The sequence below is a fragment of the Rattus norvegicus genome, chromosome 7 (assembly GCF_021556685.1).
Source record: "Rattus norvegicus strain SHRSP/BbbUtx chromosome 7, alternate assembly SHRSP_T2T, whole genome shotgun sequence".
Classification (NCBI taxonomy): domain Eukaryota; kingdom Metazoa; phylum Chordata; class Mammalia; order Rodentia; family Muridae; genus Rattus; species Rattus norvegicus.
Genome location: NC_141540.1, coordinates 16,830,168 through 16,974,346, shown reverse-complemented (window position 1 = coordinate 16,974,346; position 144,179 = coordinate 16,830,168). Strand labels below are relative to the sequence as shown.

Below are 144,179 nucleotides of genomic sequence, written 5' to 3'. Positions count from 1 at the left end.
ACCATTTCTTTAGGTGCTTCTCAGCCATTTGATATTTCTCAGTTCAGATTTCTTTGTTAAGCTCTGTACCCCATTTTAAAATAGGGTAATTTGTCTCCCTGCCCTCTAACTTATTCAGGTCTTTGTATATTTTGGATATTAGCCCTCTATCAGATGTAGGATTGGTAAGATCTTTTCCCAATCTGTTGGTCACCATTTTGTCCTATTGACAATGTCCTTTGCCTTACAGATGCTTTGCAATTTTATGAGGTCCCATTTGTCAATTCTTGATCTTAAAGCATAAGCCATTGGTGTTCTGTTCAGGAAATTTTTTTTCCTGTGCCTTTGTGTTTGAAGCTCTTCCCCATTTTCTCTTCCATTAGTTTCAGTATATCTGGTTTATGTGGGCATCGTTGTTCTACTTGGACTTGAGCTTTGTACAAGGAGATAAGAATGGATCAATTTTATCTTCCTGGAGCCGACTTTGCAGAATATGATGACTTCAACAAGTAAGGCAGATGAATTGCAGCTCCCAGGAGTTTAGAGCCCTGGGAGAAGGACATGAAGCAGAATTTGATGTGGACAGTATTCTTGATGAGCTTGATAAAGAAGACAACACCTATGATTCTGTTTCCCAGGAGTCAGAGTTGGACAAAGATGGCAGTCGTGTGGATTCCCAGAATGTTCTTGTTCTAAAAGAAAAGGAATAAGTACTTCAAGGAAGGAAAATATGATGAAGCCATCGAATGCTACATGAAAGGCATGGATGCTGATCCCTATAATCTGGTGTTGCCAACAGAGCATCCGCTTACTTCAGACTGAAAAAATTTGCTGTTGCTGAGTCTGACTGTTATTTGGCAATTGCCTTAAGCAGGAGTTACACCAAGGCTTATGCCAGACGAGTTGCTGCGTGATTTGCTCTGTAGAAATTACAGGACGCCGGAGAAGAGGAAGTATTAGAACTGGAGCCAAATAACTTCAAAGCAATAAATGAACTCAGGAAAATTGATGAGACTTTACATCCAAGGAAAACTCATGTCCCAAAAAGCTGCTGCCATGAGTAAACCAGCTGAAGAGGAGAAAGAACCATGGAAGATCAGCAGTGCAGGCAGAAGGCCATCACAGAGAAAGACCTGGGCAATGTATTTTTCAAAAAGGGAAAATATGAGCAAGCAATGAGTGCTACACCCAAAGGAAAGCAGCAGACAGCACCAATGCTCTACTCCTAGCTAACGGAGCCATGGCCTATCTCAAGATTCAGAAATATGAAGAAGTTGAAAGAGACTATACACAAGCTATCTTACTAGATGGTTCATATTCAAAAGCTTTTGCCAGAAGACGAACTGCAAGGACATTTTTGGGAAAGATCAATGAGACCAAGCAAGATTTCGAAACTATTTTATTTCTGTAACCTAGAAATAAACAAGCAGTGACCAAACTTTCCAGAATTAAAAGGGAATTAATTATAAAAGGACATTTGGATGATGTCTTTCTTGTCTCCACACAGAGACACAATGTGGTAAAACCTGTAGACAATCCTCCTCATTGTGGGTCATCTAAAGCACTCAAGAAGATTTTTATTGAGGAAACTAGCAATTTGATAGAAACTGTTGATACACCAGATAACTCTGCCACTGTCCCCAAGAGTGATCGAACAGCAGAGACTGTGGACACTGGAAGCCAGAAGAATTTAAGGCAAGGCGCCTCTTTGCTCCAAGAGCTACATTATTTGAAAATAGAAGCCATCAGCCCCACAAGCACAGGTGGATGTGAAGCAGGATGTGTGTCAGTCTGTGAGTTAGAAAACCTCTGTGAGGGTAGAGCAGATGCCGGGTCAGTTGGCCATTGTGGTTCTGCCTCCAGTTCCTGTCAACTCCTAGCTAGAGCCTGACTTCAGACAATTGAGAAGTTACCCAGGGACGTTGTATCAGTAGGTAAAGAAAATCAAACCATCATCGTATCTGAGGTTGTTTAGAAAAACCTAGATCCAAAATTATTCAATCAAATCATTAAAATTTTATGTGACTTTTACATTGAGAGGGAAAAGCCAATTCTCATCCTTGAAGTCTTAAGAAGACTTTCTCAACTGAGAAGATTTGAGATGGTGGTGATATTTATGTCACCACCTGAGAGAAAGCTCACAAATGTATTATTCAATCACTTAGAAAAATCAGAATTGAAGGAGGATTCTGTTGGAGAACTCAAGAAAAGATATGGCTCCATATTGGCTCCATGATTGGCTGTGGTTACCTCATCCGTATATGTTATTTTTTCCTACTGAAATCAAGTGTTTAGATTTTTACAAAAATGAAACCTTACTGAAGAGGACTTTCCTCTCTCTGGATGGCCATTGATTCACTGTACATGTTCTGTGGCCTAATAGTGAGAAATGCTACAAAACCAAGTTTTAAGGAGAAAAAAAGGAGAATGGATTGATTTGCATCCCTCTACATGCTGACCTCCAGTTGAACCAGCACCATTTGTTGAAAATACAGTCTTTTTTCTACTGGATGGTTTTAGCTCCTTTGTCAAAGATCAAGTGACCATAGGTGTGTGGGTTCATTTCTGGGTCTTCAATTCCATTCCACTGATCTATCTGCCTGTCTCTGTATCAATATGATGCAGTTTTTATGACTATTGCTCTGTAATACAGCTTGAGGTCAGCGATGGTGATTCCCCTAGAAGTTCTTTTATTGTTGAGGATAGTTTTCGATATCCTGGGTTTTTTGTTATTCCAAATGAATTTGCAAATTGCTCTTTCTAACTCTATGAAGAATTTATTTGAAATGTTGATGGAGATTTCATTGAATCTGTAGGTTGTTTTTGGCAAGATGGCCATTTTTGCCATATTAATCCTGCTAATCCATGAGCATGGGAGATCTTTCCATCTACTGAGATTTTCAATTTCTTTTTTCAGAGACTTGAACTCTTGTCATACAGATCTTTCACTTGCTTGGTTAAAGTCACACTAAGCATTTTATATTATTTGTGACTGTTGGTTGTGAAGGTTGTCATTTCCCTAATTTCTTTCTCAGCCTGTTTATCCTTTGAGTAGAGGAAGGTTACTGATTTGTTTGAGTTAATTTTGTATCCAGCCACTTTGCTGAAGTAGTTCTCTGGTGGAACTTTGGGGGTCACTTAAGTATACTATCATATCATCTGCAAATAGTGATATTTTTACTTCTTCCCTTCCAATTTGTATCCCTTTGACCTCCTTTCATTGTCTGACTGCTCTGGCTAGGACTTCGAGTACTATACAGAGTAAGTAGGGAGAGAGTGGGCAGCCTTGTCTGGTCCCTGATTTTAGTGGGCTTGCTTCCAGTTTCTCTCCATTTAGTTTGATGTTGGCTATGGTTTGCTGCATATTGCTTTTACTATGTTAAGGTATGGGCCTTGAATTTCTGATCTTTCCAAGTTTTTTAACATGAAGCAGTGTTGAATTTTGTCAAATGCTTTCTCAGCATCTAATGAGATGATCATGTGATCTTTTTTTGTGTGTTTGTTTATATAGTGGATTACATTGATAGATTTCCATATATTGAACTATCCATGCATCCCTAGGATGAAGCTTACTTGATCATGATGGATCCTCATTTTAATGTGTTCTTGGATTCCGTTTGTGAGAATTTTATTGAATATTTTTGCATCAATATTCATAAGGGAAATTGATCTGAAGTTTTCTTTCTTTGTTGGGTCTTAGTGTGGTTTAAGTATAAGTGTAATTGTGACTTCAAAGAACGAATTGGGTAGTATTCCTACTGTTTCTATTTTGTGGAATAGTTTGGACAGTATTGGTATTAGGTCTTTTATGAAGGCCTGATAGAATCCTGCAATAAACCCATCTGGTCCTGGGCTCTTTTTGGTTGGGAGACTTTTAATAACTGCTTCTATTTCCTTAGGAGTTATGGGACTATTTAGATGGTTTATCTGATCCTGATTTATCTTTGGTACCTGGTATCTGTCTAGAAAATTGTCCATTTCATCCAGATTTTCCAGTTTTGTTGAGTATAGGCTTTTGTAGTAGGATCTGATGATTTTTTTTCAATTTTTACAGATTCTGTTGTTATGTCTCCCTATTCATTTTTGATTTTGTTAATTCGGATGCTCACACTGTCCCCTCTGGTTAGTCTAGCAAAAGGTCTATGTATCTTGTTGATTTTCTCAAAGAATCGGAGTCTGTTTTGTTGTTGTTGTTGTTGTTGTTTTTGATTCTTTTTATAGTTCTTTTTGTTTCTACTTGGTTGATTCTAGCCCTGACTTTGATTATTTCCTGCCTTCTACTTTTCCTGGGTGTATTTCCTTCTTTTTCTTCTAGACCTTTTTGGTATGCTGTTAAGCTGCTAGTGTATACTCTCTCCAGTTTCTTTTTGCAGGCACTCAGAGCTATGCGTTTTCCTCTTAGCACTGCTTTCATTGTGTCCCATAAGTTTGACTATGTTGTGCCTTCATTTTCATTAAATTCTAAAAAGTCCTTAATTTATTTCTTTATTTCTCCTTGACCAAGTTGTCATTGAGTAAAGCATTGTTCAGCTTCCATGTGTATGTGGGTTTCTGTCGTTTTTGTTGTTATTGAAGTTCGCCTTAGTGATCTGATAGGATGCATGGGATTATTTAAATCTTCTCCTATCTGTTGAGGCCTTTGTTGTGACCGATAATATGGTCAATTTTGGAGAAGGTACAATAAGGTGCTGAGAAGAAGGTATATTCTTTTGTTTTAGAGTGAAATGTTCTATAGATAGCTCTTAAATCCATTTGGTTCATAATCCGTTATTTCTCTGTATCTCTGTTTAGTTTCTGTTTGCATGATCTCTCTATTGATAAGAGTGGGGTGTTGAAATCTCCCACTATTATTGTGTGAGGTGCAATGTGTGCTTTGAGCTTTAGTAAGGTTCTTTTTTTTTTTTTTTAAGATTTATTTATTTTATTATTATATGTAAGTACACTGTAGCTGTCTTCAGATACACCAGAAGAGGGCACCAGATCTCTTTACAGATGGTTGTGAGCCACCATGTGGTTGCTGGGAATTGAACTCATGACCTCTGGAAGAGCAGTCGGGTGCTCTTAACCGCTGAGCCATCTCTCCAGCCCAGTAAGGTTCCTTTTATGTATGTAGGTGCCCTTGCATTTTGAGCACAGATGTTCAGGACTGAGAGTTCATCTTGGTTGATTTTTCATTTGATAAATATGCAGTGCTCTTCCTTATCTTTTTTTGATAACTTTTGGTTGAAAGTCAACTTTATTCGATATTAGAATGGCTACTTCAGGTGTTTCTTGGGACCATTTGCTTGGAAAATTGTTTTTCAGCCTTTTACTCTGAAGTAGTGTCTGTCTCTGTCACTGAGGTGTGTTTCTTGTATGCAGCAAAATGTTGGATCTGGTTTATAGCCTGTTAGTCTATGTCTTTTTGGGGGGCAGAATTGAGTCCATTAATGTTAAGAGATATTAAGTACCAGTGATACTTGTTTCCTGTTATTTTTGTTGTTAGAGGTGATATTATGTTTGTGTGGCTCTCTTCTTTTGGGTTTATTGCAAAAAGATCACTTTCTTGCTTGTTCTAGGGTATAGTTTTCCTCCTTGTGTTGGAGCTTTTCATCTATTATCCTTTGTAATGCTGATTTTGTAGAAAGATATTGTGTAAATTTATTTATGTCATGGAATATCTTGGTTTCTCCATCTATGTTAATTGAGAGTTTTGCTGGATATAGTAGCCTGGGCTGGCATTTGTGTTCTCTTAGGGTCTGTATGACATCTGTCCAGGATCTTCTGGCTTTCATAATCTCTGGTGAGAAGTCTGGTGTAATTCTGATAGGTCTGCCTTTGTATGGTACTTGCCCTTTTTCTCATACTGCATTTAATATTCTTTGTTTTGTGCATTTGGTGTTTTGACTATTATATGACGGGAAGAATTTCTTTTCTGGTCCAATCGAATTGGAGTTCTGTAGGCTTCTTGTATGTTTATGGGCATCTCTTTCTTTAGGTTAGGGAATTTTTCTTCTATAATTTTGTTAAAGATATTTACTGGCCCTTTAAGTTGGGAATCTTTTCTCTCGTCTGTACCCATTATCCTTAAGTTTGATCTTCTCCCTGTGTCCTGGATTTCCTAGATATTTTGGGTTAGGAGCTTTTTGTATTTTACATTTTCTTTGATCGTTGTGTCAATGTTTTCTATGGTTTCTTCTGCCCCTGAGATCCTCTTTTCTATCTTGTATTCTGTTGGTAATGCTTGTGTCAATGACTCCTGATTTCTTTCCTAGGATTTCTTTCCCCAGGGTTGTCTGCCTTTGTAATTTCTTTATTGTTTCTGTTTCCATTTTTAGGTACTGGATGGTTTTGTTCAATTCCTTCACCTGTTTGGTTGTGTTTTCCTATAATTCTTTAGGGAATTTTTGTGTTTCCTCTTTAAGGGCTTTTTACCTGTGTTGTCTTGTATTTCTTTAAGGGAGTTATTTATGTCCTTCTTAAAGTCCTCTACCATCATCATGAGAAGTGATTTTAAATCCAAATCTTGCTTTTCTGGTGTGTTTGGATATCCACTATTTCCTTCGGTGGGAGAACTGGGCTCTGATGATGCCGAGTAGTATTGGTTTTTGTTGCCTAGGTTCTTGCAGTTGCCTCTCGCCATCAGGTTGTCTCTGGTGTTAGCTGATCTTGTTGTCTCTGGCATTGGCTTGACCTTCCTGTAAGCCTGTGACCCTGCCATTTAGGTAAGTCAGTGCTCTTCGGAGACCCATTCTTTCAGGGCAGGATTTGGATATAGACAGTTGTGCCCCAGGGTTAACACAGATGGAGACCAGAAGGATCCTCTTCCCAGTTGCTCTACATTTTCTGAGCCCTGTGGTCTCCTGGCCCTTCCCTCTTTGGCCAGTCATTGGAGAAAAAGTGTTGGTCTCACTTGTGAACTTAGGAGTGACAGAACTCCTGGGAGACCAGTTCTTTTAGAACACTATTTGGGTATGGAGAGTTATGCCACTGGGGTTAACTCCGGGGTGCAGATGGAGACTGGAAGGAAGCTTCTTCTGTATTCTTTCTTTCTTCTTTAAGTGTGTGTGTGTGTGTGTGTGTGTGTGTGTGTGTGTGTGTGTGTGTGTACAAGAATATTCCACAGGACAACTTCCAGGAGTCATTTTAATTATTAAACCCTTTTTTCTGCCATGCTGCACCCTCTAGGCTGGTCAGTCCATGAGCTTCTGGGTGGTTCACCTCTCTTCCCATCACATCTCATTGGGACTACAGGTATGTTCCACCTCATGCAGCTTTTGTATCCAGTGCCCATCAGTATCTTATCCAGTGTATGCTTATGTAGCATATAGTTTTACACTACATGCCTTTGCTCTGGGAAGTGACCGTGCTCCAGCCCCCTCCTGGCTTCCCTTGAATCCTCACTTAAAACACACACACACACACACACACACACACACACACACACACACAGAGAGAGAGACAGAGACAGAGACAGAGACAGAGACAGAGAGAGACAGAGAGGCAGAGAGACAGAGACAGACAGACAGACACACACACACATACACACACACACACACACACAGAGAGAGAGAGAGAGAGAGAGAGAGAGAGAGTTGTTCATTTTCAATTTGCCTCTTGGCACAGTTGCTGAGGGCTATTATTTCCTTCCTGGAAAAGAGTGCTATTAACAATATTCTTGGAGAGCCCCTGGGCAGCACCCCACGAGCAAACCTGAGCCTCGGGACCACAGGTAAGACCAAATTTTCTGCTGCAAGAAAGCTGCCTAGTGAGCTTGGGACACACGGAAGCAGAATTTCTCTAGGACCGGGCACGTTCTGTGTTTACCGGAAGTCCCACACCTGCGGATCCCGGCCCGCAGCAGCTCTCTGCTCCCAGACCCGGTGAGAGAGAGACCCAACCGCCTGGTCAGGTGGGCACTCCTGAGGCTGCAGAGCGGAAGAGACCACCAACACTGCTCACCCCTGCCCACATCCCTGGCCCAAGAGGAAACTGTATAAGGCCTCTGGGCTCCCGTGGGGGAGGGCCCAGGAGCGGCAGGACCCCTGCCAGAGACACCGCCGGACCCTGAAGGAAACAGACCGGATAAACAGTTCTCTGCACCCAAATCCCGTGGGAGGGAGAGCTAAACCTTCAGAGAGGCAGACAAGCCTGGGAAACCAGAAGAGACTGCTCCCTGCACACACATCTCAGACGCCAGAGGAAAAAGCCAAAGACCATCTGGAACCCTGGTGCACTGAAGCTCCCGGAAGGGGCGGCACAGGTCTTCCTGGTTGCTGCCGCTGCAGAGAGCCCCTGGGCAGCACCCCACGAGCGAACTTGAGCCTCGGGACCACAGGTAAGACCAACTTTTCTGCTGCAAGAAAGCTGCCTGGTGAACTCAAGACACAGGCCCACAGGAACAGCTGAAGACCTGTAGAGAGGAAAAACTACACGCCCGAAAGCAGAACACTCTGTCCCCATAACTGACTGAAAGAGAGGAAAACAGGTCTACAGCACTCCTGACACACAGGCTTATAGGACAGTCTAGCCACTGTCAGAAATAGCAGAACAAAGTAACACTAGAGATAATCTGATGGCGAGAGGCAAGCGCAGGAACCCAAGCAACAGAAACCAAGACTACATGCCATCATCGGAGCCCAATTCTCCCACCAAAACAAACATGGAATATCCAAACACACCAGAAAAGCAAGATCTAGTTTCAAAATCATATTTGATCATGATGCTGGAGGACTTCAAGAAAGACCTGAACACACTTAGGGAAGCACAGGAAAACATTAATAAACAAGTAAAAGCCTACAGAGAGGAATCGCAAAAATCCCTGAAAGAATTCCAGGAAAACACAATCAAACAGTTGAAGGAATTAAAAATGGAAATAGAAGCAATCAAGAAAGAACACATGGAAACAACCCTGGATATAGAAAACCAAAAGAAGAGACAAGGAGCTGTAGATACAAGCTTCACCAACAGAATACAAGAGATGGAAGAGAGAATCTCAGGAGCAGAAGATTCCATAGAAATCATTGACTCAACTGTCAAAGATAATGTAAAGCGGAAAAAGCTACTGGTCCAAAACATACAGGAAATCCAGGACTCAATGAGAAGATCAAACCTAAGGATAATAGGTATAGAAGAGAGTGAAGACTCCCAGCTCAAAGGACCAGTAAATATCTTCAACAAAGTCATAGAAGAAAACTTCCCTAACCTAAAAAAAAGAGATACCCATAGACATACAAGAAGCCTACAGAACTCCAAATAGATTGGACCAGAAAAGAAACACCTCCCGTCACATAATTGTCAAAACACCAAACGCACAAAATAAAGAAAGAATATTAAAAGCAGTAAGGGAAAAAGGTCAAGTAACATATAAAGGGAGACCTATCAGAATCACACCAGACTTCTCGCCAGAAACTATGAAGGCCAGAAGATCCTGGACTGATGTCATACAGACCCTAAGAGAACACAAATGCCAGCCCAGATTACTGTATCCAGCAAAACTCTCAATTAACATTGATGGAGACACCAAGATATTCCATGACAAAACCAAATTTACACAATATCTTTCTACAAATCCAGCACTACAAAGGATAATAAATGGTAAAGCCCAACATAAGGAGGCAAGCTATACCCTAGAAGAAGCAAGAAACTAATCGTCTTGGCAACAAAACAAAGAGAATGAAAGCACACAAACATAACCTCACATCCAAATATGAATATAACGGGAAGCAATAATCACTATTCCTTAATATCTCTCAATATCAATGGCCTCAACTCCCCAATAAAAAGACATAGATTAACAAACTGGATACGCAACGAGGACCCTGCATTCTGCTGCCTACAGGAAACACACCTCAGAGACAAAGACAGACACTACCTCAGAGTGAAAGGCTGGAAAACAACTTTCCAAGCAAATGGTCAGAAGAAGCAAGCTGGAGTAGCCATTCTAATATCAAATAAAATCAATTTCCAACTAAAAGTCATCAAAAAAGATAAGGCAGGACACTTCATATTCATCAAAGGAAAAATCAACCAAGATGAACTCTCAATCCTAAATATCTATGCCCCAAATACAAGGGCACCTACATACGTAAAAGAAACCTTACTAAAGCTCAAAACACACATTGCACCTCACACAATAATAGTGGGAGATTTCAACACCCCACTCTCATCAATGGACAGATCATGGAAACAGAAATTAAACAGTGATGTCGACAGACTAAGAGAAGTCATGAGCCAAATGGACTTAACGGATATTTATAGAACATTCTATCCTAAAGCAAAAGGATATACCTTCTTCTCAGCTCCTCATGGTACTTTCTCCAAAATTGACCATATAATTGGTCAAAAAACGGGCCTCAACAGGTACAGAAAGATAGAAATAATCCCATGCGTGCTATCGGACCACCACGGCCTAAAACTGGTCTTCAATAAAAATAAGGGAAGAATGCCCACATATACGTGGAAATTGAACAATGCTCTACTCAATGATAACCTGGTCAAGGAAGAAATAAAGAAAGAAATTAAAAACTTTTTAGAATTTAATGAAAATGAAGATACAACATACTCAAACTTATGGGACACAATGAAAGCAGTGCTAAGAGGAAAACTCATAGCGCTGAGTGCCTGCAGAAAGAAACAGGAAAGAGCATATGTCAGCAGCTTGACAGCACACCTAAAAGCTCTAGAACAAAAAGAAGCAAATACACCCAGGAGGAGTAGAAGGCAGGAAATAATCAAACTCAGAGCTGAAATCAACCAAGTAGAAACAAAAAGGACCATAGAAAGAATCAACAGAACCAAAAGTTGGTTCTTTGAGAAAATCAACAAGATAGATAAACCCTTAGCCAGACTAACGAGAGGACACAGAGAGTGCGTCCAAATTAACAAAATCAGAAATGAAAAGGGAGACATAACTACAGATTCAGAGGAAATTTAAAAAATCATCAGATCTTACTATAAAAACCTATATTCAACAAAATTTGAAAATCTTCAGGAAATGGACAATTTCCTAGACAGATACCAGGTATCGAAGTTAAATCAGGAACAGATAAACCAGTTAAACAACCCCATAACTCCTAAGGAAATAGAAGCAGTCATTAAAGGTCTCCCAACCAAAAAGAGCCCAGGTCCAGACGGGTTTAGTGCAGAATTCTATCAAACCTTCATAGAAGACCTCATACCAATATTATCCAAACTATTCCACAAAATTGAAACAGATGGAGCCCTACCGAATTCCTTCTACGAAGCCACAATTACTCTTATACCTAAACCACACAAAGACACAACAAAGAAAGAGAACTTCAGACCAATTTCCCTTATGAATATCGACGCAAAAATACTCAATAAAATTCTGGCAAACCGAATTCAAGAGCACATCAAAACAATCATCCACCATGATCAAGTAGGCTTCATCCCAGGCATGCCGGGATGGTTTAATATACGGAAAACCATCAACGTGATCCATTATATAAACAAACTGAAAGAACAGAACCACATGATCATTTCATTAGATGCTGAGAAAGCATTTGACAAAATTCAACACCCCTTCATGATAAAAGTCCTGGAAAGAATAGGAATTCAAGGCCCATACCTAAACATAGTAAAAGCCATATACAGCAAACCAGTTGCTAACATTAAACTAAATGGAGAGAAACTTGAAGCAATCCCACTAAAATCAGGGACTAGACAAGGCTGCCCACTCTCTCCCTACTTATTCAATATAGTTCTTGAAGTTCTAGCCAGAGCAATCAGACAACAAAAGGAGATCAAGGGGATACAGATCGGAAAAGAAGAGGTCAAAATATCACTATTTGCAGATGACATGATAGTATATTTAAGTGATCCCAAAAGTTCCACCAGAGAACTACTAAAGCTGATAAACAACTTCAGCAAAGTGGCTGGGTATAAAATTAACTCAAATAAATCAGTTGCCTTCCTCTATACAAAAGAGAAACAAGCCGAGAAAGAAATTAGGGAAACGACACCCTTCATAATAGACCCAAATAATATAAAGTACCTCGGTGTGACTTTAACCAAGCAAGTAAAAGATCTGTACAATAAGAACTTCAAGACACTGAGGAAAGAAATTGAAGAAGACCTCAGAAGATGGAAAGATCTCCCATGCTCATGGATTGGCAGGATTAATATGGTAAAAATGGCCATTTTACCAAAAGCAATCTACAGATTCAATGCAATCCCCATCAAAATACCAATCCAATTCTTCAAAGAGTTAGACAGAACAATTTGCAAATTCATCTGGAATAACAAAAAACCCAGGATAGCTAAAGCTATCCTCAACAATAAAAGGACTTCAGGGGGAATCACTATCCCTGAACTCAAGCAGTATTACAGAGCAATAGTGATAAAAACTGCATGGTATTGGTACAGAGACAGACAGATAGACCAATGGAATAGAATTGAAGACCCAGAAATGAACCCACACACCTATGGTCACTTGATTTTTGACAAAGGAGCCAAAACCATCCAATGGAAAAAAGATAGCATTTTCAGCAAATGGTGCTGGTTCAACTGGAGGGCAACATGTAGAAGAATGCAGATCGATCCATCCTTATCACCCTGTACAAAGCTTAAGTCCAAGTGGATCAAGGACCTCCACATCAAACCAGACACACTCAAACTAATAGAAGAAAAACTAGGGAAGCATCTGGAACACATGGGCACTGGAAAACATTTCCTGAACAAAACACCAATGGCTTATGCTCTAAGATCAAGAATCGACAAATGGGATCTCATAAAACTGCAAAGCTTCTGTAAGGCAAAGGACACTGTGGTTAGGACAAAACGGCAACCAACAGATTGGGAAAAGATCTTTACCAATCCTACAACAGATAGAGGCCTTATATCCAAAATATACAAAGAACTCAAGAAGTTAGACCGCAGGGAAACAAATAACCCTATTAAAAAATGGGGTTCAGAGCTAAACAAAGAATTCACAGCTGAGGAATGCCGAATGGCGGAGAAACACCTATAGAAATGTTCAACATCTTTAGTCATAAGGGAAATGCAAATCAAAACAACCCTGAGATTTCACCTCACACCAGTGCGATTGGCTAAGATTAAAAACTCAGGTGACAGCAGATGCTGGCGAGGATGTGGAGAAAGAGGAACACTCCTCCATTGTTGGTGGGATTGCAGACTGGTAAAACCATTCTGGAAATCAGTCTGGAGGTTCCTCAGAAAATTGGACATTGAACTGCCTGAGGATCCAGCTATACCTCTCTTGGGCATATACCCAAAAGATGCCTCAACATATAAAAGAGACACGTGCTCCACTATGTTCATCGCAGCCTTATTTATAATAGCCAGAAAATGGAAAGAACCCAGATGCCCTTCAACAGAGGAATGGATACAGAAAATGTGGTACATCTACACAATGGAATATTACTCAGCTATCAAAAACAACGAGTTTATGAAATTCGTAGGCAAATGGTTGGAACTGGAAAATATCATCCTGAGTGAGCTAACCCAATCACAGAAAGACATACATGGTATGCACTCATTGATAAGTGGCTATTAGCCCAAATGCTTGAATTACCCTAGATCCCTAGAACAAACGAAACTCAAGACGGATGATCAAAATGTGAATGCTTCACTCCTTCTTTAAATGAGGAAAAAGAATACCCTTGGCAGGGAAGGGAGAGGCAAAGATTAAAACAGAGACTGAAGGAACACCCATTCAGAGCCTGCCCCACATGTGGCCCATACATATACAGCCACCCAATTAGACAAGATGGATGAAGCAAAGAAGTGCAGACCGACAGGAGCCAGATGTAGATCGCTCCTGAGAGACACAGCCAGAATACAGCAAATACATAGGCGAATGCCAGCAGCAAACCACTGAACTGAGAATAGGTCCCCTATTGAAGGAATCAGAGAAAGAACTGGAAGAGCTTGAAGGGGCTCGAGACCCCAAAAGTACAACAATGCCAAGCAACCAGAGCTTCCAGGGACTAAGCCACTACCTAAAGACTATACATGGACTGACCCTGGACTCTGACCCCATAGGTAGTAATGAATATCCTAGTAAGAGCACCAGTGGAAGGGGAAGCCCTGGGTCCCGCTAAGACTGAACCCCCAGTGAACTAGTCTATGGGGGGAGGGCGGCAATGGGGGGAGGGTTGGGAGGGGAACACCCATAAGGAAGGGGAGGGGGGAGGGGGATGTTTGCCCGGAAACCGGGAAAGGGAATAACACTCGAAATGTATATAAGAAATACTCAAGTTAATAAAAAAAAAAAAATGAAAAAAAAAAAAACAATATTCTTATCTCCACATCTCACACCAGCCCTAAACTTCAATTGGTCAGTTAGATCTAGTCCCTGCTAAACATCTCTGACCACACACCTATATAAATGGCCACAGCCTCCTGAAACATCATATTGTTGCCTAGTTCTCCTCTCTCCAAATCATGTTGAACTCCTGCTCTCCTCTTTCTTGCATCCCCCTTTACTCCAGGGATCTGAAAGTCTCCCCTGTCCCTTCAACCCAACAATTGGCCCATGGCTTTCTTTACTGACAGATTAAGAACTGATTGGGGAACAGGATCTTAACATCAGAACCACCCCCTACACGCCTGTGATTTTTTCCTTTTACTGAAAAGAAGTTTCTTTAGTAACCAATTGTTACTTCAGAAAAAACTTACATATTAGTTATTATAAAGAGATTTAAGCATCTCTCTCTCTCTCTCTCTCTCTCTCTCTCTCTCTGGAAGCCCATACTTACAACTTTCAGTGTGACTATTCTTTTCTGCAATACTGCTATTTCTATTAACTCCCTGTATAAACCTATTTTATAAAATCTTTTCTTTTTTTTTTTCTTTTTTCTTTTTTTCAGAGCTGGGGACTGAACCCAGGGCCTTGTGCTCGCTAGGCAAGCGCTCTACCGCTGAGCTAAATCCCCAACCCCCATAAAATCTTTTCTTAATAAACTCCAAATCTGCTTCATACTGATTCATTCCAATGGTTTTTTTGTTTTTTGTTTTTTTGTGGTGAATTCACAAACTCATTTTTACTTGTGTAGAAGTTTCTGGAAAGAACTCATCAGGTGGCTAATGGTGGCAACATGCAGCTTTGTCTCTGTGTCATCTGCCTTATTGCCATTGCTACTAAATGGTGAATTTGAATGGCAGTTCTCCCAAATATTTGCACCATTTTTATAAATCTGAGAGGTTCACTCTTTATAACCTTCAATGATAGTGAAGAGTCATACGTTTGAATCCAAATATCTTAGGCTATCTTTAACCTGCCTAATAACTAGCCTTGGAGACAAATCTATGGTTCAGTGAGCAAAAGTTCCTGCCACCAAGGTTGAGAACCTGAGTTCAAGCCCTAGGACCCACATGGTGAAAAGAGAGAACTGACTGCCACATGTGTCCCTCCCCCCACTTATATACACACACACACACACACACACACACACACACACACACACACACACACACACCACACACCCTCTCTTCCCCCAAGTCTGTCTCTCCACCTTCCTTTGCCTCCAGATCCAACCCTTTCCTCCCCTCAGAAAAGAGCAGGCCTCTCAGGTACATTAACCAAACAAGGCATAGCAAGGTACCATAAGACCAAGCACATCAGGGCTAGATGAGACAATCCAGTAGGAGGAAAAGGATCTTACAAGTAGGCAAAAGAGTCAGAGACAGCCCTCACTCCCACTATTAGGATTCCCACAAGTACACCAAACTACTTAGACATACCACTTCCTATTTCCTTTTTTAAGTATTGGAGAACATCAGATAGAATCACGAATCACTGTTCTCTAGAGGAAACTCATCTGTTCTGCATCAATAGCCAAGCAGAGCCCATGGGAAGAGAAACTTAGTGAATCCATCTCCACCATAGCACTATCTTGTCTCTATCCCAGTAGACTTTAGTAATGAATGTATTTTCATGATATCAATCAATTCGATAGAGGATATAGCTGCCACTATTCATCACTATTCATTCAGGCCAACTTCTGAGCAATGGCATGTTGTGGTCGCTTCAATCTGAAAAGCCTTCTGTTTGGTCTTCTCGTGGGAATCCTATTTCTCTATAGTCTAATTAAGGACTTCACTTGGTATTTCTGCTCACTCTTTCTGTCACAACAACATTCAACTATACTGTCTACCCTACTGTAGGTGCATCACCCACATGTGAAGACTCTCCATGTCAAAAGGGTAACTCATCTTTGAGTTTAGAGTAGCTAGACCTGCATGAGACACCTGACAGGAGTGTAAGGAGAGGTTCTGATACTAAGGTCCTGTTCCCCAATTGGTTCTTGATCTGCCAGTAAAGAAAGCTGGAAAGCCAATTGCTGGGTAGAAAATACAGGTGGGACTTCCATGGGTTCCATGAGGAAAGGGAAATCCAGGAAAGGGGAGAAGGACTTTTTCTGTCATGCTTTGAAGGAAGAAGAATGCAGCAATCATGTAAGATCTCGGGGTTTCTGGGGAGCTAGGACCTGCAGCCTCTGCTACAGGCTGGTGGCCAAGGATGTTTGGCAAGGCCTAGATGGGACTAGCCCCCTAATTTAGGGCAGGTGAAGAGACAGAAATAATAAATTGATAAGGGCGTGCTTTTCCAGGTAGGAGACAGTAAGCCCAGCAATTGTGCCAAGAAGACAAATTGTAAAGGAATTCTCTCTCTCTCTCTCTCTCTCTCTCTCTCTCTCTCTCTCTCTCTCTCTCTCTCTCTCTCTGTGTGTGTGTGTGTGTGTGTGTGTGTGTGTGTGTGTGTGTGTGTTTTATCCACAGATTCAAGGGTCTTGGTGGGAGCCGGTGGAGCAATCACCTCCTGGAGCTAAAAGCCAGTAAAGCAAAAAAGAAGCTGGGAGGTGCTGATAGCGCAGCTTACCTAGGCAAAGGTGGCAGCATTTAAAACTCCACACAACACAGGAGTCCATGCATATCAGTGGAATCAAAGTGATTCAAAGAAACATATCCACCAGACACTGACCAAACCCTGCACCTTTATTATTAATCCTAATTATCATTTATCGAGTGTTTCTCATAGTGCACTGTACTCTGGTTCCTTTTCTCCTATGTTATAGTTATCTCTGAGTCTGAGGGTCTCCAGTGTTCTTGATCTGATCACATAGATTTTAACCATGGTTCCTGTGGCTATCAACCCTCATCTTAGACACAGTGCACTCAGTTCTCCCATCAGACAATGGGTCCTTCCTTTGCCTGTGCTGTCAAGTGTATATTAACTCTCTTATGGGGCTATTTTAATGTCTAGTTCCATCTCTGGCCACTCATATTTCATGACTTAAGATATTTTCTTCCCACAGGTTTTTACTCTCTCAGTATAATTACTAGGTTTGCTTCAGGAGACAATACCCAAAGGATAAATATGTATGGCAAGATGATTCGGCTCCCACCTTCATGTGAGTGTCTCTGGGGGGATTCAGAACTCTTTGGTCCCAGTTTGTTCCCCTGCAGAACTTGGAAAGGTTTCATCATTAATAGTTTCTCAACTTTCTCAAGAATCTAATTTTGGCATAAACAAAACCATTTGTAACTTCTCATGTTGTTCTGATTAGTTTTATTGTGCTCATTGCAAGTGTGTGTGTGTGTGTGTGTATGTGTGTGTGTGTGTTTCTGGGATAGAACCAAAGGCCATATAGCTCAACCACTCAGCTCTATATCCAGAAAAATAAATGCCTTATTAAAAGAAGGCGCACTGTAGTGATGACTCAGCTGTTAAGAGCACTTGTTATACTGGCAGAAGACCTGTTCAGTTTCCAACATTGCTAATAGCCATCTGTAATTCCAGTCCTAATGATTTGATGCCCTCTTCTGGCCACTGTGAGCACTAACACACATACATGCAGGCAAAAACGCATAAAATAAAAAAAAAAATAAATAAGTTAATTTAAAAAAAATATATGGGCAGTGGTGGCACACACCTTTAATCCCAGCATGTGGGAGGCAAAGGCAATCAGATTATGAGGCCAGCCTCATCTACAGATTGAGTTCCCGGATAGCTAAGGCTACACAGAGAAACTGTGTATGAAAAGCCTAAATAAATAAATAAATAAATAAATCTGAAAAGAGATAGAGTGTCTACATAGTGATTTGGCTACGTTTGGCCCCTACAGACTCATGTATTTGAATGCTTGACCCACAGGGAGTGATAATATTAGGAAGTATGTCTTTGTTAGAATAGGTGTAGCCGTACTGGAGGAAATGTATTGTTGTGGGGGTGGGCTTTGAGGACTCCTAGTGCTCAAGTTCCTCCTAAGAGAGCCTCCTCCTAAGGAGCCTACAGAGGATGGTCTGTGCTGGCTGCCTTCAGATCAAGATATAGAACTCTCAGCTCTTCCAGCTCCGTGTCTGCCTGCATACTGCCATCATGGTGATAAGAAACTGAATTTTGAAACTGTAAGCTAGCCCCAATTAAATGCTGCTCCTTGTAAGAGTTGCCAAGGTCATGGTGTCTCTTCACAGCAACGAAAGCCTAACTAAGACAGTGTACGATACTTCTCATGTATTAATGAGTGATGTGAAAGTTCAGGGACAAAACTGACATTTCTTGACTAAACTTAGTGAGGACATCTGTACCTATCAGCCAAAGTCTAGCCACCCTGGCAGAAACCCTGCTGTCGGATGCTGGCCTAACACCTCTGAGTGTCACAGTGACACTCATATCGTGGTTTCTGTTATCTTTGTCTTTCCACTGTTTTACACTGCCTTCATTGGAACATCACCCACCTTCTTGGACCATCCTGGGTTACATAGGGGATACAGGGGTCTTTTCTTGAGGGCTTTTAGATTAATTAATAAAAGAATTTAAGAATAAACTTAAATGGAAGCTCAAGGACAATCTTACTGAAATTTTAAAAAGAACTCTCCTCAGGACAGAGAAGCTGTAATCTCAGCAGATGCACAGAATAAAATGGGGAAGAAAAGCCATGTCCGAAATGCAGGGGAAGCCAAAGTTAGCACAGCATGCTTATAAAGCAAACAGAAAGAACCAAATACAATGTTCTTTTGACCATGTCATTTTTACTATCTACCTCAGGAGGAGACAGAGAATGCAAGCGTTTTTGATGTGGATATTTCAGTATAGTATATGGCATGCATGGCTTTTCTAGAACCTCATCCTTTTGCCAAAGAACGGAGAACAGATCCTCATCTGAGGCCCTCGAGGTCAAAAGGACACTTTTGAAGGGTGTTTCTTCTAATCTTGCAAGCTCATGGCTGAAGTGACTGCCCCTTTACATGTTGTCATAGTAACTGGTAGCATTAATGCACATATCCTCATGACTGTGTGTACCAGATGACATTTGCCGAGTGCTTCACTGAACATTGGGCTGGCCTGTTTAGGTCAGAGGTTGTCTATATGTAAAGCTACAGGTATGCTGGCCGTTCTGTTCTATCCCAGGCCAGGCAAGGACTGTTGATATGTGGTCTCATTCTCAAGTCTCCACTGAACTCATTTTCAGGAAACACTTGGAAGCCAGAACTCTTGCTGTGTCTTTATCCTTTCTGCACTTTGCTCTCCAGAGAACAAGGTGAAATAGGACTAAGGGGTGGGGAGTGGGCAATGAGCTTCTATTATATAAAGAATTTAATGTAAGAAAGAAATAGCCCTGTTTAAAGAAATGGCAAGGGTAGAGAGTGTGGGTCAGTAGGACTGTGCTTGCTAAGCACACTAAGGGTCCTGGGTCTTATCACACACAGAGGGGAGGAACATGAAAAGGAAAAGTTTTCAACCAAGTCTCTGCTTAAAAGAAAAACTCCCAGGAGACTCCATGTCATGCTGTGGCAATCATGGCGAGGCAGTTACAATGTTTTGTAAGAATCTGACATCTCCATCCCTGCTCAGAAGTTCCCTGTGCTTATCAGCCAAAGCCCCTGGGCTTCTGTCCTGGAACACACGTGAGAGATGAGCAAAGTTCAATTGTTTTTACTGGCTTTAAAAAGCCAAATGGGACTCCTTCCTGCAAACTGCCAAACTTCCCTGCTATAACAGTCCCCAGGAAACCAATTCTAAGTTTTGCCAAGACTCACAGCAGGAAATTCTTTAGTGACATCTGGGGCCTCATTAAAAGTTGACAGGCAATTCCAGCCTCCACTTCATTTGCACAAATTACAGAGCCTCTGAGGAGCAGCCCCAGAGATGCAGGCATCTGAGGCTGATGCATACGCAGCTGCAGGCTAGAATGGAGAAATCACAGCTACCCACCCTGAAGCAATGCTCCCCAGGTGGTTTTCCACTTAATTTCTACTCGAGTGTCTGCTTAGGAATCAAGACTTACAGTAAAAAGTACTGTAGATGCCCCTCTGTTTCCAAAGACCCAAAGATTCTAGAGGCCCAAGCAGCCAAATGCTATAGAAAACACTGACACTGCCAGACGGAGCATGGCCTCCATAAGACTTCTGTGCTCCTGGGATGTCTGTCCTGCAGAGCTCTGACGCCTCTTCCTCCACTGTGCTGTTCAGCACTTTGTCATGCAAATGACTCATTCAGCACTGTCCCTTTTACCTGACTAAAGCCATAGCTCTAAGAGGTCAGGAAGGCAGGGTCTTCTTCAAAGATGTGTTCTCCCTCAATAGATATTGTGTTTAGTGTGTGTGTGGGGGAGCGGGGGAGTGGGTAAGAGGCTGAGGCAGCTCATGAGGAGAGTGCTTGTTTAGCAGGTAAAAGGTTTAATCTCCTCTTGGCAAAACAGCACAGAGCAAAACATAACAAAGCAAAACCAAAAACTCCACAGTGGTTGTCCAGAAGGCTCAGGAGGTAAGGGTGTTTGCTGCCTAATGCTATGGGCTCTGTGACCTGAGTTCACTCCCAGATAATCAGATGGTGGAAGGAGGGACCCAAACCTAGTAAATTGTCCTCTGGTTTCACACACATGCTGAGCCATAGATACCTACACATAACATACATGTACATGCACACACTTAAAATAAGTAAATAAATGTACTATCACAAAAACTTAAATGAAAATAAAACAATCAAACAAACAAACAAAAAATAGGTAACAGGGCCTGGAAGATGGCTCAGTGGCCAAGCATGCATATTGCTCTATGTGGGTTCCTAGAACAGGGTTCTCACAATTGCTTGTAACTCCAGGAGAACCCAAAGCCTCAGACTTCCGTAGGTTCCCTCTGTCTGTCTGTCTGTCTGTCTGTCTGTCTGTCTGTCTGTCTGTCTCTCAGCAGACCAGCAGACACACACACACACACACACACACACACACACACACACACACACACACACATGAACTCATGCATACAATTAAAAATAAAAATTCCTATTTAAAGTACAGCAAGTAAATTACTCTTACCTTGGACTGGACACTGTGAATCACAACATCTCTATAAAATGCAGATTATTCTTCTTCAATTTTCCTAAGATACATTTTTCAGGTGTGTGGGTGGCATCCTTGGAGCCCTCCTGCCCTGTTCATCACCATATCATCGTCTTCTGTATCCCACAGTTGAGTATGGGCTGGGTTGCTGGGAAGATGGAGGAAAGTCCTTCCAATGTGGAGCCTTGTCTGCCTTCTTACCATCTTGAGCCACTGTACATCCTGTGTATCCTGTCCTAATGATATTTTCTCTTTCCTGGATGAGAAATTACCTTCTGACCTCAGGTCTTTTGTATATATGTCCCTCTGGTTGGTGAGTCCTTTGCTCCCTTCCTTCCTGTATTAATTATTTTCCACATTACTGGGACAAAATACTTAAACAAAGCAATTTAAGGAAGGAAGGGAAGAAGGAAGGAATGATTGCGGATTACATTTGTGAATTCTGTCACAGCAGGGAAGGCTCGATGTCTGGAGCTTGAGGCTGCTGATTAGTCTGGTTGGTTGGTCGCATTCAAAGTCAGGAATCAGAGAAGGGGGTGGGGAGATAGCCTATGCTCAGCTCTCTGTCTCATTTGTATGAAATCTAGGACCCCATTCTATAGAGTGGCAGCACTCACTTTTTGGATAGATCTTCCTACTTCAATTAACCACATCGCAATAATACCTACCTGACATGCCCAGAGATTTAGAATCTTGGTGATTCTTGCTAAATCCTATCAATATAAGATTAACCGTCATACCAGCTCAGGAACAGAATACCTCAAATGAAGTATGTTTTCTGCATGACATGCATGCTGCCCAGTCCACCCTGGTCTCTGAGGACGATGTTTTCCTGCTCTGATAACCAACAAATTCCCCTCCTCACTCTCCTTCACTGTTGTTGAGCACTGATTACCTCTCTCCTCTCTACATTGGTCCACAAGAGCAGATGACCTGTGTGTTCTGCCCACCACACTCTTCCCAGCACCTGATCAGCAATGGATTTAGGCTGGAGCTGAGCCTCCTCTCAGAGGGTGTCTAGTACATAGTCTTAAGGTACCAGTGTGGTTGTCTTTATCATGTATGACAGCTACTTCTGCTGTCTCCATTTCTCGCTCCACTTCGTCAAGGAACATGTCACACATGAGGTTTCCTGACTCTGTACTCAGGCAGCTGCTTATCTCAGGAAGAAGAACCCTACAAGTGGAAGGACTCTTCGACAACCAGATGCAACCACTGTCTTGTTTTAGCAGAAGGCTGCTTTCTAACGTTTCTTTTTTTTTTTTACATTCATTTAATTATTTGTGCATATGTGTGTATGCATGTGAGCATACATCTCCATGATTGGTTGATATGGTGTTGGGGATTGAAGCTATGGTCTTGTGCATGATAGGAAACCATTCTACCTACTGTAGTTCCTGAGCGACTCCTGTATGTAGTTTTGAAGACAGCATCTCAGTGTGTAGCCAAGACTAACCTGGAACTCAAGATCCTACTGTCTCAGCCTCCCAAGTGCTAGGATAACTGGCATGAACTACCAGGCCCAGTTATCCTTTATTCATGGGATACCTGCTATGTGTTAGTGATAAAAGACATTTGGGGCTCAATACTACCCTTAAAAATTCCCAGACAAGGGAGAGAAATGTCATTCAGATACTTCAAGATAAATGCAAGAATGACTTGATGTTCTGGGTTGATCAGCACCATTTTTTCTTCTCCAGGTAAAAAAGACCCATCCATGTGTTTGGAATCAGATTGAGGAGACAAGGGAAATTTCCATAGAGTCCCTAACCCATACCCAGGAAAGTGAGCTGTAACCTGCCTCCTATCTACAGTGCTGCGCACAGGCTCTGTGGACTGATGGATGCTTGAGATATAAGATGGCTACAGCTTCTATTAATTGGACATCCTCTGGGTCAGCAAAAAGGAGAATGAAGCCACAAGACTGTTGTGCAAAGGGATTTGACTGTTTCTTGTTGTTTTCCCAGTGGTCACACATTGATTGGCCTACTATAAGTACATCATGAATGTCTGGGCCTGAACCAGGGAACACGGTCCCCAGGTCAGGGAAAGTTTGATATGAGACTAGAGACAGGAACTTGTTCCAAGAAATCACATACACTGTGCCAGACTCCTCATACTAATGCGTTTCATAAAAACTTCTGGGCTGTGGAAGTGACTCCATTGGAAAAGGTAGCTGCCACCAAGCCTGACAGCTTAGGTTGGATCCCAGGGACCCACATGGAAAAGAAAAGTGACTCCTACAAGTTGTCCTTCAATGAACACACACACACACACACACACACACACACACACACACACACACACACAGAGGCACACAGGAGGATGTGGAAGAAGGGAGGGAAGAAAAAAGGAGAGAGAAAATATGTAAATAAACACAAACTTATAAATTAAAAAAGAATAATTTAGGCCTATTTATCAAAGAGAAAATAAACCCAGAGACACAAATTCACAGCGTACCCACCAGGTAGAATATAAAACACACCTGTGCTATGATTTTCATTCCTCCAGTTTGTGCAATGACTCCAGCTTGTCATTGGGCTATCTCTGGGTACTCAGAGCCCCTTTCTGTAAGTTACGGCTTCATTTCTTGGCCAATTGTTTCTCCCATCATGGTTAGGGTTGGGGTTGTGTCACTCAAGTGTTTCATGACAGAGTATATGGGGGTCCAACCTAATACTTCAAATTCTGTGTTCAACCAGGAGCCTGGGACTTAGGTCACAGCCCTTCACTAATCTTTCAGGAAATCAAGGAACCCAATGTGGCTTCAGGATTGACCCAAAGCACCTGCTGTGTTCTCTGTCTCTATCTCTCTCTCTGTCTCTCTGTCTCTCTCTTCCTCTCTCTCTCTCTCCCCACCCCTACAGCATTAAATCACCGATCAACATTTATTTAGGACTTAATACTCTGAACTAGGTTTCAATGTAGGAAGAGCATTTTCTTTCTTTTAAAACGTTTTTGATATATATTCTTTAATAAGCTCTCACACACAACGTGTTCTATTGATCCTATTCACCCACATTCTTCTGTCTCCTTCCAACTCAGAACGATTTCTTCCAAACCCATCCCCTCCTCCTACTTTCAAGTCTTTTTTTTATTTTTAAAATAAGCCACTGAATGTAATCAGGCCTCTTGTATGTGCATTGGTGTAGTGTAGTGTTACTCACTGCATTCTGAGCAGGCTTCCTTTCCTCTGCTGACATGGAAAAGGGATGCAGGCTCTGCTTAGTCTGCATCCCTGAAGGATTCCCACCACCGAGCCTCAATGCAGATGAGCAACAACCCATGGGAGCAGGTGCTGGGCTGTGTAACTGAGGTGATGAGCCCTAAGTACTGAGCTGTGCTGACACTTGTGAGCTGCTCTCCTCGATGGAAGCCCCAAGGAGATGCATCCTCAGACACTAGCAGCGCTCGACCTTCTTGACAGTGCTATTTCCTCTTGGTGACTTTTGTTTGTCGTGCTTTGGGAACACAGTCTCACCATATAGACTTGGAATTTGACATCTAGCCAAGCAGAACCGGAACTCCTGATTACTCTCACAGATGCCAATCACCACCCTGACAGCTAAGCTACTCTCTGCCTCTTTGCCATTTCCCCGGATCCCTCCCAGGCTCCTCCTATCAACAGTCTTGTGTTTGGTGCAGAAAAGGAGGAGGCTGGCAGCTGTGGTTCTCTCTTCTCTGTCCCTGAGTGGCAGCAGGTCTCATGTGCCCCAGGTTTGGAGGGTGAGGGATGGTGAGCTCTCTCCTTCACTCTGTTCTAACAGGATCCTTCCTCTTGCCTACCTTGCTGCCCCTACTCACTTTCCATGCATGGTACCCTCCTTTTGACCCTCCTTGGTCAGAGAGGAACTCCTCAGGCCCCAGAAAGATGACAAATTGCTGTAAGGAGTAAGAGTGACAAGTGAGTGGTCTGGACCTGGGAAGGACTAGAAAAGGGAGGGGCTAGAAGAGGAGGTTTCCACAATTCAGTGAATAACCCTGTACCTAAACAGCCCTAATTAAATAGAGTAGGTTACTTAACAAAAATAAGAGACAGGAAGTAGGAGGGGCAGATGTTTGGAAAGAGTCCAGAGTGAGTGAGTAGTGGGGCGTGGGGGGATGGGAGAGGGAAATCAAGGCGAACAGGAGCAAAGGTCCTTAAGTCGTCAAAAGAATAAGTCTTTAAAGTTCCAAAGCCATAAAATGCAACTCCCAAAGTGATGGATCCTTGTGAGTCTCCCTTCTCCCCTGGGGTCACTGGCGCTGGCAGAGCAGAGTCCATGACCAGGATGTTGGCTTGCTCCTGAGTGCCAACAGTGATGGTGACACACCGGGACCAGCTTGTCATCAGGGAGACAGGTCACCTTTACTTAGGATGATTCAAGGGTTGTATAGCGTTAGGTTAAGGGGGTAGGGATATCCAAGGCGAGCAGAGGTGAGCAAAGGCTGAATTCAGGCTTAAGGTTCTGAGATGCTTCACCAGCATGGAAAGGCATTCTGGGAATCTCAGGTGCTAGCTGAATGGATTCCTATCGGGAGAAAGGAAGTTGAACCTGTAATCCTAACAAAGGCTAAGTGACATTCTGCAGATAGCAGCGTGTGCGGGTTTTTAATCTCCCCAGAGAAGGAATCCACCATTTTGCACAAAGTTCAGAAGGTTGTCTGGACAGTGATAAACTTTGACCTTAATTAGCAGGGACAGGTCCTTAATACAAAAGACAGGAAGGCTCAGCAGGTACAATCATTTGCTGCCAAGTCTGATCACCAGAGTTTGTTTGACTTGGTGGACCCACACTGTGGGAGTAGAGAAATAGCTCCCAGAAGATGTCCTCTGACCTCCATTTAAGTGCCATAGTGTGGGCATAAATGTTCTAAATACATGTAATTTACTGTGGGTCCCCCCAATAAGAAATAATAAGGAATCTGGATCCTCCTTCCCTTCTGTAACCTGGGTTTCTTGAGAGGAGCTAGTGTGTCCACACTAAAAGGCTTCTTCTAGGCTGCTCTAGGTCAAACAGTTACAGGCCTAGGATCAGGTCCTAAAGTTCAGGGTATAGTTCCTAGGCAATCTAGGAAATGGGTCAGACCTGGCTAATGATGACTGGCTCTCTGAGTGTGTGTGTGTGTGTGTGTGTGTGTGTGTGTGTGTGTGTGTGTGTAAGAGAGGAAGAGAGAGAGAGAGAGAGAGAGAGAGAGAGAGAGAGAGAGAGAGAGAGAGACCCAGAGGAAGGACTGAGAGCAAAGGAAGAAGCAGGCCAGCCTCAGCCCTCTGGCCCTAAGACTTGGGGATAGCAGAATATAAATGAAAGAGGATGTGAGTTGAAAAGCCCTTCCTGAGTTCCAAAAACTTGGAACATATAAGAGTCTGATAATAAAAAGAAAAAACGAGGTAAGAGTAATAGTAAAATTAAAATTAAATATGTATCCATGAACATAGTATCATACAGAACAGTTTTCCTACCTAAAATTAGTGCATTACTCTGTAGCCTTGTAAATGTGCTTTTCAGAACAGCATTGGGAAACATAGCTTTCCTTTCTCACATACCCCACGGTGAACAGGATTAACTTCCTCCATTCCCCAAAGAAAGAACCTGATGGCTTCAAGCTGACTTGTTGCTTTTCTATCTTCTGGTAAAAACTTCCACGGATGCAAACATGTAATATTTATCTGATATAGATTGACTTGAATATTTCTGCATTGAGGAAAGAGATGCTAGACATTGTGATACCCTTCTGATCCCAGCACACAGGAAGTGATGCAGAAAGATCGGGAGTTCAAAGTCATCTCCAGTTATGTAGATGGCCTTCCTCAAGGCCAGTCTGGATCACATGGGACCCTATGTCATAGAAAATAACAAATTATAGCAAGTAAATAGAAAAAAAATGTGCTTCTATACTTCTGGTGAAACAAACAAACAACAACAACAAAACAAAGGGCCAAAACTCTTCCAATCCATGCACAGTTTTGATCATCCTAGTTTGAATACTCAATCTTTCAACTGAGATTTTTCCAGAAGATTCCATCATTTAGGACATAGCTCAGACATTGTTGCCTTGTCTTTGTTATCACCCAAAGACAATTGCTTTTCTCTACTGAACTGTACACTGTTGAGATCTATGTAATTTGCTTTCATGTGGAATGTCCAACAGTGCACCTTCAGATTACTTCCCCAAGATTACCATCATAGTCCCACCATTTGACATGGGGTGGTGGGCGGTCCATGCTTTATCATCCTGGCTGCTCTTTGTTTAAAAGTTTCATTGCATGGATGAGATAATGCTAAATGTGTAGCTAGTCTTTGCTACTTTGTGGGTTCTTCTTCCTACCCTTTATCTCCCCCCACCCCCTGTTTCACTCTCTAATGCTAGATAGAAGAAGAAGAAGGATAGAGAGGGGGGAGAGAGAGCGAGAGCGAGAGCGAGAGCGAGAGCGAGAGAGAGAGAGAGAGAGAGAATCCTTGAATCTAATGTTTTTCATTTTGTTTCTTCTTTGACCATTGCTACTAACAAACCACAACCCACCTCCCTAAATGACTAACAACACCAACCCTGCCTCTCAAGGCTCTAGCATTTATAGACATTCTGAAAACTTTCAAACTTTTATTCTAAATGTCACGCAATCACAGAAACGCGCCACTGCTAGAGCATGAGACAAATCATAGTCAGCTGCAGACAGTCCAAAGCAGCCTCATATCTCCACACCTGGGATTAAAATGAAAATGCATTCTTATAATATTTGTGGTTTTTATTATTTAATATAATTAATATTTAATTTAACTAATATTTAAAGCAACCAAAATTCCAGAATTCTTGCCACAAGCGTTTGAGTGTTTTGCAGATTTGGAAACACTTCTAAAAGATATACAGTTTACCTAAAGGAATGGGGGTGGGAGATCAAACCATACAAGGGGCAAGGGACAGGCTCAGTGGTAAAATTCTTGAAATATAATGGTCTGGTCAAATGCATTCGATAACTTACAAAGTTACTGAGAAAATTCTACAACAGTTAGTGTCAATAAATGTAAAAGAGCTGTAGGTATTCTTAGGGCTCCTGGTATATCAGCAGACTTTCATACCCCACATTGCCCAAGTTGCCTGTCCTTCACATTACTTGATAACGAGGAGGGCCATGCTGTACTGAGACAGAAGGTCTCAAGAGGCTTTTGAGGAGGCTAAGGTCCTTGTGGGACAGGCTGAACAGTTGCATGCCCTATTATCCCCAGGTCCCTTTGGGTTAGAAGCTACCATACACTCAGAAAACTATAGTTGGGGGCTACTGGAGAAACAGCTTGAGCAAACAATTCCAGTGGGACTTTGATCTTGTTCATGGAAAGGAGTAGAAGTTCAGACTACAGAGCTAGAGCACGATTTCTAGCAGCATACAAGCCATCACAAAAGGCAGAGAACCCTTCACTCGGAGTCCATGAAAGTAGCTTATTCAGTTAAGGTGGAGACCTTCTGACCAATTGCTCTCGGTGGCATCACAGAATCAAATTCTACAAAAGTGGCATGCATGTTAACCACAGAATGGTACGGTGTCTGTATATCCTGTCACCAATACCACATAGTGTATCCTGGAGCCAGTGTCATTTCAGCCGCCAAATCCCTCCGGTAACTGAGTCAATAGCTAAGCTAGATAAAGTATTAGAAGGGACATCGCCCATCCCCATAAGTGCCTAGCACACAGATGGCAAGGAAATCAAGAAGCAGATGCCCTTGCTAAAACATGGGTCATCTGTCCTCTGGTGCCACAAAGGCTGCTCATTGAGTTCATAAATATCCTGGTCACGGGGGAGTCAACATGGGTTAGAAAACAGCGAGAACCACTGGCATTCCTATAAAACATCTGGACAGCCTATAACCCATCCAGTTATCATGTCAAATTGTGGCCTCAGCAGGTGGATGTTATGACCAGGCATTATTTAAATTGACTCGCCCGGTAAGTGATTCATAAATACTTTAGAGGGCCTATGGATGTCTCTGAGGGGTACAAATATTCCCTCTCCCTTGAGGGATGTAAATACCCCCTCATTCACTCATTTGGACACTGCCATAAATCTCTTACACAAGCATTTTAGAGCAAGTGGGCAACAGGTGAAGCCACAGTCAAGGGGCTCATCTAAATCAGTATTATGCATGGATGCCTATGGAGAATTGATTGAGACAGGGCAGTCATTTCACTTACATGGATGTGCAGAACTGGGCCGCAGACAATTGTGTCCAGTGGTACCTTCACCCACTGTGCGAACCTAGTGGACATGGGCTAATTGAAAGAAAGAATGGGTTTTTAAAAAAAAGGTTCCTCTAAGACAATTCAGGCTATTGATATTCCTCTTATGCTTGCACCAGGACTTGATGGTACAGCTCCCCTGCTAAAGACACAACTCACACTGGTCTCAAGACATGGAGAAATCAACTGACTATGGACCAGGAAGCTTTCTGTGTTGTAGATTAGATATCATATACTGCAAGGTGGTCCATTGGTATAATAGTGGCACAAGTGTTACGGAACATCCAACCACTTCCTGGCTGGATTTAAGTTCTGTTCTACAGAAGGAAACACATGCCTCGTACTGAAAATCTGGACAAGAACCCACAGTCGGGAACTCACAAATCTTAGATGCTGTCTTATTTACTGTTCTAGTTCTGTGACGAGACACCATGACCAAGGCAACTCTTACAAAAGAAAGCATGTAATTGGGGGCTTGCTCACAGTTTCAAAGGATTAGCCCATGATTGTCATGCTGGGAAGCCGAGAGGCATGGCACTGGAGCAGTAGCTGAGACTTTTCTATCCTGATTCACAGAGAGCAGGCAAAAAAAGAGACACTGGGCCTGGCATGAGCTTTTGCAACCTCAAAGCCTATGGTCAGAGACACACCTCCTCCAACACAGCCACCCCTCCTAATCCTTTCCATCAGTCTATCAACTGATGATTAAACGTTCAAATATCTGAGTGTCTTAGTTATGGTTACTATTGCTGTGATGAAACACCGTGACTAAAGCAACTAAAGGATAAAAAGGGTTTGCTCAATTTATGTTTCCACATAATATAGTTTATTATCAAAAGAAGTCAGGACAGGAACTCAAGCAGGGCAGGAACCTGGAGGCGGGAGTTGATGCAGAGATCATTTGGAGTGTTGATTATTGGCTTGCTCAGCCTGCTTTCTTATTAAAAACCTGGACCACTAGCCTGGTCATGGGCCACCTGTAATGAGCTGGGCCCTCCCCTATGAGTCACTAATAAAGAAAATGCCCTATAGGCTTGCCAGGGCAAGCATTTCCTTAATTCAGGACCCCTTTTCTCTGATTCCTCTGGCTTGTGTCAAATTCACATATAACTAGCCAGTGCAATGAGCCTATAGTAGGCATTCTCATCCAAACCACCACAGAGGTCATCAGAGAATTTTCTTTGTGTATCGAATGCTGTTATTTCAAAAACTCACCACTGGTCAAAGTGCAGAGAATAAGTATCTGTGAAGTGCAACCAGCCACAAATGGGACATCTATGCCCCGCCCCCTAGGCTCAGAGACATCATGGAAAAGGTGATGGAGAGAGTGTAAGAGCCAGACGTTGTCAGTTTCCATTTCCACTGCAGCAGGGACCGGAACGTCAGGGAAGGCGGAACACAGGCTAGGATAGGGATCCCAGTTGATGTTCTTCTGGGCAAGAGACAGTGAGTTCTGGGACAGGTGCTGTGGTTCTCAAACTCCCATGTACCCAGAGGCCACTAGGGATCTCGAGGAGTTGGGAAAGGGGGTCTGAGGGTGGTCCCTGAGCCTGGGATAAGGTGGGATCCTGTTTAGTTCCCAAGTGAGTGCTAAAGTACAACGGGGTTGGAAGGAGAAGCCTTCTATGGGACATGTAGGTGCTACTCTCTATGGCAAAGCCTCTCCTGAACCCCTGTGGTGATCCTTGAGGAAGGAGACAGTCCTTGCTTGTCTGAACTGTTTTACTCATGGTGGATGAGAATGCATATGTCTTACTCAGGGTGTCTATATCCTTCTGGGTGTTGGGCCACCTACAATGGAGTCAGAGGACCTATTTAATGAAATTTAAAAAGAGGGTATGAAGCTTAGGGGGTAAGGGGTGGGGTAGATCTGAGAAGAATTTAAGAGAAGGAGTTGGGAGTTAATATGGTCAAAATGTATTGTATAAAACTTTCAAAGATGACGATGCCTGCACCATCAGGATACTGAGAACCGGGCGCAAGCCTGCGAGATTTAAGAAGAAACACACAGACTCCGGTCCCTATCGTTTCGAGAAAATGAATGGCAAAGCTTTTACTGGGTTCACAGAATATATACCCCAACCACTGAGTGGAAGCCCAGTGGAGAAACAGAAAGTGAAACAAAAGCTGAGATCAAAAGATCTAGCATTCAGGTGCTGGCTACCCACTATGGCAGACAGGAAGGCCAAGATGTTCCTACAAGAGAACAAAGGCTTTCACATGCACAGTGAGGCTCGGCAGAGGGCAAACACTGACAGAGTCCAGGGGGCCCAACACAGAGAATTAATGACCCTTACTAAAAATAAATGTTATATTTGCATCCTGAGTCACAGAGAGCAGGCAGAGATCAAAGTATATGCACCTCATTAGTAGAATAATTTTAATGGCTTACGCATTAAAAAGACATTTAATGAAATGCGAGGGGAGAGAAAACAACAAAAGAGCTTAAGCTCAGAGGTGCCCTGCATATGTGGGAGAGGTGGCTCCCAGAGGCCATTAAGTTGCTGAATGTAGGTAGCCCTCATCACCAGAGGTGGGCTACCTCCCTATGAGTTATTGATCAGAGAGGCCCCAGAGCCTATAGGCTATAGATTATCAAGACCATTATTACCATTGAGATTGGCTGCACGCAGAACTATGCAATACAGATACCAAAGGCTTTGATAAAGAAAAATAAAGCTGGGATTGACCTGGAAGCTCCCTCTCTACTGGATGGCTTTCATGGTGCCTGAAGGGTCTCTGTGAGCTGGTAAGGGAGCATTTTCCCCAGTAGTCCTGCTTAGCTCGGGATTTTGGGGGTAAAGATACTGAAATGCCAGGCAGGGTGCACGTGTTTATGCAATAGTCCAGTTCAACAGCTTTCCAATTTAAGAACTGCCCGGAGCGCTGAATTCACATCTGGTGCTATAAGGCAGGAACGACTCCGAGGTGAGGGGTCACGTGTCGCAGGGGAAAGCCACTGCTTGCTATTGCTTACTTAATAGGTGGATGTGATGTGCCTTCCAGGTCGAAGCTGCCCTCGGCCTCGTCCAATCATCAAAAGACACTTGCTTTACAGTGAATTGTGCACAACAGAGACTCATAACTACTGATAACGCTCCTTAGTTGGGACTGCGAAAGGCATCTTGGTTCCTGGTTGAGAAAGTTTGAAACCCTGGTGACCCTGAAAGGGTAGGCGTTTCACCTAACTCCTAGAAAACCAGGATGGTCACTAGCCGCAGCCCTCCATAGATTTGTAGCCATCAGTCACGTAAGGGCAGTGCCCCAAGCCCCTCTACAGGTAGAGGATGTGACCTGTGTCACTTAGGCTCAAGACAGATCTCTATTATAATGAGATACCCAAAGGCCTGGAGGCTTAGCCAATCACCTTTTCTTCCCAGACACTCCTCCCTGCAAAAAGTATTCAATCGCAGGCCCACTCTGGGAAGTGGGGTACAGTTTTACTCATCCAGTTTTCACCATGACAATAAATTTTTTTTTCCTTCGGAGCTGGGGATCGAACTCAGGGCCTTGCGCTCGCTAGGCAAGCGCTCTACCGCTGAGCTAAATCCTCAACCCGACAATAAATGTTTTGAAACCACAGACTGTCTCTTTTTATTGGGATCCGCCATGGGAGCCGTAGAGAAGCTCCTCACCTACAGAGCTGCCATCTAATCTCTTGTAGGAAGCCTCCTGAGTTTACAGCCACCTCCACCACCAAGCCTACAGCCTGCCACCACAGTCCAGTCAAAGACTCTCCCTGTAAGACCAGCCAGAGTCCTCCCCCTCCGTCCTGGGCTAGATCCAGCCCCGTGCACCCCAACTCTGTTCTCAGCTCTTCCGTTGCATCCCAGCCATGCCTGGATGCCCAAGAACCTGAGAACCAGACGGCCCTGGCCTCCTTGCAGGCCCGAGGAACCCTGAGCCAGGTCAGGCTGTGTCCCCTGCTCAGACTGTGCTTCCCCACCCCCTGAGCGGAGTGGTGTCCGTGACTTCTCATAGCCCCACACCAGCCCAGGGGAGTGGGGTAAGTACAGTCAACCTCCTGCATCCCGCCTGCCTGAGCCCTGTGGTGGAGCGGATGCGGGCCCTACAATAACCCTACAACCCGCACCAGTTAATCCTACACCTGAGAACACGTGACTTCTGCTGTGGCACAGCGGCCCAATGATTAGACACAGATGGCTGTTGATATCACCCCCTCCAAGGCTCAGGGAAGCTCTCACTGTGAAAGAGACACAAAGAAGGTGACAGCAGGAAGAACAGGTGGAGAGACACATAACAGTTTCCTCTAAATTCAAACATCGCCTCCAGAAGAGAGGAGAAGGCTTGGGAGACTCTAGAGGAAACCAAAACATCACATATCTTGGAAAGTGGAAACTCGCGAGATTCTTTAAGACCCCTCCCCAGTTGTATAGAGAGAAAAACAGCTATGGGAGAAGACGCTGACCAACTCTACTGATGAGAGCTGTTTGTCGGCCCCTGAAAGTTGTGCAGACGGCTCTAAGGTTGGGGCTTTCCTAAGTTGCCACTCGTGTCAGAGAGGGCTTTTCGGTGATGCAGCCACTTTTGAGTCATTCCGGCTACTGTAATGTGCCCTCTACCCATAATCTTGCTAGGAAGCCGGATAGAAACTCACTGATTCACTCAGTTGGACTTCGGTGCAGCCATTGCTCTGATCTTTTGAGGGTTCCCTTTCTGTGGCGAATAGACATGTATGTTCCGCATCTCCCCAGGAAAGGTCTGTCACGTAACAGCTGGTTTTTCTTTCCTCCCGTAGATATTCGTTAAGCACCTACTGCATGTCAAATAGTATGCAGTCGCTGGAGAAACACTTAGAAATAAGCAAAATCCATTCAGCTTTACTCCCAGTGTGGGTCCATGCCTTTCTGAGTCTCTCCGTAGAAATGACCTAGAGGAAGCTCGATAAACAGAAGCACAAACCATCTCCCCTACTAAGCGTGAGTCAGCTCCTTCTGTGCACAAAACCTGTGCTCGGGGCTGCAGACAGAAAGCAGGACAGAACCCATTCCCCGCTCTAGAGAAACCATCCCCCACTCTCCCCCCCCCATATGCTTTGATTAGGGACTATGCAGGTCTTTCCCCTTCCTCAAAGGATCTCTAACACATGATCTTACAAAAGTCTGGAGAAGTTTCCAAGAACAAAATAAACACTACCAGTAATCGAAAATTATCATGTGTTTATGCATTTATTTCCCAAAATCTGAATGATGTCACTTTCTGTGCTAGTTTGAATAATGGCTCCCATAGGCTCATGTATTTGAAATGCTTGGTCACCAGGGAGTGGCTCTACCTGAAAGAGATTAGGAGGTGTGGCCATCTTGGAGCAAATTTGGCTTTGTTGGACTGAGAGTGGGCTTTGGGTTTCAAAGGCCCGAGATGGTTCCAGTGGCTCTCTCTTCCTGCTGCCCATAGATCCAGGTATTGAACTCTAAACTACTTCTCTAGCATCACGTGGCGTCATGTTTCCCACCATGACAATAATGGACCAAACCCCTGAAACTCTAAGCGAACCCCAATTAAATGTTTTCTTTCATATTAGTTGCTATGATCACTGTGTGTCTTCACAGCAATAGAACACTGACTAAGACATCTTCTTTTGCCTGGGATTGTTAAAGGTGGGATTAAGTTCTAAACACCTTTCATCTCTAGCACATAGTATGTATCCCATAAATATTTTAAAACAATGCAGACTTGGTCGCTCATGGCTATAACCCCAGTACTTGAGATGCCAAGGCAAAAAGATCTTCCAAATCTGTCTTAGCTACATAATTATTCATTCTCTCTCTCTCTCTCTCTCTCTCTCTCTCTCTCTCTCTCTCTCTCTCTCCACACACACACACACACACACACACACACACACACACACACACATAATAATATTAACTTGATGTGGAAATAAAGACTATGCCCTAGGTAATCCTTATCTCCCAGCACCAGCAATCACACATGGCTCATTCACTCTCTCTAATGTCTTCGTCTTCATCATCATCACCACCACCACCACCACCACCACCACCACCATCATCACCATCATCACTTATTTACTTATTTAGGCTTGGCATGGAGGTACATGTAGGCACTCATGCAAAGGTTTGGTGACAATTTACAGGACTCAGTTCTCTCCCCAACCATGTGAGATGTAGGTATCTGAATTTTAAGGTTAATGACAAGATAATCTTCTAAGCTATATTTGGATCCCCAGGTTTTATTATTGTTTGCTTTTTGTACAGGGCTTCATGTAGCCCAGGCTGGTCTAAATCTCATTGTGTAGTCACTAATGACCTTGAGCTCTTGATACTCTTGCCTGCCTCTACCTCCCAGAAGGTGGAGCCCAGAACTGTAAACCTTGCCAATACCCCATGGTGAGAGAGGTCAATGGGCTTTAAAAGGAAACCCAGTACTGACAGCCATATTGTCAAACTACCTTCCTTCCTTCCCAATGTTTGTATTCATGTCCATGGATTAGTGCTGCTCTCAGACTTGGCCAGAGAAGCTTCTTCTGCAGTAGACAACGGTTAATGCCTACATGTAACTAGTCAAAGTATTAACAATAAGTGACTGTCGAGTGTTTGGCTCTAAGAGGGGCAGCCGTATCAGCCCACCAAGGCTCAAACAGGGATCTATGTTTACTTTAGTTATGTGTTTATGTGTGTCCTTGTCTGGGGGACATGTAAGGGCATTGTGTGCCAACATGTGTGGGAGTCAGAGTCCTTGGGTCCATCAGGGAATGAAGTTACTGGCAGTTGTGAGCTGTTCTGTGTGGGTTCTAAAAACCAAACTTGGGTCCACTTCAAGAGCAGTCTGTACTCCTATCCACTGAGAGCCATCTCTCCAGGCCCTGTCTGAGGATTTTCTTTTCTTTCTTTCTCAAATTGCATTCATCTGCTTATTTATTCATTTATTTATCTTCTGAATGTGTGCACAGGTGAGTGGGTGCTCATACCACAGCATATGTGTGGAACCAGAGGACAACTTACAAGGTTTGGGTCCCTCCTTCCACCATCTGGTTATCTGGGAGTGAACTCAGGTCACAGAGCCCATAGCATTAGGCAGCAAACACCCTTACCTCCTGAGCCTTCTGGACAACCACTGTGGAGTTTTTGGTTTTGCTTTGTTATGTTTTGCTCTGTGCTGTTTTGCCATGAGGAGATTAAACCTTTTACCTGCCAAACAAGCACTCTCCTCATGGGCTGCCTCAGCCTTTCACCTGCTCCCCTGCCCCCAACACACACACACACACACACACACACACACACACACACACACACACACACACACACAGAGTTACTAAGCACAGCATCTATTGAGGCAGGGAGAACACATCTTTGAAGAAAGCCACTGTGATCCTGTCCTCTTAGGCCAGTGCTGAATGAGTCTTTTCCATGACAAGGTGTTGAACCCTACAGTGGAGGAAGAGGTGTCAGAGCCCTGCATGACAGACTTCCCTGTGTACCAGAAGCATGGAAGGCACATGGAGACCTTGCTGTGCATAGCAGAATGTCACAGTGCTTTCTGTACCTTTTGGCTGCTTGGGACTCTGGTACTTTTGTGTCTTGGGGAAATACTTCACGGTAGGATTTGCTTCTTAGGCAGACACTAAAGTTTAGGGTTGAAACTAAGGGGAAAAAACCACCTGGGGAGCATTGCTTCAGGGTGAGTAGCTGTGATTTCTCCATTCTAGCCTGCAGCTGCGTATGCATCAGCCTCAGATGCCTGCATCTCTGGGGCTGCTCCTCAGAGGCTCTGTAATTTGTGCAAATGAGGTGGAGGCTGGAATTGCCTGTCAACTTTTAATGAGGCCCCAAGAGTCACTAAAGAATTTCCTGCTGTGAGTCTTGGCAAAACTTAGAATTGGTTTCCTGGGGACTGTTATAGCAGGGAAGTTTGGCAGTTTGCAGGAAGGTGTCCCATTTGGCTTTTTAAAACCAGTAAAAACAATTGAACTTTGTTTATCTCTCTTGCGTCTTCCAGGAGAGAAGCCCAGGGACTTGACTGATAAGCACGGAAAACTTCTGAGCAGGGCTGGAGATGTCAGGTTCTTACAAAACATTGTATCAAGCCTCACAAATGAGCACTATGGCATCACTTAGGCTGGATTCTCTTGGGGCTTTTGTGTTTACACAGAGACCCGGCTGGCAAGTGTTTCTCTTCATGTTTTTCTTTTACTTTGTGGCATTAGGTTTCAAACTCAGGACAAAGAATTTTGGCTACACCTTGAATTACCTTCTCCGGTTCTTAAACACAGATCAGTAGCCAGGCGTTACTACAATAAATCACATTCCAGCTTTAGAACAACTGAGACTCCTATGCTAAAGGCATACACAGCATGCAAGACCAGAAAGGAAGGGGTGGGGTACAATTGTTTCCAGTAGTGTAGCCAATGGTAAGTAACCTATGCTCCAATAAATGGCTCCTAGCCATACTCACCAGAGCAGTCCTCAATGAGTCAATAATCAAAACAAACAAACAAAACAAACATGGTCTTCTCACTGTGAAGATCTCAAGTGAGGATCTTCCTACTACCCTTTGAGATATTGAAGGTGATATATATATATATATATATATATATATATATATATACACACACACACACACACACATAAACTCTACTGAAATATGTATGTATCTGAAATGTCTTGTGCTCTCTGTCATTTCCAGCTGATGGGAACAGTAATGAGAGCATGAGCAAAAGAAACACAATCACAAGCATCCCGTAGAGATCCAGTACTGAAGTGAGGTTATTGGTCAGTGATAGGACAAGGCAGTCTAGTTTGAAGACGAACCTCCCAAAAATGTAACAGCTACATGGCAATCCTTTAATTAAGGACACATGTTTCAGGAGAACTGGTGAACCAGTCTGCTTTCATAGTGGATTTGAAAGCCATCTTATAGTAAAAACAAATGAGGTTCATTCTTGCTTATGATTGTCCCATCTGCAACCTTGACTACAAATGGTTCCAAACTGCCTGCTCCAGGAAAGGCCGACGTGTCTTTGTTTCACATAGTTATTATGACCAACTGTTGTTATGACCTTACGGCCATCTTGCAATCAGGCCCTTGTTTCAGAAGGCCATTATGGCTAACTGGTTATGCTTATATTCTTGTTTTTGTAAGGCCATCTATTTGTCTGCCAAATCTCCCATTTGGAAAGCCTCCCTAGCCCTGAGATTTAAAACCCTTATCTTGTCCACATCCAACGCTGACATCTTGAACCCCACCATAGCAGGAGTTCGCTTGTGTACACAAATTAAAAGAAACTTACTTTAATTAATTGCTCGCTTAAATTAATTCAGCCATGATGATTTGAGTCTTTCTCCTGGCAACTTTGGGATTAACAAGTCAACATAGTAACAGCAGCTAACAGAGAAGCCTGCAAGGGAAAACAATGACCCCAAAACTGAGTTATCTTGAAGCAGATGAGATGAAGACGTGAGAGGACTTAGAAAGTAGGAGGTAAGGAAATAAGTGGTACCAAAAATGATAGCATTGCTTGGAGCCATTATGAAGAGTCTATGATTTCACTGAAGGGGAAGACCATAGATTCAGTTAGGAAGTATGAGGGGCCACAGGTAGGACTGTGAAGTAAGGTGGTCCCTGCAGAAAACTAAGACAACTGAATTTCAGGGGCAAAAGACATTGTATATTAGAAGAGTTGAGTACAGTGATTAAAAGCTCATGGTTAACATCCACAAGAACCATTTTTTAGGTCTGAGTAATTGGTGAACTCATAAGTACCTGAGAATTGTGCTAGTCTGTAAGGTGACGATAACAATAGCAATTGCCCACTAGATTCAGTGGAGGGATAAGAGCATGGTGTGTGTGTGTGTGTGTGTGTGTGTGTGTGTGTGTGTGTGTGTGTGTGTAAATGGAAATTAGGGTTATTATTACAGGTATAGGATTGGGTCAGTGCCTAGTACATACATCTCCATGAGTCATTTGGATTCCACTAAGATATATGAAATCTTGATTGGAATCTAGACTGGGTTGTGGTATACATGTGTGTCGCACGCATGCAGTGCCTTCAGGATCTATAAGTGAGAATCAAATCCCGTGTAACTGGAATTATTGAGAAATTTGAGCTGCCAAGTGAGTGCTGGAAACTAAACCTGGGTGCTCTGAAATAGCAGTTTGTTGAAGGCACAAACAAGGTCCTTGCACCCACAGACCACTAGGGAACCATGAATGTTAAACATATAGGGGCTTCTCCTCATTGGAGGAGATAAAATACCTGTTTTCCTGCCCAGAAAGCTGGGAGTAAATATTGTTCACAGCCTGGTGACCTTTTTGCAAACCTAACTTAAATTACTCAGAATGCTTATCCCAGACTCTCCCACCTAGACTGTTATCTTTAGCTCCCAGTTAAACCCATCCTTAGGAGAGATACCACATGTATTTTATAGCCTGCTGTCCTCTACGCTATCTGTCAGAGACCACACTATATTCTAGGCCTTTTAACTAGAGAACCCACCCTCATGGTCACATGTTCTTTGTAAAAGGAGTTTTTAAATAATCACACATTAAGCTTTATTGTATAGTTGGAATAGGAATGACTGTGTCTTGGAAACTTTTCCCCAAATTGTACTGTTTGTACTGTGTTTAAATATGTTGACAATGAACCACCTGGAGTCAGACTCCCCAAGTATGATGCAGGTTGATGAAGTCAGTATGAATTATATGTGTGTGTGTGTGTGTGTGTGTGTGTGTGTGTGTGTGTGTGTGTGTATCTTCATGTACCTTGTTTAGGAAATGTTTTCCCTGCCAAGGTAATAACACTATGATAACTAGAAGCAGCACAAGTCCAGGAGGCAAAAAAGGGTGAGTATATGTCTCAGAAAAATGGTAAATGCTGAAACCTTCAGGACAGATATTAAGGCTGTGGAAAAAACTCTGAAAACATTTATATATATATATATATATATATATATATATATTTAACTATGAAAAAATATAAGGATGCAGTATGAATTGTATAAGGAGCCTCACAGATCTAAAAGATCAAAGGCAGCTGCACAATGAGCCAGCTTATGAGGCAGATTCCAGAGTTCAAAGTCAGCCTGGGACAGAGGGAGTTTGGGTCCAAGCCCAGGTGTGTGGTAGGAACAGCAATTTCAGGGCAGGATCCCACTGAGCTAGCTTATTGTCTGTGCTTAACAAAGGCAGGCAGATCTCTGAATTCTTTTGCAATTAAATTAAATGGGCTTGTTGTCTCCTGAGAATCAAGAGGCTGGGATCATGGGATGCTGATTAATGAAATAATCAAAAGAGAACCTTTTTATAATTGAGATAAAAAGAAGAGACTGGACTTCGATCTGCAAGAGATGAGCTATCCAGAGAGTTTTTACATAGCAAGAGAAAGCTTTCTGGACACACACACACACACACACACACACACACACACACACACACACAGAGCTGTCTCAGACTGTCAGCTTGTAACCCTTGATTTGATTTTGAGTCGTTCTTTCACTGCTCCCAGACACCCCATTCTTGGGGCTGTTTGACAGCAGAGGCTGGACCTTGGTAGTACAGCAATTTCCCCCAACCCAAAACATTTGAGTCTAGAGAGAGGCTTTAAGACTTAAGAAGTAAACAAATCTCAATTATCAGCTCATATTGTTGCTGTAACAGGCCTGCAAGTCACTGCTAAAGAAGTGACTTGGCTCAAGGACATCCTGACCACATACCCTGCTATGTTCTGTATGCTCTGAATGTTCTGTATCCTCATACAGATTTGCTAATCTTAAGAATTACACAGCTTTAGGGGTTGGGGATTTAGCTCAGTGGTAGAGCGCTTGCCTAGGAAGCGCAAGGCCCTGGGTTCGGTCCCCAGCTCCGGAAAAAAAAAAAAAAAAAAAAAGAAAATAAAAAAAAAAAAGAATTACACAGCTTTATGTTGGACCCATCGAGTCAAAGGACATCACGAATGGTTATGTCTAAAATACCTTGAATCAGAGCTGGCCACTGAGCAGCCCTTCCTGCACATATGAGCTCACTGAGGTTTTTGTGGCTGACATTGAAGAATGCTACTAAGAAGCTGAAGAGTTATGATTATAATATTTATTCTCTGTTACCTCAATGTTCTGAAATTCCCCTGTCCACCACCCAACTTACCTTACTCAAGACTCAGGCTTAAAGGGAAGCTGACAGTACTTTGCCTAGCCAACTGCTCTCCTCCTTTCACTTTAAACTTTTGAACCTGGTTTTTCCTTTTAAAACCCTACATTGAGAGCAGACTAATACTGCAGTTGGGGGGCCCAGAGGTTTTTTTTGAGGTCCTAGTTATCCAGTATTGAGGTAGTATTAAGGTGTGTGTTCAATAATCTATGCTTACTTAACAGATCAGTATTTGTTTGGTTCGAGTGGTGATTTCAAACCCAGATAAACACCTCACAAATGTCAGGAAACTCCTGAAAGTTGCAAGATTCACAACATTATATAAGTAGTAATGAATAATTGTGAGAGAGAGAGAAAGAGAGAGAGAGAGAGAGAGAGAGAGAGAGAGAGAGAGAGAAGACTTTATAAGGAGCACCAAGGATGCAGCTCTCATGGCCTGTCAGAAGTAGGGTGGGTTTTTCCCTGAATAGCTAGCTGTCTGTGTCCTCTATGCTTCTGTAAGTAGCCCTCTCTCTACCCCTTGTAAGTAGAGTCAACAATCTCACTAAGTTTTCTCTTCAAGGCTTGGACAAATCCTTTGGTCTGTCCTTGTTTCCCTACCAGGGGGAACAGATGATTGTTCAATTCTCAACCAACCACCCATCACTCTGAACTCCCTTGCCCTCAGTGATGCACAGTAGCTAAGGCTAGCCCAATACAGTGCCCCACAGGCTTTAGTCCCAGACGTTTGGAAGGCTGGGACAGAGGCCACTCTGAGGTTAAAAGTTTAGACTCACTGGGGAAGCAAACCACTCTTATGGGCAGGTCTCAGGCCCAGCAACAGACAGCCAACACCTAAGGAACTCAGTAGACTCTTAGGATATTCTTTGTCTCATAGTCTTCCCAATGTCAAAGGAACTCTACAGTATCTCTGAAGGTTCTTTGTAATGTTAAGTCAGGAGATTTTTTTCTTTCCTTACAAGTCATCTGTACATAACTTATGGCTTGCAGTTTCATTTTTTATGGCGTTCCTCTCTCTCTCTCTCTCTCTCTCTCTCTCTCTCTCTCTCTCTCTCTGTGTGTGTGTGTGTGTGTGTGTGTGTGTGTGTGTGTGTGTGTGTGTTTCTCGTGTTATTTCTTTGGCTCTTTTTCTTCTCTGGTTGTTTTGTCTTATCCTGATTTGTTTGTTTTTGTTTTAGTATGTTATTTTGTGTTGTACTATTATATACCTCTATGTTTTCTAATGAGAGACAGAAAAGGATTGGGTCTGGATGGGAGAAGGAAAGGTAGGTAGGGGTAAGGGAAACCACAATCAAAATTCATTGTATGAAAAAAAAATCTATAAACGATAAAAGAAAAAACAAAGGAATGATAGAAAATTATAATAAAATGAGGCATTAACAATTGGGGGGTGTAGGAATTTGAGAGCACTCAAGGCAGTGTAGTGAGACTCCTATTCAAAAAAACAACCAACCAACCAAAACAAAATAAAACCCAGCAACAAATGGCAGACTTGTTAGGTTTAATAAACCTAAAATTTTAGTTTTCACAGAAACACTTCAGAATCCCAGGATGAGAGTTTTGAGATTAGAATGGAGGTCAAGGCAGGAAATGTACCTCAATTTAAAAGATTCTGTGAGCTCGAGCCTGCTTAGACACTTACCTTAGCTCTCTGTCGCCCAAGAGAGTAAGTCCAACTAGGCTAAAGGACAGTGTAGAGGCCCACGAACGGCCAGATGAAGTCAGGAATTTGGGCACCAACCCCATCTCCCTCCCTGCCACAACTGCTGGTTCCCTGTTGTCCTCCAGAGCCCCCTACTGGTATTCAAGGAGCCTCAGGCACAGGTGACATCTACAAAGGTATGTGGGTGGGTGGGACCCGTCCAGATGTACGTAGTCACTGTGTGCTCAGTGGCTCCACCCGCAGCCACAGTCCGCCCTCCGCACGCAGGATCAGCTCTGGCTTCCGGCGCGGCTCCTTGTCATCCGGCAGGACGCGGAAGCGCAGCAGCGTCAGCGCCAGTGCCACCTTCATCTCGTTCATGGCAAAAGTCTGTCCTATGCAGTTCCTGCGTGAGGACGGAGTGGGGACTCTGACTGTGACCTGAATCCCGTACAGAACCCACCTGTCACTTCAGTAATTTCAATCTGGCCTCGGTACCTTCCTCCACTGGTCAGCCAATTGGAGGGCACCCAGGGGGAACTAACTTATTTGGGACCCCTCGCCTGTGTCGCAATGGGTGAACCTCAATCAGACCTCAGAACCCAACTATCATGAGCATATGAGCCCAGGGTTGTGTTTCTTGGACTTCTCCAAGCCTTGCTCTGTACCTCTTAACGTGTCAAGATACAGGAACCGGATCCAGATCCATAACGTCCCAACTTTCCATCTTTTCCATCTTGCCTAAACCTTTGCCCCCACCATCTCAAGTCTCCTGGCATTACCTGGGCCCAGCGGAGAAGGGAATAAAAGCCAGAGGTGACCTGTCCTTGATATTCTCTGGGTCGAAGCGGAAGGGATCATAGACCTGAAAGAGACAGTGAGTGGCATCTCCTAGCACCGTCAGAGACAGAATCCCCGTTTTGCTAGGGACGCTAAGTTCTGATTTCCCAGCCCCAAACTGCTCCCCGCTTCTAGGATCATTGTGATGAAGAACGAGAGAAGTGGGCTACAGCACCTCAGGGTCGGGCCACACAGTTGGGTTGTGATGGGTCGCGAAAATATTGATGATGCAGATGACACCTGTAAGTGGGGCAGGAGGGTAAGCCTGCTGCTGAATAAACCTTGCTCTGTGCCTAGGACCTTCCTTCCCTGTCCCGTGGGCACCTTTAGGGATGACCCGGCCATCTGGGAGCACGATGTCTTGGGTACAACGACGGGAGATGACCGTGACTGGGGGATGCAGTCGCAGACTCTCCTTGATGCACATGGTCAGGAAGGGCAGCTGGGCCAGGTCGTCCCTAAGGAACACAGCACACAATTATGCAGGAGCAAAACAGATCATCAGGCCACATCACCTTTCCTCACAGTGCTAAAACATTCCCAAGGAAAGAAGAGATGTAGGATAGTGCTGGAGAGAATTTAGCCAGGTATCTTTAGAAGATTTTTTTTTTTTCTGAAGCAAACACATCCAAATGTCCATCATAAAAAGACAACTCGAAAATTGCTTAAAGAAATCTTCCTTTGGTAAGAACAAAGACAAAATGAATTAAGTAACACAGACACAGTGTTTGTCCATTTTTATCACCCTTATCTATCTCCGTTTCTACTCCCCATGTGTTTGAGAACCTTCCTCCTTCCCTCCCTCTTATCCTCCTATCTTCCCTCCACACCGTCTTATTTTTCTTTTTCCCACCCTACTCTTTCACACACAAACTCTTTGTCCTCTCTTTTCTCCTATGATCTTCTTTCTTCCTTCTCATTCTCTTCATTCTCTACTTCTTTTTCTCCTGTTCTTTCTCTCTATCCTCCATCACTCCTCCTTCTTTCTCCTACACTCTCCTCCCTTTCTCCAACATCTTTTCTTCACTATTTCTCCTCTTTCTTGTCCCCCTTCTCCTCTCAACACCCTTCTGCCTCACTATGCAACATATTTGTCCAAACTAAAACATTCCATCCCAGAGGACGCTTCAAAAGACTCAGGATGTGCATAAAACTTATAAGGATCAAGGTGTGAACAATTCACAAGTCTTAGGAAATTCCTGAAACCTATGAGACCCACAAGAGCCAGGTTAAATAAAAGGTAATAACTACTGGACAGAGATTCTCCAGGAGCTCCAAGAACGTGGCTTTTTTGAGTCCTTATCTATATTAGGGTGAGATTTTCAGTGATACAGCTATAAACAGCCCTTCACCATTACTCAGATGAGCAACCCTAATAAATACATTGTTTTGATCATTTCTTTGGTCTGTTGTCCATAGGACAAGTAGGCATTTGTTCACATCTCCCCCCCAAAAAAGTCACAAAACCCCCCTCTTCTTATCTCTATTCTTTTCTGCCATCTCCTCTTCCCTGTATCTCACTCCCAATCACATGTCTCCCAATCCTCATTCAGAGTCCTAAATTGAAACATACCCTTGCTCCTCTTACTTTAAACCTCACACCTGCCAGTGTGTCCTGGGAAGTGTCCTGACGCAGGACTGTACTCCCATCAAGCTTGGAGCTCCTGAAAATACTTCTCTTAGCCGCCCCCTTAGAACAGGATGGACTTCTCACAAAATTGTTATGGGACTCCATTATGGGAGGATTTGTTGAATGGATGCATGACAATGCAATGGATTGCACAGCACACTGACTGATTACTTGTACCCCAAATATCTATATATCTATATCTATATATCTATATCTATATCTATACCTATATCTATATATCTATATATTGAACATGTGCAAAGTGACATCATCTGCCCTCACACACAATTATATTGTCAGAAATTCTCTTCTGGCCCAAAGCATAAAATTTCCTCTTGTTAATGAGGCAGATAGTACTCCCATCAAGTAATAATGGAAGAATCATTAAAAAAAAAAAAAGAAAAGAAAGAAAGAGCCCCCTCCTCTACCTGAGGAGCAGAGCCAGGAGAGAGGCCCAGTAACACACCAGGACCTATGCTCACCATTCAATCTCTGTAGACTCTCGGTCCCTCAGCAGCTCCCGCACCTCCTGCCGGCAGCGCTCCTGGTATTCCGGGTGCCTTGCAAGGTTGTACAGGATCCAGGAGAGCCCACTGGCTGTGGTGTCATGGCCTGAAGGGCAGATGGGTGGGCTTAGATCTCACAGCTACTTCAGCACCACAAAGTGGGTTAGCAACCAGGTAGGAAGAAGCCCAGGAAAGATGATAAAAGGGGACAACAGATGATAGTGGGATGAGAGTTGAATAGATAGGGCCCATTGAACATGTGCCCGAAATGGAGGTTTCCTGTTCACTCTGTAGTCCCACACTAGGAGCCTCACCTTCAAACATGAAGGTGTCAGCCTCAGCTCTAATGTCTTCATCTGACAGCTCCTTTCCATCTTCATCCTGGAGACAAAGCGAGACACCAGATCGCAGCAGTCCTGAGTCTATGTCTAACTTGAGACAGCTCTTAGATCCCAAGCCCACTGTGCCTCTGCATCTCCCTTGGTCACCACCAGAGGTCTCCACCTCCAGACATAGTTCTTGACTGTCTGACTCCTCTTTGTTTGTTCGTTTGCTTTTCCTTGTTGAAGGAATTGGCAACCTCTGAATATTTTCCCGTTTCTGCATGATGATTTCTACGAAACAAAGGAGCAAGCAACCTTGCATATAGGATGATGTCATGGCCATATTCCTTTGAAATTGGAGCTCAAAGATCACTCTCATTATACGGATCTTCTCCTTAGGAAGGAGGTGTGGGACATTTTCTGTTAATTGTTCCATAATAGTGTGGTGGGAATGGTGTCTATCTTCTCCCTTGTCAGCAAGAGAATGGTGCACATTTGTGGCAGAAAGGATTGCACTGGCAGAGAAATACTGACAACGTGACAATGTGAGAGCACAGATAATGTCATCTTACATATGACCAAGAACTAAACTTCCCCTTTTCTTTTTTTTCCTCACTTTTAAATATTTTCGTATGTTTTTCCTCCCATGACTGTTTTACCCTGCATCCCATTTCCTATTGTGTCCTCTACGATCCATGGGTGCTACATGCAGAAAATGTGTCTTATGCCCTCTGGAGTCTATTACACTTGCATACCTGTAGAATTCACCTGTGATTGGAGAAAACCTGCTTACGGTCCAGAATAAAGTTCTCTCAATGCGAAATGGTATATGTGCATGACTATGACATAATGAAACACATTCGTTTTCACACTCAAAAATTAATTTAAAAATTTCCTCTTCAGCTCTCTCATCTCTTATTCTCTTCCTCCCATCTCTTCTCTTTATTTCCATATCCTTCTCCTCTTTTATCTCCTGCTTTCTAGCTCTTGCTCCCTTCCCATCTGTTCGTACTTCCCGAAACAAAGAAGACACAGATGTGCCAACTCTCCTGTGAATCTCGCGAGGTTCATAATGTATTGGTCTTTTTCCTGTGGTGTAAGACCTGCTAAACACACAGATAAAATCGCTACATCACCCGAGAAAGGAGGAGCTGGGAATCGGGAGTCATTCTTGCAATCCTAGTCTGGCTGCTATTATTGTTGGAGACAATGGATGGGCGGCCCTGATCTTGCAGGTACATAGTTCTAGGCACACATACAGATACAGACATGTTTTCTCAACAACATATTAAGTTATAAATAGAGTAAACTCTGAGGTCTTTCGGCTTCAGCTCTAGCAGGGGTATGTTGAGTGGACTCTGCTGTTATCTCTATAATTTTTCTTTCTGTCTTGTCCCTCCTCTCCTCAAATGACTTCCATAGCCCTTAGGTATCCTCTACATCAAGTCCCAAACCAGAACTGTCTTTTGATCCCATATTTGATATTGTTATTAATTCTACCCTTAAAGCTGAGTTTGTGGCACAAACATGTAGTCCTTGGCTTGGGAAGTTGGGACCGCAGGATCCATTCACTGACAACACAGTGAGACTAGTCTTAAAAAATGATAACTATACATGGCATACATTTGTAATTCCAGAGTGTTCAAGGTGAGGGCAAAAATCCCATGAGATTGAGGCAAGCCAGGGTTGTTTAGTAAGATTCTATCCTAAAAAAATTTTCCCTTGCAAACACAAAAAGAGATATTTTAATGAATTGATTAATCTTTTATTTTGAGATGTGGTTTCACTGGGTAGCCTTGACTAGCCTGGAGCTTAATATGTAGACCAAGCCAGCCTCAAACTCATGATGATCTTCCTACTGCTGCCTGTGGGATACTGGGGTTAAAGGTGTCCATCATCACACTCAACAAATTAAGTTTAAGCAGCCCCATTCTACCCCTTGAGAACCCACCTTGGTCAGCAGCAGCACATCAATGAAATCCAGAGTTTTGGACCTGGCCTTGGCCTTGAGGATATCATCCTCATGCTGACTGGGGAGAGCGCGTCGTCGACCCTGGATGACAGCGTCTGTGAAGTTGTGTACCAATTTGCAGGCCTTATGGAAGCGCCGACCATTATGGGTGAGCTGATAGAGTGAGTCTGTGTGTAGAAGCAGCTGCTGGTACCGTTTGGCCACTAGGGCACTGAGCTCCAAGATGGCAGAAATATACTCACTGGGCTTCCTGCATCAATACAGCATGAAGGAAAACAAGAATTCAGCACAACTGATGCTCAAGATTTCCCAACAGGATCCTCAGTAGTCAGAAACAGATGGCCACACAAATACATGAGCGCCACTAGTAGTGATATTTGATATTTGACTGTGAAGTCTCACTTATCTCTCTATATCCCATCCTAATGAGCCTTGGGACCTGGAGGCATCCAAGAGCAGCATGGCCATCATTCCTTTCTTTCTTTTCCTTCAGATCTAGATCTCACCCACCTACTTGCTTTCCCACTCAGCTAGGTGTAGGATGATGTCATTCTGCAGCAAGGCAGGTCCAGGATAAGGCAAAGCCTGTCATTGGATGAGAAGGAAGGGTAGGCGTGGAAAACGTCGAGGAAGGAGAGAAGAGGAGGAGAAGCGAGGGGATCAAGATGGGCCTACGGAGCAGGATGATCCAGATCCAGGTGGACCAGGTCATTTTCTCTTCTCTAGGTGGACGGTTTATATCTTTATTACTTGGCAGTGAATTCATTGTGTAGATGTATTGTGGACTGAGAATTTAACATAAATCATATTGTTCGGTTTCAGTTTGTTGAGTCTTGATTTTACCCTGTAGTTGGGAGTTTATACTTTGACTACCAGAGGGCGGGTGAAGGACTGTTGGTAGAGTCTGTGGCAGGGAGCCGTGATAAGCCAGCCACTGCTGGACTTCTAGAACCATAATTTTACCGGGTAGCTGGAACCAGAGAGTTCGAGGCTAGCCGAGAGTCGCTGGGAGAGATACTAATCTGAGATAAATTAGTGCTAGTTCCAGTGGCCCATTGGAGCTGGGAGCTGGGAACCGGTTCTGCCTGTTTTGTTCGTTTGTTTTTGTTTTTTAACCAAAACAGCTAGGAACTCTTTTTCTTCGAGGAATGCAGGCTTTCTATAGGGTCTCTGCATTCAGTAGCAATGCCACTGTCTACAAGACAGTGTTTACGAAGCTGATACCATCATGTCCACTCACTGTGGTTTGCAGCTGTCTCCCAAACGCCCATCTCTGGAGCTCTTAGGAACCATTAAGAGGTCTTAATAGAGGGTGGCTAGGCCACAGCAGTGTGCCTTGAGAACATTAAGACCCTGACTGATTCTCTTCGTAACTGACATGAGGAAAAGAATTTCCTTAACATATGCTTCCACCAAAACAAGAGTCAAAGAACCATCAACAAAAGATTCCAAAACTGCGAGCAAAAAGGAAAACAAAAACAACCAACCAACCAACCAACCAACCAAACAAACAAACAAACAAACCTTCTTTTTTCATTAACTCGATACACTCAAAAACTTTGTGACAGCAACAGAAGTGACTACAAACACAAACACCATTGGTAGAAATTGTAGGAGAACATTCCCACCTTTGGCTGGGTTTCAATGTCCTCATAGTTTAGACACTATGTTGCTGTATACCGATTGTCAGCTTGACACCATCTAGAATCATCTTGTAGATACATTTCTGAGCACATCTGGATTCTCAAGACTGGGTTAATTAAGGTGGAAATACATGCTTTAATAAGAGCAGCACTACTCCATGGCTGGTTGTTTCAGAGTATACACTAAGGAGAAAGCTAGTTGAACATAACCATCCATTGCTCTCTGATTGCTGTGCGTACCATGTGATGATCAGCAGTCTCACATTCCTACTACAGTGGCTCCCTTAACTCGATAGACTTCCCCTCAACTTTAACCCAAAGCAAGCCCTTCCCTCTTTTAAGTTGATTCTCATTGCATGAACAAGAATCACATACATAAGATTGGTACCAGAAGTGGGATCATAATTGTAATAAACAAAAGCAAAACAACAAAGCAAAAACAAAAGTGATAGACTATTTGAGTGAAGGAAATTTCAAGATAGCATAAATATTCAGGTGGTGGGATGGCTACTGCTGTCTGCCCTCTGGTTTGTATTTAAAATGAGAAGTGAAGCTGGAGAGATGCTCAGCAGTTAAGAGCACTGACTGCTCTTCCAGAGGTCCTGAGTTCAAATCCCAGCAACCACATGGTGGCTCACAACCATCTGTAAAGAGATCTGATGCCCTCTTCTGGTGTGTCTGACAGCTACAGTATACTGATAGTAAATAAATAAATCTTTAAAATGAGAAGTAGGCAAAAAAGAGAAAGCTGGATGAGCCTAAGCACATTCATACACTCATCACTTTGATTCCTCACTGCAGATACATTGTAGCCACCCTGCTGCCTTTCCTTCCCCTCCCCCGCTATGATGGGGTTTCCCTCAAACTGCGAGCTAAAATAAACTCTCCCTGAATTGCTTTTATCAAGTATTTTGTTGCAGCTGTGAGAAAAGTATCTAATTCAGTGTCAGCCTGCCAATACCATATCTAAGGTGTCTCCTCCATTCCAGATGAATATGATCCCCTCACCTACATCCCTGGTCCTTGTTCCAAATCACCTCCTCCAAGAAGGCCCCTCTTTTCCTACTTGCCACCCATCCCTACTATACCACAGCCCACGTCCATAATCCAGGTTCTCAGGCCAAAGGCAGAAACTCACTCCTGGCAGTTGCTATCAAAACTGAAGACACATTTCTGCAGACTGTCCAAGGTCATCAGGCTGATGTTCTTAAACATGTCCAGACGGGCGCTGCCTCCTGAGGCCAGGTCCTGCCATTTGGCCTTCATAGAAAAAGAATCGGTATCATAACAAGGTCTGAGCTCCCTGGGATTCTTCCCAATCACAACTACAAGAACTGGTACCCAAAGTCAGCCTCCCACATCTCAGTTAAACACTTGACCTCAGGGTTAACTGGGATCAAGTGGGAGTGAGACTATTATGTAGGACATGAAGACCCAAGAATGAAGACCAAAAGCCTTGTGGTTAAGCCTCAGCTCTGACTGTCATGCTCTGTGCACCCTCAGTCAGCTCATTGTCCTCTGTATCACTTGATATGTCTTCAGCAACAAGGTGATCTGACCGTGTCTGATAAACCATGACGGAGTACATGTGCCATTATTTCTAGATCACTTACTCTCTGGCATACTGGGACAAGCTCCCTCATGCTTCTGAGCCCTCAGGTTCATTCTTAATTAAGGAAAAGTAACATTTATCTCACCATTTTTTTAAAATTAAATTTGCAACATAAATTCTGGAGCTGGGTCATGACCATCAATTCCACAACATGTTAAGAATTCAATAAATGGCATTATTCCTTATCTTGGGTGTCATAAGTTGGCCTTAAAGCTATCTATATGTCAGATGTGCCAGATATCCACTGTTTTCTAAACATCCTCTCTAAGTGTTCCAAGCAAAAACATCCCAGGGTTCTTCACCTGGACTATTTCACAGATATTTCAGAAAGCATTGAGAGATCCAGTAATAGCCTTCCATGGGCAAATATCGGGCTTGTTTCAGCTTGTTATAAAAGCAGAGTCTCTAAATCTAAATTACACAATGTAGGGCATACATTGCATCCTCTAAAGGCCATTCGTAATGCCCCATGGAATTCACATGCTTTCATACCTGAATAAGGAATACTATAAGTACCTGACTGCTTTCCATATCTGAATAAGGAATCTCATATGGACTGGCAGGATCCATAAGTGTTGGGGTGAGTCTGGTGCTGCTATGGATTAAAATGTTAAATTCTGTACCCTAAGACCTGGTTACCCCAAGATAATTGAATTCTCGAGTATACCAGCTTTTGTTGTGCAATCAATAAAAGGCTAAAGCCAATTATTGAGCAATAGAGAGAGGCAGGACTTGAGGATGAGTGAGGGGTCTCAGGAGAGACCAGGGGAGGAGAAAAGAGAAGACAAATGGAGGAAAAAGCCTCCGTGATAGGAGAGGGACAGTGAGCATGTGGCCAGGAGAAGCAGCAAGTAACAAGGGACATATGGCTGGAGTGTAAGTTAGAATAGCTCAAAGCCTGCCCAATCTAGGCTTACCACTTGTAAATAAAATACCAGGATCGTGTGTCTTTTATACAGGCTATCTATAATACAAAAATATCATTTACACATAAGTAAACAAGCTGAGCGATCAGCTAGCGAGCGGAAAAGAAAACCGTTGGCCTTTCACACAGCACTCATGCGCCTGCCTATCTTATTCCTCAGCCCAGTGTAACGTGAGTTCTCAGCACAATGCATTACTATGCCGAGCCTATTCTCCCACCCTTTGCCCTGGTGCTAGAGTGATGACTTTGACTAATATATTCTGGAAAAAGGAATAGTCTACAACTTCAATGAAGCTCAAGCTTCAGGTGACTTCCAGCTTCTCTCCTATGGAACTGGGAACTCTGCCATAGGAACAAGCCCAGGATGCTGAAACTATGCTAAACTAGCTTGACGTTGGTAAAATTCCAAGCATCAAGGAATTATGCTGATGTCAGGCAAGCTGACTGACAGCTGATCACATGTCACCCAAGGGTGACCTAAACTCTGTCCAGAGAGGCAACCCCCTGCCCCACACTCCTGTTAGCAACATCAGACCTCATTGTTTCAAAATCAGTGTGTGTGGAAATGCTTTGCTCCTTATTGACAGTTTCTAGGTAGTCATCAAGTCATCAAGTTTTCAGGGCAACCATCTGAGAAAAATAGAAACTCACTCATTATAAGCGCCCATCATGTATGAAGACATGGCTCTATGGTATTGTCTTGGGTACAAAATGGAAGGGAAAAATAATAAAATAAAACAATGGCCTATTTTGGTGGTTTGAATGTGCTTGGCCCATAGAGTGGCACTATTAGAAGTGCGGCCCTGTTAGAGGAAGTGTGTCACTGTGGGAGTGGGCTTTGAGACCCTCCTCTTAGCTGCTCATAAGACAGTCGCTTCTGACTGCAGTCAGATCAAGATGTATGCAGAACCCTCAGCTCCTCCTTCAGCACGTGTCTGCCTGGACACTGCCGTGCTTCCTGCCATGATGATAATAAGCTGAACCTCTGAAACCGTAAGCCAGCCCCAATTAAATGCTGTCCCTTATAAAAGTTGCCTCAGTCATGGTGTCTCTTCATAGCAATGGAAACTTTAACTAAAACACCCATCTCAACCTTTTAGAAACAGATCGGATGGACCTGAAGTTCCTTTGCCTCAGACTCCAGCCGAGAACCTGGGTTTCAGAGACTCACGTGCATGATGTTGGTGCTGTCGTTGAAAATCTTCACATAGGGTTTCAGGATGTTGAAGTGGAAGGCAGGTGTCAGCATGCGGCGGTGGCAGCTCCACTTGTCACCATCGCTCAACAGGAGTCCATCCCCTGGTAGGGCATCACGGCAGTGAGCATGGGATCATATTCCCCTCCACCCCTGGGGATTTTCCTAGGCGCTTTGTCTGTGGTACTCACCCAACCAGGGTTTCAGAAAGCTGTAGAAGATTACTTCCTTTAGGGCAACCGAAGCTGACATGAACAAGGGTGATCAGGAGCCATGAAGAGGCTAGGAAATGAACTCGCAGAGTGTGTGGGGGCAGGGCTCAGTGAGAGGCATGCATATCTACCCCAAAACCAGCATGATAGGGTTAGAGAAAGGGACATAAGACGCAGAGGAGGAGGAGGAGGAAGAGGAGGAAGAGAAGGAGGAGGAAGAGGAGGAAGAGAAGGAGGAAGAGAAGGAGGAGGAGGAAGAGAAGGAGGAGGAAGAGAAGGAGGAGGAGGAAGAGAAGGAGGAGGAAGAGAAGGAGGAGGAAGAGAAGGAGGAGGAGGAAGAGAAGGAGGAGGAGGAAGAGGAGGAGGAGGAAGAAAAGGAGGAGAGGAGACAGAATACTAGGTAAGATAAAAGCAACTCACCTCACTGTTCCTTCACTTGGCTTCAACATAGTCTACCATGACTGCCCTTCAAATATAGCATGACATTCTACAGACCTAGCATACCTGACCATCCCAGCATGCTCTGACATCTCCTGATATAGATATGTGTCATGGATATATAGGCAGTAACATGGGCTTACACAGCTGAAACCCATGTGACCTACCCTAAATGACCCCATCTGCTTTAAAATGGAAATAGATGATCTGATACGTCTTGATGTGCCCCATATGTAGGTCCCAGATACCATTTAAAAATAGTCACAATCATCTCACAGATATGGCATCAATGTGGTCCAGTTAGATATCACACTTGCCTCAAACAAGAAATCTCAGCCATGTTTCTATTTCAGTAGGACTCTAAGTGTCCAAGATCATAAACCTCTCAAATGGCAAAAGTGTTTTCATCAGGAGAAAAATATAATTTCAAACAACTGCTCAGGCAAGAAACAGATGTGCTCCAAATGTCCATAGCTCTTGAGCCCTAGATAAGGCCATATTCATTTGATTAAACTTGGTTCATACCTGGGACAACATGTACCAGTTGTTAGAGTGTGAATATGAAATATCTTCAACCAGCTTGTGCTCTGAAAGACTTAGTCCTCAGATGCTGCCTTTAGTTTGGAAGATTCTAGAAATCTTAGGAAGCGGAGCTTAGCTAAAGAAAGTAGGTCACTAGAGTAGTCCCTTTGAAACATCTTGAACTGAGTTTCCTTCTTCTTCCTTTCCTCCCCTCTTCTAGCCAGTTATGTGTCAATCTCTCTTTTATCACTATGAATCCTGAATCACAAGTAAAAACAAATCTTTACTCAATGACATTGTGCTAGTAATAGGAAAAAAAAGCAAATACAGCAGGTGTGATCAGGAGATGGCCATATCAATCATGATACTGAAGGTGAGGCAGAGGCAAGGGAATAACTACAGTAGTCTCATCTGCCTGCACTCTGGTCACCTGCACAGCTGGAGACAGCATAGAGACCTCAGCAGTAGGCAAACAGGCTAGTCTAATGTCCACTTGGATCAGGAAACATAAGCCTCTTTGATGTGAGTGGAAGAGGTGGATAACCACTTGCCAGGTCTCCATCTACCAGTAGCATACACCCCCGCCCCCAGTGGTACACACCATGCAATGAGGGCACCAGACACCTTCCTCTCAGCTCTGAATGGAGGTGAATAGAAAGGAATCCCAAGATCTCTAGGCATTCCAAGAAAAGGATTATTGAGAAAGGGGACCGGAGTGAGCCCTGAAGATTCTACCATCCCCTGGACTGAGCCCTGCCTGCGCTTCCTTCTGACATCTTCAGCAAAAGCGGAGAAAGCCAAGGGAAAGGAGGACTGAGCTACTTCAGAAGTCACAGAGAAGCATGAGCATAGAAGGCCTGTTTCCCACAGCCACACCACCAGCAGCTTCCCCTAAGTACCTGAGGCACTGAGAACAGATCGAATGACGTCAGGGTGGCACAGAGTGATGATAGGGAGGATAGGACCCAGCCATGTCATGAAGCCCTGGGGGTAGGTGGCCACGAGCTTAGTTACCTGCTTCAGACCTTGCTCAGTGGGAGTGATCTACAAGCAAGAGAGGAACAGTCACTTCCTGAGTTAGTTTGTTGGGAGTCAAGCACATTATGCTATGAGATGGTCAGAAAGAAGCCGATAAGGGATGACTTCTGGATATCTCTAGGATGATGTTTCCAGAAAGCACTAGCGTTTGCATCGGTAGTCTCAGTCAGGATCGTCAGGATGAACCACCCTCTACAGGGTGGGGCAGCACCCACTGAAGAAACATTTAGAGCAGTGGCTCTCAAACTTCCTAAATGCTGTGACCCTCTACCACAGTTCCTCATGGGGAGGACCCCAACCAGAAAATTATTTTGTTGCTACTCCATAACTGTAATTTTGCTACTGTTATGAATCACAATGTAAATATCTGATATCTGATATGCAACCCGCATATCAACCTGCGTGTGGAGACCCCTCAGTTGATTGGTAGCATTAGATAAAGGAATCTCAATCTCATTTCCAGACTACAATAGCCATCTTCTTCTGCCCACGGACATTACAATGCAGATTCTTGACTTAAGGACTCTTGTTGCAGGATATTTGATTATACTGTGAACCCTAAGTTAGTGTTGTTTACTGAAAAAAAAATGTTTCTAATTGTAGTGTGGCCCAGCCCTTCGAACTCACCTTTAATCCCTCTAATTAGAATACAGACACACTCTTAGCACACACCTTTAATTCCAATCAATGAAGGTAAAGTTAGTTTGTAGAAAGGAACACCCATGTTTGAAACTGATTTCTAGTTGAGTGGCAGACAGTGTGATGAATCAGAGAAAGAGTTGACAGAATAGGATATGCCCAACCCTCATGAGAAAAAAAGAGGAAGGGGAAGCTTCTTAAGAGAGTGGTGCAGGGAAGAAGAGGAGGAGGAGGAGGAGGGTTATTGATGGCATATTGCAGCTTGCTTAGAATCCACAATTACATAAGCCAATGACCATAACACAATGTACCCCCTCTCTCTGCCCTCACTCACTCATATATGCATACATACATAAATATGCACGTATAGAATTAATATATATCACATATGTCTATATACATATGATTAAATAACCATATGAATACAATCATGTGTTATATAATGATGTTCTTATCACTGACACTATATATATGTCCTTGAAGCTCATAATGGACTTGAAGAATTTCCTATGCATAATATCTTTTATTATTGTTATCCTATGTATTTAGATATAGAAACACCATTGTCTTACAAATACCTACAATATTCAGGACAGCACCGTGCTGTAAAGATTTATACCATATGGGTTTGTGCTGAGTCCTGCTACATCTGTGTCAGGGTTATGGTTGAGTTTCAAGGGTTTATCCCAGGGCCAATAGAGAAGTTAAACAGCCTACCTCAGAGAGAGCCACCTTGGCTTGAGAAGATGAATTTTCTCAGATGGTATTAATTTCGGCCCCAGGAAAAGCCATTAGGGAAGGTCTCAAATGGGACATAGGGCCATGTCTAGGCAACATTGTAGCCTGTTAGTTGTAATTGACAGGGTCTCTACTCACCTGAGAAGGGAGTGTCGGTTGTGTGGTATTGTCCAGATCAGAGTGGACTGTGGACATGTCTTTGGGGCACTGTCTTAATTGTTAGTTGACTTAGAAGGGCCCAACCATTCTATGTGGCAACATTTTCTGCAGAGAGTCCTGGACTGTATTTTTTAAAAGCTAGCTAAACATGTGTTTGCGCAAGCAGCCAGTGTTTCTCCATGCTTTCTGCTTCCAGTTCCTGCTGGAGTTCCTACCTTGACTACCCTTAAACAAACTCTTTCCTCCTGAAGTCATGTTTGGTCAGTGTTTCATCACAGCAACAGAATGAAAATAAAACATGGGTTCTCCTACATGTTTATGTCTGTATGCTCTACAGGTCTGCAGTTCCAGCTATGCAAAAGGTTTATAGAGCAGGGACTGGTCAACCCCAGAGGACAAGAGGTGAGCACTAACTGTCTAGGAGGGCAGCAGCTCCTACCTATAATCCCCCATGTTATTATCAAACATCACCCTGTGCATGATTTCACTGACATGTACAAATATTGTGAGCTTTGCAATTTTTTTTATTTTTTTTCGGAGCTGGGGACCAAACCCAGGGCCTCACGCTTGCTAGGCAAGCACTCTACCACTGAGCTAAATCCCCAACCCCGAGCTTTGCAATTTGCAAATGGAGCAATGAGACCAAGTCACCCAAAGGCAAGAATAGACTTGGTCAACATCCAAGGTGTAGCGTCAAGGGAAGCTTACAGGAAGATGAATGGACAGCTTTTATCCTGGTTTCATAACAGGACCAATGGTCCCTCCTAGCAGAGAATTGCCAGCTTTTATAAAAGTGCTTCAAGATCAAGAGGCAGGAAGACAGCCCACAGCTCTCCTGCTCTGTGTGTGGTAGGAGAGGTATATCAGAGATCACTCCCCAGAAAAACATGGAAGCCCTGATATAGATTGACAGAAAAATGTCACTGCCCTTGGACAGAGCTTCTCAAGAGGCCTCAAGTCCAGCAGACAATGAGGGAACACCAGGGACCCTCACTCTGTGTGGTTCACCCTGGAAGACCCTCGGTGCCTACCAGTGTAAGAAAGACAGACTAGAAACGAATCCAGAGCAAAGTAGGGGTGGAAGGCAGGGATATGAGAAAAGCTAGTGAAGGGTGCTGGAGGACTCCAGAACCCTGTCTGTCTGTTGCTGTACTCACCATGCCCAGGTGACCCAAGAACCAATTCCATTTGGGTGGTTGAGGGAAATCACAAAGATGTTGATATGTTCTGTAGAAGATATAGGTCTGAGTCAAGACACGGACCAAGAGCCAGGAAGCTCCGATCAGCAGCAAAAGCAGCCATGGTAAGGATGTCTCCAGCCTCAGTCCCAGCCAGGACAGGTCCAACTGTGGCATCCTGTGGGGCAGATGGACAGACAGTGAGATTCAGAGGTTTGGAAGAGGGTTGGGGCCATCAGGAATAATGGACAAGTGATAATGAAGGTTGGTTTTTAGGAAGAGTAATCTATGGGGTGGAGAGAGGCAGTAAGTTGGAAGGAGGAGGGGGGAGAAGGAGGAGGATGGGAGGGAGAGAGAGAGAGAGAGAGAGAGAGAGAGAGAGAGAGAGAGAGTTCCAAAATGCCTGAATAGTGATGAGGTTGGCAGGAGATGTTACCTGGAAACCCCCCTGTCTGAAGCCAACAGGATCACTCTGGCTGTTTGGCTTCAGAGAGTTGGTTATGGAGAAATAAGCAACCAGGTTCAGTGCTCTGTCTAACTTAGTATGGGTGGTCTTAAGCAGCCACCTTCTCTCAGGAGCAGTGAGTTTCCCACAGTTCTCCCTCCTCCAGAGTTTCTTTGTTCCTGGCTTCTGCTCTGAAGGAGGCCGAACTCAATTGTGTCAGCCAATCCTTCACAGGCCCATCTGCCTCCTCCCCTCCTGGGCAGATGGCCAAAAGAAGGGGGTTGGGTCGGCAGGGTACAGAGTGGAATCAATTCAGGGTCACAGCATGAACACCAGATACTTAGAACTTGGTCTCTCTTGCATCATGGGGGGTAGAAGGGTGATGGGGGTTGGGTGCAGGATAGATTTGGGAGTGGGTAAAATTCTGAGGTTAGCAGAGGTTAAGTCTGAGCCCCGCATCCAGAGCAAAGTAGGGGTATCCCTACCCTTCCTAGACAACAGGTGTATCTAGTAAAATCACCAACAGGAGTTCAGGTGCCAGGGGAATGCAGCCAGGCCAGGCCCGGTCACAGACCATTCCCAAGGACCTCTGCACTGGACTGCACTGACAGCATGTACCATTTAAAATACACACACACACACACACACACACACACACACACACACACACACACACACACACACAGTGTTTTTATTTGTCGAGAATTTCATACATGCATAAAATGTGTTTTAATCAGATTTGCCACCTACTCTTCCACTTAGTTTCTTCCACATCAGCTCCTTACCCACACCCCTCCTTTTTTAAAAAAGATTTATTTATTTATTTTTTATTTATATGAATACACTGTAGCTGTCTTCAGACACACCAGAAGAGGGCATCAGATCTTGTTACAGATGGTTGTGAGCCACCATGTGGGTGCTGGGAATTGAACTCAGGACCTCTGGAAGAGCAGTCAGTGCTCTTAACCGCTGAGCCATCTCTCCAGCCTCCCCCTCTCCCTTTTTAATAGCTTACTGATTCCAATAGGTGTAGTGCCTGCCAGGGACAAAAGGCTTGGCAGTGGTCAGACCCTCAATGAAAATGGACTCTTCCTCCACTACCAGCTGTCAGTAGCTCCTTAACTAGGGACTGGGGCTCGCGAACCCTTCCCCGGGGCTGGACTGCTAGCTATCTTGAGCTTGCTAGGTCTTGTGTATCGAGCTGCAGCATCTGTGAGTTCTCTAGAGTAGAGGTCCTGACCTATCCGGAAGGCATTGTTTGGTCCTATCCTCCCAGACTTCTGGCTCTTACGGTCATTTTTCCCCAACTTCCACAAAGACCCTTGGATCTGGTGGGGCGTGGTCGTGGGTAGTTTCACTTCCACCTACTGTGAGTCTCTATGTTAAGTCCTGCCCACTTCACAAAGAAACCTCTCTGATGAGGTCTGCATGCAGACTTTCATGGCACAAAACTGGGAGGCTCTAGGATGCCTCTGTCTACCAGCTGCACAAATTCAAATCCCGCTCTGAAGCAGCCCAGGGTCTCTCTGGAGCAGGAACAAAGAGTAGCGCACAATGATTGAGTCCCCGGGTCAGATGCCAGGAGTCAGCAGCCCAGTTGGGAGAACGCAGCTTAGGTTGATCCGGATATGAACCGAGACGCGGCAAGAGGGAGGAGACATGTGGTGGTGAGGTAAAGAGCAGCCCCGAGCAGATGGGTCCAAGCAGGGGAGAACATAGCACTGCTCAGAAGACCGCCGTGGGTGTCAGTCTGCATAGGTCACCTTTTTTGAGGCTCGCTTATTAATTTTGCATCTGTGTAATTTAAGATCAGTGACTCACTGGCTTCCAGGGGTTCTCCCATTTCCACCTCCTTTTCTACAAAAGTACTAAAGTTATAGACGTGTGTTATTCAGCCACACTGTCTATGGGCTCTGCGGATTTGAACCCAGGGCCTTATGCTTGCACAACCCTCTAGGGTTGCAGGAACAGTTTTTTGTTTGTTTGGTTTTTGTTGGTTTTTTTTTTTGTTTGTTTGTTTTTATTAAAGGTTTAAAAGGCAGGGAAGAAATGCTACCAAAAGAATTGCTTTCTCATGTTTTTTTTTTGTTTGTTTTGTTTTGTTTTTTGGTCTCATTTGAAGTATTGTTTTTTCATTGAGAAACATCTCCCATAGTCTAAGGCATTTGAATACTTTGTTGTTGCAGGATATTTGATAACACTGTGAACTCAGGGATAGTGTAATCTACTGGGAAAACCTGTTTAAAGGTTGTGGTTTGGCTCCCCCCTAGCACACACCTTTAATTCAAGAGCTTTCTGCTTGAATATTGTAAACAGGATTAAATAAAGTCAATCATAGGTCAAGAAGCAGAGCAGGCAACCAGGTGACAGGAAGTGAACACAGGATTTTAAAAAAATCATAGAGAGTAACAGGAAGTCAGGAGGATGGATAGAGAGACACATCGCAAGTAAGAAGGGAGGGAGATTCGGTTCAGAGGAGGTTTTTGCTTCAGGGAAGCTGGCTGAAGAGAAAGGTCAGGGGGGTCTTTCTCTGCCTCTCTGAGCTAGCAGACTTCCATCCCAGCATCTGGTTTCTAAGTGTTCATTGGCAAAATCAAATGATTGAGATCTTGTTAAAAACAAAATTTGGCGCTCACTTGGTGGCTTGTTTGGGGAGTGTTTTTGTAAAAAATATAAAAAATATATAAAGTAAAGGGTTGCCTTTTACCCCGCTAGGTCCAGCACTGCGGTGCCCCAAGATAATCTGCTAGATATCTTGGCGGAAACACATCTCAACTCCTCTGCGGCCCAGTGTCTCCTGCCGCTGCACACTTTGCTACACTCAAATTGTCACACAAAAGAACACACAACACAATAACCTTTTGTCCAGTTGATAAGATATAATTGCCCACCTAAACTATACAAAGCCCGGTACCACCATCCCTTAAGAACATTAATAACAACCTGTAAATACACAGAGCAAGATCTTTACAACAGCCTCCATCGTCCTGCCATGGCTTCTCCGCTTCTCCTCCTCTCTTCGTTCCAATCTCCTCCTCTTCCTTCAAACTTTCCTCCCACCCATCCTTCCTTCTCATCCAATGACAGGCCTCCTTCTATCTTGTACCTGTCTCACCTGTGACATCATCCCACAGGGGAGGGTTAGGAGGTGTGACCTTGCTAGAAGAAGCAAGTCACTGGGAATGGGCTTTGAGAATTTAAGACCTCACCCTGCTTGCAGTTTGCTTTCTCTGGTGCTTGTGGTTAAAGATGTGAGCTCTCGGTTTTCTGCTCCAGCCCCATGGCCACCTGCCATTATGGGTTTTGTCCCTCGGGAGCCATAACCCAGAATAAAGTCTTTTATGGCCTGCCTTGGCCAAGCTGCTTTATCACAGCAACAGGAAAAGTGGCTAATACAAAGAAACTCAAGGACGATAACAGACTCAAGCAGATTAAGGGTAATTTGTTAGAGGTCCAGAGGACATTGCCAGGGCCCGCTAGCTGTTATTCTCCATGGAAGTCAAGCCAACAGAAAGGTCAACCTCGTCATAACTGGCAGTCACTCGGTGAGGAAGAGAGCTTCAGAAAAGGAGTTAGGAAGTCCAGAGTGTTCAGGAGTTTTAAAGGCATAGTTAAACTATCACTGACTCAGAAAGGTGAGCAGATCAGATCAACACCCATGATGGTTCCTGGGCATTGCCCTAGGGTCTAGGGAGAAAGAGAACATTATCTTAAGGTGAGCCTCCCTTCCTGTGACTGGGCATCTAGCTAGACCCCTGATCCACCCTGTTGGATTAACAAGAAGACAAGGGCACGTCTCCACCTACAACTAGATCACAGTCACCCACCTAACTGTCTCCGCAGCCCTCTTTTCTTATATGAAGTGTAGATAGCGGTTTGCACAACATTTATTATTCTGTGCGGCTATCGTTTACATTTTAAAAAGGAAACTAGTGGCAATTTGGAAATTTTATTGTTGTTGTTTTTTTAGACACAGATATGGTTTTCATTTTAACCCCGGGTGTGGGGCCTGAGACTACTTTAGATTGTCCACAGTAGCTGACTATGATTTGCCTAGTGCTCTATCTAACAGGGATGCGATTTTGCCAGCTGCAGAGTTTCTGTGGTTGTGTGATGCTAGGAATTCTGGGGATTTTAGAGGGTATGTAACTGCTAGAGCCCTGAGAGGCATGTTGGTTGGGTGGTCGTTGTTGGTTGCAGCTTGTTAAGTATTCATGTGCAAAGAAGAAACAACAACAAAAAGTAATTAGGTATCTTGACTTTGAAGATTAAACTTGCCCTGAAGAACTCCACACCCTTAATCAGGAGGAAGTGTAGCCTAACGATGGCATCACCTGCCTTTCGACCCCTGACTCATTCAGGCGTCTTTTTCCTCTCTCTCCTTTTTCTGCTCTTTATCTAGTGTTAGGGGATTGATAGGGTGGATGTAAAGGGGTGGAGAGTGGGGGAAGAAAGAAAAACTCACAAAGTAGCCAAAGAATGGCTATAGGAAACTGTTACATGTCATGTTTAAGACACACCAGGACTCCATGTGTGTGACTTTTGAAAATCAGCATCCTGTGTGGGAACGGACTGCATGGCACCTGTCAGCTCCAGCTGTGACCTGGGGCAGTTTTCTTCAGCTTAGGGCACTGCAGTTTTCTCATACTCTCCAGAGGAAATAACAGGGCTGGTGTGGAGATTAGATACATAATATTGAGCAAGGAATTAAAGCAATACTCCCTAGTGTACAGCCAGCACCTAGACTGGGCTTCTCAAGGTCACCTTTGGGACAGAATGAGGACATGGCTTCTAGCTAGGATTCTTGGGTCCCTTTCACACACTCATCAGGAATCTTGGTAGCTATAAACATCCATTGAGCATCCTCTTTAAAAAGACTATGAACGTTTGGTTGGGATCCAGTAACCCTATAAAAAGCTGGCTTCAGTCATTCACCAGCTGTGTGGCCTTGAGCAAGTAAGTTACCTTCTCTGAACCTCAAATTCCTAAGTTCATTATCACATATATGCCTGTGAGTGTGTGTTAGCCAGTCACCATGCTTGTCCTATTTTAGGTTCCCTAGAAGGCTGAAAGAACAAAATGAAGCTCAAATTCTATTCTTTAGAGGTGACCCTGAAACAAGGTTTTAACTGCTGGGTGTTAAAAGATGACCTCTGGAAACCAGCAGTGCAATGGGGTTGTGATGGGAAGGGGAGGCAGGAAGAGGAGGTGGGAAGTTAAAGGCATGTGTTGAAGTTTACACAGTGTCCACATGGGCTCAGACATACTGAGAGTCTCTGGGAGACAGACATTAACAAGGACATCCTACAGTCATCTCTGGAACTGGGATAGTTACCCACCCATGGCCATCCTTCAGGACTGAAGACTGCTTTCAAGAGCTATGTTTGTCTGGGGTGTGTGGCCTGCACTGCAAAGAAGAGGGTTAGGGCGCTCTAACAGAAACAACACACACACACACACACACACACACACACATACACACACACACACTCATACCATAGAGTATGTAAGCACACATACACAAACAGGCACACCTAAAAACCTCCACACTTTACACATTTGTCTCCATGTGTACACACATGGCACACATTATAAATACATTTGCACACGTGCACACATTCACACTCAGACTTAACCGTCAAACACATCCCCAAAGTTTCTCACAAGTTGAATTAATGACCCAAGAGCCTGATATTCTCATACTGGCCAGCAGAGGGAGCGTCATCCATCCTCAGACCCACGGGCTCATTCATTTCCCATCCTTTCTGATCTCACAGTGTGTTTGTTCCCAGCAAGAAATGAGACATTCAGGACCCCAGATATCAATTATGACATGAAGCAGATCTGCAAAGAATAGATTAGCTGGTGAGAGAGAAAAAGGGAAGGCCTTTTCTTTTCTTTTTTGGTTGTGAGCCTAGCCTTTAATGGCTGAGCCATCTCTCCAGCCCTTCTTTTCTTTTTTAAATTGAGGTCTCTACTTGTTGCCTGAGGATGTGTAAACAACTGCAAACTCCGTATAAAGCCCCAACAACACAAAACACAGTTCCCCTAAAGCTCACCGGAAGGAACCAATGAGTTTATTGGGCTAAACTACAGAGCATGAATAGCAAGAATGAGAGGCTGTGCGCAGGAGTGTGGACTCCAAAGCAGCTTCCCCATACGTGAGGGCTAAATGTTGGTTGTCACGTTGACTGTGTATGGAATCAACTAGAACCCAAGCTGCTAGGAGCCTATGAGGGACTTTCTTGACTGAATCACGAGGTCAGAACCCATCCTAAATCTGAGCCACATCTTGTGGTGTCAGCCCACAGGGAAGGTCAGGGAAGAGGAAGCTTTGCTTTTTGCCTGCTTGCCCTCACTCGTGCTGGCAGGCTCATCTCTCCTGCTGCTGAGCACTCCTTCTCTGCTGTGAGCACCTCCTTCCTCGGGATTGCCAGGCAGACTGAAGACAGCATGGAGAGTTCTCTAGGAATCAATCCTCCAGGACCTCTGCGCCAGATTAGGACACATGAGACCTCCAGCCTTTTTTTTTTTTTTTTGGTTCTTTTTTTTTCGGAGCTGGGGACCGAACCCAGGGCCTTGCGCTTCCTAGGTAAGCGCTCTACCACTGAGCTAAATCCCCAGCCCGAGACATCCAGCCTTATGAACTGAGCAACAACTATAGATGACCACTGTTGGACCCCCCAAACCGCCATTGTTGGACCACCCAGACCACCAGTAGACCACTTGAATAAACCCCTTTAAATACACACACACACACACACACACACACACACACACACACACACACACACACACACACACATATATATATATATATATATATATATATATATATATATATATATATATGATACGGATGAATTTTCTATCAGTTCTGTTCTTTTAGAGAACTCTGACCAATACACCATAGCTGTGTAGGTGAACATCTAATTAGAACAGAATAGTTGACAAATACTAGGAAGAGTGGCTTGAGTCTCAGTGAGTATCCTGTGGCCCTCCCTAACCTGCCTTCCATGACAGGATGTCTTGACACAAACCCCATTGTGATGATCACTTGCAAATAGGCACAGTCAATAGAATGAATGCTGTATCAGTTTTGCTTAGATGGCCGAGTTCTCCAAGACTATTCAAAAGGGAATATGGATTCAAACAGATTAGAAGCTGTGTCTGTGAGGGCAGATGAGAAAAAAAAAAGATTGAAAACACAATAGAGCTTATTCAAGTTAGAGCCGAAGGAGACATTACAAAGTGGGTGTAGATGTTTCTCTGCAAAGTGAGTCAAGCGCTGGCACTGTGTTTCACACTGCTACCAACAGGAGCTGCCATGTGTAGTCCCCACAAAAGTACTCTCATGGGTGAGTAGTTCAAATCCAGAGATAGAAGGTCCAGACCGAAGAAAACTTAGGATATAATGAATGAGGCCTATCTTCGAGTGGCCAGTAGTGGAGAAGATGCTGGAGAAAGCACAAAGGTATGGATTGGGTATTGGAAATTGAGACCAGCAGAGAAAATGATCACCTGTACCCGGCTCTGGCATTATGAATGAGAATGGCCCCATAGGCTCATGTATTTGAATACTTGGTCTCCAGTTAATGCAACTGTTTGGGAAAGATCAGAGGTGTGTGTTAGGGGTTTAAATCTCGGCTCATGGGCTGGAGGGATGGCTCAGTGGTTAGGAGTACTGATTTCTCTTCCAGAGGTCCTGAGTTCAAATCCCAGCAACCACATGGTGGCTCACAACCATCTGTAATGGGATCTGATGCCCTCTTTTAAAAAATCTTTAAAAAAGAATCTCGGCTCACGTTTGGACAAAGCACACCAATCCAACATGGTTCCACACGGAGAGGTTTAATGAGAGAAGAAGAGTAGAAGAGGGGAGGGACAAAGGCCAGCCATGAGCACGTGGAAGGAGGGGAGGGTGGGGAGAGAAGGGAGAGGGACAAAGAGGGCACAAGAGCAGAGAGGAGAAGAATAAGAAGTAAGAGAGAATGAGGGGCAAGGACCCCCTTATACAGGCATAGCTGGCTCTTGCCAGGTAACTGTGGGGATGGAGCTTAGACAGAATACCAACAGCATGGCCTTCTTGGGGTAGGTGTGTCACTAGGGGACAGCTTTGAGTTTCAAAAGCCAATAGCATTCTTAATTAGCTTTCCCTATATCTGCCCCAATTGTAGATCTAATGTAAGCTCTCAGCTATTGCTCTATGGCCATGTCTGCCTGCTGCCATGCTCTACTCCATGATGGGCATGGACTAACCCTTTGAAACTATAAACCCCAACAAAGTCTTCTATAAGTTGTCTTAGTAATGGTGTTCCTTTGTAACTGAGAAGTAACTAAGACTGAAGTTATCAGGGGATGGTGTATTTCTGTGATAAGCCTGACCATGTTTGTTTTTGGAGGAATGTGGAAGCCTTTTGGACTTTGGACTAAAAAAGTAGGGAAATGCCGGAGTGGGGAGGTGGGAGTGGGTGGGTGGAGTAGTACCCTCTAGAAGCAGGGGGAGGGAGGATAGGATAGGGGGTTTCCAGAGGAGAAACCAGCAAAGGGGATATCATTTGAAATATAAATAAACAAAATGTCCAATTACAAAAACGAAAAGTGGCTTAATGCTTTAAGAGAGCTTAATGGGCCATCCTAGAAGGGACAAAGCAGAGAGTAATGTGAGGGCAATGTGAACTAAGAGGTTTCAGAGGGGAGCAGCATTAGCTACTGGCCTAAAGACTAAGGATGTTTGGCAAAGAAGGTGGCTGTTTTCTGTCTTTGTCTAAGGATCTGACTGAGGCTAAATTGAAAAGTTTGGAATTCATTCCATTGGGAGAGGAAATTTCAAGATAGCCTAATATCGGCTAAGTCGCTTGGTTACTAGTAATTACTCTTAGGTAGCTGTATAATGAAAAAAAAAAAAAACACAAGCAAGGCAGAAAAATTCAGTGTGCAGTTAGAGGAGGGAAAAGCTCCAGAAAATACACTGGAGCCAAGTCTTGTACTCAAAGAGATGGAAAGTTTAAACAATGCCTGAACACATGGAAGAAAAGAAATCATGCCCTCAGGGCAAGACTCTACACAGCTAATCCTCCAACTTGTAAAAGGAAAATCTCCACTAAATAGTAACAAGAATTCTGAGGTTATGCAAATGTAATCCAAGGGAGGGGCCACATTTGATCCCAAATGGGCAGAAGAAGTTGGTTCTGGCTTTAGAGTCAAGAAAGATTCAGGATTAAGGGGGTTGTAGAAGCCTCCTCCATGGTTAAGGAAAGGCACTGAGGTCAGGCATGGGGCAGGGAACTCCCTGCATGAAGCCCTGAGAGGCCATTGTGTGAAGCTCTGAAAGTGATACCTGGATTGTGTTGGAGACCCCAAGATGTTGGAGATGCCAGTGCCATAGGTTACCCACCAAGGAAAGCTGCAGACAGAAAGTGGAACCAACTCAACATGGACAAGTGTTTGCCATCAATAGGCATAGAGCTGCAGGGTTTGTGGTTGACTCTATGGATTTTCATCTTCCTTGGGTCCAGTAGTTCCTCACTGTGCTGCTATTCTTCCATTTTTGGAATGATTGTGTATGTTCTGTGCCCTTGTGTCCTGAAGATTTGGTCCCTCAGTAGGTATACCCAAATAAGAGGATTAGGAAACACAGCCTTGTTGGAAGAGGTGTGCTACTTGGGGTGACTTTGAGATTCAAAAAGATACCGTTCCATGTGTGTGTGTGTGTGTGTGTGTGTGTGTGTGTGTGTGTGTGTGTCCAACTTGTGGATCAAGGAATAAGCTCTCAGCTGTTCCTACAATCATACCTTTGCTCTGCCAGCACGGGCTGAATTCTCCAAAACCATAAGCCCCAATTAAGTGCTTTCTTTTATAAGCTACTTTGATCATGATATTGTATAACAGCAGTAGAAAAGTAACTAACACACGCAGAGTTTTAAAAAGATCTTTAATTAAAAGCACTAATACCAAGGATAGTCCCTCGAAAATCAATTAAGTTAAAAATAACTAATACTATTTTAAAGATGACTAATGAAGGTTCATAAAACAATTTAGTGTCATGACAGGATATTCATAACATTTTGTGTGAATAACTCAACAACAAAACTATGTATAATAAAAATATTTTTTGAGGTGGAAATCACATAATATGAACATGAAGTGTTTAATGACATGGGACCTTCTCCATGCTCTATTTCTAAGACATTTCATCAGTCCATGAGGGAAATGTATTCCCATTCAGCAGTCTTTCCTCTTTCCCCATCCCCACAGCTCTATCGACCACTCACAGGCTTTTGATTGCTATGGGTGTTTCTACTCTAAACTTCCCATAAAAGAAATGGTAATATGTGATTTTGGTGTATGGCTTTTGTGACTTGTGCAATGTGATGGCTCCACCATGAACTATTCCTGTTATGGCTGAGGAACACCTCATTGTATAACTACAATGCTATGTCCATTCAATCATTTGAAAGTAGGTGTTTGTACTGTTTCCACAATTTTGCAATTGTGAGTAGGGCATAATATAGTTTGAATATGAACTACCCAAACAGGCTTAAATGTGGGTAGTTCATTAAATGTGGTTGGTTCAGGAAAGGAGCTGAAGCAAAATTACCCTTCAAAAATTAACTTTACTAGGGAAAGGGGCATCATAACTTTGGTTACTTTGAGGTAAGAAAGCATGAAAAACAGTAAGTCAGAGACAACATGATGATGCCCTTAAAGGAAAGACAGGCTTTGCTGTAAAACAAGGAGAGGAATTTCGTTATGAGGTATAGGTAATAGTAAAAGTAAGAGAGATGGCCACCATAAACATAACGGAAGGGGAATCCTAGGAGTGAGCCTTCAAAAAACCCTGAACAAAGAAAAATACCTAACTTTTGCCTATTTTCAGGGGGTGGTGGGAAGTGTGATGCCACATGATTTAGTCTGGGATAGCTTTGTTGGCAAAAAGCACAAAGGAACCAAGTGCCATAAGTTAGGGGCTGTTGGTCATTCAGAGAAGTCAGGGATCTTTGACTCAAATCAGCCAGCTGGACTCCATAACTCTGACCACTGGATGGATTCCTTGCAGCCCCTGCTTGCAGGGTGACAGCACTGCTTGGGCTTTGCAATCGACATGGGCAGAGTCACGCCTATTTACATACTAAAAGTCCAGGACAAAGTAGGACAGTTACTATGCTTGGGCGCTCAGAGGCTCCACCCGCAGCCACAGCCCGTCCTCCGCGCGCAGAATCAGCTCCGGCTTCCGGCGCGGCTCCTTGTCATCGGGCAGGACGCGGAAGCGCAGCAGCGTCAGCGCCACTGCCACCTTCATCTCGTTCATAGCGAAAGTCTGTCCTATGCAGTTCCTGCGGGAGGATGGGGTAGGGACTCTGACTGTGCCCTTTTCCAGGACCCAGATAGGGACCCTCAGACCCAACCTGACCCAGTCCCGTCGGGTTGAGAGATGCTAATATACAGAGCACACCACTAATGCTTAATTCGAACCTTGCCCAGAGTTTAGGCCACAATACAAACTAGCCGCAACACCACCACTATCCCTGGCTGCTCTTGGAACTTCCGAAAGAGGCTCTCCAAACCTTGGTGAAACCCCTACCATCTCCATCCACCTTTTCTCACTACCAGGCTCAGATTTTGCTCCACGACCACGTGCTTGCTGGACTCACCTGGGTCCTGCCGAGAAGGGAATAAATGCCAGAGGCGATCTAGCCTGGATGTTCTCTGGATCAAAACGGAAGGGGTCATAGACCTGCAAAAGACTAGTCATGGTGAATGGGTGATATCTACCAACACAGCCAGAGTCAGAGTCTTGAGTGTGCTGGAGGTCTGACATCCTGGGGCTATTGGGGATGAACAAGAGTGGGAACACTGCGCACCTCAGGGTCCTGCCACACAGTTGGGTTGTGATGGGTTGCAAAAATATTGATGATGCAGATGATACCTGTGAGAAAGAGAAGCGAGCAGGGTAAGCTGCCTGATGAGCTTTGCTGTGTACCGTTTCCTAAGTTCTGTGGTTACCTTTAGGAATGACACGGCCGTCTGGCAGAGAAATGTCCTGTGTGCAGCATCGGGAGACCATTGTGACTGGGGGATGCAGTCGCAGACTCTCCTTGATGCACATGGTCAGGAAGGGCAGCTGGGCCAGGTCGTCCCTGAGAAGCACACTACACAATTATCCAGGAGCAAAAGCAGAGGCTGCCAGCCCCTGGGCTGCCCATTTAATCTTTCCTCACAGTGGTAAAATAATCTTGAGAAGAACAGAAAGCTAGGAAAGTACTAGAGGAAATTTAGCTAGGAATCTTTAGAGAAGTTTGTTTGTTGTTTGTTTTTCTGAGACAACGAATTGTTCAAAAGCCCACCATTTTAAAAACAACAAACTTCCATTAAAATGAATATTTTTATGGTAAAAAAAAAAGCAAAATGCGAAGAGAAAGAATAAATGGATCTAAATTGTTTGGTCTTCTGTCTCTCTCCCTCACATATCCCATCTACCCTTTCCCACCTCCCTTGCCTTCTCTCAGAGTTATTTTTCCTGTCTCAGGCCCTTCCGTCACCTTACCCCTTCTTTATCCTCCATGTTCCCATCTTCCTTCCTCTTTACATATTTCCTCTTTTTTGTACCCCTCCTGCTACCAGTCATCTTACTGACTTCCTCTTTCATCAGTCAATATCATCCTTAGACCTACCACTGTGTTCCTCAGTCCCACACAGATATTCAGTGACTTTCCCAATAAAACATATCCTTTCCTCCTGCACTTGCTTCTCTAATACTCTCATTCCAATGTCTTCCCATCGGTCCTAGATGTGCCTTAACTTAAGACTGCTCTCCCACCAAACTGAGAGCCAAGGAAGGCTGGTCTCTGAGCTGAGTCTTTAGCACCAAATTGGGGTGGAATGGGAGAGTGGGAGAGTTTGATGAGTGAGGAATAGATGCATGGATGATCCAAAGTTTCAAGAAAAAATACATATGACTTTTATTTCCAGATGTCTCCTATGGATCCCTAGGCGGAATAGTAAGGAAGTAATTAAAGAACAGACAAGCAATCTATCAGGAAGGGATTAATGGGGAAATGTTGAATAGGACAGAAGTCCAGGAGAGGAAAGGAAGTTCATTTTTATTCAATGCATGCCAAGTAGTATCATCTGCCTTCACATAGTGTTGTCTTGTCAATAATTCTCCTTGAAGTCCATATATTTCTTTCCAATGCATAGACCTTTTCCTTGCTGATGAAGTAGAAGCCTCATCCACCAGCCAACAACAGAATAATCATTTAAAGAGTTCCCTTCCCTACCTGGGAAACAGAAGCAGGAGAGGGGCTCAGGGACAACCTACCATGGCCTATGCTCACCATTCAATCTCTTCAGAATCACGATCCCTCAGGAGTTCCTGCACCTCCTGCCGGCAGCGCTCCTGGTATTCTGGGTGCTTCGCCAGGTTGTACAGGATCCAGGAGAGCCCACTGGCTGTGGTGTCGTGGCCTGAAGAGCAGATAGGTAGACTTGGGCTTCTGGGCTGTTTCAGCACCACTGAGTGGACAGCACTCAAGCAGTGACGTTTTAAGGAGGGTAGGGAAAAGATAGAGCACAGAGAATGAGAGACCCAGACTCCTGAGGTAGAGAGACTCCTACCCCTTCCCTTATCTTCACTGATGCTCTCACCCTCAAACATGAAGGTGTCAGCCTCCGCTCGGATGTCCTCATCTGACAGCTCCTTTCCGTCTTCATCCTGGAGACAAGGCAAGTTCTTATATCACACAACTTCTGACGGCTCTCATGTCTAACATAACATCTAGAGATCCTTTTCCAATCAGGCACACAAGACCTTCATATGACTGCACTTCTCTTGGTCACCGACACACAGGCGTTTTCTTGGCTTCCTGTTTTTTTCCTAGTTGAAGGAATCAAAGACTCACAAGGTATTTCCTACTTCTGTATGATGAGTGATTTCTGTGGGAGGAGTGACTAGCTACCTTGCAAATACAACCATTGCAGAGCGATTAGAGATTTAACATTGCTCTAAGTCAGTGTTTCTCAACATGTAGCAGACCACTATCTCCAAAAATATTTACATTACAATTCATAGCTGTTGTATGAGACAGCAACAAAAATAATTTTATAGTTCGGGGTCAGCACAACACGAGGAACTGTATCAAAGGGTCACAACATCAGGAAGGTTGGGAACCACTGCTCTAAGTCTTTGACTTTGCTCACTAAGTAAGAAGAGTGGACTTCCTTTGCATCATTCTTCCTTTATTGCTGCTTGCTTTGTCACAAAGGTTGTGTCTGCAGGGTGGGAAGATTAATGCTGATGGGAGAAATAGGGACAGTATGTCACAGTGTCTGGTTGGTGTCACAGTGTGTCTGGTTAGTAAGTGAACTAGCTTCCCCTTCTCCCTTCTTTCTCAATCGCTAGTTTTAAAATGTGTCTCCTCTCTGTCTTCTCTCATCTTGCTTTCTGATTCCTTCCCTGCTCTCCTGTCCCACTACTAGGTTGAAATATAGAGAATTTATCTTATTTCCTTTAGAAGCTATCAGGTTTACAAACCTGCAAAACTTACCTCAGCACTTGGTTAAAGTTGTTTATAATAAAAAATAAAATCCCCTCTTTATTTGAGAAAATTTGAGAGAAATACAGGGTGATCTATGTGCATGAAAATGTCACAATGAAATTCATTATTTTATAGCTAAAAATTAATCTTCTATTCCGTGCTTGCTCTCCTGTCTCCTCTGCCCCTCCTTTCCCATCATCTGTTCACTCTTCATTTACTTTACCTCTCCTGTTCTCGTCCCTCCCCCTCTCTCATTGTTTATCCTATTGCTTTCTCTGAGACTAAGAAGACATAGATGTGCTGTCCTATAAGCCTCCATGACTCATAATATATGGGTCTTTCTCCTGTTTTATAAATCGGGTTGTGAATGAGAATGGTCCCATAGGCTTACATATTTGCATGCTTAGTCCTCAGTTGATGAACTATTTGGAAAGGATTAGGAGGTATGGCCTTGTTGGAGGAAGTGTATTGTTGGTGGGCTTTGAAGTTTCAAAAGGCCACTCCAGGCCAGTCTCCCCCCACCCCTCTCTCCTTGCTGCCTATGAATCAGGATGTAAAGTTCTTAGCTAGTACTCCAGCTCCAGCCTGTCTGCCTCCCACTATGATAATCATGGACTAATCCTCTGAATCTGTAGACCAGCCCACAATTAAGTGCTTTCTTTTATAAGAGTTGCTTTAGTCATGGTGTCTCTTCAGAGAAACAGAACAGTAATTAAGATATCTGCCATCAGGTTGCTCCCCTCCTACAATGTTTTCCCTATCCCCTTCCCTTTCTCCTCTGAGTAGGTAGGGGGTCCCCCTGGGTTTCCCCCCAACCCTGGAACATCAAGTCTAAGATTGATTTTTAACTATAAAATAATTCATTTCACTGTGACATTTTTGTGCACATAAATGTCGGGTAAAAATAATCAAATCACCTGGGAAGGGAAGATCTAGGACTAGGGAGTGAGTGTTACCTTCCTAGTATGTATGACTGCTATGTGTGATCTACACTGACTATGAAATTATGTGCAGCATCTCCCAAATCCAAATACTATAATTCACTAACTTACCAAGTAAGGCCCTTTGGTTTCAGACCTAGAAAGGCTGTATTGGCTATATCCTAGTGTGCTCTCTATAATGTGTTTCTTTCTGACTAGTCTCTCTTTTCTTCAAATGTTTTCTATGGATTCTAGGTGTTCTCTACATCAAGTCCAAGTCATTACTGAAACATAAAATGTTATATGTCATTTCACATTCAATACAAACATCCACTCTACTTTTTATAAAATCATAAAGACTTGGGGCTGGAGAGATGGCTTAATGATTAAGAGCACCCATCACTCATATGGTGCCTCACATTCACATATAACTTCAGTTCTAGAAAATTCAGTGCTCTCTTTTGGCCTCTGCAGTCACCAAGCATGCATTTGATGCACATACATGCATGCAGGCATGCAAACACTGTATACACAAAGCAAAAATAAATGAATCATTTTTTTTTCCGGAGCTGGAGAACGAACCCAGGGCCTTGTGGTTGCTAGGCAAGCGCTCTACCACTGAGCTAAATCCCCAACCCATGAATCATTTTTTAAAGTCATGAGGAGTCATACAAGCAAGTAATGCCAGAATTGGTACAGGAAAATCTGTTTACCCAGCCCCAAAGATGAGCCTTGCAACATAGTAAGACACATCTCAAGAAAGCTACCTAAAGCCAAAAGAGAGCTCTGAGGGAGGTGAAGCAGGAGGAGCACAAGTTTGAGGCCAGCCTGACCTACAGGGAGACTCTATCTAAAAGAATAAAACAAAATGAAAATCTCAACTAATTAATTAGTTTTAAAGTCTCCATTGCACCTCTTAAGGAGCCAACCTTGCTCAGTAGCAGTACATCAATGAAGTCCAGAGTCTTGGACTTGGCTTTGGCCTTGATGACATCATCACCACCATGCTTGGGCAGAGTGCGACGTCGCTCCTGGATGACGGCATAGGTGAAGTCATGCACCAGGTGGCAGGCCTTGTAGAAGCGCCTTCCATCAGGTGTGAGGCGGTAGAGCAGGTCCATGTGCAGAAGCAGCTGTTCGTTTCTTTTCACGACCAGTGCACTGAGTTCTAAGATGGCGGCAATGTACTCACTGGGCTTCCTGCGCAGTGAGAACGTGAAGAAAACAAGGAATAAGACAGACCTAAAACCCCAGGGGGCATCTCTCAGCAGAAAGAGGGGACTATTTCCTAACAGGATGCCAAGTAGCCCAACTCATCTAGAGATCATGGCAACACATGATAGCCATGGGCCTTGATGGCAACATAGTAAGACAAATCTCAAAAGAGCCATCTCGAGCCAAAAGGGCTTGTTACATAGGGAATCTTGTTGCATATGTAATCCAAGCCCTGAATACTCAGTTCCTTCTTTCCCTTCATTGCTTCCCATGAGCCAATGCGTTTCCCTAAGCATCTACCACTGCAGAGTGGAGACACCTTTCTAACACAGGGTCCAGTTCTACCCCTCCCACTGCCAATGCTGTTCACCCAGATGAAAACTCACCAGTTCTTGCCATTTTCTATGGCCAGACTCATCTACATACCCCTTTGTACAACACCAACTCTATTTTCTTTTAAAAGGCAGTCACTGTTTACAGATCTCTTCTGTATTATGAGTGTGCCTTTAAAGGGGTGTTAAAACCCTGGCATTTTCTGTCCCTCTTTGCTTCTTAGCTGCCTGTGTTTCCTCCAACACATGGTCCCCTCCATGATACAACTTTGGGGACAGATCCAAATTACACTGAAACCATAAGCTGAAATGAATATATCCTCTATTTGATAACCTTAGATACTTTGTTACAATGAGAGAGACAGATAATGAAGACATCTCATAGTTTCTTAGACACCACAACCTTAATTCACAGAATGAAGTTCCACACTTTTTTTGACTTTCATTGACTGTATGCTTTAATTTCTGTCTGTTCTCCCAACTTCCTTCCAAAATGCCCCATGTCAGATGCCCATGATCTGTCTCATCTGAATCTCTTTGACTTTTTCTAAATTATTCCACCTTACAGGAGGGACTACTCTATCCCCCATGGGGTTGGTTCAGTGTCAGTTCTGAACCACTTCCTCCATAGAGTCTCTTCTGCTTACTCTGGCCAACCTTCCCTCCTCAACCTCTTGCCTTGAGTCTGTGGACCAGATTCCAAGGCCTGAAGTTGAAACTTACTCCTGACAGTTGCTGTTGAAGCTGAAGACACATTTCTGCAAAGTATCCAAGGTCATGAGGCTGATGTTCTCAAACATGTCCAGATGGGCGCTACCCCCTGAGGCCAGGCGCAGCCACTTGGCCTTTGTTGGAGAGGCAGGGGAGGGAGAGAGAGGGGAGGGATGTGGAAGGGAGGAGAGAGTTGGATCGTGGCTTCCAGAGGCTCTGCCCAATCCCGATCACTCAAATGGGTAACCTTAACCAGTCTTCTGGATCTCAGCCCTAGATAACTGATCTCAGGGATAACCTAAACTGATAAACAGTGGAAGTGGTTATTATAGCAGATGAGGACCCAAGACTGGGTCAGAAGTCCTGAGTTCAGGTCCCACCTCTGATTCCCATGTTCTGTACTGCCTCCAGTCAGTTAATTCCCCTCTCCTAGTTCTTGACTGTCATATCTTTAGGAAGTTGGTCTGATCTTAGTTTAGTCTGCTAAACTAAGGGGAAACCCATGTATACCATTTTAAGCTCACTTCCTGCAGGATAATGTGAACAAGGTCTGTGATATACTTGACACTCAGATTTAACACTAATGAGGAAAAGGTAATCAGTGTACCTCATGGGCTTCTGGAAATTAAGCTTGCCCACATAGATTATTGAACTGGGGCTTCACAGCAGGTCTAGCCTATGACAAGCACTCAACATACAGTGTTCTCTATCACTTCTGTTAATTGATTCCAAAACTCTCCCTTTGCTGAGAATGTCAGACTTCCATTGTTCCCTGAGAAACTTTGCTAGACATGCCAAGAGTGAACTATCATGATGTTCTTAACTTGGGCTATATCTCAGAAGTTATGGCAGAAAACCTGTGGATACAGTGACAACTCTCCATGAGTAAAAATAAGACTGAATTCTGCTTGTTATAGAAGCAGATTCCCTAAGACTCAGATATACTATTACATATAGTAATATTTATCATTGTAGTTTATTATTAAAATTTCCTAAGACTCATGAGGAGCTCCTACTGCAGCCCACTGGTACTGTTCTCATGGACTCTGAGTACCTAAAAGCTGGAATGGTGCACATGCTGCTTGCTGTGCAGTGAGTAAATGACTGCCTTTCCCATCTGACTCAAGGATCTGGTATATTCTAGCAGAGTCCATAACCAGTAAACAAGCTAACATACCAGCTCACAAAGTCAAGAATCATTCTGTGACTGTTACCCAGTTCTTATCTTGTCCAGGTACAACAACTAGTACAGTGTGATTTTCCAGCAACATCAGTTAGATTTTGACCCACTTTTGATTTTGTGTTTAGCTTCTGATTTGACCAAAAAACTGGTGAGATGATGAGGCCACCATCTCAATTAAATCTAAGCTTTACAAAGTATCCTGCTTCTCACATTCCAGTGGAACTCTGTCTGTGCCACAAGCCTTGGGTGCCTTGTAGGGGGAAAGAACCATGGGAACACATGCTGAGTTCTCCCTGCCAAGTCTGGCCAAATTATCTTGAAGTCTGCAAACTTCAAACATGAGAGAACTGAGCTAGATCAGCCAAGCTGCCCACCTGATTCACAACTGATCATAAAACATCAGTGATGTAGCACTTGTCCAGAAAAGGCAACCAGTGTGTTTGGAACTGCCAGACCATGTCTGTGTTCCATTTTCAGGCCATCAAAAACTAACACCTGAGCACCTACCATGTAAGGGGTCATGACCCTGTGATATCATCTTGGACACAAAACAAAAAGGTTAAGACTAAATCACACCTGGGGAATCAAGTCTAGGGGAAAACTGCAATGGGCCACCATGGTCCTTCAGAGCCTGTACCGTGGACTATATCTGTCTGCAGTCCCTTACTCACCCCTCCCCAGACTCCAGCTGGGCACATGGGTTCCGGGGACTCACATGCATGATGTTGGTGCTGTCATTGAAAATCTTCACATAGGGTTTCAGGATGTTGAAGTGGAAGGCAGGTGTCAGCATGCTACGGTGGCGGCTCCACTTGTCACCGGCACTCACCAAGAGCCCATCCCCTGGAAGGGTGACCATTGGCAGTGGGCAAAGGTGACACCTTCTCCTGGGTCCCAGGGCTGTTCCCAATCACCTAACCTTTGAGGACTCACCCAGCCAGGGTTTCAGGAAGCTGTAGAAGATGCCATCCTTGGGAGCAACCGCAGCTGACATGAACAAGAATCATCAGGGGCCAATGGAGAATGCAGAGGATGAACTTGGGAAGAGTTTTGTGCCCTGATCAGAGGTGTGCATGTCTAGCTCAAGCCAGAATGGCAAGATTGTGGAGAAAGATAGAGGAGGCAGGGAGTTGGGGAGCAGTAAGCAGGAGCCAGACTAAGCTATAGGAGGAGGTAGGACAAAAGTGTGGCCTGACACTGCATAGCACACTCAAGTTTGCATTCACATGGCTCCTACATGGCCTAACATGTCAACACAGTACAACACTCTGAGACCTTTACATAGACCTAGCACACCCATTCACTCAAGACTCTGTCATCTCCTGACATACACATGTGACACAGATGAACACTACATGTGCACTGTCTTAGTCAGGGTTTCCATTGCTGTGACTAAAGTTGGGGAGGAAATGGTTTATTTGGCTTATGCTTCCATATTGCTGTTAATTATTGAAGGAAGTCAGGATAGGATCTCAAACAGGGCTGAAACCCAGAGGCAGGAACGGATACAGAAGTCATGGAGGGGTGCTGCTTACTGGCTTGCTTGCTCATGGCTTTCTCAACCTGCTTTCCTATAGAACTCAGTACCACCAGCCCAGGGATGGCACCACCCACAATGGGCTGGGCCCTCCCCCCTTGATCACTCATTGAGAAAATGCCTTAAAGCTGGATCTCATGGAGGATTTCCTCAACTGAGTCTCCTTTCTCTGTGATAACTCTAGCTTGTGTCAAGCTGATGCACAAAGCCAGCCAACACAGCATCCTAATACCTAACATGTGCTAACATAGCTAAACACACATAGTCTTCCATGACGTGGCTCTATCTAATGTAACACATTGCTGTGAAATGACACCATGACCACAACAACTCTTATAAAGGAAAATATTTAATTGGGGCTGCTTACAGTTTAGAGCCTTGGCCCATTGTTGTTTTTGCAGGAAACATGGCAGCATGTAGGCAGATGTGGTGCTGGAGAAGGACCTAAGACTTCTACATCTTGATTCACCAGCAACAGGACAAGATTGCCACATTGGGCATGACTCAAGCATCTGAGACCTCAAAGCCCACCCCAGTGACATACTTACTCTGACAAAGCCACACCTACTCCAACAAGGCTACATCTCTTAATCATATGGGCTTGTGGAGACCATTTTTACTCAAACACATATATAGAGAGGGTCTGATGATTCTCAGTGTGTGCCAGAAGTTTTCTTAAAATGGTTACTGTAAGGTGTAGAGAGACTTCATTTGGCAAATGTTCACCATGCAAACAGAAAGACTTGAGTCCCATCCACAGCACCCACATAAAGAGTTGACTGTGTGGCACGCACTTTTCATCCTAGTTCCGAGGATGCAGAATCCAAGTAGATTCTGGGTACCCATCACAGACTAATCAGTGATTGCTAAGTCATGATGAGACTCTGTTCCCCAAAATAAGGTGTATAGTTCATGAGGAATGACATCCAATGTTAGCCTCTTGCCTCCACACACATAGGCACACAAACGCCAGAGTAACCCATAAACACACACACACACACACACACACACACACACACACACATATATTTGTATGTACAAATATATGCATATATTTGTACATAGATAAAAAGAATAGTCATGTTATCATCTCAGATGTGTAACAGGTGTGATCTAACATCAGACATGGATATACCCTAAGATCTACCTTACACAAATCTCAAGGTCTCAGTCATGTCTCAGTGCAACTCTGGATGACAGATATCAAACAACCCTAAACATGGTCAAAATGTTATCCAAAACAACTGCTCAGCCACACAGAGTTCAACATTCCTATGTCCATGGCCCCTTCAGAGTTCCAGACAAGGCCATCTTCACATGATCCCAGGTATAAACCATGCTTAGCCAGAGATAATGTATGTTGCCATGGCCATCTAGCAAGGCAATCACCTTGCCTTGGGTCATCTGCAGTGAGCAATAAACATATGATGGGCAAACTGGAGGAATAGGAAAACTCTAGAAATAGCAACTGTATCCCACATTAGTATACACTGGCTCATTGCTTTGCTTGGGAATGGGATGGGTTATAGCCCTACATAGGCCCTGCACATCCTGCCCCTACTTTAAACATTCCTATTTTCAGGGTAGGTTTGTCTTCATTCCAGATGCCTAGCTTTGTCTCTCTTAGATCTTCACTGATTTAGCGTCTGGTCATGTCTGTCTGGTCATGGGTCCTCCTCCAGGAAGTATTCCTACGTGTACTAGCAGACTCACTTCTCCATTCAACCATCACCCATCTTCCTTAGGGCCATTCCTGAGCACAGGTGGTTGGAGTGTCTTTATCGGGACACATCTCTTCCAGATTGGGTTCCACTAGGACAGAGCCTTGCTCAAGATCTCTTGGCATTCCAGGAGTACCATGAGTGCTAGAATGCTAGGAAGAAGGAAATGACTGAAATAGAGGAAGAAGAGATTGACATGGAATGGTAAGTACATGAAAGCCTGAGAGAGAGATAGGGAAGGAGAGATTGGGTTGCTGTAGGGGCACACACAGAAGAATGGAAGTCAGGACTAGAAGTTCTCAGATTCCCACAGACACACCACCAACAGTTCCCATGGGTACCTGAGGCACTGAGGACAGATCGGATGATGTCAGGGTGGCACAAAGTGATGAGGGGAACTATAGGGCCTAACCAGGTCATGAAGCCCTGGGGGTAGGTGGCCACCAGCTCAGTCATCTGCTTCATGCCTTCTTCTGTAGGAGGGGACTGAGGGAAAATAGACAAGGGCAATCCCTCCTGAGATGGCTCTTTTCAAGGTTCAAATTGTCTGATACTCACACAAGCTGATGCAAAAAATTGAATGAAATTAAAAATCATTATGTATCACAATTTCCGGTTGCATCTGTGATGTTCTCAGAACACATTAGTATTCACAGCAGCAGACTGAGTCAGGATGTCCCTCCCTCCACAGTGTGGGTGGTACCATCCGTCCCAGTAAGGATCCAAATGAAGCAAGACACAGAGGAAGGGGAACTTCATTCTTTCTATCAAACTGGTACACTCAGCTTCTCATGCCCTCAAATATCAAAATTCTGGTCCTTGACCTTTGGACTCCAACGTTTTTGTCTGACACTCCACACTGTGCCTTTGTTCTAAGACTAAATTGTTACAGGACCAGCTTCCTGGTCCTCAATTTGCATGTGGCGTTGTGGGATTTCTCAGTCTCCTTACTACATAAGTCCAAACTTTATCTACATATCTATCTACATATCTATTGATCCCTACCTTCTTCTCTTTCTCATTTACATACCTGTACATGTTATATGCATATTGTATTCATTTGTATATCTGCATAACTATGTATAGAATTGTGATACATAATGATTTTTAATTTCATTTAATTTTTTGCTTATTTATTTTACATCCTACTCACTGCCCCCTTCCCAGTCACTCCCTCCCACAATTCTTTCCCAATGCTCCCTCCCCTTCTCCTCTGACAGTCTGTATATACTACCGTGGTCAATAAAACTATAACACACCTGAAGATTGTCTATGTCTTTCAATTTTCTATTATTCTTATGTTTAGATACATTTGGCTAAATAAATACCATGATCTGAAAACTGCCTGCAGTCTTCTCAATAGTAGCATGAGGTACAGGTTTGTATGCTGGGACCAATAAGTGGTCTCTTGTAACCTAGATATGCAGTAGGCTCTGCCAGGACGGTTTGACTCAGTGTACTCTATAGCATTAGTAAAACGAGAAAATCATTCAGTGATGAATCCTATTTCTAACATAAAATGATATATTTGTATATGTGTGCATATGTAAATGTGTATGTGTGTGTGTGTGTGTGTGTGTGCACTTGTGTGGGGCTGTGTTTATTTTACTGTTTATGTGCACATGTGTGTTCATGCTTTGGTTCTGGTATTCTGGACAGCACTAATACACTTCCTCAGGATCTGTAATAGTTTTCTCCCGAAGCCCCTGGAGGTGATACAGCCTCTGTAGTGAAGATGTATCTGGATGTTGCAGGACAGAGGAGAAAATCTCTGCTTCTTCTAGCTTTGTCTTTAACAGTCATGTCCTTATCATATCAAGCCTGCATCTTATGGTCAATAGTCAAGCTATATTGTCACGCTGTCCGCCTCAGAGAAGCCTCCTTTGTCTTGAGAAGATGGAATCAATTTCAACCCCATAAAAATCCTCAATGAGAGATTCCGACAGGGAAATGTGTGGACTGCACTGGGGGCTCAGAGTTTGTCCCCAAGGATTCTTGCACATGCTCTTCTGACTGTATATACCAAAAGTCTTCAGACTCAGATATGCACAGGGGTTCAAACACTGGATCCTCAGCAGATACCAGGACAGCAAAGGGGACCTCTAAGTCTCCATAAAAGTGGCAACTCTCCAAAAAAGCAACTACTACCCACAAGCTTCCTGTATGTGGTTTCAAGGACTCGTGTGCATGCTGTGAGCTATGAGAACTGTAACTGAAGCAATGAAGACCAAGTTAACCACAGGAGAGAACAGACCTATGTCAAAGTCCAAATGCTGTGTAATTTTTAGGGTCAAGGAAGGTCACCAAAGGATGAGACTTCTAGTCTAATCCAGGTTGTGCGACAGACCTCAGTAATTACTCTTAGTAGAAAAGAGCAATGTAAGGAAAATAGGATCCAGCAATGGGAAGTGAGGAGTCCAAAGAGAACTCTCCAATGGCCCAAGTGTGCTGAAAGTGTATGAGGGGGCATAAAAAAAAATCCCTTCTGGAATAAAGCAGAAACCCAAAGGTAGACTAACAGAAAGGAATGACCCAGGCAGGAGGCTGATTCTAAACCAGAACCCTTCAGGAGGCCCAAGCAGCAGACAGTGTATGGTTGTGAGGGGTCTTGGAGCTACAGAGCCCATTCTGGGAGCCCTTCAGTGTGTACCAGAAGCAGGAAAAGAGGCTAGAAATCAACCCAGAGTAGACTGAGTATGGAAAACCAGGAGTGTGAGAAGAACTCGAAATGTAGTACCAAAGACCTTAACCTATCCTAGCCCATCCTACCCCTAATTCCCAGATCCATAGGGAATCTCTGTGTCCTCACACCCCAGCCCTAGCCTACCTAATCCCTGACTCTGTCAATGCACATGTCCCAGGCCATTGTTCTAACCAGTTCCTTGACCACTGTGAGGTCCCCACGCCCTTACAACCCAGGCCATTCTGTTACTATACTCACCATGCCTAGGTGACCCCAAAACCAACTCCTCTTGGGTGGCTGAGGGAAACCACAGAGACGTTGACACTTTGCATACAAAGTGTATATCTGGTTGAGGCAGTGGGTCAAGAACCAGGAAACACCAACCAAGGAAAGGAGCAGCCATGGAGAGGCTGACATGGGCCCCAGTCCCAGCCAGGATAGGTCCAGATGTCGCATCCTAGAAGATAGATGGTAGAATGTGAGCTCCCGAACTTCAGGGAATTGACAGGGACACCCTGTAATAATGGTCAGGGTGGGGACTATAAATCCTGAGGTCAAATCAGGTGGCAGTGAAGACCCAATGTAGGAGAGAGACAGTGAGATATGAAGAACAAGACAAGAGACAGATGACAGAAGAAAAAAAAAGAGTCTGAATAAAATAAAATTTAAAAAAAAGTGTCCCAAATTGCACGCATGAGACCAAGCTTTCCTGGAGCTGTACCCAGAGACCTCCACATCTCCAGGACCAGCTTGATCACGGTGATCATCCTGCTTTAATCATCTGCCTCCCCAGTGCCACCCCAGACATGAGCAGGACTCTCTCTAACCCAGGGTAGTATCCTTGAGCTCCACTTCCCCTAACCTGGAACCTTCTCTCAGGAGCAGTGTCTCTCCCACAGCTCCTCAAACTCTCTCTTCTGGGGCCTCTCTGGATAATTGCCTGAAGGAAGCAATGAAAGGCTGGGCTCACGTGTGCCAGTCAATCTTTCCCAGAGCTGACAGTTCCCTCCTGGCCTGGGCACGAGGCCAAGAAAGTAGGTTGAGTCAGCCAACTGCACAGTGGACCAAGCCAGGGTCATACTGAGTGAGCATGGAAAAGAGATCCTCAGAACCTGACCCCTCCCACATGAGGTAGGAAACAAGACTGGTGTGGGCAAAGGTGCCAATGAGCACCCACCTTTATTGCTTCTCCTGCTCTTCTGATGACAAGAGATATTGTGTTTTTAAAAATCATTAACTTGGGACTTCAGGTGCCAGGAGACCAAGGTCAGGCACATCCCTGAACTTCTCCAGAGCTTCTATGCATGTTGGTGTGGGAAGAAGGTCTGTGGGATTTCTTGGTGCAGAACTGGGAGACTCTTGAATTTCTGTCCAGCTGCACAGCCACATAGCAGTCAAACCCCACCTCCACACAATGCAGAGTCTTGGTAGACATGTTTTTGTTGTTGTTGTTTGTTTGTTTGTTTTTGTTTTTGGTTGCTTTGGTTTTTGGTTTTTGGCTTTTTTTTTTTAGAAGTTGTCTGACAAGTGATTTTCCAGATCAGATTTCAGGAATCAACACCCCGGCTAGAAGAACACAACTGAGGCTGGGCTGGGCTGGAGCTAGGATATGGAGAGAGGAGGAGAGGTGTGTGAGAGGAAGGCTAAGATGGGCTATAGCAGCAGATGGGATCCAGGCAGAATAGTTCAGGGCCCTTCTTACTCTTGCGTGAAACTGGACAGCATTTAGGGTTTTATTGTTGTGAACAGACACCATGACCAAGGCCACTCAAGACATTTCTTTGAGGCTGGCTTACAGGTTTAGCCCATTATCATCAAGGAGGGAGCATGGCAGCATCCAGGCAGGCATGGTGCAGGCAGAGCTGAGAGTTCTACATTTTCATCTAGCAGATGAAGGCTGCTGGCAGAATGCTAGGCAACTAGGATGAGGGTCTTAAGCCCACATCCACAAGGCCACACCTACTGCAACAAGGCCACACCTCCTAATAGTGTCATTCCCGGGCCAAGCATATAAAAACCATCATAGCATTTAAAATAATATTTACTATCCTGCACATTGGTCATTTATATTTTTAAAGCTGTTTATCACTATCCTTGGTGCATAGGAGAACTGCACGTCTGCTTGTGAGACATCGGTATACTTTGGTGTGAAAACTCACATGCAGACCATGTGTTTCCTGTTTGACCTGCTGTGGCCAGCACTTAGACTGTGTGTTCTATTACACGAATAGAATGAAAGAATGAAGATGTAACCAGGCATAGGTAAGATTCTTAGGTCCCTTTGCCACACATTAGAGAACATGCTAACTCCAGCCGTACCTTGCCCATTCCCTGAACCCCAGCAACCTTTAATGAAAGCTCTGGACATCTGACAAAGTGAGGCTCTGCTACTCATCAGTCCTATGACCCTGAGCATCTAAGCTGCCCATCTGGCCCTCCACTCCTCAGTAACTAGGCCTTGATGGAATAGAGGTGAGGATGCTGGAGCTTGCTGACGTGTGTCTTAGTTTGTGTTCCCTGGAGTTCAAACTCTCCTTTTGGAGGTGACCATAAGACATAGTCTCAACTGCCATGCATCTCTCTAGAAGGCGATCCCGAGAAACACCAGCAGCTTTATGGAGACCTGGAAAGGAAAGAGGAGACAACAGTCAAAGCTGCCTGCTGAGGGAGGTGTGCACTGTGGTCACTGGCTCAGCTTGGTGGGAGCTGGGGCTCTTGGAGACGCAGTACTGAGCATGCTTCTTAATCATCCCGCCCAAACCAAAGGAATGTGGGCGTTTATCTGCCCACACCCACCCCTGTGGACTTGGAACCTGTAAGTATGTTACTGTGCATTGTGCAGTTCAAATCTTGATTTCTGTGCCCCCATATCTACTTGCAATCCTTATTCTAAGTATCTCCTGTCTCAATGTTGTGTAACTATTGCTCCTGAATTATTCCCTGGTTTGTCAATAAAAGCTGATCTGCCAATAATTGAGCAGGGGAGAGAACAGGGCAGGACTTCCTTCCCTACCTTCCAGGGAATGGGGCAGGGGAGAAAGGAAATGTGAATTAGCCTCAAGGAGAGAATCCAGGAGAGAAAACAGGGAAGCAGCTAGAGAGAGAGAACCATACAATGTGAGCATTTCAGGGATTCCAGCTAGGACTAGGCAGAGTAGCTTAGAGAAGTGAACTGGAGTGATATTGCTCAGTTGTTCTGCCCTTAAGGTTTGATAAATAACTATAACAGTCCAGCCTCATTTCTTTGGGAGGTAGCTAGGTAAGAAGAAAAGTATACCAAGCTACTCCAAAGACTGTTGATGTGGAATGTGGAGTTTTCACTGCCAAGGCCTGGCCTGGGAACAAGGCCAGAAAGCTCCAACAGCAGCTCCAGTGATACACACAGCCCTGTGCGTGCACACACACACACACACACACACACACACACACACACACACACCCCACACACACACCACACACACAATACACACACACACACCACACACACAATACACACACACACAACACACACACCCATACACACCACACACACACACACACACCACACACACACACACACCACACACACACACACACACACATACACACCTCACACACACAGGGCATGCACACACACATATACACAGCATACATAAAAACCTCTCTAGGGCTATACACAATTACCTCCCTTCATGTACATATAACACACATATGCACACAAATGCACAAAGGCACACACTCAACACATGCACATACAAACACATACATATAGTCTCTCACACTGAACTACTAATAAGAGTTCTTAATGAAGTATTATTTTCTTATGTCGCGCGCCCAACATCTCGCCAGCAAGAACGACGCACGGACACCAGGATCCTTCTGCAGCAAAGCGTTTATTACATCTTGAAGAGGAGAGAGCAAGCCCCAGAATGGCACTGCTTATATACACCCTAATGTGGCGTGTCCACGCCTGATTGGTTGCTTACCCATGATCTCACAGGCACGCCCCGGAGTGGGCAAAGACCTGGCACGAAGGCACTCTTGCACATGCGCACAGTTAACTTCCTGAAAGGGGGTCCGGCTAGCGCAGCGAAGGCTGGCGCCATCTTGTAATGGCGGAGGCTATCCTGGCCTTCCACGTGGGGCGCAGTGGAATCCAGCGCCATCTAGTGGTGGCGAATGTTATTGCGGCCCTCTACATCTCACCCTTATAATTTATAATTTTTTTTATAGCAGTCATGATCACCCTATTGCGTGCAATGAGGAAACCTCAGCGATGTGCAAGGGCTGATCAAAGGATCACTGAGTCTCTCTCATCCCAGTGCAATGGATCCACAGATCCATGGGGTGCAGGAGCAGAGAACTCAGATACAGAGAGAGTCCTGAGCAAGATAACCAAATTCCAGGGGAGGCCCCTAGTACAATGGCCACAAGTGCTTGAGTGATAACGGCCTTGTCACGTTTCTGTTGAGATCTGAGTTTGCAAACCAACCATAGTATGAACACTGATCCACAGCATAGGGCTGCACCAAACAGAGCCACTCCCGATAAGTGATGGGCACCTCATTTGGTCCTCCTCAGCTGTTACCACCAAGGGCCGTAGTCAAGCCGCTCCTATAATAAAATTTAGAATTCCCAATTGTTAGTAACTACTCCAGAAAGTTCACCCACTGTACTTGTCTAACAATAGATTGGGGGAGGATAACTCCAGACACTGCAGACACAATGTCTGCAGCAGTAATGGCTGCTACAATAGCAGCGAAAGTGTCAAGGTCTTTTCCAGGACAGTTCAGGATCAGTCATTTTTCTCTGGAACAACCAGCAGACAATGGAACCATTTCTGAGATCTGTATAACCAGGACAGAGTTCCCCAGTCCACTGTAGCTTTACGCAGGTAGCATTCCTGTAAAGCTACAGTCTGTAAAATGACCAGTTAAGGCAGGAAGAGTCACCAGGGAAAATGAAGGGGGCAACAACGGCTGGAGTCCAGTCTTCCCCAGCAAGCAGCAGTGTACAGAGGGACAGAGAGCAGGCCATAGTGGGACAGGACACACGCAGCGGTAACACTGACTGCAGCAACGGCAAAATCTCTGTGATGACAAAGGATGAAGGGGAATCTTCTATCTTCCTCTCAGGGCAGAGGAATGACTCCAAGGACCCGAACCAGGAGAGCTGAATCTTTATGCAACCAGGATCAGCAAGTCTCAGCAACCACTCAGGCAGCTGGCACACTCTTGTAGCATCCTGTAGAAAAAACACAAACATTCCCTCTTCCCCATATAAAATATCTGGACAGGATCATGTCAATAAGTGGATCTCTCTATTTCACCTAGGCAGAAGTACGCCTAGTTGTAGGGTGCCATAAACTTTGGCATCCAAAACTTTAAAATTGAAATAAAAGGAGCATTATTTAGCCTACAGGGATAACTCCCCCTATTTATTTATTAAGATATAGTAAAGATATTATTTATTAAGGTAAGTACTCGAGGATTAAATTGAGGACACTGAGCATTTGCATTTATAAATTGACTTGTATACCAAATTATTGTCTCCAGCATAATTGTATTGGATATATAAAGAATGAGATTTTTTTCACTAATTGTTCTTATGTAAGGACTATAATCTGTCTGGTATCTTGTCCTCCCTTGCTAAAGAGCCCAGGCAATCCAGTTTGAGTTCTTAAATGTCCTATAAAGGAACAGTATTTAGTGCTTTTAACCACTAAGCCATTTCTCTAGCACCTCACAAACTTTATTTACCTAAACATAAGCATTAATTAGAAATGTCGAATCTTGTAAATATTTTCCAGATTCAGTCTTACTAGAAATCCCTGAGCTGGCAGGGTGAGGCTGGGAGTTGAAAGTAAGCATATGGAGTCTTCCTCTTTTCGTGAGGGTGTGTTATCAACTCCATTACCATTTTTAAAGAGCTGGGTCTATGGTTTTGTTTAGTTGTCTGAGCCAGAGCACTGAAAGGATAGTGAGTTGTCAGACAATTTACACTGAAATCATCACTCACTGATTTCATGTAGAAAACTTGCCTCTAGTAAAGCATTAAGTAATTGAAATCAATTGTAAACCACAAGCCACACATTGGCTATCAGTATGTGAACTGAAAGCTTGATTTTTTTTAACATTATAAAAACAGTGGCTAAAGCCCGGAATTTAATAATCTGTGTTGAAGCAATAGAAACTCAAGAGAACAAACAAGTGATCCAGTCATACATGTAGCCTTTTCATTAGATGAACCACCTATAAATACAGTAAGCGCATTTCCTATGGGTTGTATGCACAAATATACAGGAAGTACAAAAGCATGTAAAGAGTAAAAATTATCAATTTTGTCTGAAAAATTTGTATATGTAATAGGCCAAATATCAGTATTTTGTAATAACCAATTAACTGTTGTTTGGAATAAGATATGTTTTATCAGGTTTCTTTTCAAAATACTTCCATGACTCCAGTCTACAACTCTGTACTAACACAGCTGAAGCTTTATCTCCAATGTGCATAACAAAGACCTAAGTCCTCTGGTAGGGTGAGGTACTTAGCCAATAAACATATCTTTAGAAGCTTAAAATTAGCTTCAAATATTCTTTTTTTTTTTTTTTGCTTCAAATATTCTTATCTGGAGTAGTGTAACAGCTACTCCCCAAATAACAAGGCTCATTTTGAGAGCAAAGGTTTGTAGTAAAAATTTCCATATACATTGAAAGATTTAAGTTCTAACTTCTTACACTGAAGAAGCAACAAAATTACCTAATATAAGGCTGTTAGCAATCCTCTAAATCTATCCTGAAATGGCAGTTGGAGTAAGTAAACTGGCTGTAATGTTCTCACAAGTTCCAAAACCTCATCAATCCTTTGTAAATCTTGTAACAATCTCTACCTGTTTGATTTTTCCTTAATTAAAAATAAGTTTGAGTTAGTCAATGTAACACTGGCAATCCTTAATCACAATTTTTAAGTTCTCTTTGTAACACCAGAACACAGCCACAACTTTGGAAGGTCACCTGAGTTCTGAGTATGTGACTAGGCAGCTGTCCTTAGGGCAGTGGAAATTAGCATAAAAATACCGATAGCTTTAGGGCAAACCACAACTTTGGAAAGCAAAACTCGCTAGGCAACTGTTCTTGGGGCAGTGGAATTAGCATTAAAATACAGATACAAAGTTTGACTGCCAGTTCTTATATATGAACACAGGATGGTGCAGTCTCCAATACCTCAACAAAGAGACAATGTCCTAAATTCTTTTAGAAGCCTGGTTTCTAGAATAAGAGTTCCATAAAAATATTATCTCAATTTAGACCTGTTTCCCTAGGTTGGCCCATGTCACATGTTATCTAGAATGACTCCATCCAGATTACCAGCTTTATGTCGACTTTCTGTTACCAATATTATACCCTTTTAACCGTATCCAATAACTTGAAAGCCAATGGTCCATAACCAAGGCAAGTAGAGCATATTTATACATTTAAAACCAATGAGAAACAAAATTGAAGTGGCTACACATATCTTTAATATTTAGACCAAACACCATTTTTACCTTTTTAGCTATGATTTTAAGAGAAGCACCTTGTCACCTGTTGAGTCAAATAATAAGTCAGGGATCTCTCTAAGAGAAACAGCTCTCAACTCTTGTACCAAAGAAGTTGAGAAGCTGCTGGCCCCTTTAAGATTAGCTCGTGCAGACGCTTAGCCTCTGGGCAGCTTCTCCAGCTAACCTAAACTCCTGGCTGCAGGTGTAGGGCTCTAAAGGCCTGATTGAAACTGTTTTTTATTCATTTGTTCCTTTTTGAAACGAGTTAAAACCAAGTCAAGGTGTGAACGACCAGCAGATAAAGTTTTTACATTTTTTCTTTTGAACATGAAACATAAAACATTTAAACAACGAGAAACAAGAACCACAGACATAAACTGACAGACATGGGGACATCCTGGTGCACCAGGGACAGACAATAGACAAAGAGGGAAGAAACCAGATGGTGTTCATGGTGTCTATCCACTCGAGTGGAGTCGATATGGACGATGGATTGTCTCAATTCCTGAACTAGTCCATCAACATGTTGAAACCCAATTCTTGTAAGATACTGAGATATATTATCTGAGCAGCACGACTGACATTCACAAATGGTATGGAAGTGAAACACAGTCCTGAGTATTTTTACTCACAACCCAATTACATTAACTCCATCAAGCTGTGCATGGGCATTGAGATGTCCTTTTGTTTGATTCTTCTGAATAAATTTTCAGGCGGTCTGCCTCTATCAAGTCTAATTAGTATGACTCTGCAAAGCTTATAGAGCCTAATCACGCCTTTTACCAGCACAAAGACAAAATTTTTTCTCCCAAAATACTGTGTTCCTTTTATCTCCTTTTCTTTTCTTTTTTTCTTTTGAGACCTTTTCTCCCTCCGACATACTTTCTTGTTGCTCTGCAAGGACCCTCTGACCTGTTCTAACGGCTGTAACGGCTTCCCACACAAAGAAAAAAATAAACAAAATTACCAGCCTTGTCCACGAAGGATCTATAACTTTCGGTTTCTTCACAGTGGCTCTCCACCTAGGCCCATATCTTTCTTCTTCATAGCGAGCTGCCTCATCTTCTAAATCCTCTTCCTCAGAGGGGCTAAGCTTGTCTGTTTCTGAACTATCAAGCCCAAAGCCTCTAACTCCTTTACCGGATAAAGGCTTTTCCTTTTTGGGGCTTTCTCCTCCTTTCCCTGTTTCTCTCCCGGGGCATCCTTTCCCCTATCTCTCGCTTCCTCCGATCTGAAGTCCTTGGAAGGGCCTTTTTTCTTATGTGCACCTTTTCTCTTTGAGCTCTTTAATCTTTCATCCCGCTCTGTTTCTGACATGCTGTATCAAGACCAAACATGCCTCTCAGAGCTTACCTCTCGACCTGCAGTTCTGGACCCTCTCCACGAGTGGAGGCTCTCCTCGGCGCCGGCGATGGTGTGGCATTTGTCCTGGGTTTCGGCACCAAATATCGCGCGCCCAACGTCTCACCAGCAAGAACGACGCGCAGACACCAGGATCCTTCTGCAGCAAAGCGTTTATTACATCTTGAAGAGGAGAGAGCGAGCCCCAGAATGGCGCTGCTTATATACACCCTAATGTGGCGTGTCCACGCCTGATTGGTTGCTTACCCATGATCTCACAGGCACGCCCCGGAGTGGGCAAAGACCTGGCACGAAGGCACTCTTGCACATGCGCACAGTTAACTTCCTGAAAGGGGGTCCGGCTAGCGCAGCGAAGGCTGGCGCCATCTTGTAATGGCGGAGGCTATCCTGGCCTTCCACGTGGGGCGCAGTGGAATCCAGCGCCATCTAGTGGTGGCGAATGTTATTGCGGCCCTCTACATTCTTATATTAATATTATCATATCAATATAATTAAGGAATTGTATTATCTCCTTAGTATTATTGTTATTCCCAATCCTCTCAAGAAACATGAAACCTTCTCTCCACCTGCAGACCAACATGTCCCACAGCAGACAGTGACGAGTAGTCCTAGGCTTGTTTTAAAAATGACTCAGGCATCTGTATCGCAGCTTCAGGGTCCCACAGATCCGCATTTCTCCACTCTCTGTACGTTCACCACCCCAATTCTAAACAGACTTTAAGGTGTGTTCAGAGCAGGAAAAGGGACATTCAGTACCCCCTAATATCCATTACGCTACAAAGCAGCTTGCTCTTGGGTGCATTCCAATGAAATCAAACGTGCTTTAAATTTGGCCTAAAATTGTAGTAGTGGCCTTACTCTCACCCTGCAGGATTAACAGGGCAATGGACCTTGTTTACAGGACTGATGCTGCACACTTGACTTCACAGCAACTGTGACCTCATGGGCAAGATCAAGTCAAAGGAAAGTCTCAGCATGGGTGGAGGAGGGGCCTACAAGTTCCCACCCCTTAGCTGAGAGGTTATTGGCAGTTGAAGACCCCTGGGAAAGAGAAAGCCAATTCTCTTCAGGAATGTGATCCTAAAAGTCTATCCGTGCCCTACAGTAGGTGGGCACCACACCTCTGCATGTACAACCAGAACTGAGCAGACTGAGTGGGTTTAAGAAAAACTACATGAGAGGAAAACTGGGGCAGGTATCGGTGAGGAATTGGAGGGAAGGGAATGTGGGTGGCTTTTCAAAAATACATACATACATACATACATACATACATACATACATACATACATACATTCAATTCTCAAACAATAAAGAGAAATTGAGACCTAGGGAAGGTTCTTTTTTGTGTGTGATTGGCAAATATTCTATTCCAAAGGCAATTGTTTACTAACAAGTGTACAAAACTCACCTGTAGAAATTGTGGATTAGAAGCTGTGCCAAGAACCTTACCCAGTAACATCCAAAGGACTGAACTATTACATGTGCAGATTAGAGCCTAAAAACCAGATTTCTGGTCAGATTTCTAGATTCCTATTTCCCAGAACAAAGAATTGGACCTGGGACATAATGGATGGTATAGTAGAAAATACAGATAATCTATTAAGAAATAAAATTCTACTGAATGTGGATGTGGGCCAGAGAGTCAAAAGGTTAAAAGTGCTAATGGCCTTGTGCCAGGAGGTGGTAGGTCATTTACATAGACCTCCTTGAAGGTCATTTACATAGACTTCCTTCTCAACATTCATGTTTTCTTTTCAAGTACCCAGAAAAAATTTTCTCCAACTCCTCATCTTAAAAAAAAAACAAAAAAAACCCACAACAAACCTTTTACATGTAATTTATTTTTTATTTAAGTTTTCCTTTATTCTGGAGACATTCATATATGTGTATAATGAAACATGATCATATCGAACTCCTCTACCTATGCCTTCCAACTCCATCCATCTATACCACCAACACATCCCAAAGGGCCTCTACATTATCTACAGCGCTTTCAAAGCGTGCTTTTAAAAATAAATAAATAAATAAATAAATAAATAAATAAATAAATAAATAAATAAATCTGTGCTATTCCCTCTCACTACACTAGGTTGATTCCGATGTTGCACCAGATTTGGTGCTGGAGAGAGTTAGTGCTGACTCATGATTGAGTAGCCAAGGCAGGTAACTCACATGAGTATGCATGTCACAAAGTTTCAAGGTGTGGCGGTAGCCTGGGGTTAGACAGGGAGAGTGGGGCATAGGTCTTTGACCTACTCAGGGCTGGTACAAGGTCCCGTGTACTGCAATAAAGAGTCTGCAGCCACTCTGGGGCTCAGGGCACTGGTGTTATAATTTGAATCTGAAATACCCAATAGGCTCATGATTGAACACTTGGTCTTCAGCTTGTGGTACTGTATTGAAGGAAATGGATTTGTTTGGACATGGGACCTGGCTGATAACAGTAGGTCATGAATCACCAGCCTTCAGAGACTATACCTGATTTCACCTCCAGACCAGGTCTCGGCTTCCATGCAGACTATATTAACTATATCACCTCACATTCCCATTTCATGCCTTCCCCACAATGATAGACTACAATCGTGTCAAGTAAGTCCTTCTTCCCTTGGGCTACTTCTGTCAGGCTTTTGGTAGCAACCATGTGAAACCTAAACCATATGGAGCTCCAGTGAGCATCCCTGTGCACATATATGTTCAGGCACCTGTTTCCATGGTGGCGAACACAGCCCCCCGTGAGCCTGTAAGATCGTGTAAAAATGTGGGTCTGTTTCTCATACAAACTGGCAAACTATCTTCCACACAACTGCACCATTCTTTATTCCCACCAGGAATGTACGAAGGGCCCAATAACTCCACACCCGTTCTCATCAAATAAAGCTTGATACCCTGACTCTGAGAGCATTTGGAGCCACAGATTCTTAAGACATGGTGTTTCAGCAGGGAAATGACTTATTGGGGATGGTCATGGATGAGATGGTGGCATCACAGTCTCCTCTGTGTCTGTGTCTGGTGTGACTCTCTCTGTCTCTGTCTCTCTCTCTGTTTCTGTCTCTCTGTCTCTCCTCAACCCCTCTCTCTTACTTAACTTTCAGATACCATGAGGTGCCCAACCTCCTCCCTCACCTGCTCCTAGCTAAGACACAGTGCCTTTGCACAGGCCCAATAGCAAAGGATCCAGCTGCCTTAATTGCCTTAATTGACCTAACTGTCAACCTGACATAGCCTGCAGTCATCTGACAGGACAGCCTCGGTTGAAGAATTGCCTAAATCATGTCTGAGGGGATTGTCTTGATTTGGAATTGATTCAGGAGGGCCTAACCCACTGGGCGGTCATCTTAGACAGTTGGCCCTGGACTATATAAGCCAGCTAGGCACTGTCCTATGATTCTGCCTGAGTTCCTTCTTTTATTTCTGTCAATTATGGACTGTGACCTAAAAGTGTAAGATATAATAGCCTTTTACTCTTCAAGCTGGTTTTGGTCATAGTGTTCATTGCACTGATAGTAAGGAACCAGGGCACCAGCCCACTATTGACCGAAGTCTCTGAAACCTGGAGCCACAGTAAGCTTTTTCTCATCTCAAGTACTTCGTCACCCTGTGTAAGAGGACTAACAGGCACTCAGACACCTCACAGTTGTCCTGGGGACCTCAGGAGTCATCACCCTTCCCGGCCTTTCACTGTCCTTGTGATCAAACCACTGCTGGTCCCTCTTCCTTCAGTCCATTTTTGCTCCCCATTGCCTGGTCCATATGCTCTCCTGATCTACATATTGTATCTGTTTGCAAACAACTCTACTTCAAAAAAAGATCTCTCTCTCTCTCTCTCTCTCTCTCTCTCTCTCTCTCTTTCTCTCTCCTTCCCTCCCTCCCTCTCGCTCTCCCTCCCCTTCCCCCTCCTGTCCCACTCCTTTTCCCCTTCCCCTCCCCCTCTCCTCCTAGGTACTTCATTGACAGTTCTGATCCACCTCCTTCAGGAAGGCTCTCTACCCACTCTGTCTAGCCCTTCCTCCTTTGCTTCCATGGCCCAGGTTCCCGAGCCCAAGTCTTGGCAGTTGCTGTCAAGGATGAAGATACATTCCTGAAGGCTGCCCAGGGTCATGAGGATGACATGGTCAAATATATTCATGTGAATGCTACCCTTAAGAAATCAAACATTTGCCAGATCATTTGCCTGGCCAAAGAGAGGGCCATGGCCAGTGTTCGGTCTTAGTCCTCAATTCCCTACTCACCCTCAAACACTGGACCCCCACAGAACCAGCCTCTTCATCCATTCTCTGTTCACAACCACCCAAATAGTTATTTTGGATGAGAACAGACATTGTAGGGGACTCACATGTTTGATGTTGGTGCTGTCATTGAAAATCTTCACATAAAGCTTTGGATGTTGAAATGGAATGTGGATATCAGCATGTGGCAGAGATGGCTCCATTTATCTAATGAGGCAGCCAAAGAAATGAGTGAGGACAGTGTCTTTCCCTGCCCCCCACTGGTGTCCCTTGCCTATGGATACTCTTGATACCTATGGATACTCACCCAGTCAGGGTTTCAGAAAACTAAGAAGATCACATCTTTCAGCACCTCAGCAGCTGACATGAACATAGACCATTGTGGGTCATAGAGAGTATGGGGAAAGATTGAGAGAATGGATGGGGTCCACCAGCCATGGGTCTGCATTTTCCCTCCAAACTCAAAACAACTGGAAGCGAATGAAAAACTGAGGAAGCAGTAAGGGGGAACAAAATAGGAGGGTCCAGACGAGGCAACAAGTAAGACAAAAGCACAGCCTGACCTGGTACATCACGCTCTAGCATGCCTTCACATGGGTACTACATAGGCTAACATGTTCACTGTACTTAAGCCAATAACAACACTCTATAGGCTTTTACAAGGACCTATTGCCCATCTGACTACCCTAATAATCTCTTACATCTCCTTATATAAATGTGGAAAACATTGTGAATACACAAGAACTAACATGACATGACCCAGACTCAACACACATGATTTGCCGTGCCGTGACACTACATGTCATGGCATGGTCCAGAGATGGTCTGAGAGATCTCGGTGTACCCCAGAAACAGACTTCTGATAAGATATGAAAAGCATCTCATTAGTTTATTGTCAGTGTGTACATCTGTAATCTATAATTAGGAAGTTGCAACAGGAGAATCGGGAGTTTAAGGCCAGCCTGGGCTCAGTAACAAGACCCTGCCACTTAAGAAAAGTTCATCTCTATGACATATGTGGCCCAAGTATGACCATACTGGGCCACTGATATCAACTTGATTTACTTAAAGTTCTCCCCTAAACAATACTCTGGAAAGGTCTGTCAGTTCTCAGAGGAACCCTGTGTCCCACACTTTAAAGCAAGCCCCCAAACAGAAGCCAGGTGTAACAAACAAGAGAAAAAAAAGACAAAACAAACACCTGCTCAAATAGCACCTGACATGCTTAAATGTCAAGGTTGCCAGCCTAGCCAGGATGTGCCATTTTATATGGTTCCCAGTACAACACATAACAGGTATATAAGAGGCCCATATGTATAAGTAAACGTGATCTTACAGCAGGTATGGCCACACAGAAGAATTGACTGAATTATGCTCCAGACAAGCTAAACGACCAGAGGTAAGTGGGTGATATTCAGGTGTGACAGATTCAGGGGCATAACCAGCATGGCCACTCCTTCCTTCTCTTAGGGCACATGAACAGCTGGAAGGAGGATAAACATTTCAGAGGTGGACAAGCAGGGGCTGGTGTGGTGTCGAACTGGAGCAAAGAGTTTAGTAAAGATGGGTTGCAAGATTGAAACGAACACATGCCACAGCCCTACCCATCCCCACAAAATTTTTGGCAGTTCTCTCCGGCACCTCTTCATGCTCCATTACTGAGCCTTGCCAGAGCTCCCACCTAGAATCCCCGCTATACAACCATGTAGTCTCAGTTACCACAGCTAAAAAGTAATGCCAATTGGAATCCAAAACAACATATTAGCCTAGGTTCTCCGTTATCTCATCTTCCCAATAAAGAGTCTGAGTCTGGGGAAGGCAGGCATTTGCCCATCATTTCCGATAAGGCACGCATGGGATTGGGAACCCCATGGCCTGAGTTCTCCACCCAACTGTTTTGTGTTCCTCCACGTAACAGCACCTGGAAGACTGCTCGTGTGAAGACTGGGCACACCATCAACTTTTATGGGTATCTGCAGATTTGGCAATACCAAGGAGGCACAGTTTGAGAATGGAAATCAATTGGGCCATTCATAGCATAAAGCCCTAAAGATAGTTTCCCTGACAGCTTAGTCACATCCCTTATGCCCTCCTCTGATTAAGGAACCTGAACAAAAAGAACAGTTACCTCCAGGTTCACTTAATGAATCAACCTGGCTGAGCTAAGGGATGCCCAGGAAGCTGAGACAACATGACTTCTGGGTGTCTGTGATCCAGAAGCGTTTGCATCAGTAGACAGAATCAGGATGTCCTACCCTTCAGTGTGGGTGGCACCGTCCACCCCACAGAGGATTCCCATAGAATAATAGAGAGAGGAAGGGAAATTTTGCTCTGACTTCCTGAGCTGAGACATCCACCTTTTCCTACCACCAAACCACCATAAGTTCAGGTCCTTGAGGCACTGGAATCCAACATTACATGTAAGCCTTCACACACCCCTGGATCCTCATACCTTTGTTCTGAGACTGAGTTGATCACGTCCAAGATCTCTTACAGATAGTACACCGAGGGACCCCTTGGTCTATAAAAGTACATAAGCCAGCTCCCATGATGCAATATAATATACCTCTCTGTCTTTCCTCTTCTCTATTCTATCTATGTGCAAAGACATGTATGAGTATGTGTACATGAGTATATGTACATAATCATGTGCTGTTTATAATGTTTTCATATAAAACACTGCACAGATGACCTTGATCACCAGGTTGCAATGGAGTCAGAGATTTCCTGTTTCCTATTACATTACTATGCTCTTGTATGTTTAGATACATTTATGTACACGAATGTAAGAGGACATACCATGATGCAGTGGGAACAACAGTTAGGTGATACATATCTTAGTGTGCAGTAAGCTTTGTCATGTAGGTTTGCGTGTCAGTAGAGTCTGAGGTCTGCACAGTAAGATAAATTTCTCAGAATGTTTCCTTGTCACTATTTGATGTATGGCTCCATGTGAGTGTGTGTGTAAGTGTACATGTGCGCTCAGGTATGTACATGTGTGTATGTGAGAAAGTATGTATGTATGTGCATGAATATGCAGTTGAGACAATGTGTGTGTGTGTGCATGTGTGTGCATGTTTGTGAGTGTGTGTAAATCATTGGTTCCTTTCCTCTGGACAAGCCTAAGACAATGTCCCAGGTGGACTAGCAGGTCTCTCCTACAGGCTCTAAAAAGGACATAGCCTCTGAAGTGAAGCTGTGTCTGAACTTTGTAAGGGTGAAAGGAATAGCCTTCCCTTATTATTGTCTGAGTTTCGCATGTTCATCCAGGCCCAGGGGACAAGGTATTCTGACTTCCTACGACCTTCTGCACATCTACACAACCTCCAGTTCCTCCCCTGGGCAAAGGGCCACACACCAGAGACTTGCCAGCTTTGGCAGGTTCCAGGGGAACAGAAGTGACCTCTATGTCTCCATTAGGGTGGCAGCTCCCACCTACCAGCACTGGCTACCGACCACCCTCAAAGAGTGACACAAAGAGTGTCACAGATTCACTTCAGAGGCTATGCCCTTTTTAGAGCCTGTAGGAGGGACCTGCTAGTCCCCCTGGGACACTGTCTTAGGCTTGTCCAGAGGAAAGGAACCAATGATTTGCTGCCCTTACTGAGGCCATTGCAAATGGCTAGACCACCTAAGTGGGAGGGCAGATGTAAATCAAGGTCCAAAGGGTAAAGGGTGGGATCAAGGAAGGTTCATCAGAGGGTGAATGGAGAGCTTGTATCCAGGTAGCAAGATAGGGCTCACCGACTTTCTTAGGGAAGAAAGCATAAGGAGGAAGTGGCCCAGGGAGGGGCATTGGGAAGTCCACCTGCAGCTCTGCTGTTGCCCAGCTCTGCCCCTCCTATGTGCAGTTAGGGAGAAAGATCAAAGGTCAATACTAGAAAACCATAGGACAGAGATAAGCTTACATTAAAATAATATAAGGTAAAATAAAAATAAAAAGGTCCCGGACCTCCTGCCAGGAAGCCTGAAGTCCAGCAGCAGACACTGAGGAACTGGCAGGGGTCTTCCCTCTGTATATCCCACCCTGAGAACTCCTCAGTGTCTTCCGGTGTGAGGAAGATAGTTGTAAATGCCAGCACAAACTAGGGGTGGGAGCACAGAGAGGTGAGGAGGAAAGGCACGCCCAAGATCATTAACTAACCCACCCCATTCCTCTGAGCCTCATTTCTGGCCCCTCAAAAGCCCATCCACTCTAACCTCTCACCCATTTCAGTGTCACACTTACCATGCTCACAGGGCACACAAGCCATGTGGCAGGGATCTGAGGGCAAACACAGGGGTGGTGATAGTTCTCACAGGCAGCATAGACCTGGATCAGAACGTGAGCCAGGAGCCAGAAGGCTGAACCAACAGCAGGAACTGTCATGGGGATGCCACCTCAGGCCCCAGTCCCAGCTCTGCTGTGTCATCCTGCTCCGAACATAAACAGAGCATGAAATTCCAAGCCAAAGAAAAGGATAAGGACCTGCAGAGACTCTAAACATTGAAGACAATGAAGCCTGGCAACAGACCAAGGAGGGAGGAGACATAATGAAACTCAGGGAAGAGGCCATAAGAGGAGGAGGAGGAGAAAGAAGAGGAAGAGGAATAGGAGGAGGAAGAGGAGGGGGGAGGAGGAGTGGGAGGAGGATAAAGAGGAGGCAAGGGGAGGAGGGGGATACGGAGCACTAAGATGAGAGAAAAAATAGGGGAGAGGAGGGAGGAGGAAGGGATGATCTGATCAGAATCAAGACCTCCCTAAATTACACAGAAGTTACTAGGGGTGCAGTTATTCAGAAACAATCATCTCGGTGGTTGCCTGGCTCTCTGCTCCTCCATGACTGGGCAGCTGACTTCCTCTCCTGCCTGGACTAGGACAGGCCAGCCCTACCACCTCCAGCCTGGCATTTTCTCTCAGGAATAACGAGCCAGTACAACTTTCCCCCTCTTCCCCTGGAATTCATTTATCCCTGATTCCTGCCGAGACTGGGGCAGAGCTAGCCTGGTACAGAGAGGAAACAGAAAAGTCTTACTCAGCTTGTACACCTGGACCTCGGGGTTGGATCCTCTCCTGTGAGCACAGGTGACTCTAAGTTATGTTTCCAGCACCCCTGCCCCATCCAAGGACATGGTACACTAAGTAAAAGGGTGACTTGGGAATCTGTAAGCTTGGAGATCAGAGTCTGTCCAACCTGGTCCCCAAACATCTCCCAAGCTCTTGTCCAAACAGGCTAGGGAGACAGCAAGCACTCTTTCTCAGTACAATATTAGAAGGCTGTGGGATTGGAGACCCTGCCCACCAGATGCCCAGTCTGCCTTCCAGCAGCCCAGGATCTCAGCACAGACAAGACTTTCAAGAGTAGAAACGATGCATGTTCCCTAATTGGGGTTTTCAGGTTCAAGACCAGGGATGGAGAGTGCAGCTTGAAGAACAGAGCTGAAGTCAGGTTGGGTTAAAGCTGGGAAGTGCAGGGAAGGGGAGAGGCACTGGTAAGTGTGGTCTGAGAAGGGTCCTGAACAGATGGGGTCCAGGCAGGGGAAGGAGTCCCTTCTTTTTCTTAAACGGAACCTGAATGGAATGTTAAAATATATACACAGCCATGACTTCTATTTTTACAGAGGCCCAGGAAAGAGACAAGGACATCCAAGGACAGTGGACAGAGGAAGAAAATATGAGGCTTTTGGCAATCAGGGTGGGTAAGAGACCCAGGACAATGGAGGGTAAGAAATACTGTGAAAAAATAACAAGAAAACAAAAAGGGGGGGAGAAGGGGGAAAAGAAGGGAGAGGACTGAGCTAGGAAGACATGGAGGAGAAAAATGAGTGGTTAGAGTTCCAGCCTGCTTGCTAAATCATAAGGAAGTGGCCAACGTCTCAGTTGCACAAAAATCCCCAGCCCCTGGGCCAGCTGGCTTCTGGAACTGTATTAGCCTTCAGGAGTGTCCATCGAATCCCTAGTAGTGACCCTACACAGCTCCACCACCAGCCACCTGCCACCTTCTCTCAGTAGCAGTGTCTGCCCACAGCCTCCTGACTCCTCCTCTGGAGCCCTTTTGTCCTTGGCTCCTGGCCTGGAGGATGCTATGAGCAGCCAAGCTGAGTTGGGCCAGCTAGTATCTCTTAGGCCCAGCGTCCTTCTCCCAGACTGAGAAAATGGTTACGATATAGGCACGGGGCAAGCTGTGTTAAGAGAAGAGATAATTCGTTGTCATAACCCATGGGCACCCGGTCTTTAAGATTGGATACTTCTTTATGGGAGGTGGGGAAAGACTGGGGACATGGACAAAGGTGATTCACCTAACTGACACACCTTCCAATGACAAGGTGCAGCAGATAAAAGAATTTATGGCTTTATGAGCCAGGAGACCAAGTTTAGGTCGAGCTTGACCTTAGAGTGTCTTTCAAGCTAGAGAAAGGCATGCACCACTTCTGGGTGCAGAGCTGAGGCTCTGTGATGCCCCTATCCACAGCAGCTCGACCTGGGAGAGTTCATGGTTTGCCAAGATGTGAGCCAGCTTCAGCTACAGTGTCAGACTATTCAGTTGGTTCTAGAGTACAGCCAACAACCATGGCCTTTATATATGGGGTACTTCCAGGGCCTCTTTGGGAACAGCTCTGAGGAAGGTACCTGACCCCGGGCATTGGTAGTTCCAATCAATAACCACACAGCTTTCATGGAGCATCTATTCCTCCCTTGGCAGGATACCCTTACTTACTCCTTGTGAAAGACGTCTCATCCTTGCTTGCAAGTTTCTCAAAGGCATCTCTAAACTGGTAAGACACTAAAAAGTTTGCCTTGTGTAACCATATATACGAGATTCTTTTTCCCTACAGTTTCTACAGAAACTTTTTTTCCTCAAAGTCCCAAACCACCATCCCATAAAGAATCGTGGTTATGGAGACGACCTAGTGAAGCGCTCAGACAGCCTCATTCTCTGAGCAAGAGTCAGGGACAACTTACTAAGACAATACTAAGGTGAACTGTTAATAAGGACAAAGACAGCATACAATGAGTTCCCTCGCTTGTATTACCTGGCTGTCTCACTCTGTGGCATTTCACAGAGTCTCCATGCATTTCCAGTCACCTCCGATAAACAAACAATGGAGTTGTTTGATCTAGCCTAGGACTAATGGGGAAATGTTCACCCACCTCCTGGGCTATGCCTGCACCCACCTCCTTTATTAGGTGAACAATTGGGGTGCACCCAGGAGGGACGCATGTATGGTTTATACAGGAAGATAATTACCTACCACACTGCCAAGCTCAATCCTTTTAACCTGTTGATATCTCTTTTACCAAATGATGGTTATTGTCTTTGATACATTGTAAGCCCCGAGAAACTGAGACAAAGCTTCTTCTAGCATTACCCCCGGCACAAATACTAACATTGGTTGAAAACAAATCCATCTACAACTTAGCATTGGGCTTTCATCACCCCTCATCTGGCCCTAGTGTCATGTTTTTATGTTTCTGACTCTTTCCATGGGTTCCAAGGTTTGAATTCCTGGAAGGGGCTCTTCAGCATAGATCTAACTTGTGTGTTTTTCTTGTAACCGCCCCCAACTGCAAGAAACAGCAAGATACCATGATCTCTCTTGCATCCTCTCTTACAAAAGCCATTTCCCACGGAGCAGCCATCTCAGCATAAGGCCTGTTTTGCTATCTAGAGCAGCGGCCACACAACCTCTCTGGTGCCCTGTCCACACTCTCACTTTTTATGTGTTACTCCCGCAGACAACAAAATTTGTTTAAACTTCCTTAGGACATCTACACTCACAAATCGGGCTCCACCCGTCATATAGTCATGCTCCCCCAGGAAGAGTACCTCACATGATTTCCCCCACAGACTCCAGACCCAAACTCTTCCTTTTTATAGAAGACTCAGCCTGCATTGCATCTCTGAGCACCACTGCAGGGCCCATGCTACCAGTAATCTAACAAGGAGGCACACTATCCCATACAATGCAGAGAAAGGTTGCCATATCAGAATCCCCGCCAACCTCTGCTTCCCTTCTACGGCTTCATGGTCCCCACCCTGATGATCCCTCTGGGTAGAGGACTCAGCCTTGGTTGCACGTCTCTGTACCTACTCTAGGAGCCACGTAACCACTGACATAGCAAGAAGGCACGTTATTCCATACCACATAGGGAAAGGTAGTCATGGCACTCCCCACCTCCATAGATATTGCACCCTCAAGCTATTCAGCCCGGTTGTGTTTTGTTCCCCCAGCCAAGACCATGCAATTTCTCCTCACCACTGTCCAATTTGGTAAACCGATGAGTTTTGGTAATGGGGCTTCCAAAGAGAGTATGGATGAAGGGTTACTTACAAGGAACAGGGAAGGCTCAAAAGCAGCTGTATCACCAGAAAACTCACATGAGCATAGCTGACGGTCCCCAAAACTGCAATCCTGGGGCTTTCCACACATCCGTAGGCAGCTACAGTACAGGAACCTTTATTTCAGCAGTTTGATTGGTCAGAGCATCTGCTCCAGTAATCAGTAATGGTTTGCTTTTTTTTTTTTTTAAGGTTTGGTCTTTTGCTGTGTATATTACAATGCTCAGTGTGGTCCCCAAGATCTGGTTGCCCCAGAGGCAAAAGAGTCTGCATGTAGACCCAAGTGGCTATGTGACCTTGCCCTCAAATTATTTCTGATTGGTAAATAAAGATGCTGATGGACAATAGCTGGGCAGAAGAAACATAGATAAGTTTTAGAGTTCCCAGGCCTGTGATGTCAAGAGAGACCACATAGGAGGAAAAAAGGTGAAGGAGGAGCACCATGGGTTAGGAGTCAAGAAAACACACCCTAAGGGCTGGCCAATTGGAGTCAAAAGAAGCCCAGGTGAAGCATAGTAAGTAACAACTCAGGGTTATTGACAGGAAAGTCGACTCTAATAGCATAGAGGGTAGATCTCTGCCCAGCTCTCGTGCTACTTAAGGCTTATTGTAAATATAAAGGTGATGTGTGTCTTATATCTGGGAACTAAATGGCCAAAGGCATGGTAGAAACCCAGGGTGGGTATTACAATTTTCTACAACATTAAAAAAAGATAATGTACAATCCTGCCGGATAGGGACCCTCCAGAATCTTCCAAATTCATGTTTCCCCTTTAAGTCTACAGGTGACTGTGTGTTTACCTCACCTCAATCATAAGCCCCTCATTTGAAAGAGGTGAGCAAAATTCCACACAGTTGTCAGGAGGATCAGACTCCAGTAGTGACACTCCAGGAAGCACTACCCACTGAGCGATCTTTCCAATCCAACATGTTCACTCCTGTTAGCCATGGCCATGCCATTTTATAAACGCCTTGCATTTTAATTAGACAGAGATGATTTTATAAACTAGCGTAACAGATTTGGGGTTGTTTTGTTATGCTTTATAGATTTTGCCTTTCTCACCGTGTCAGTTCCTGATAATGGCTGGCCGTGATAGACATTTATTGATTGCCTGGAATTCTTTTTTAAACATGTAAATTAGGTGTCATCTTTAATAAATTGTGAGATTGTTGCTGGGGAAAATGCTAAGTCAGTGAAGGGCTTGCAGCAAAACTGTGAGAAACTAAGTTCAATTCCCAGCACCAATGTGAACAAAAGATCTGGGTGGAGTGGCATATACCTGTAACCCTGAGAAGGCAGAGGCGGGAGAAGAAGATTCTTGAGGCTTGCTGACCAGCCAGTCTAGTGCATCGCTGAATTTCAAGTACCTTGAGAGACCAATTCAGAGTCCAAAAGCCTGGGATGGAAACACGGCAACAGGGCTGGTTTCTTCTAAGGCGTCTATCTAAGGTTACTATTGCTCAATTGAAACACCACGACCAAAGCAACTTCGGGAGGAAAAGGTTTATTTGGCTTACAAGTCCACATCACTGTTCATCATGGAAAGAGGTCTGGACAGGAACTCAAACAGGCAGGAGGCTGGAGGCAGGAGCTGATGCAGAGGCCATGAAGGGTTCTACTTACTGTCTTGCTCCTCATGGTTTGCTTAGCTTACTTTCACCAGCCCAAGGATGGAACCAACCACAACGGACTGGGCCCATCAATCACTAGTTAAGAAACTGCTATAGAGCTGAGTCTTAGGAAGGCATTTTCTCAACTTGGGTTCCCTTCTTTCATACAACTCTAGCTTGTGTCAAAGTGACATAAACTAGCCAGCCCAGCTTTTCTTCTGGTCTTGCTGACAGCCATCTTCCCCCTGTGTCCTCACATGGCCTTCCTTCTGTACCCCTGTCCATCTTTAATAGGCCATCTCATTTCCCTAGCTATCCCTAGAAATGGCCAATGGTGAGCCAAAAAAAAAAAAAAATCAAAAGAATTTTGCAATCTTCTTCCTTCTTTTCCATTTCTGCTCTATAACTACTCAGCCTAAAAGCAAACAGTGGTGCTCTCTGGTTCAAGAACTAAAGAAGTTCTGAAAGACCCCCGGAGAGGAGTCCCAAGCGCCCAATGACCGAGCCGAGTCCACTCGGATGCAATCAGCAAGAGGGTTTATTGGAACACACAGGTACCTGCGGGCACACAGTCTCTTCGGAGGACTTGCGCGCCCAGCAGCTCCAGCATGGGGCTTTTATAGGGTTTGGGGAAGCAGAAGCGGGCGTACAGAAGCAGATGCATAGTTACGGGGATTGGTGGATTCAAACGAGGCACATAGACATGTTCACATATGATTGGCTATTTCACATGATGAGGTAATGAGGTATAGCTACACACATTGGCAGGTTTGGGGCATCCTGGATGTTGGGGGCTGGGGGCTTATCTCTTCCTGCCAGGTGGCCTGTGAGTCAGATCCGGTACTCCTGGTCTGTTCTGCATTCCTTTCCTTTTATGGTCTGTTAGTTCTAGCGGCAGGGCAGGGCTGCCTGGACTTGCTTTTCACAGTGTTTAGTCCTGAGTCTGTGAACCCTGAAACACACTCTTCCAACTCCATATTTTTAAACCCCAAATCTGTATAATTTTCCCTTCAGTTCCACTCCCATGGGTCTTTCCCCAATAAAGACAGTGCTGTCATTGAGTCGCTCAATTCCTTGTCTGTCCTTCCCTCTCACTGACTATAGTTCTTCCCATAAGAAGCAAGGTTTCCTTCAGCGGTCTGGGCCAGAAGCCTGAGTGTTACATGGAGAGACCCATGTGATAGATGACATCCAAAGAAGAGAAAAATTCTCATCTAAGAAAACAGCAAACGGCTATTAAGAAGGTAAGTGTGGTAGAAATTTTAAATCCCAAACCGGGATTTCTACCTCACCTTCATTCAGTTCCCAGGTAAAAGAAACACCACTTTTATATTTACAATAAGCCTTAAACAGCTCAAAAGCTGGGCAGATATCCACTCTCTATGTTGTTAGAATCTAGGAAAGTCTCTAGCACCTCTAAATCATGTGATTGACGCCCTTGGGACTGCCTTAGGTTCTGTGCAGAATTATCCTATAGGTGTCCTCAGAAAGAGACTGCTGAAAGAGTCAATGTTGTCTGTGTATGACTTCCTGGACAGATGGAACACCTACACATGTGCATGCACGTATGCACACACGCATGCACAGACGTACAGACACGCACAGGTTCAAGTACATACATACATACATACATACATACATACACACACACATACATACATACACACACATACACATACACACACATACACATACACATACACACACACACACACACATACACATACACACACACACACACACACACACACACACACACACATCTACTTATTCAAGATAAGGAACTAGCCTGTGGTGTAGCATTTTTCTCCAAGAATGAAATCTCCCATCTTGGTGGGAGACTTATTAAGAAACAAGAGGTCCAAGGGGAGATGAAGAATGAAAAAAGTTTTGTCAGACACTTGACTTGCAAACTGTGGTTCATGACCCTTTTGAGAGTCAAGGGACCCTTCCACAGGGATTGCCCAAGACCGTCTGCACATCAGATGTTTACAATTCATAAGAGCGTCGAAATTACAGTTACAACGTAGCAATTATGTTTGGGGTCGCCATGACATATGGAACTGTCTTAAAGGGTCGCAGCACTAGGAAGGTTGAAAACACTGTTCTAAGGGGCGGGGAAACATCCTATCCTCTAGGGAACTTCATTAAGATCAAAAAATAAATATATATATATTTTTAAAAAATACAGAAATAACTGGGAAGCTTCAGGAAGTCAGTGAAACTGACCGAAATCACTAGACGCTTCCCTCCTGAAGCATACCTAAAGCAGCCAGGCCTGCTGGGACAGACTCAGACTAGCTGAGCTGCCTGGGAGGGGCTGAGCTCTCTGGTAGGTGCTCAGAGCAACTGGACTACCTGGAAAGGAGACCTCCCCAACCTGCTGGCTCACTGCACCCACACTCCTGCAAGGAACCCCATAAAGCTCATTGGCCATTACTTTGATCTGTTTCCCTGTCTGGTTTGTTCGTATTCCCAGGAATAGTGTCACGGTGTACACCGAGGACCAAAATGACAACTACACGGAAGTCCAACGCAATGAAACAGTAATTTTCTTTTATCAAGGTTACTAGCCAGAGTGTGTGTGAGGACTGCCTTACAGAAGCAGGGAGAGCGCAAAACAGTCCACCTGTCACAAAAGGGCAACAACACAAGACAGCTTCAACCCTGAGCTCACTCAGTCTCCTCCCCAAGAGCTGTTCGTTCCTTCTATAGAGCACTAGAGGGGGCTTCTAGAGTCTGGCAGGTGGGGCAGTGGTGTCACCCGCCTTTACTCCTAGCACTCAGGAGGCAGATTACAAAGCAAGTTTCAGGATACACAGAGAAACCCTGTCTAGAAAAAAACAAAAACAAAAAAACAAACATAAATGATTCTGGCTAGCTACATAGGAGGTCTGTTTGCCTATTGTTTCCCGTTGGCGGCAGAAACAAGCCTGGCTGTGTTCCTAAGAATTATGCAAGCAACTGTTACAGTCTGTGGAATGCAAGGACCCACTCTTCCCACCCATTGCCTCCCGACCTCAAGATCCTAGGCAGTAGCAAAGGGGAAGAGAAAGGATCTACACCGGACCCCAAGACTTATTTGCTCCAGAGAGACAAAGGGCAGGAAATAAGAAACAAAGACAAGAGGTAGAGGACAAGGAAGAAAGGTACTGGGAACCTGAGATGGGGGGTAGGGAGGGTTGGGAGCTGGGGGGTGGTGTCCTTTGGCCGGAAATGGGACAAAGGAATGCTTCTGAACAGAGAGGAGACAGAGGTGGCCCCCAGGCAATTGTCAGTTTATAAAGGTAAAATGGGAAACCTTGTATTAGGCTGAAGTGCTTAATTAGGCATGTTCATTAGGGAACCAAAGAGGGCTTTTGATTGCTTGTGATAGCTGCACCTCGTACTCAGCCTCAAAAGGAAGAAGTGGCCTTAAAAGGGAATAGATCTTACTGGCCAGCTTTAGGAATGTAATCTAATAATTTAACAATTCAGAGGGAATGGGGAAGGGCAAGGCCTACCAGGCCTGAGCTGGCCTCAAACTTTCTATGTATTTCAAGGTAGTTTCCAACTCATGATCCCCCTGCCTCAGGCACTGGATTTCAGGCACAAGTCGCCATGTCCATCTGACACTGTTTTAATGGTTTCCTGATAAGGGTGGAGGAATCAAAGCCCAAAAGGGCCACTAGAAAGGAAAATTAAAAGATTCTTGTTTAACAGGTGGGATTCTCAATAGACACCACCCAGGACAAAAGTTAAATGAAGGATTCTCTAAGTGGGACTTCGTTCATTTTATGATGCATTAGTGATCTTGGATATCGCAAGCCTACAACGTCATTTAACATGCTTCTCAACAGCGCCAAGATAAACCTTTTCTGAGAAACCATTTGGTCAAACTTTACAAATGTCCCCAGGTGAAGTGTGGTAGCCCACCACTGTTAGTGCAGCACTGAGAGGTCAAAAGACTATAGAGAAGCACTTCACTATGATGAAGAGGAGGGGGGAAGCAGAAGAAAGTGGAAACTGTACGTAAGGTTTTGTTTCAATGACTAAAGAATCTCAAGCGAGCCTGAAACTCGGCTCTCTCTCCTAACCGCTCCACAACCTACAGTGGCTTTAAGAGGATGAAGTCCAAGCTTGGTCTGGAAAAGAACACAGCATGAAAGCCTAGCTGGGCTAATTAGCTCAAAGCCACCAGCCACTTCTCTTCTGCAAGGTCACTGCAGGTTCTCTGTCCCTCCAGCGCCAGCTGCTGGCGTTATTTGGAACGATGCTAATTCTGGGATTCTGAGAAGGAAGGTAGGAGGTAGGTGAGGAAGTCCCAGGTCAGGTTTGAAGACTTTATGCACCACCACTCAGAGGCTCCACCAGCAGCCGCAGCCCGCCCTCCGCGCGCAGGATTATCTCTGGCTTCCGGCGCGGCTCCTTGTCATCCGGCAGGAGTCAGAAGCGCAGCAGCGTCAGCGCCACCGCCACCTTCATCTCGTTCATAGCGAAAGTCTGTCCTATGCAGTTCCTGAAGATGAACAAGATGGTTACTCTGACAGTGCCTAGACCTAGACAACAGCGCCTGGACCCAACCCAACCTGGTCCTGGCCACGCCTGGTCAGCGCTTCGCCTTCGAATCGCGGGTTCTGCAGACCTTTGCACATCCCCTGAGCAGAAGGTGGGAAGGAGACCTAGAACCCAACCATCCAAACTCCACCCTACTTCCACGAACAGCCCCACAATCCACCCGTCACCACAAGCCATTTGACCTCACCTGGGCCCTGCGGAGAAGGGAATAAAAGACAGAGGTGACCTCTTCTGACGACTTTCTGGGTCAAAGCGGAAGGGGTCGTAAACCTGAGAGAAGAGGCAAGATGAGGTTTCTAGGTTGCTTCTCTGCGCACACCCAGCTAGCCCCAGAAGAGGAGTGGACAGGGAGACAGAAATGACAGCTTGTTTCCAGGTTTAGGCCACACCCACTCCCCAGGTCCCAGAAATGCCTGGAGCAGCACCCACCTCAGGGTCTGGCCACACTGAAGGATTGTGATGAATACCAAAGATGCTGATGACACAGATGTTCCCTGTTGGGTAGGAGGATCCGGTCAGTACTATCTCCGATCTGCCCTAGGGACCATCACCCTACTCAGATGCATCCCATCGGCTCCTCCCTTCACCCCTGATTTTGAGGGCACCTTTAGGGATGACCCGGCCATCAGGTAGCACAATGTCCTGGGTGCAGCGGCGCAGGAGGTCTACAGCTGGAGGGTGCAGTCGCAGACTCTCCTTGATGCACATGGTCAGGAAGGGCAGCTGGGCTAGGTCGTCCCTAAGGAACACAGCACACAATTAGTCAGGAAAATCAGGACTTGGCTCAGCCTCACTGGCATCCGTTTGGATTATAACCACTTGCCTCTCATGCTTCGTCCTGTAACAAATCATATTCCGGATGAATCAAAGATGTCTGCAGGCTCCTTTGTCTGTTTGTGTCTAGCTACTAGGAACACCCTTGAACTCCTGGTGTTTACCATTCCACTTCCCAGGTTTTTGGGTTTGTTTGGTTTTTTTTTTTGTTTGTTTGTTTGTTTTTTCCAGAGCTGGGGACCGAACCCAGGGCCTTGCGCTTTCTAGGCAAGCGCTCTGCCACTGAGCTAAATCCCCAACGCCCACTTCCCAGGTTTTGATGTCACAGGGCTCAACTGAGATCCAGGACATTGGATCAAAGATTACCCGACCCCCAAATCAGAAAAGCACAGGGAGTGGGGAGCTTAATGTGAAATATTTTAATTAAAGCATACCCCTCCAAAGGCATCCTGCATTTGATAAATTGGCTGTGGAGAGTCAGGAATCAGTAATAAAAAGCCAACCTAGGCTACAGGAGATATTGCTTCAAAACTCAATTATATAATAAAAATTTTTATAAATGCAGAAATGAACATTCTTAAAGGCCTAAGAGGTTATTTAAATGAGTCTATGTACTCAAGAGCAGAGAGGCGGTGGAGGAATGGTCCAGCATTATAAAGGTGTAACTTCTGTTTGTTTATTTCTCAGTGTAGCTACGGCTGTCTTAGAACTTACTCTATAGACCAGACTGCCCTCACACACAGAAATCTGCCTGCCGCTGCCTGCAGAATACTGGAATCAAAGGTGTGCACCAACACCTCCCGGCTACTCATTCTATATTAACATTTTTAATACTATCCAATAAGCCTTAGCTGGGTTTTCCTGTCATTTGAAAATGCATTTTTATCTTTCCATACATGTATGTAATGTATATAGATCATACTCACCCACCATTCCTCTCTCATCCATCTCCCACATCTGCTAAAACCACTTTGTCCTCCTATCCAATCTCCTGTCTGTTTTGAGGTCTTTTCTGATTGAGACCTGATGAAGGTAACTAATGTTGCTTACCTAGACATGAGTGGTGTGTGTATCTGTGTGCCTCTGTGTGTGTGTGTGTGTGTGTGTGTGTGTGTGTGTGTGTGCATGTGTCTGGGTGTGTGAGTGGGTGTCTGTGTGTGTGTGTGTGTGTGTGTGTGTGTGTCTGTGAATCTGTGACTGATAATCCTTTCCCAAGACTGGTTTCACAGGGCCCTGCAAAATAAACAAATGTTCACCACTAACTGCATCCCCAGTCAACAACTTTACTCTGCTTAGAAGAATGAATATCCACTAAAGTTAAAGCCAGAGTCCATGCAAAGAAAACTGATTTTTTTTCTTTTTTTCGGAGCTGGGGACCGAACCCAGGGCCTTGCGCTTGCTAGGCAAGCACTCTACCACTGAGCTAAATCCCCAACCCCCTTTTTTTAAAACATTTATTATGTATATGTACATTGTAGCTGTCTTCAGACACAGCAGAAGAGAGCATCAGATCCCATTACAGATGGTTGTGAGCCACCATGTGGTTGCTCGGATTTGAACTCAGGACCTCTGGAAGAGCAGTCAGTGCTCTTAACCACTGAGCCATCTCTCCAGCCCAAGAAAACTGATTTTAACAATAAAAGAAGGCCCACCTACCACTCATTAAAACTTGTTACAAAACCACAGTAATAAAAATGAAAATATTTTCAGAAAAGCTATGTTACTGATGAGGCCTGTGGAATAGAAGACTAAAGCAGGCAAAAGAAGAAAGTCCACACACTGCTCAAGTGAGGTTAGGAGGAAGAGGTTAAGAAAACTAGCAATTGGCAACAAAAAGAATTAAATGCAGTCAGAAAAAGAATCCCAGGAGGGGAGAAGTGGAGGCAGGGGGATGGAGGTCAAACTCAGTCTCAGCTGAAGAGTAAGTTGGAGGCTGTCATGACCCAAACAAGCAGCTGTCTCGATAAACAGATAAATAAAACAAATGCTTGCACATCAATGGTGCACACCTTTAAACCCAGCACTTGGGAAACAGGCAGGCAAATCTCTGTAAGTTTGAGACCAGCTTGATCTACACAGTGAGTTCGAGGTCAGCCAGGGTTACACAGTATGACCCTATCCAAAAATAAAACAAAACAAAAAATATTGGCCCCTCCAAATACAGGGATTCTTTCAGTTACATCAGAAACACTAAAACTGTAAGTTAATGAAAATATCTATCATTCCAAAGACTTGTCATTTCTTCATGGTGAGGCTATCAAAATCCTTTTTTCCCCTTGGTATTTGGTTTTGAGATTTGTTTATTTCTTTGTTTAATGTCTATGAGTACGGTGTTGCTAAGACATCAGAAGAGGACATCAGATCCCATTACAGATGGTTGTGAGTAGACATGTGATTACTTGGAATTGAACTCGGGACCCCTGGAAAAGCTTCCCTGGTATTTTGAGATATATAAAATGTTACTAAAAACTACACAAAGATACACCATGGGATTTCACAAGGATAGAAGAGGAAGTGTCGTCTGTGAACTACAAAAAGAAAATTGGTATAAAAGCCAGAAGGAAATTCACGAGGGGGGAGGAAGAGAATCAAGAAAAACAAATTGAGCTTTAAAACTTCATAAAGAAACTTAATTTGCGAGACACCGCCCGGACCTGAAGGGACCTACTGGATAAACAGTTCTCTGCACTCACATCCCGTGGGAGGCAGAGCTAAACCTTCAGAGGGGCAGACATGCCTGGGAAGCCAGAAGAGACTACACTCTGCCCACATTTCTGACTCCAGAGGAAAACATCTAACGGCATCTGGGACCCCGGTGCATAGAGGCTCCGGGAAAAGGCAGTGTAGGCCCTACTGGTTGCTGCTCTCGTGGAGAGCTCAAAAGCAGCCCCCACGAGCAACTTGAGCAGCAGGACCACAGGTAAGACCAACTTTTCTGCTCCAAGCTACCTGCCTGGTGGACTCAGGACACAGGCCCACAGGAACAGCTGAAGACCAGTAGACAGGAAAGAGTGCACGCCTGAAAGCAGAACACTCTGTTCCCATAACTGGCTGAAAGAAAACAGGAAAACAGGTCTACAGCACTCCTGACACACAGGCCTATAGAATGGTCTACCTACTGTCAGAAATAGCAGAACAAGGTAATAACAGAGACAACCTGATGGCGAGATGCAAGCACAGGAACCCAAGCAACAGAAACCAAGACTACATGGCATCGTCGGAGCCCAATTCTCCCACCAAAGCAAACATTGAATATCCAAACACACCAGAAAAGCAAGAGCTAGATTTAAAATCACATTTCATCATGATGCTAGAGAACTTCAAGAAAGACATGAAGAATTCCCTTAGAGAAATGAAGGAAAACATAAATATAAATAAAAAAGTAGAAGCCTATAGAGAGGAATCACAAAAATCCCTGAAAGAATTCCAGGAAAACACAATAAAAATGGTGAAGCAATTAAAAATGGAAATAGAAGCAATAAATAAAGCACAAAGAGAAACAACCCTGGATATAGAAAACCAAAGGAAGGGACAAGGAGCCGTAGATACAAGCATCACCAACAGAATACAAGCGATAGAAGAGAGAATCTCAGGAGCAAAAGATTTCATAGAAATCATTGACACGGGGTTGGGGATTTAGCTCAGTGGTAGAGTGCTTGCCTAGCAAGCGAAAGGCTCTGGAATCGGTCCCCAGCTCGGAAAAAAAAAAAAAAAAGAAATCATTGACACAACAGTCAAAGATAATGCAAAACGGAAAAAGCTACTGGTCCAAAACATGCAGGAAATCCAGGACTCAATGAGAAGATCAAATCTAAAGATAATAGGTATAGAAGACAGTGAAGACTCCCAGCTCAAAGGACCAGTAAATATCTTCAACAAAATCATAGAAGAAAACTTCCCTAACCTAAAGAAAGAGATGCCCATAAGCATACAAGACGTGAACAGAACTCCAAATAGATTGGACCAGAAAAGAAATTCCTCCCATCACATAATAGTCAAAACACCAAATGCACAAAAGAAAGAAAGAATATTAAAAGCAGTAAGGGAAAAAGGTCAAGTAACATATAAAGGCAGACCTATCAGATTACACCAGACTTCTCACCAGAGACTATGAAAGCCAGAAGATCCTGGACAGATGTCATACAGACCCTAAGGGAACAGAAATGCCAGCCCAGGTTACTGTATCCAGCAAAACTCTCAATTAACATAGATGGAGAAACCAAGATATTGCATGACAAAACCAAATTTAAACAATGTCTTTCTACAAATCCAGCCCTACAAAGGATAATAAATGGTAAAGCCCAACATAAGGAGGTAAGCTACACCCTAGAAAAAGAAAGACACTAATCGTCTTGGAAACTAAACAAACAGAAGAAAAGCACACAAACATGATCTCATATCCAAATATGAATATAACATGAAGCGATAATCACTATTCCTTAATATCTCTCAACATAAATGGTCTCAACTCTCCAATAAAAAGAATTAGATTAACAACCTGGATACAGAATGAGGACCCTGCATTCTGCTGCCTAAACACACCTCAGAGACAAAGACAGACACAACCTCAGAGTGAAAGGCTGGAAAACAACTTTCCAAGCAAATGGTCTGAAGAAGCAAGCTGGAGTAGTCATTCTAATATCGAATAAAATCGATTTTCAACTAAAAGTCATCAAAAAAGATAACACTTCATATTCATCAAAGGAAAAATCCACCAAGATGAACTCTCAATCCTAAACATCTATGCTCCAAATACAAGGGCACCTACATACCTTACTAAAGCTCAAAGCACACACTGCACCTCACACAATAATAGTAGGAGATTTCAACACCCTACTCTCATCAATGGACAGATCATGGAAACAGAAATTAAACAGAGACATAGACAGACTAAGAGAAATCATGAACCAAAAGGACTTAACAGATATTTATAGAACATTCTATCCTAAAACAAAAGGATATACCTTCATCTCACCACCTCATGGAACTTTCTCCAAAATTGACCATATAATTGGTCATAAAACAGGCTTCCACAGATACAGAAAGATAGAAATAATCCCATACATCCTATCAGACCACCACGGGCTAAAGCTGGTGGTCAATAACGAAGGGAAGAACACTCACATATACATGGAAGTTGAACAATGCTCTACTCAATGATAACCTGGTCAAGGAAAACATAAAGAAATTAAAGACTTCTTAGAATTTAATGAAACTGAAGGTACAACATACCCAAACTTATGGGACACAATGAAAACTGTACTAAGAGGAAAACTCATAGCTCTGAGTGCCTGCAGAAAGAAATAGGAAAGAGCATATACCCCCAGCTTGACAGCACACCTAAAAGCTCTAGAACAAAAAGAAGCAAATACACCCAGGAGGAGTAGAAGGCAGGAAATAATCAAACTCAGAGCTGAAGTCAACCAAGTAGAAACAAAAAGGACCATAGAAAGAATCAACAGAACCAAAAGTTGGTTCTTTGAGAAAATCAACAAGATAGATAAACCATTAGCCAGACTAACGAGAGGACACAGAGAGTGTGTCCAAATTAACAAAATCAGAAATCAAAAGGGAGACATAACTACAGAATCAGAGGAAATTCAAAAAATCATCAGATCCTACAAAACTTGAAAATCTGCAGGAAATGGACAATTTCCTAGACAGGTACGGAAGTTAAATCAGGAACATATAAACCATTTAAACAACCCCATAACTCCTAACGAAATAGAATCAGTCATTAAATGTCTCCCAACAAAAACAGCCCAGGTCCAGAAGGGTTCAGTTCAGAATTCTGTCAGACCTTCATAGAAGACCTCATACCAATACTATCCAAACTATTCCACAAAATTGAAACAGATGGAGCGCTACCGAATTCCTTCTATGAAGCCACAGTTACTCTTATACCTAAACCACACAAAGACCCAACAAAGGAAGAGAACTTCAGACCAATTTCCCTTATGAATATTGACACAAAAAACTCAATAAAACTCTAGCAAACCGAATCCAAGAGCACATCAAAACAATCATCCACCATGATCAAGTAGGCTTCATCCCAGGCATGCAGGGATGGTTTAATATACGGAAAACCATCTACGTGATCCATTATATAAACAAACTGAAAGAACAAAACCACATGATCATTTCATTAGATGCTGAGAAAGCATTTGACAATATTCAACACCCATTCATGATAAAAGTCCTGGAAAGAATAGGAATTCAAGGCCCATACCTAAACATAGTAAAAGCCATATACAGCAAACTAGTAGCTAACATTAAACTAAATGGAGAGAAACTTGAAGCAATCCCACTAAAATCGGGGAGTAGACAGGCTGCCCACTCTCTCCCTACTTATTCAATATAGTTCTTGAAGTTCTAGCCAGAGCAATCAGACAACAAAAGGAGATCAAAGGGATACAGACTGGAAAAGAAGAAGTCAAAATATCACTATTTACAGATGATATGATAGTATATTTAAGTGATCCCAAAAGTTCCACCAGAGAACTACTAAAGCTGATAAACACCATCAGCAAAGTGGCTGGGTATAAAATTAACTCAAATAAATCAGTAGCATTCCTCTACACAAAAGAGAAACAAGCCGAGAAAGAAATTAGGGAAACAACACCCTTCATAATAGTCCCAAATAATATAAAATACCTCGGTGTGACTTTAACTAAGCAAGTAAAAGATCTGTACAATAAGAACTTCAAGCCTCTGAAGAAAGAAATTGAAGAAGACCTCAGAAGATGGAAAGATCTCCCATGCTCATGGATTGGCAGGATTAATATAGTAAAAATGGCCATTTTACCAAAAGCGATCTACAGATTCAATGTAATCCCCATGAAAATACCAATTCAATTCTTCAGAGAGTTATACAGAACAATTTGCAAATTCAACTGGAATAACAAAAAACCCAGGATAGCTAAAACTATCCTCAACAATAAAAGGACTTCTGGGGGAATCACTATCCCTGAACTCAAGCAGTATTACAGAGCAATAGTGATCAAAACTGCATGGTATTGATACAGAGACAGAAAGATGGACCAGTGGAATAGAATTGAAGACTCAGAAATGAACCCACACACCTATGGTCACTTGATTTTTGACAAAGGAGCCAAAACCATCCAATGGAAAAAAGACAGCATTTTCAGCTAATGGTGCTGGTTCAACTGTAGGTCAGCATGTAGAAGATGCAGATCGATCCATGCTTGTCACCCTGTACAAAGCTTAAGTCCAAGTGGATCAAGGACCTCCACATCAAACCAGATACACTGAAACTACTAGAAGGAAAAGTGGGGAAGCATCTCGAACACATGGGCACTGGAGAAAATTTCCTGAACAAAACACCAATGGCATATGCTCTAAGATCAAGAATCGACAAATGGGATCTCATAAAACTGCAAAGCTTCTGTAAGGCAAAGGACACTCTTGTTAGGATAAAATGACAACCAACAGATTGAGAAAAGATCTTTATCAATCCTACAACTGATAGATGGCTTATATCCAAAGTATACAAAGAACTGAATAAGTTAGAGGGCAGGGAGACAAATTACTCTATTTAAAAATGGGGTTCAGAGCTAAACAAAAGATTCACAGCTGAGGAATGCCAAATGGCTGAGAAACACCTAAAGAAATGTTCAACATCTTTAGTCATAAGGGAAATGCAAATCAAAACAACCCTGAGATTTTACCTCACACCAGTGAGAATGGCTAAGATCAAAAACTCAGGTGACAGCAAATTCTGGTGAGGATGTGGAGAAAGGGGAATACTCCTCCATTGTTGATGGGATTGCAGACTGGTACAACCATTCTGGAAATCAGTCTGGAGGCTCCTCAGAAAATGGACATTGAACTACCTGAGGACCCAGCTATACCTCTCTTGGGCATATACCCACAAGATGCCCCAACATATAACAAAGACACGAGCTCCACCATGCTCATAGCAGCCTTATTTATAATAGCCAGAAGCTGGAAAGAACCCAGATGCCCTTCAACAGAGGAATGGATACAAAAGTGTGGTACATCTACACAATGGAATATTACTCAGCTATCAAAAACAATGACTTTATGAAATTCATAGGCAAATGGAGGGAACTGGAAAATATCAACCTGAGTGAGGTAACCCAATCACAGAAAAACACACATGGTTCGCACTCATTGATAAGTGGCTATTAGCCCAAATGCTTGAATTACCCTAGATGCACAGAACACATGAAACTCAAGACGGATGATCAAAATGTGAATGCTTCACTCCTTCTTTAAAAGGGGAACAAGAATACCCTTGGCAGGGAATAGGTAGACAAAGTTTAGAACAGAGGCAGAAGGAACACCCATTCAGAGCCTGCCCCACATGTGGCCCATACATATACAGCCACCAAACTAGGTAAGATGGATGAAGCAAAGAAGTGCAGGCTGACAGGAACCGGATGTAGATCTCTCCTGAGAGACACAGCCAGAATACAGCAAATACATAGGCGAATGCCAGCAGCAATCCACTTAACTGAGAACGGGACCCCCGTTGAAGGAATCAGAGAAAGGACTGGAAGAGCTTGAAGGGGCTCGAGACCCCATATGAACAACAGTGCCAAGCAACCAGAGTTTCCAGGGACTAAGCCACTACCCAAAGACTTTACATGGACTGACCCTGGGCTCCAACCTTATAGGTAGCAATGAATAGCCTAGTAAGAGCACCAGTGGAAGGGGAAGCCCTTGGTCCTGCCAAGACTGAACCCCCAGTGAACGTGATTGTTGGGCGGAGGGTAGTAATGGGGGAAGGATGGGGAGGGGAAGCCGATGTAAAAGCTGAGGGGGAGGGGTTAGGGGGATGTTGACCTGGAGCCCGGAAGGGGAATAACAATCGAAATGTAAAGAAGAAATACTCAAGTTAATAAAGATGAAAAAAAAAAAAAAGAAACAATTTGTGATGTGAGATATAATTAATTAAATGAAGATGGCCAAACTGAGCAAAGGTGTTAAGGCTCTATAAGCCAACCTGAGTTACACAGACACACCCAGTAAGAAATGCAGCACTGACCATGCTGACCAGAAGCTATAACAGCAGAGACTACCACAGTCACCATTCAATCTCCTCAGGCTCTCGGTCCCTCAGCAGCTCCCGCACCTCCTGAAGGCAGCTCTCCTGGTATTCTGGGTGCCTTGCCAGGTTGTACAGGATCCAGGACAGTGTGCTGGCTGTGGTGTCATGGCCTGAAGGGTAGGCAGACAGGCAGATTTGGGTCTCTGGCCTGTTTTAGCACAATGGGTTAGTTGAGTCCAGACAGTAAGGCTCCAAAAAGGAATGGATAGAAAGAAGGGAAGGATTCTAGGTCTCCCCATAACACCTACTTGGGATTGGAAGACCTCTACCTCCTCTGTAAGACCTACACAGGGACTCTCATCTCCAAACATGAAGGTGTCAGCCTCTGCCCGGATGTCCTCATCTGACAGCTCCTTTCCATGTTCATCCTGAAGATAAAACACGACCCTCAATTCATACTGTGTCTGAGGCGGTGTTCTGACCACCCATGTGTTTGAATGCTTGGTTAAACAGAGTGGCGTTATTAGGAGATATGGCCTTAGTGGACGAGGTGTGGCCTTGTTAGAAGAACTGTGTCACTGAGTAGATGGACTTTGAGGCCTCCTTATGCTCAAGATCTATCCACTTCAGAAGACAGTTTTGTCGTGGCTGCCTTCAGATGAAGATGTAGAACTCTCAACTCCTCCAGTCTGCTCACTGCCACACTTCCCTCCATGATAATACACTGAACCTGTGACACTATATGCCAGTCCCAATTAAACGCCCTTCATAAGAGTTGCTTTGGTCATGGTGTCCCTTCACAGTCATGAACCTCTAAGACAGGAGGGAGAACACAGTGTCTGATGCCCACTGTGCACACAAGGTTCCTCCTCTCTCTTCCCCACAGCCTGCTTCCATTTCAATGTTGTGGTTTGCCCTGAAGTTATCTGTATTTTGATGCTAATTCCACTGCCCAAAGGACAGCTGCCTAGTCACTACTCAGAACTCAGGTGACTTCACCAGAACCACCTCCCCATTGAATTTGTAAAGTACAGGTGAGGGGCAGGTACAGGATAGAAGGAGGCCTGTCATTGGAGGAGGAGGAAGGATGGGTGGGAGAGAAGTTTGAAGGAAGAGGAGGAGACTAAGACTGGAAGGAAGAGACAGGAGGGAGAGAGGGACAGATAAGCTGTGGGAAGACAAGGTGGCAGGTGACGTAAAGATACTGCTCTGTGTATTTACAGGTTGTTATTAATGTTCCTAGGGATGGATGGTACCGGGTTTTGTATGTTTAAGTGGGCAATTATATCTTATCAATTGGATCTAAGATTACTGTGTTGTGTGTTCTTTATATGAGGGTTTGAGTGTATGAACGTGTGTGGCTGGGATGTGTTTCCGCCCAGATATCTAACAGATATCTTGGCACACTGTGGTGCAGACCTAGCAGGGTAAAAGAAAACTCTACTTTATATTTTTATACTTTTACAACAACACATTTCTTCTTCCACTTCCTGCCCACTGTTTGCTCTGTCAGCAGAGCCTTCAAGAGTCACAGCTAAAATGGACCCCTGTGTGCTGCCTAGATTGAAAAGCACAGTCTGTAACTCCCCAATACCTCCTGGTCAAGTCCAGCTTCTATCTAACACTAACCATGAGGGTTCCTGCAACCCACACCCTACAAGAGCCCACCTTGGCCAACAAGAGTACATCGATGAAGTCCAAAGTCTTAGACTTAGACTTAGTCTTGGACTCCAAGAACTCATCAACGCCTTGGCTGGAGAGAAGTCGACGTCTCTCCCTGATGACAGCATCCGTGAAGCTGTGCACCAGGTCACAGGCCTTGCGGAAGCGCCATCCATCAGCAGTGCGGTAATACAGGAAGTCCAGGTACAGGAAGAGCTGATATGACCTTTTTATGGTGAGGGAACTCAGTTCCAAGATGGCAGAAATGTATTCACTGGGAGACCTGCAAGGCAAGGAGGAGAAAGGAAGCAATTAGCACACAGTAAAACTCCAGCCAGAGGGGTTGGGGATTTAGCTCAGTGGTAGGGCGCTTGCCTAGGAAGCACAAGGCCCTGGGTTCGGTCCCCAGCTCCGAAAAAAAGAACCAAAAAAAAAAAAAAAAAAAAACTCCAGCCAGAGTCCCAGGATTAGGACCCATCCAGGAAAGGGCAGCCATGACACACAAACTCTCTTTCCTGCTCCCCACAAGTAGCCTCCTGACAGGGATCCCTGAGTAAATATGGGCATTATTTCATCCCCTCATTCACTCAGCAGCTGCTCCTGCTTTTCTTCTTCTTCTTCTTCTTCTTCTTCTTCTTCTTCTTCTTCTTCTTCTTCTTCTTCTTCTTCTTCTTCTTCTTCTTCTTCTTCTTCTCCTTCTCCTTCTCCTTCTCCTTCTCCTTCTCCTTCTCCTTCTCCTTCTCCTTCTCCTTCTCCTTCTCCTTCTCCTTCTCCTTCTCCTTCTCCTTCTCCTTCTCCTTCTCCTTCTCCTTCTCCTTCTCCTTCTTCTTCTTCTTCTTCTTCTTCTTCTTCTTCTTCTTCTTCTTCTTCTTCTTCACCTCCTGTAACTCTGCTCAGGCCCAGACCCTCCTCTCCAACTCCCTTGTATCCTGTATCTCCCCAAATCTCCTCTACTGATTAGATTGCCCAAGGTCACTGTGACTAGGAACCACCCTCCTATACAGACACCTTCTCTTATGCTCTGGGAGACTCAGGATGGAGTTCATACCCTTCCAGTTGGGCACTCCACATCTTTAAGATCTGGCCACTTTCTGGAAATGGTGGCTCCTGACTGTGATCCCAACAATTAGGAGGTGAATTCAGGAGGATCAGAAGCTCTACATAGGGAGTTCCAAACCAAACTAACTACAGACTGGGACCCTGTCAAGGAGAAAAGAAGGGGATGGAAGGGGAAAAGAAAAGGAAAACATATGGGCTGTCTTAAGGTCCTATTCCACGGCTGAGACAGGGACTCACTCCTGACAGTTGCTGTCAAAGCCAAAGAGGCATTTCAGCAGACTGTCCAGGGTCATGAGGCTGATGTTCTCAAACATTTCCAGACGGACACTGCCTTCCAGGCATAGATGCTTCCACTTGGCCTGACCAGAGAAAGAACAGAGATGGGGATGAGTCTTTGATCCTTGAGCTCCTTCTCAACACTAAACACCAGAAAAGAGCCCTGATACCAGGGAAAAACTAACTCTGACAGGAGCAGAAGATGTTACTGTAGCAGATGAAGACATTAGGTTAGGGGACAGAAGCTTTGAGTCTAATTCTATCTCTGTGTGCCCTTGCTCAGCTTGCTGCCTTCTAGGTTGGTCAAGTCTTCCAGCACAGCTACAATGACATGACTCATTACCCATAAAGTACCCTGCATTGTTCTCTCTCCCTTTTGTGCAGTCTTATTTCTTATAAACTGGGAAAAGATGGACAGGCCACTCTGACCTTTCATTTAATCATACATATTATGACAGTCATATTCATCTCTACAACATGAAAATTACATCAACCAATTAGACCATGGAACTGGCACAATATTTCATATGCAGAAGGTGCTCACTAAGGCTGAGTGGTCATTATCATTGTCCTTGGCTCTAGAAGTTGCTTCAGGTTTCTATAAGTCCTCAATTCTCAGTCTTTACAGTGAGTCCATGTAAAGTTTCTGCTTTCTCCATTTCAAAACCAGGATTTTCCATACTTGACAACCACAGTGAACTCGGCTCTATACAAGACCTTAGGTTTGGTTTGGTTTTAAAATGAGTTTTGAGCATATTCACCTGTAGAGGGCCGCAATAACATTCGCAACCACTAGTTGGCGCTGTCTTCCACTGCGCCCCACGTGGTAGGTCAGGATAGACTCCGCCATTACAAGATGGCGCCAACCTTCACCGCGCCAGCCGGCCCCCCTTTCAGGTAGTTAACTGTGCGCATGTGCAAGAGTGCCTTTGTGCCAGGTCTTTGCCCACTCCGGGGCGTGCCTTATGAGATCATGGGTAACAACCAATCAGGTGTGGGTGCGCTGCACGAGGGTTTTATAAGCGCCCCATGTTGGCGCGGCGTGGCTTTTCCTCTTCTAAGATTAATAAAGTGGTCACAGTAAGGATTTCTAATGTCCGCGTGCTCCTTGCCGGCGAAAAGTCGCGCGTGGGACATTCACCCATTCTACAATAAACTTCTCCTTGAAGGAGAGGTCATGTTGATGAAGCTTGGACTGGCCTATGATAAACAATCTTATTCCTGAGTGTCCCCAGGTAGGCATTAATAAGTGTGTCGTCATGGCCACCTTTAGAGCATTGAAGTCTCAATTAGTATCTTACACAGAAAGACCTACTTCTGTAGTCAACCTCAACTGTTGGTTGACTTTCCGGGGATTGTGTGAGGAAGAGTAGATTCTCATCTGCTCTGAACTCATCTACATGCTAGGAGCAGGACTCCAGGGTACCGTCCTGATCATCCTTTTTTTTTCTTATTCAGGTTTTATTCATAATCATAAACTTAATTTTGCCACCCAGCTAGACTTGAAGGGAAAAGAGGAAAATATGTAACCCATGGAACTTCATTGTGAGCAGAGACTGCAGGGTATTGCAAGCAGATGGGGTGGTAGTGGTCTCCTAAGCTACAGAAGGAATGGCTTGAAGGGTAAAATGCCCACAAGTCAAAAGAAATTAGAGATATTCACAGTCGGAAATGGTGATCTTGTTGGTCTTGCCATTCCTGGACCCAAAATACTCCATGACTTCCACAGTGTTCATGCCTTCTGTCATCTTCCCAAGGACCAAATGCTAGCCATCAATCTACTCCGTCTTCATAAAAAACTGGGAAACATTTGTGTTTGGTCTGGCATTTTCCCTGGACAAGATGCCAGGACCTGTGTGCTTCAAGATGAAGTTCTCATCCTCAAATATCTCTCCGTAGATGGACCTGCCACCAGTGCCTTATGGCGTGATGTCAGCACCCTGATACATGAATCCTGGAATAATTCTGTGAAAGGAGGAACCCATATAGCCAAACCCTTTCTCTCCAGTGCTCAGAGCACAAACGTTTTCTGCTGTCTTTGGACCTTTACTGAAAATAGCTCAAAGGAGACTTTGCCCAAGAGCTCACAGTCAGCCATGATATCCAAGTACATGGTGGTGTTGACCATGTCTGCAGTAAGTGGTGAATAGCAGCAGCAGCATCTGAGAGCCCCTGATCACCTTTTAAGTACAGATTACTATTCTCAGTTTAAAGATGGGGAAACTGAGTCACTAGAAGAAAACTAATGTCCCTGAGACCATGGAACAAAACCTTACCTTCAGACTCCATCTGTATGAAGCCACAACTTTTCTGCAGTACTCTGTGTGGGACACTAGGTTTGAGGAACTCACGTGCATGATGTTCACACTCTGGTTGAAAATCTTCACATAGGGCTTCAGGATGTCAAAGTGGAAGGCAGGTGTCAACCGCGATGGCAGTTCCACTTGTCACCAGAACTCAGAAGTAGCCCATCCCCTGGGAAGGCAGAAATGTCAGTGGGCAAAGGTGGAACCTTTGTTTGACTCCAAGGTATCCTCTGCTACTCACCTTGAAATACTCACCCAGCCAGGGCTTCAGGAATCCATAGAAATTCATGTCTTTTGGGGCCACCAAAGCTGCCATGAAGGAGGACAATCAGGGGCCAGAAAGAGAAAGTCAGATGAACTATGGGAAGGGTGGGGACTCCCATCCCCAGGGCTTTCCAATTCCCCTCCAAAAATAAGGCAGAAAGGGGACAGGGGCAAAGGAAGCATGAAAAGGAAGGAAGTAAAGCAGGACCAGACCACGCTGCAGCACCAGGGAGAGCAACGGTCACCTGACAGGGCACAACATTCCTCAGTACACTTGCACATGGCTAATACATGGTCCACCATGTCTTCCACATCTGAGACTAGAACAAACAATCTACAGGCATTTGCAAAGACTTACAAAACCTCATCAACTGTGGCTCTCTGATATGTTCTGACACATCCTGGTATGTATGACAGGGGCACATGTTCACATGACCTGTCATAGAAAAACACACATGGCATTCCATGACATGCCACAGCACAGTGTGTACCAGTCAGATGTGACCTGATTGTGACCTTCAGATAATCACAGATTGGCATTTAAATATAGTTCCAGTCAAGTCCAAAATGGGAACTAGATATGTCTACAGACCCATCTAGCTCTCTCCGCTATGGACGAAGTGTTCAGAATTAAGGGCTCCACTATTCTCAGAGACATGTATCCACCATTAAGTATGGGGTTTGCCCTCTCCAGCCATCAGGCATCCCCAGGGACCACCAGACACAGTTGACCCTTCTGGACTCTGGTGCATCTTTCCCTTCAGTTCTTTGCATTCTAGCTCTGTCTCAAGTCATCTCCAGCTTGGGTCACTTCTACTCAAAGTGACTAGGGCAGCTGAGATTTACTAAGATGGGGAGATGGGAGGAGAATTCACACTGTGTTACATGCCTCTCACAACGTCAACTCTTCAACCAGGAGATACATATCTTGCAGGAATACCATGAATTGCAATGACTATTACAATTTTTCATGGGGGAAAAATTGGAAGTAAAAAAGCACTATAGTGCTGGAGCCACTGTCGCCAATCTCGCGCACGCTACTGCTGCTGCTCAACCATCATCACCCATCGTGCACTAAGCGGTCCCAAAAGATTCAAAGTCCAAGATGACAGCCCTCAAAGACCAGCTGATTGTGAATCTTCTTAAGGAAGAACAGGTCCCCCAGAACAAGATTACAGTTGTTGGGGTTGGTGCTGTTGGCATGGCTTGTGCCATCAGTATCTTTTTTTTTTTTTTTGATTTTTTTTTCTTGAGCTGGGGACTGAACCCAGGGCCTTGCGTTTGCTAGACAAGTGCTCTACCACTGAGCTAAATCCCCAACCCCGGTGTGCCATCAGTATCTTAATGAAGGACTTGGCTGATGAGCTTGCCCTTGTTGATGTCATAGAAGATAAACTAAAGGGAGAGATGATGGATCTCCAGCACGGCAGCCTTTTCCTTAAGACACCAAAAATTGTCTCCAGCAAAGACTATAGTGTGACTGCAAACTCCAAGCTGGTCATTATCACCGCAGGGGCCCGTCAGCAAGAGGGAGAGAGCCGGCTCAATTTGGTCCAGCGAAACGTGAACATCTTCAAGTTCATCACTCTGAACGTTGTCAAATACAGTCCACAGTGCAAGCTGCTCATCGTCTCAAATCCAGTGGATATCTTGACCTATGTGGCTTGGAAGATCAGCGGCTTCCCCAAAAACAGAGTTATTGGAAGTGGTTGCAATCTGGATTCGGCTTGGTTCCGTTACCTGATGGGAGAAAGGCTGGGAGTTCATCCACTGAGCTGGGTGGGTCCTGGGAGAGCACGGCGACTCCAGTGTGCCTGTGTGGAGTGGTGTGAACATCGCCGGCATCTCCCTGAAGTCTCTGAACCCACAGCTGGGCACGGATGCAGACAAGGAGCAGTGGAAGGATGTTCACAAGCAGGTGGTTGACAGTGCATACAAAGTGATCAAGCTGAAAGGTTACACATCCTGGGCCATTGGCCTCTCCGTGGCAGACTTGGCCAAGAGCATAATGAAGAACCTTAGCCGGGTGCATCCCATTTCCACCATGATTAAGGGTCTCTATGGAATCAATGAGGATGTCTTCCTCAGCGTCCCATGTATCCTGGGACAAAATGGAATCTCAGATGTTGTGAACGTGACACTGACTCCTGATGAAGAGGCCCACCTGAAGAAGAGTGCAGATACCCTCTGGGGAATCCAGAAGGAGCTGCAGTTCTAAAGTCTTCCCAGTGTCCTAGCACTTCACTGTCCAGGCTGCAGCAAGGTTTCTATGGAGACCACACACTTCTCATCTGAGCTATGGTTAGTCCAGTTGTGTTGAGGTAGTCTGGGGAAAATCTCAGTTCCACAGCTCTACCCTGCTAAGTGGTACTTGTGTAGTGGTAAGCTGGTTAGTGTGACAATCCCACTGTCTCCAAGACACACTGCCAACTGTGTGCAGGTTTTGATTACCCTGTGAGCCTGCTGCATTGCTGTGCTACGCACCCTCACCAAACATGCCTAGGCCATGAGTTCCCAGTTAGTTATAACCTGGCTCCAGTGTGTAAGTCCATCGTGCATATCTTGTGCATAAATGTTCTACAGGATATTTTCTGTATTATATGTGTCTGTAGTGTACATTGCAATATTATGTGAAATGTAAGATCTGCATATGGATGACGGAACCAACCACTCATGTGTCATGCCAAGGAAAACAAATAAACCTTGAACAGTGAAAAAAAGGAAAAAAAGCACTGTGTTGTTCTGTTCTACATAGGACCATACAGGCCCATTTGCACTCTATATTTTGAAAGGAATGTACACATTGTAAATAGTGCAAGATGCACACATTGGTAATAGCTTGCTACTCTGAGTTAACTACTCCTAGGCCAGGAAGTACCAAAAGGAATGTAAGACCCACACCACAGAGCCTTACCCAACTCAGTGTCTTGAGGGAGAAATGCAGGACATGAAAAGGAAAGAAACCTAGAATCTCAGAGGTAAGACTGACTATGTGACCAAAGGGTTGGAGCTGAGCTCTGGGAAATCTGTCCACTTTGCTGGTTGCAAAGGAGATGCTATGTCATTTTTGAAGGGGTGGACTCTCTCTCTTCTCAGATCACAACACAATGAATGATGGACAACTTAAAGATTCCATCCCTGTGCATGGAGAGATGGGTCAGTAGAAGATGGCTCTTGCAGAAGACCTTAGTTCAAACACCCACATGGCAACTCACAACCACCTGTATCTCTGCTTCCAAAGCATCTGACACCAACTTATAGCCACTGAGAGATTTGCATACATGTGGTATCCATACATCCATATAGACAAATACTCATAAAATAAAAATAAATTCTGACATAGTACTACACACCTTTAATAGCAACACTCAGGAGACTGACAAAGGTGGGTCTCCGTGAGTTCAAGGCCAGCCTAGTCTACAAAGTGGTCTTCAGGTCAGTTAGAGCTACACAGAACCTCAAAATAAATAAATAAATGCCTGAAAAATATTTTAAATGTCCATAACGTGCTGCTACTGCTGCAAAGGTAGACATAGGAGAATCCCTGGGGCTTACTGTCCAGAGAATCCAGATTAATGGGTGATCTCCAGGGAAGACAGAGGTCTGGTCTAGAAAAAGGTAGATAGAGTTCCAAGAATAGCACCTCAGGTTGTCTACTGCCCTACACATGCATGCATACACACATGCATATATACACACACATGTGCACACACAACCACAGCCATATACATATTGGCACAAAAAGTTTCATCAAAGAGATAAATTATTTTTCCCAGTTCTAGGATGGAACCTACCACGTTGTTCGTAGTTTCACAGCCACTACACTTCCTTCTCTGGCTTAGATCACACTGCGTTGAGATTCTGTCACTCACAGCTCAGATTTCAGCATCAAGAGAGACACAAGACATTATCTAAAGTCACTCAACAGGTGAGACACTGAGACATGGCCCCTGTCAGGGACAGCCCCATCTGCTGCTCAGCCTGATCAATCCAGGGATAGAAAGAGCTTAGATAAGAGACAGAGAACAAGCCAGTGGTTGGGATCCTAGAAGGGATACCTGGGGCCTGGAGCAGAGGGGCAACAAATGCAGGATCAACAAGCCTCAGCACAGGGATGACAGGTCCTAGCCTGTCCTGCGCTATCGTCTCGCCAGCAAGAACGCACGCGGACACCAGGATCCTTCTGCAGCAAAGCGTTTATTGCATCTTGAAGAGGAGAGACACCGCGGCCCCAGAGAGTGTTAGCTTTATATCCCCCAAAGCAACGTGTTCCTTCCTGATTGGCCGCATAGCCGTGATCTCATTGGCACGCCCCAGGGTGGGCAAAGACTTGGCGCGAACACACCCTTGCGCATGCGCACTGCGTCCTTCGGGGTGGACAACAGCTGTCCCCTGTACTAACAGACAACAGCTGGTACGGGTGACGACCAACATCTCCCCCTCTCAAATAATATAAAGAACAAGTTCGATCAACCATTGGGCTCTTGTAGGACCCTCAGGGTTCGAGACCTTGAATGGATGTGACAAGGGCAAGGTACCTTCCTGCGTGCAATGGGACTAACCCAGCAGGGTGCAAAGGCTACCTTTAGGTGTAGGACACCCAATCCTGGTACAATGTCTCAAAGGACTCAGGGTGCATGGGCTGTCTGAACACAATCCCATTGTCAATCCTTAAGCATGTTTAACCAAACCAAGGGAGATGAGCCCACATCAAGTGCTGCAAGGGCCTACACAATGACCACTTTGTCACGTTGCTGTTGGACACGTAGCTTACACACCAACCATAGCATAAACACTATCCCTCCGCACAAAAGCATGCCAACCCCAATTATTCCTGCCCACTCCTTGAAGTGGGTCATGGCAGATGTGATCCAGAAAGATAGTCCCTCTGCAAAAGAAGCATCAACTCTTGTGGAATTCATGGTTACAATGGCCACACGCAGCTGCTCCATCAAATTGTCAAATTCACTAGTCCAATTTCTTTGGCTGTCGAGATGGCGTAGGCCCCTCCTCTCTGGCCAGCCACAGAAATCCAGGTGGCATTCAGCTCTTACAGGGCCCAGATGAATCCCGTGGCAAATTAAACCACGCTGCAGTCTGATTCTTATCTAACAGCAAAAGGGGCAAACAACTTTGGAAAGCAAAACTCAACCTCCAACAAACAATCTAGTCTCCAAAATCCAGTCTCCAAGACACCGAGTCTATACAAGGTTCGACTGTCAATTCTTACGTATGAACGCATGATGGTGTGGTCTCCAATACCTCAACAAAGAGACATTGCCCTTAAAATCTTTTAGAAGTCTGGTTTCTAAGATAAGAGTTCCATAAAAATATTGTCCCAATTTAGACCTGTTTCCCTAGATTGGCTCATGCCACATGTTGTCAAGAATAACTCTATCCAAATTAACAGTTTTATGTCAACTTTGTTACCAATGTTACACTTTTTTTCTCAACTTTCTGTTACCAATGTTACATTTTTTCACCATATCCAATAACATAAAAGCCAATAGTCCATAACCAAGGCATGTAGAGAATAATTATACATTTAGAACCAATCAGAAACAAAATTGAAGTGGCTACACATATCTTCAATATTGAGATCAAACACCATTATGACTTTTCTAGCTGTGATTTTAAGAGAAGCACCTTGTCACCTGCTAAGTCTAATAATCAGCTCATGCAGACGCTCATCCCCGGGCAGCTTCTCCAGCTGACCCAGGCTCCTACTACAGGTGCAAGGCACCAAGGGCTGATTGAACTTCTTTTTATTCATTTGTTCCTTTTTTGAAACGAGTTAAAATCAAATCAAGGTGTGAATGACCAGCAGATAAAGTTGTTTTTTTGTTTTTTTGTTTTTTACCATTTTCTCTTTTGAACATGAAACATAAAACATTTAAGCAACAAGAAACAAAAACCACAGACATAAACTGACATACATGGACAGCTTGGTGCACCAAGGACAGACAATAGACAGAGGGGAAAAACTAGATGGTGTCCCACCAAAGGGACCCAGATTCCAATAGGAGTCAGCAGAGAGGTAGGATTTCCCCTTTCCCACCACTTCCACGGTGACCATCCACTCGAGTGGAGTTGATATGGACAATGGATTGTCTCAATTCCTGGACTAGTCCATCAACGTGTTGAAACCAAATTCCTGTAAAATACTGAGATATATTACGGGATATCTGATCAGCACGACTGACATTCACAAATGGTATGGAAGTGAAACACAGTCCTGAATATTTCCACTCACAACCCAATTACATTAACTCCATCAAGCTGTGCATGGGCATTGAGATGTCCTTGGGGGTAGGGGGTAGGAAAAATGAAACTAATGCTGTAGCTGATGTGTCCTGACTGGTCCCAGCTGAAAGTCCTTGAGACCAGGAATCCAAGTAGGCACACTCTGTACAATTCTCAAGACAAAAGTTTAGAATCGAGATATCTTTTTGTTTGATTCTCCTGAATAAATTTTCAGGTGGTCTACCTCTATCAAATCTGATCAGTATGACTCTGTGAAGTTTCCAGAGCCTAATCACACCTTTTACAAGCACAAAGACAAATTTTTTTCTCCCAAAATACTGTGTTCCTTTTATCTCCTTTTCTTTTCTTTTTTTCTTTCCATACCTTTTCTCCCTCCGACATACTTTCTTGTTGCTCTGCAAGGACCCGCTGACCTGTCCTAACAGCTGTAATGGATTCCCACACAAAAAAAAATAAACAAAATTACCAGCCTTGCCCACAAAAGATCCATAACTTTTGATTTCTTCACAGTGGCTCTCCACCTAGGCCTATAACTGTCTTCTTCATAGTGAGCTGCCTCATCTTCTAAATCCTCTTCTTCAGAGGGGCTAAGCTCATCTGTTTCTGAACTATCAAGCCCCAAAGCCTCTAACTCCTCTACCGGATAAAGGCTTTTTTTCGGGGTTTTCTTCTCCTTCCCCTGTTTCTCTCCCAGGGCGTCCTTTCCCCTATCTCTCGCTTCCTCGGATCCAAGGTCCTTGGAAGGGCCTCTTTTCTTAGGCGCACCTTTCCTTCTTAAAGTTTCTAATCTTTCACCTCACTCTGTTTCTGACATGCTGTCCTGTAACTCCTCTAACGCCCCTTGTCCTGCTATTACTGTTGGGCGGCATTTCTCATCTTCTAGGCACGACTTCTGACTGTGCCTAGCGGCAGCTGCAAAATCAAAAACCAAAAGAAAAAGAATGAGCACTGCCAAAACAATAACAAAAGCTTCCACCGCATCTTCTAATGAGGGAAAAAGAGTACAAGGGTAATTGACTGGTGGTTGATACAGAAAGTAAAGGGCAGAGGTCAGTGGAGAAGTCCAGACTGGTCAATTTAGGGTCCCCCAAACAAGAAATGAGGTACTATGGAGGCTAGGGGTCCCTGACAGAGAGATCAAAATAAAGCAACCTCATGACTTCCTCCCCAGGGGATTTTTCACAAAATGCTGTTTCCCTTTCCCCCAGTAAAGTTTTCAACATCACGAGTACTTACAAGCACATTCAAAGTCTTACAATTCCACAACCACTTTGACACTGAATTCTGGCTGAAAGAAACCTCTGAGGGAAGCACTTACCTTTCCTAAAAGGGTCCACACTGGAGGAGGCACAAGGAAAGACACTAGGGAACAAGGCAGTACCAGGCCCGCACTTGTCAGGGTAGAAGCCACAGCTGTTCAACTTGACTTAGCATTCTTATATTTTGTTTTATTTATTTCATGTAAATATAGAGATATTTCAGCATATATGCATCTGCACTACATACATGCCTGATTCCAGAAGCTTTGCGGAGAAAAGTGTGTTAGATCCCCTGGGACTAGAATTACAGAATTCCCTGAGCCACTATGTGTATAGTAGGAATTGAACTTGGCTCCTATGGAAGAGCAGTCAGTGCTCTTAACCACTAAGCCATCTCTTCAGTCCTGATGGGCTCTTTCTTCAGAGTATATTCTTGCTTGCTTCCTCCCTCAATTTGACTAAACTCTTGACTGCTTCCTCTACTAATGTATCCCAACCAAATCCATCTCTCTCTGGAGGACCAGAAATCAGACTGATGCTGGAGTAGAGAGCAGAGAAAACTGATTACCTCCTCAGGACACTGAGTACAAGAAGGACCTGAGTGCAAACACTGACTGTAGCAGTCAGGAAGGAAGTCTGATCTGAAAACACAGTTTCACCATCTGTCTGAAGTCCTACCAGTGTCTAGGGCCATAGACTTTGGTCTTGCCAACGCCATAACACCATCTGTGAAGATGGCAGCTTCTAAAAATAAACCTGCTAAACTATGAATGAATGAATGAATGAGTGAATGAATAAATAAATAAATAAATAAATAAAATCAAGCCATTTGAAAAGTTGTTGTGGATTGTATCAGCACTGAGGTGGTCCTGCAATAAAGGCTGTTGAGAAGAATCTGACCGTGTTGTGTCTTCCTTGCTGACCGAGGTGGGTGCGACAAAGTGGTGGCCCGTACGGGGACTCGAGGACATCCTCATGGATTCAGAACTCTTCAGTTCCAGGACGACGACGTCGGTAAGTTCCCAGGTAAGGGACGATAAAGTTCTCTGGAGGTAAGCAGAGACTATGAAAGCCTTGGTATAGAGGCTACAAAGTAAAGTTCTCTGGAGGTAAGCAGTGACTATGAAAGCCTTGGTATAGAGGCCATAACAGCAATGTTGTTTCCAATTGATCCTTTGTGGGTAGGACTTATAATTTTGTTTCTTTTTTTCTTTGTGTGGTGGAGAGAAGCCACAGAGGGCAAGGTTAAGCCCGGATCAAAACCTCTTTGGCGAATGGTCAGTGACTGCTTAGAGGATAAGCGATGTGAGGAAGCTGTTAGGACAGGTCAGAAAATCCTTGCAGAGCAACAAGAAAGTAAATAGATCCCTCTTTGGCCCAAGCACCCACAGTTGCTTCCTGTCACTCACAGCATTAAGTCTGTGTTTGGTTGTTGGTCAGGGATATTCTACAAACCCAAAAACAATACTAACTCTTAATATTCCTAGCCAAGAGTGGGATGGTGTGTGGTTGGCTCTTTCGGGGTGTTGATGGGAAGGTGACCCACTATAATTTTATTATGTATAACTGTATTATGAGACACACTCACAATTATATTACATGTTCAACCAAGTCCCCCCGTATCAATGGGGGTCTCATGTATTTCCCTTTCCTATCATTTCCTATCATATCTTAGTTGCCCAGCAGAACTAGAGGGTAAGACAGAAATGCTTTAGTTGTAAGACTTGGAGAAATCAAACTGGATCTGACCTGGCAACATCTTCCCTTCTGGCTAGCTTTCACAGTGCCAGAAAGTTCGAGGCAAACAGCTGTTGGAGAGAGAAAATTCACCTATGATATTACCCTGAATCAGTGATCCCTGAATGACACAGTACTAACTTTCTGGCAAAGATATATGAACTAATGCCATAGTGATGTGAAAAATCTGATAGTATTTCATGGACTCGAAGTCTGCCCCACAGAAGAATTCATGCCTGGTAGTGTAAACCTGGTCAGATGGCACGAGTTGGAAGGTCTGAGACACAGAGGATACCTCACTACCATCTTTTGGTTAATACATGTGTTGTCAAACTGTCTCCAACACACTTGTGTCTGTATGCATAGATCAGAGCTGCTCTCAACCTCCACTAGAGAAATGTCTCTTTTCCTGTGAGCAGCTGTTAGTGAGACACTTACAACTAAGTTCTGGGAATAAGAAACCGCTCAGTGAACAGCCCTAACTGGGACAATGGTATCCCACCAGATGCCTGAGGCTCAGGAAGAGCATCAGGGAAGAAGAGGCAGAATTTAGAATTGCAGGATGGGAGAGGTGCTGTGAAATCCTGTCTTCCGTGCACAAAATGGCTGCTATACTCATGAAATCACTGCGGCTGTGCTCAGTTGCCCATCAACAGCTCATCAATAAGGCCAACCACACAACATTCCCCTCCGAGCTACAGAGCAGTTGACAGCCCATGGTTACTGAGAGGGGCAATCATTTTTCTTCAGGAGTGGAGTCGCTGGCAGGTTGCCCATGATGCCTTCAAACAAACAACTCTAAATTCAGTGGGAGACAAAGGTGAAGAAGAAAGAGAGGGAAGCAGGAAGCATAGAAGGAGAAAAAGAAGGAGGTGATAAGGTTGGGCGGTGGTTGGGGGCAGAATAACTAAAACAGAAACAAGCTGGTACCAGGTAGCCAAATCTTTAAACCTAGCCCTAAAGTGGCAGACCCAAGAGGATATCTAAGAGTTCAAGGCCAGCCTGGTCTACATAGAGAGCTCCAGGACAGCCAGGACTACATAAAGACCCAGTCACAAAAATGAAAATAAAAGTAATAATAAACATATATGTACACGCACACATGTGCACATGCACATACACACACATACACACACACACACACACACACACACACACACACACACACACACACACACACACATTCTGCTTCAGAACCTCCCGCTTCCTTTTTTTTTTTTTATTAACTTGAGTGTTTCTTATTTACATTTCGAGTGTTATTCCCTTTCCTGGTTTCCAGGAAAACATCCCCCTAATCCCTCCCCCTCCCCTTCTTTATGGGTGTTCCCCTCCCCATCCTCCCCCCATTGCCGCCCTCCCCCCAACAATCACGTTCACTGACCTCCCGCTTCCTGAATTGGGGTTCCTTCCAGCTAAGATGGTTGGTTCAGTGCTACCAGGCAAGATGTAAAGGTATGGGCTTGGAAGGTTTCCAGAGAGCAAGACCAAGATGGGGGGTAAGAGGGGAAATAAAGGCGAATATCATCAAGATACACTATAAACATGTATGGAGTTGTCAAAGAGTACATAAAAATTATTTTTAATCAAATCCCATTCTTGAGCTCTAGAAAAGTCTCATCAGCTTAGAGGCCAGTGGTGAACAGAAGCAGAGGGGGTCTGGTTCAGAGACACTAACCTACCCCCCAACACACCATCAGGATCCCTATTTTCCTCTGGAGCCCCTCTTGACCCTCAGTGAGTGAGAGGGCTCACAGAGGTATATGGATGGGTGAGGAGATCCCAAACCAGGTGTAGGATCCACCCACACTAAGTGACTCCTTCAGCAGCCAGAGCCTGCCTTCTAGGCTCAGGATCAGCTCCGGCTGCCTGGGAGGGTCTATCTCACCAGGAATGATATGGAAGTGCAGCAACTTCAATACCAGTGCCACCTTCCTCTCACTCATGGGGTAAGTCTGTCTTTTGCAGTTCCTGCAAGGGAGTAAAATAGGGACTATGACTGTGTTGCAACCCAGACAGGTATCCTGAGACCCACACTGTCTGGGTCTCCACTGTGCCTGTTCACCATCATGGCAAGAGGGACAGTGACATACATGGAATGCAGCTTGGGCATCTGCATTCGCATCCCAAAAGGAACAGGTCTTAGGCATAGGCACCCAATCAAACTAAGGCGGGGCTCTGAGCTTGGGGCCGGTGCCCCTCACTTTCCAAGGCTAAACCTTGTGACATTTGGCATATCCTGTGCAGAGGGCTGAAAAGAGACCAGAACCCAAGCATTGCACCCCTCCCCTAATTCCCCAGTCAGATCTAGATCCTACTCCTTCACCCTAAGGCATTTCACCTCACATGGGCCCACTGAGAAGGGCATAAAAGCTAAAGGTGAGATCTTCTGTGGGTTTTTTGAGTCAAAGGGAAATTGGTAATAGACAGGCAGGTCAAGTAAGATTCTTCTGATCGGTCTTCCTCTCAAGCACAGAAAAGACAGAAGTGGAGAAAGGAGAATGATAGACTCTGGGTTCCAGGTAGGACCTTACCCCTTCCCCAAGCCTTAGAGATGAAGGGAGGAGCCACACCACAGAATCTGTCCATACTGAAGGACTATGAAAACTCCAACTGGATATGCAATGTCCAGTCCGTGCTACCTCCAAGGACCATCATCCTACCCAGGAGGCCTCCTCTCAGCATTTGTGACAACTTTGGAAACAACTCAGCCATGAGACAACACTATGTCCTAAGTCTGAGTCAAAGGGGAATAGGTCATAAAAGGACATGCCTAGCAAGATTCTCCTGATAGGTCTTGTCTCTCCAGCACCAAAAAGACAGAAGTGGAGAGAGGAGAATGACAGACTCTGGGTTCCAGGTTGGACCTTACCCATTCCCAAGCCCTAGACATGAAGGGAGGATCCTGACCACAGGATCTGTCCAGACTGAAGGACTATGATGAACTCCAACTGGATAGGCAATGTCCAGTCTGTGCTACCTCTAAGGACCATCATCTTACCCAGGAGGCCTCCTCTCATCATTTGAGACACCTTTTGGGATAACTCAGCCATCAGGCAACAGAATGTCCTAAGTGCAGCTGCAGATCAGGTTCGTATCCTGAGGATACAGCTGCAGACTTGCTTTGATGCACATGGTCAGGAAGGGCAGCTGGGCAAGGTCATTCCCAACCACACAATTATCCAGAAGCTAAAACCATCAGCTTCTTCAGTCTTTTAAAAAATTGTGTAAGACTCAAAGTGAATTTTAACTACAGTGAGACCTCCCCAAGTGAGACACGAGAACAAAGTTCAATGCAAATGTGAGAGGTTTATTATCCAGTGCGGCAGGGTTGACCCTCAATCAGCCCCTAGTGGCAAGTAAGTAGAATGTGGCCCCAAATGGCCACAACAAGCAGTTTTTTTTAGGGGTACAGGTTATATCAGCAAGGTTACAGTTTAAACTTACTAGCTAAGAATATTGACCCTTGAATCTATTGGCTAACAAGCATGGGCAGATTATAATATGCACTCTAACTCTATCTAGGGCCAGAGGGTCAGGTGACTCTCAGTCAATACATTCCGTGGCTCTTTGCAAGAATGTCCCTGCTCCACCTGAGAACTGTGGGTGGAGAATGGAACCTGGCTTAGCCTTGACACGAGGTTGGTGTGAGACTGGCGAAAGCCTCTAGGGTCCTTCATTCCCCCTTTTTCTTGTACAAACTCCAATCTTGGAGCTACACTCAGGGGTCTCTGGTGACTAACATTCTTCAGGTCCTGTCCTCAGGGTCTCATATTGTTGGCACAGGACCATCAGCTGTACTGCACCTATTCTCTCTTTTATGAAGGTTATAAGCGTGTTCAATACACAGGGTCCAAAGGTCAACAATAGCAGCAGAACAATTAGGGTCCTAACAAGGTGGATATGAGGGTGATTAGCCAAGGGGAGGAGTTCAGCTTGGACACCATCCTACCCCAATTTGTACAACATGAGTCTCCAAGTTTTTCCATTTAGCCATCCTGTCACTTCTCTGCCTTTCTAAGTGAATCTGACTATTGTTGTGTTATAGGTGGTGTTTGTGCAAGGGGTGTCCCGATACCCTCCGTTCCCCTGTTATGGCCCCCCAGTCATGTAATTTCTTTTTACTGAAATCAAGTCCCAAGAGGAGGAGGGGTTCCAGTAGGTGTCTCCTGTAGTCTCACATCCCCAGGTGACACAATAAAACTGGTCTGGACCCCACATCGATGAACTTCTGCCCTGCTTCTTCCAGGGCAAATGTAAATGGGGGTCTCCCACAGGGGATACCTCCATGCAGAGAGTGCACATCCTATCATCCTCCCAACTCCCACCCCAGCCCAGAGCCCTCTTTCTCCCGTATGGGCAGTTTGCTTCTGCCAGTGCTCCTGTCATGGGTGGGGATGTCCCATGAGTCAAGTCCTGACACCAGCTGGAACAGGTCAAAAGTGAGATCGGACCACCAGGTGTTGAGGGGTGTGGAGACTGTCAGGGAGGCAACCTCAACTCCAGTTCCAGTAGAAGCCACAGTCCAGTTTTGCTGGCCAGGCACATGGGGGCAGCGAGGTAGGGGAGTCCCTAAGGAGCAGGGCGTCTGCAGGTTTCACATGAGACATATGCACCCAGGCCACAATACCATCCATCTTAAGGACTGTGGGAGTGGTTAACAGCACCAGGAACAGTCCCTTCCACTAGGGTTCCAGCAACTGTGCCCCATAACTCCAATGTAGACCCACTCACCAGTCTGGAAAGCGTGAAAAGTCCCTGGCATTCCTGGAGCATATAAGGCAGACAGTTTAGGCCAAATCTCTTGAATTGACTGAAAGACTTGGATCCTCAAGAAGAGGTTCCTATCAGTGACTTGAATACCTCCAGGGAGGAACCAGTGGCCACAAGGGAGTTGGGTTATCAAACATGATCTCAAAAGGGGTCAGGTTAAAATGGTAGAAGTTGTTCTAGACTCGGAACAGGGCCAGGGGAAGGAGCACCATCCACTCAGCATCAGTCTCCAAGGTCAATTTCATTAAGGTCTATTTTAGGGTTCTGCTCATTCTCTCTACTTGCCCTGAGCTCTGGGGACAGTACACACAATGGAGCATCCAATTAGTCCCCAATATCTTTGCCAATCCCTGACTTACCTTAGAAACAAAAGCAAGACCATTTTTGATCCAATTACCTTAGGCACTCCGAACCTTGGGAAACTTTCTAGTATCTTCATGGCTACCATGGCAGCTGTTTCCTGGTTGGTGGGGAAAGCCTCAACCCATCCAGAGAAAGTATCTACAAACACTAGGCGGTATTTGTAACCATGTTTTCCTGAACTCACTTCTGTGAAATCAACTTCCCAATAAACCCCAGGCCGCTCTCCCCTAGGTCTCTTGACCTGTTTGCTCTTGGCTACATAAGCATTAACTTGCTGACAAACCTTACACTGTTCTACTGTCTCTCTGACTAAACCTAAGGTCCATTACATAGACCTTGACTGCTTGGATGAGCTTCTTATCCCCTAAAAGAATCCATTTGTGCATTTGACCAGGTGAGTCTTTTGTTTGCTCTCTGGGGAGTATAGTTTTCTGCTCTCAAGTGAGCCATTGCCCTCCCTCCTCTAAGTAATAGTTGGTGGGGTGGGTAGCAATTTGGGCCTTTTCTTCTGTGGAATTTTCTAAGTGAGGCTATCACTTAGCCCAATCCCAGTTCCCAGCGGGTGTCTCTTGCAGGTCCATAACGAGGATAGGCTTCTGCATAGCCACTTCTTGAGCCACTTGATCTGTCTGGTTACTGCCCCACCCTGCTCGGTTTCTTCCCTTCTGATGTTCTGGGCAATTAATAATACTTACAGTTGCCTGCTTCATCAGGGCATCCATGAGATCCAAGGTTTCCTGGTTTGTATTTCTTTTTGCTCTGGTGTGAGCAGTCCTCTGTTCTGGTATATAGCCACATGGATATGGGCTGTGGCAAAGGCATAACTTTTATCTGCATAGATGTTAATTTTCTTGCCAGACCCAAGTTCCAAGGCTTCGGTGAGGGCGATTAGCTCTGCGTTCAGTGCCTACATGCCAGGGGGGTTGACATTTGTCCTGTCCACCACAGCAGCACCTGTTTGTCTCTGACTTCCCTGGAGAAAACTGCTCCTGTCTTTAAACCAGGTAGCCTCAGCTCCTGGCAGGGGTCGGTCAAAAAGGTCTTTCCTCCACTCATGGGCTTCTGGAGTATTAGACACTTGGGCTGTGGTGACTTGAGGTGAGAATCGTGCACCAAGGTGGCCAGATTGAGCCCAACTAGCGGAGAATCTAGTCAATGTCAGCTGACCAGTGGTCCTATCCTCTGGGTCATTCCACTCAAAGGTGAAGTATTCCTGACTTTGGGGTGCCAAGATCAGGCAGAAGAAAGCATCTTTCAAGTCTAAGACCATGTACCAAGTTCCGGAAGGTGGCGAAAAACTCAACAGAATGTAGGGGTTAGGCACAAATTATATCAGCAAGGTTACACTTTAAACTTCTTGGCTAAGCATATTGACATTTGAAACTATTGACTAGCAAGCATGGGGGGATTTTGACATGCATTCAAAATCTATCTGGGACCAGAGGGTCAAGTGACTGTCACTCAGTACAGTCTATGGTTTTTCAAGATTGTTCCTGCTCCTCCCAAGAACTGTGGAGAATGGAACCTGGCCTAGCCTTGACCCGAGGCAGGTGGGTGTAAGGCTAGCAAAAGCCCCTAGGGTCCTTCAGTTGCACTTCTTCTTAGACTCAGGGTATCTGCTTTTATGTGGAGACACTTGATCCACAGCGACTTGAGTTTCATACAGAGCAAAAAAAGAATGGATCAATTTGCATTGATCTACATGCTGACCACCAGTTGAACTAGCACCATTTGTTGACAATACTGTCTTTTTTTCCACTGGGTAGTTTTGGCTTCATTGTCAAAGATCAAGTGGCCAGACGTGTGTGGATTTATTTCTAGATCTCCAATTCTATTGCATTGATATACCTGCCCGTCTTTATACCAATACCATGTGGTTTTGATCACTATTGCTCTGTAGCACAGCTTGAGGTCAGGGATGGTGAAACCCCCGGAAGTTATTTTGTTGTTAATAGTTTACACTATCCTGGGGTTTTTGTTATAGCGACAAATTAGAGAATTGTTCTATCTCTGGGAAGAATTGAATTGGAATTTTGATGGGGATTGCATTGAATCTGTAGATTGCTTTTAGTAACATGGACATTTTACTATGTTAATCCTGCTGATCCATGAGCATAAGAGGTTTTTCCATCTCCTCAGGTCTTCTTCAGTTTCTGTCTTCAGAGACTTGAAGTTCTTGTCATATAGATCTTTCATTTTCTTGGTTAGAGTCATAACAAAATGTTTTTATTATTTCTATTTTAAAGGGTGTTGTTTCACTAAATACTTCCTCAGGCAATCTATCATTTGAGTAGAGGAAGGCTACTGATTTCTTTGAGATAATTTCATAACCAGCAACTTTGCTGACATTGTTTATCAGCTGTAGAGGTTCTCGCAGAGAATTTTTGGGGTCTCCTGTATACTATCGCATCATCCACAAATAGTGATGTCTTGACTTACTACTTCCCAATTTGTATCCCTTTGATCTCCTTTTGTTGTCTAATTGCTCTGGCTAAAATTTTGAGCAGAGGGAGGGAAAAACCTGTAATGGAGAGAGGATGGGGAGAAGAAAGGGGGGGCAGGGGCAGGTATAGGAAAGGACAGGAGGGAAGTACAGAGGGTCATTAATTGAAGAGAAATATGCAGCAGAGGGGGATGGGAAACTGGGAGTAGACACTAGAAAGTCCCAGAGTCCAGGGAAGCAAGAGGCTCCCAGGACCCAACAGGG

General features: G+C 44.4%; 4 protein-coding genes, 1 long non-coding RNA gene and 3 pseudogenes across 7 annotated transcripts; 3 read left to right on the top strand and 5 right to left on the bottom strand.

The window, feature by feature from the left end:
* The first annotated feature begins 497 nt into the window (after positions 1 to 497).
* LOC148004469 (RNA polymerase II-associated protein 3 pseudogene) lies at positions 498 to 2,215 on the top strand (annotated as a pseudogene).
* Positions 2,216 to 43,097: 40,882 nt separating this feature from the next.
* Cyp4f4 (cytochrome P450, family 4, subfamily f, polypeptide 4) lies at positions 43,098 to 59,400 on the bottom strand. Its single transcript, NM_173123.1, has 13 exons — positions 59,262 to 59,400; positions 58,805 to 59,003; positions 55,973 to 56,117; positions 54,093 to 54,146; positions 53,878 to 54,005; positions 51,308 to 51,429; positions 48,506 to 48,776; positions 46,546 to 46,612; positions 46,208 to 46,337; positions 44,420 to 44,553; positions 44,271 to 44,335; positions 44,038 to 44,120; positions 43,098 to 43,661 (listed from the first exon to the last, which is right to left on the bottom strand). The coding sequence occupies exons 2-13, from the start codon at positions 59,000 to 59,002 to the stop codon at positions 43,490 to 43,492; spliced, it is 1,569 nt and encodes a 522-aa protein (NP_775146.1). The 5' UTR covers position 59,003; positions 59,262 to 59,400; the 3' UTR covers positions 43,098 to 43,489.
* A 9,787-nt stretch (positions 59,401 to 69,187) lies between these two features.
* On the bottom strand, positions 69,188 to 85,037 carry Cyp4f40 (cytochrome P450, family 4, subfamily f, polypeptide 40). Of its 2 annotated transcripts, none has more exon segments than NM_001109360.2 (13): positions 69,188 to 70,606; positions 70,925 to 71,007; positions 71,135 to 71,199; positions 71,277 to 71,410; positions 72,608 to 72,737; positions 72,918 to 72,984; positions 75,657 to 75,927; positions 76,998 to 77,119; positions 78,884 to 79,011; positions 79,102 to 79,155; positions 81,768 to 81,912; positions 84,368 to 84,566; positions 84,972 to 85,037. In NM_001109360.2, coding segments are annotated over 12 exon segments (1,572 nt in total). In that variant the 5' UTR covers position 84,566; positions 84,972 to 85,037; the 3' UTR covers positions 69,188 to 70,431.
* Positions 85,038 to 88,713: 3,676 nt separating this feature from the next.
* LOC148004468 (uncharacterized) lies at positions 88,714 to 101,681 on the bottom strand. 2 transcript variants are annotated; one of them, XM_087559373.1, is made up of 4 exons: positions 101,444 to 101,622; positions 97,323 to 97,422; positions 92,981 to 93,128; positions 88,714 to 89,332 (listed from the first exon to the last, which is right to left on the bottom strand). In XM_087559373.1, exons 2-4 carry the CDS (start codon positions 97,416 to 97,418, stop codon positions 89,304 to 89,306), a joined length of 273 nt encoding a protein of 90 aa, XP_087415499.1. In that variant the 5' UTR covers positions 97,419 to 97,422; positions 101,444 to 101,622; the 3' UTR covers positions 88,714 to 89,303. The 2 variants fall into 2 exon arrangements, with proteins under 2 accessions (XP_087415499.1, XP_087415498.1); XM_087559372.1 differs by lacking the exon at positions 97,323 to 97,422 and having other exon boundaries at positions 101,444 to 101,681.
* A 101-nt stretch (positions 101,682 to 101,782) lies between these two features.
* Positions 101,783 to 106,708, top strand: LOC148004467 (uncharacterized). Its single transcript, XR_015624442.1, has 4 exons — positions 101,783 to 102,280; positions 102,817 to 102,890; positions 103,899 to 103,971; positions 105,729 to 106,708. It is a non-coding gene; the product is annotated as an uncharacterized LOC148004467 (long non-coding RNA).
* Positions 106,709 to 111,455: 4,747 nt separating this feature from the next.
* LOC148004466 (cytochrome P450 4F5-like) lies at positions 111,456 to 126,936 on the bottom strand. The gene is given in 9 exon segments (XM_087559374.1): positions 111,456 to 111,645; positions 111,892 to 111,974; positions 112,134 to 112,198; positions 112,310 to 112,443; positions 121,553 to 121,682; positions 121,856 to 121,940; positions 123,181 to 123,457; positions 124,471 to 124,592; positions 126,861 to 126,936. Coding segments are annotated over 9 exon segments (1,077 nt in total). The 5' UTR covers positions 126,867 to 126,936; the 3' UTR covers positions 111,456 to 111,470.
* Ppia-ps4 (peptidylprolyl isomerase A, pseudogene 4) lies at positions 126,159 to 126,637 on the bottom strand (annotated as a pseudogene).
* Positions 126,937 to 128,159: 1,223 nt separating the features above from the next.
* On the top strand, positions 128,160 to 129,380 carry Ldha-ps18 (lactate dehydrogenase A, pseudogene 18; annotated as a pseudogene).
* The last annotated feature ends 14,799 nt before the right edge of the window (positions 129,381 to 144,179 follow it).

Excerpts from the sequence above, each read along its gene's own strand:
- Cyp4f4 (NM_173123.1), bottom strand. The coding sequence starts at position 59,002 with ATGCCACAGTTGGACCTGTCCTGGCTGGGACTGAGGCTGGAGACATCC. Across the intron at positions 44,336-44,419 it reads TGGCCGGGTCATCCCTAAAG|GTGTCATCTGCATCATCAAT; the intron begins GTGCCCACGGGA and ends CCCCACTTACAG. Across the intron at positions 44,121-44,270 it reads CTGTGTGGCCCGACCCTGAG|GTCTATGATCCCTTCCGCTT; the intron begins GTGCTGTAGCCC and ends TGTCTCTTTCAG.
- LOC148004468 (XM_087559372.1), bottom strand. The coding sequence starts at position 101,584 with ATGACAGTTCCTGCTGTTGGTTCAGCCTTCTGGCTCCTGGCTCACGTT. Across the intron at positions 93,129-101,443 it reads TTGTGTGCCCTGTGAGCATG|AAGGATCCTGGTGTCTGCGC; the intron begins GTAAGTGTGACA and ends GCTTTGCTGCAG. Across the intron at positions 89,333-92,980 it reads CCAGAACTGCAGGTCGAGAG|GATGCTACAAGAGTGTGCCA; the intron begins GTAAGCTCTGAG and ends TTTTTTCTACAG.